Below are 134,232 nucleotides of genomic sequence, written 5' to 3'. Positions count from 1 at the left end.
GCCAGAGTCTGTGGCAGCTGAGGAGTGGCCGCTACCTAGAGGCATGTCCTGTCCCATAATTACAGCTGCTTTTGAAACAGTTTATCATCTCTTCAATATTCTAAAGGGCCACCTATTGAAAATTGAAGAGGTCAGAGGGAATACTGACTGTGAGTCCTTCCTGCAGGACATTAATATTCCGAAGGCATCCGGGGGAATTCGGGGATGCATGTTCATTTCCAGCAACCTGGCACTTTAACTCTCAGATTGTCTCATCTCCATGAGCTAAGGAAGAGCTGACCACATGAGTCACGGGTTGAGGTGGATGCATGGGAGCCAGCTCGTGTTTCTATTTTAGGGAAGTTTACTGCTTGGTCTATTGACATGCAAGCCCAGTGACCAGTTTGACTGGACCTTCCTTCACCTCTCCTGCTAGTGATTTGTGAGCGACTTGTTCTTGGCTGTTTGAAAGAGAGAGACAAGAGGAAAAGGACCATGTCCTCTTCCGAGTGGCCCTTCAGAGCAAATTTCTCTTTAATTCTGGTTCCTGCTTCTTTGTAGTGTTTTATACATGTACAGCTGGAACTCTTGCCCAAGTTGTCAGTGTCAAAGTGCAAACTCAGGTGGCATTTGAAGCCAGAGACAGATAAGTGTCTATTCTACTCAACAAGTGACTTAAATAAATTGTGCTATCTCTCTGAGGCCATTTCTTTACTTATAAAACATCCTAAGGGCAATGCTGTACCCAGGATATTTAAGTATGTTTTTAAAAACCAGATATGTATTGATTGACATTTAGATGTCCTGGGTACAGGTACAGCACAGCTCTCTTTCTGGTCAGCACAGCCAACTCTAGATACACTGGGGTATCTATTATCTATTATCAGTATCTATTATACTGGGGTATCTTATCTGTTGTGTCTTCTTTCCTTTCTTTTCTTAAAAATATTTGTTTACATTTTATGTGCAGGGGTATTAACTGCCTTATTTCTGGACTTCGCATACCTGCAGTGCCCTCGGAAGGTATTGTGTCCCTGGGACTGGAGTTACAATTGTGAGCCAACATATAGGTGCTGGGAATTGAACCCTAGTCCTCTGCAAGAGCAGCCAGTATTTTTAACTACTAAACCATCCCTCCAGTCCCTCTTTTCTTCCCTTTTGCACAAGTCAGGTTGCTGTCAATCTCTGTAAGTTTTTATTTTTGTCCCAAGCCACCAATGACTAGAGGGAAACTGAGTCAACCCAGGGAGTAATAATGACTTCTTCTTTGCTGGCTAGGAATAGTGTCCTGATGTCATTTTGCTGGTTTAACTTATCTCTTAGTGCCTTGTCCTTTCCCTGAGGCCTAAAATTGTTCGGACCAATTGAGTTCCTGGCTTCCAGCTGCTCTTTCCTGTCTAGAGCCTTCTAATTGAAGTCGCTAGAAGCTGTGCCTAGCCTAGAGGATCAGAGGATGGGGTTTTCACCTGTTGGCCATTGACTGCACGGTAATTAAGCCTCCATGGTGCTATTAAAGATGGGATTTTGGTACCAGTGATTGAAGGTCTGTGTGTCGGTCTGTCTCTGCGTGTGTTTCCTCAACCTCCAGCCCCTTGTCCGAAGCTCGCAAACTGTGTTCTAGCACATAGAGAGGAGACAGGGGCCACGGTGTGCGGCATGAAATCACATCTGTATATACACAGAAACACTCTATTAAGATTTCGTTACTGGAATGTATTTTGTGTGTGTATGTGTGTGTACACATGTGCATGTGAGCCCCAAAGTGGAAGCAGCTGATGATGAAAGAACACCTTGTAGGAGTTGATTCTCTTTTTCTACCCTGAAGGTCCCAGGCTGCCAGGCTAGAGCAAGGGCCTTTCCCTACTCTTTAAGTCATCTTACAGGCTGCAACCCATCTGTTCTTTCAACTCCACATCACCTCCATTTTTTTTTCAAGTAATTATGGGTCACACATACACTATCCATTGCCTGACTGGAGATTTCAAAGGCTGGTGTCTTCTATAGATATAAACTTTATATTCGTTCTGTTATGTGGTATCTCAATAAGAGGGCTTGGGTCATAAGAAGGACTTTTCTAAAGAGGCTCCAAGGAAACAAGGGTAGTGAATTGGATGCCGTTAGGCAATATGACATTCCACGATGCTTTCTTTCCAGAAGAGTTCCTGGTTATTTCTTCACAGTGTGGTGCCTGGTCAAACGGTTCCCTTTCATCTTCCGTTATGAACAGCACTACTGTCTGAGTCAGCGTTTCTATTGCTGCGATGAAACACCATGACCAACAGCAACTAGGGAGGAAAGAGTTCACTTGGTATACACTTCCACAGCACAGTTCACCATCTAAAGTCAGGACAGGAACTCAACCAGGGCAGGGAGCTGATGTAGAGGTCCTGGAGGCTTGCCCCCTATGGCTTGGTCATTCTGCTTTCTTATAGAACCCAGCCTAGGGGCAGCCCAGGGGTTGTGGCACCTATAAAGGACCGGGCCCTCCCTAATTAATTAAAAATTAAGAAAATGCCCAAAGACTTGCCTACAAGGGATCTTTTTCTCTCTCTCTCTCTCTCTCTCTCTCTCTCTCTCTCTCTCGCTCTGATTTTTTTCAAGACAGGGTTTCTCTTTGTAACAGTCTTAGCTGTCCTGAATTTTGCATTGTGGACCAGGTTGGCCTTGAATTCACAGAGATCCGCCTGCCTCTGCCTCTCAAGTGCTGGGATTAAAGACATATGCCACTACCGCCCAGCACCTACAGCAGATTTTAAGGAGATAGCCTCTTAATTAAGGTGCCCTCTTCCAGATGACCCTAACTGTGTCAAATTTATGTAAAAACTAGCCAATACAACTACCTTCAAGTTTTATTTGAATGAATCCTCCCCAAAGCCTGGAATCATTCAGCAAGAAGTACTGTAACCATTGTAGGGACTTTAATATTGACTTTTCCAGTCTCCAAAACTGTAAGAAATAAGTCTACATTCTTTTTGCTGTTGTTGTTGTTGTTGTGATGGAGGTGGGTCTTGTATCTTATCTGTTGCTTTCATTGGTTAACTAATAAAGAAAACTGCTTGGCCTGATAGGACAGAAAATTAGGTAGGCGGAGTAAACAGAACAGAATGCTGGGAGAAAGAAGCGGAGTCAGGCAGTCGCCATGATTCTCCCACTCCAGACAGACACAGGTTAAGATCCTTCCTGGTAAGCCAGCTCGTGGTGCTACACAGAATATTAGAAATGGGTTAGATCAATATGTAAGAGCTAGCCAATAAGAGGTTATAACTAATGGGCCAGGCAGTGTTTAAAAGAATACAATTTCCTTGTAATTATTTCGGGTAAAGCTAGCTGAGTGGCAGGAAGCGGCCCTCCACTCCACACAACATTGTTGTTGTTGTTTTGTTTTGTTTTTGAGACAGGGTTTCTCTGTAGCTTTAGAGCCTGTCCTGGAACTAGCTAGCTCTTGTAGAGCAGGCTGGCCCCAAACTCACAGAGATCCACCTGCCTCTGCCTCTGCCTCTGCCTCTGCCTCTGCCTCTGCCTCTGCCTCTGCCTCTGCCTCTTGAGTGTTGGGATTAAAGGTGTGTGCCAACACCAGCTTGTAAGTCTGTGGGCTTTAGAAATTACTTAGTCTTAGGTATTCTGATACACAACACACATAGTCTTCTTATTTATGAATAGGTTCATTTCAGGTTTTATAATTTGCTCCCTGTAAATCTTACACATTAGTTGTATTTTAGTTAATGTGTTAGACCTTGTACTGCTATAGAAGGAAGTTTCTGTCTTGCCCAGTCCTGCAGCTGTTCAGTCCCAAAGAAACTCACAGAGGCTTATATTAATTATAAACTGTTTGGCCTATCAGCTCAAGCTTATTATTAACTAGCTCTTACAACTAAAATTAACCCATAATTCTTATCTATATTTAGCTAGGAAGCTTGGTACTTTTTCTCAGGGCAGCATTCTCATCTTGCTTCTTCTGCGTCTGGTGGCAACTGCAGACTGAGGCTTTCCTCATCCCAGAATTCTCCTAGTCTGGTCGCCCAGGCTATTCTTCCTGACTGGCTTCTGGCCAATCAGCATTTTATTAAACCAATAAGAGTGACAAATCTTTACAGGATATAAAAGCGTTATCCCACAGCACACTGCCGATTATTTTCAAAAGTAGCTGCAGTAATTCCCGCTACATCTTACACTTACTCCTTTGCAAAGTCTGCCTCCTCTCATCGAGAAGGAAACTGGAGCCCACAAAGTGGAGCCAGGTAAAAACACTTGTTCCACAAGCCTGACTATGTGGGTTTGTTCTCCTGAACCCATGGCGGGAGGAGAAAACTGACTCCCCAAAATTGTCCTCTGACTTCTACACAAAGCAAAACGTGTCTTGGAACTTACTCTGTAGAGCACGCTGGCCTTGAACTCAGAGATCCACCTGCTTCTGCCTCCTGAGTGCTGGGATAAAAGGCATGCACCACCACCGCCTGGAATATTTTATTTTACGTTTTAAAGAAAAGAAACCACATGACGATGGGATGGCTTTGTGATTTGCTTTAACCAACAGAATACAGCAGAAATAAAGCTGACTAGCTTTCAGGACCAAGCTTGAAGAAAACAAGCAACTTTTGCAACTGTGTCTCAACCCATGACTTTGGGACTAGTGGCTTGATTTAGCCACAGAGAACAAAGATCAACTACTATAGACAGGGAGTCCTAAACCTACTTGTGCATTTGCCACTAGACATGTGACACGGTTCAGTCATCCAGCTCCGATTCAAGCTGCTGGATGACACAGTCCTATAAATGACCTCAGGAAGCTCGAGCAAATGAACTGCTTTTTTTGAGTCCAACCCTAATTGTTAAGATGAGGAGCCAAGCAAATAAAATTGTGATTGTTTTAAGTCACTTAGTTGCCAGTGGATGGCTATGTTTGCTACAAAGGGAAATTGTCTAATTTAAAGTGACAATTTAGTTTTTACTTTTAACCTTTATTTTTTTTTCCTTGCTTCATCAATATTGCATACGGGTGTGGCTGCAAGCATCTGTATTTACATCTTTATTTTTAAAGGGATAATTTCTGATGTATGACTGTTAATGTTTTGATGTGAACTGTTGTTTTTTGTACATGTTATTTATCAGGCTTTAAAAGTTTCCTCTAATTGTTCTCTTTTCTACTTCACTAAAAACTTTAAGAATGAACATCAAATTTTACAAGTATTTGTTTTGCAATGTGCTGAGATGATTCGCCTCCATTAATCTGCTCACAAGGCTGGTGGTATTCATGCAAGAAGATGCCTTTGCATGGGACTATTGACCACCTGGTTCTTCTAAGAGCAAATGAACACAAGAGCCTGAGCCTGACCCCCAATTACTCTGTGGCTGCCTGTTTAGTGACAGTCTCTCGCTCCCACAAACGCTTTTGTAATGGTCATCAGTGTTGGGCTGTTGTCAGTGACTTCTCTTTGAACCTCTAGAATTGTGAGTCAAATCTACCTCTTTTCTTTTTGAGGGTTACCTGCTTCAGATGCTTTGTTTTAGCACTGAAAAACAGATCAGTAAAAAAATGCATGCTAATAATGACAGGAGTAGCTACTGCTGTCTCAGACAAGCGAGACATGAGGCTATGCAATGAGTTGCACATCTCTCTAGACTTCCTCTTTGTTTTTATAGTATTATTTGCAGTTCTAGGGAGGTGAACATGGGGCCTGTGTTGCTAGACAGGTACTCGACCACTGAGTTACCCTAGTCCTTCTCCTCACCCTTTTGAGTTTATTTTGAGACAATATCTTGCCTAGTTCCCCAGACTGGCTTTGAATTCACAATGTAGCCCAGATAGACCTTGACCTTTTGACCCTCCTGCCCAACATAAGAGCAGCTAGGATTGCAGGTGTGTGCCACCATGCCCAGCCTATGGTTCATTTGTTTGTAAACATCTACCTAGTTCCTTTTCACATTTGCTTGGTTGGCCTTTTCCTGTAACTTTACTGCCAACTCTTCCAAACCATTGTTTTCTCAATTATGTGGCATATGGTAAGATTCTTAAAGATCTTGTGATTTTTAAAGATTATAATTTTTTTAAAGATTTGAACAAATCATATGCCAGTTAAAATACCTATCTCTGTATTTTAACTGGAAAATTTTGGTCATTTATAATTTAGCTTTTTCCCTCCCTATCATTTAACTTTTTGCTTTCTATCATATAAGCTCACATTTTATTTAACCTCTTTTCCTCTTTTCTTGGAAGTTTAAGAACGCTTTGAATTTGTATTTGTATCCTTAATATGTTTCCTTCCTTATCGGTGAATTAAATATATATAACATATAAAATATATAATGAAAGTTTCATCACATGGATTGTGTAATACTAGTAGATATACTCTGTGTATGTGTATGTATACACACATGGTAAAAGTATAATTTGATATAGTTTCTCATGCAGTTCAAGCTGTAATTTCTTATGTAGCCAGGTTTGAGCTTGCATTTCTGATCTTTTAGTAGTTATTCATACCTTCTCCCTTAATGCTTACTAAAATGTGAAGTTACTATTTTAGCCAAAGAATTCCTAAAGTATTCAAGTATGTTGAAATAGTTTGACTCTGATAAATCCTCCCAACCTAAGCCCTCTAATTTTTCTGTATTTTGCTTCTGAGGTTTTGAGGCCTGCAGACTAATCACTATCATTCTATAAGACATTATTCGAGTCTACTTACTCATTTATTTGCTTGTCCTTGTTTCTCAGACCTTCGTTTTGGAATAATTTTTCTGTGTTTCTGTTATGTATTTCTGTGAGATGTTCCTTTACTGTTCGTGGGAAACCCCAGGTCTTGTTTCATTTGATATCTTTATTTCATTCTCAGTATGAAAGTCTTCAGGGTGGCGCACGCCTTTAATCCCAGCACTCCAACACGAAGGAGACAGAGGCAGGCCGATCTCTGTGAGTTTAAGGCTAGCCTAGTCTATAGAATGAATTTCAGGACAGCCAAAACTACACAGAGAAACCCTGTCTTAAGAAATGAAAAAGAGAAAAAAGAAAGTCTGTTTTACCAGGCAAAATGTTCTTCGTTGGGAGTAATCTTTGTTGCTCTCTTGAGAGGACCTGCTCAGCTTCCTAATGGTTCTTTCCATTACTGTCGTCTAACAGTAGGAGGTCCGTGTCTCTCTGCCTTTAAGGGTTCACTTAGTCTTTGGTGGACTCTATTTTTACTACCAATTATGCACATTAGACCATCTTTTTCTGTTTCTTGTTTGTTAATACTTTTGTGTATTTACTAGTTTTAGAAAACATCTAAGACTGGAGAGGATTAGGCTGTCCTGGAACTTAGACCAGGCTGGCCTCAAACTCACAGAGATCCACCGGCCTCTGCCTCCTGAGTGCTGGGATTAAAGGCGTGCGCACCACCACGGCCCGGCCGACTCTCATTCATGGTGATTTGTTTCCTTGTATATCTACTTATCGGTCCTTTTTTCCCCCTTTCCCCCCCTTTTTTTGTTAATTCTTCTTGCTGCCTGGGATAGCGCTTCACTGTGTAGCTCAGACCGATCTGAAACTCGTAACCCATCTTCATCAACATCCCAGATGTTGAGGTTACAGGCATGTATCACGGCGCCTATTCATTCATCTTTGATTGGCTTTAATACCAGAAAATTGAAAGTGCTTTTCTCCTCAGAAGATTAGCCATTTCATCTGCCAGGCTCTTGTGCGCTATCATCAGGGAGCCCTTCTTTAGGACATCAACTTAATCTAGGAGTCTCAAGTTTAACTCTTCTTACCTCACCAATGGTCCAAGCATAGTTTTTCAACACATTTCTAACGCAAAATATGCATAGCATTTCCTTTTCATATTTTATTAGTACTAAAGCACCCTGGACTAGTCATATTTTAAACTTTTGTTTTGTTTCTGATTCCCTGGAAATTTCTCCTGGTGATAGAGACTAAATATAGTGTGTGCAGGCAGGAGCAAGCTCTTCTGAAACAGGAAGACCTTTCAAATACCAGACTCAAGCCTCCAGTCTGGATGATGTCAATCATGACTCACCTATAGCCATCCTGCTTTACCTCCTGCTCATGACTGACGCTCCCTGTGCCAAGCTGACCAGTCGTCCCCTTGCTGCCGAATTTAATGTGTGTTTTTTCTTTTGTGATTCTTTCTTTTCTTCTTCTTTCCTGGGGATCAGACCTAGGGACTCATACATGCTAGGCAAGCACCCTATCACAGAGCTACATGTCAACCCCAATCTTTATTTTGAATTCCTTTTCATACCCGAAACCCTCTGAAGTCCTGGCTGTTCTATCACCCCGCCTCCCACCTCTTGGTTTCTCTGAGACAGGATATCGCTATGTGCCTCAGCTGGACTTGACCTTCTGTTTCAGCTCTCCACGCAGTGGGGCTCTAGGCATGCACCAGCATATCCGTTCCATCATTCTTGAGAGCCTCTTCTTTGACGGCATGATGGCCTCTTTGTTTATATTTCATTCTATCTTTTTTGATATGCCTTTTCTGTGAGATCCTTTCAACCTGACTTCACAAAATACAATCTCTCAGGCCCCAGAGGTCTATCTTGAGCTTTTCTTACTTTCTCCTCCATAAAATCTCCTAAAATAATGCCATCCACTTCAATGGCTCAGTATTGTGAATTCCTTATGTGTTTTGCCCTCTAAGACTTTTGTACATGCTTCTCCTTCTACTTGGAATGTGTCCTCCTGTCTCTTGTAACCTCTGATGTATGTTCCCTGAGTTCCTTATATTGTATCTATCTCTGTTATTTCTCTTTTACACTGTATTAGAATAATCTGTTCACTTACTGTCTTCCTCTGTGAGATTGTTTAGTGGATAGAAGTCATGGCATAATTATACCTTTATCATGTGTCTGGGAGATGACCATTTATTTAGTAACCAAGAGAATACTTGAGTGTATGAATGAATAAATGAATGAATGAATGAATGGATGGATGGAGTGATGGCTCTGGAATGGATGATTTGGAATTTGGAAAGAAAGTGGAAGAAGGTAAGAGAAAAGGAGATAGCTTGTACATTTAGGTTCCTCATTTGTTCAGTTTGCATATGTGAAGATGACGTTTTCATTTCATCAAAAGTTTATTGAGCATCCAGGGTGTGCTATACACTCTGCCAGATGCTAGTAATACAAAGAGGAAGATCAAAACAGAGCAAAACAAAAATGAAAACAAACAAACAAAAAATAACTTCCTTACTTACCCCCGATTTAAGGCAAATTTGGCTTGAGTCTGGGAAGTCAGCCCTGCCGGAATACAGCACCAGGGTGTGGCATGCTCCCATCTCACCCTATCCCTCACCCCTGTATCTCGAGGCCGACCAAGGTCGTCCTTCTCCAAGTCTTACATCTCCTAACCTGCCTGTGCTATCACCTACGTGCACTATTTTATGGAGGATGGGGCAGCTGGGAAGGTTAGTGGATTGTGGCTTCTGGCTAAGCAAGGCGAGTTGCAGACAAGTCACGTGATCAGGGAGAAAGCCATCGGACTGGAAAGCTGAGGGACGCACTGGTGAGGTGAGGGGATATAGGCAAGCTAGAAATCTTGGTGCCTGCAGGGCTGGTGTTCTGGTGTGGAGGTGATGGATATGGGGCCTTGGGAGTTGCTTGTGGGATGATGCAGAGACAGAACTGAAGTTTAGACGTTGAGGAGGGACAGGAGACATCAGGTCCCTGAGGGCATTAGGTAAGAAGAGGGCAGAACATCCAGGACCCTCTTGTCTTTCAGCCATTTGTGTGCTTTCTGTCTTCACACAGTGGATTATTTCCTTTCTTCTAAAATCCCAAAGAGGTGGTGGCTGGGGAGTGGCCCAGCCCCTTAGTTCTCTGATGGTAGGGATTATGGAGCCGGCTCTGTCCACTGTCCTGGGTTCTGGGTATCTAGGAGCAAGGCAGGCGGAAAACAGAAGGCTAGGGAGTATGCTATGGCTGCCCTGATAGGCAGGCTGGGGAGCTGCTTCTTCTTTCTGGGTTTCTCTGCCGAGCAGAACCTTATTTCCTTACAGCCCCAGGAAGCCCCTCAACCTTTCTGCGGATGATTGAAATGCTTGTTTTGTAAGAAAACAAGGAAGAAGAGTGTGAATGGTCAAAATCAGGTCCTTCCCAGATGCAGCTTCTGGCTCAGTGGTGTGTGGCCATGCAAATCTCTAGAGCCATGGTTCTCAACTCTCCTAGTGTTGTGATCCTTTAATACAGCTCCTCATGCTGTGGTGACCCCCAACTAAACAATTATTTCATTGCTACGTCATAACTGTGATTTGCTACTGTTAGGAATCATAATATAAATATCTCATATGTGACCCCTGGCGGGGTTGTGACCCTCAGGTTGAGAACTACTGCTCTATAGGTACAAGTCCACCCACATTCCCATGAGCAAAGATAGGAAGAAAAATCAATATAGCATGCTTCTGAGGAAGCCATTGGAGGCCACCAAGCACTGAAAGCCTGATATTTTGTCCCTGCCTAATCCAGGTTCCTGGGGTTCTAGGAAGAATGCCCATAGGGTTCACCCTTGCTATCGGGAGGGATGGGGAACCAGGTGACCAGAAAGGTCCTCTCAGATTATGACTCCTTTGTGGTCAGAACAGGCCCTGTACACCCAGGAACCAGCATCAGACATCTTTAGTTAAGGACAGTTTGCGTTTGTGGATAAGTGACCTCTAATTTGGACTGGCGGGGCGGCGTGGGGGGGGTGTACCACAGACGTTAGGGATCAGAGGCGTGGGGGGTTGGGAGGTGGGTGGGAAAAATAAATGCTCCCTAGGAGGCGCGAAGGATGTCTCACTGGGTAAAATTACAGATGTTAGTTACCATAAAACCCTTCCGGGGATTGGGCCGGACATTTAATAATCTATGTAGTCCTAAAAGGGCACAGTTCACACCCACTGAGAGCACAGAGAACACAACCAGTAAACCCAGCACACATGCAACAGGGTTTAACACCGAGATCAGCGCTCCACCCCATTTGTGCAAGCTCACACACGTGTGCACCCTAAACGGGGATCTGGCCACGTTCTCCCATCGCACCAGGCCAGCGGCCCCGGAACTTCTCAGCCTCCCCCCCTGCTGCGGATAGCAGACCGTGGGCAACCGGAATGGACTCCCAAGGCAGCTCAGGCACTGATCTCCACCTGCCCAGACTCGTCCTGCTCGCGGATTCTGTGCACGCCTGCAGTCCGGAGTGTGTGCGAGGCACTGCGCGAGCGGCCAGGCGAGCTTGGGGCCCTTGGCGGTGACGTGTGCGTCCGGCCGGTGGCGGGGGAGCGCACTGGGGAGCGCGGGTAGCGGCGGGCTGAGCGGATGGGCAGCCCGGGACTGCGGCCCGGCACTGGTGGTGACACAGAGTAGCCAGGCGGGCCAGGCTCTGTGGTGCTCCGAGGCTCTGTAACGGGGTTCTCATCCTGCTCCGGAGAGTCCTGCAAACACAAGCGCCACAAGGGTCAGCGGTCCCGAGACAACAGAAGCGGGGCGGGGGGGGGGGGGAGTCCCTCAGAATTTTCACCCACACCTCCAAGTCCGACTAGGTGGCAGACACAAGTCTAGGAATACACAACATTTAGTATGACCCAGGCACATGTCAAGTACTCAGTAAATGTTAGCATGCATCAGAGCCTTGTCTCTTTATCCTCTTTCAGACCTGGTAGTGGAAAATGGGCATTGCATGTGAGCACAAAGAACAGATGAAGGGCTCTGAAGCCCACAAGCAGGTCTTGTGACAGGCGGTAGCCAGGATGTAGTGGAAGCTGGGGTACATCATGATATTTGGAATGCATCCAGTCAGCTTTGCATACGGACTATGGCCTATATCGCGAAAGCCGGGTCTGCTACTCATTTACTTGTTTAGCCCTTCACAAGTTTTCTCTCTCCTTGCCTCTTTTTTTTTTTTTTTTTTTTTAATCTCTAAAGTGGAGAGGACACAAAGATTTCTGCAAATACTGCAAAGGGGTGGTCACATCACCGGCTCCCAAGCGGTCCATGGAGATTCCTTGACAGAGCAGCTCACCTTGTCTTTCAGGATATAGAGTGCCATCGGGTTCTTCCGCTCCTGTTCTCCACTTCGGGGCAGGGTGTCTGCTGCATAGAAAAGAACAGAGTGTCTGGTCCAGGGATAAATCCTATATATCACCCAGCTCCAGTATGCTTTGCTAGTCGGACTTTCTCATAACCCACTCTTCCTTTTCCCAGCAGGCCTCTCTGATCTGAGCGCTGATGGGCTGGGCCAGTGGGTGGCTGAGAGCTCACCTTCTGATTTTAGGCGGTCATCATTCTGATCCATGTATTCCAAAGAGTTTTGCTTTTCCAACTTTCTCTTCTTCCTGCAAATCAACCAACCCCCACCAAAAACAGAGCTATTGGACATGAACAGAAAAGCTAAAGAACAGACCCAGGAAGGGTTCTAATGACCACAGAAGAAGCCTTATGATGGGAAGATGGACTGGGCATGGTGGTTATTCAGAAACTTTGGAAAGCGGGGCAGTGGTGGCGCACGCCTTTAATCCCAGCACTTGGGAGGCAGAGGCAGGCAGATCTTTGTGAGTTCGAGACCAGCCTGGTCTACAAGAGTTAGTTCCAGGACAGGCTCCAAAACCACAGAGAAACCCTGTCTCGAAAAACCAAAAAAAAAAAAAAGAAACTTTGGAAAGAGTCCCATCTAGGTTTGCATGCTAAGATAGTTGCTAGCATTGTGACTGTGGGGAGGCCATTTATCCAGGGTTGGTTTCAACATCTCTGTCTGTAAACTGCGGGTGCTATGACTTAAAAGGTGGTACATTAACCCAGCTAGACTGTGTAACTCAAAGAAAAAGCCACCATCAGCAGTGCCGGGGTGATCAGCGGTAGCTGAACACAGATGCAGTACCATATACAAAGGAAAAATACACCTGGAAAGAGGAGGAGAAAAAAAATCAAAGAGATGAGACTAGAACTCGGGAGCTGGGGTGGAGGGATAGCTCAGTTGGCAGTGATTGCCTAGTAAGTGTGAGGTCCTGAGTTCAATTCCAAGAATCCACATAAAAAAGATGGCTGTGGTAGCCCACAATTGTAGTCCCAGAGCACTGGGTAAAGCGGAGAGAGCCCAGATCCCTGAGGCTCAGTGTCCAGCCAGCTTAATCTAATTCATATGATCCAGGCTGATGGAAGACCCTGCCTCACAATGACAACAACAAGAATCCCAAAATGGATGGTTTCTGAAGAATACGCTGGAGGTCTATCTCTGGCATCCACATACATGGGCATTTACACACACAAGCACCAACAACACATACCCGTACTCACACCTATACAAGCATGTGCATAAGCACAAACACACACACACACAAACACAGAATAGAGCTTGGGAAATAGGGATGCAGCTCCGTAATAGAGTGTGCCTAGTATGTACATGGCCCCGGATTCAATATATTGCAATCCCTCAATATTAAAGCTGGGATTGAATTAGGCTGAAGGAAGAACTAAGATGTGAAAGTTGACGTCACCTAGACTTTTTGGAGGGTTTCCAGCAGGCACAGACTGTCACCAGGGTCACAAGGAGAAAGATGCCTCCTGTAGACAAGATGATATAGAGGGAGCTTCGTCCTAAGCAAAGAGAGGCGGGGAGGAAGGGACAATTTGAGAAGGGGAGCAGGTGCGGTGAGTAGGACACTAGCAACTGAGAGGATAGACAAGGGCCCCCGTAGCGTGGGTAGGCAATGGCAGAGCTTCCCTGGAGCTACCCTTCCGTTTGTGCCTGTCCTCCACAGACAGTCAGCCCATCTCTAATTGGTCTCATGCCCTCTAAACCAGTGGTTCCCAACCTGTGGGCCACAACCTATTAGGGGGCAAAGGGCCCTTTCACAGGGGTCACCTAAGAGCATCGGAAAGCATGGATAATCTATATGAGAACTCATAATGGTAGCAAAATTACTGTTATGAAGTAGCAACAAAAATAATTTTATGGCTGTTGTCACTACAACATGAGGAACAGTATTAAAGGTTGCATTATTAGAAGGTTGAGAACCACTATTCTATAGAGTTACTCTCTGGAATGCCTTTAGTCCTGGCGAACCCTCGTATCTTGGGCAGGCAGGGAGACTTACTATACACGGTGATCTTGACAGGCAAGCTTCGGACCTGGCTGATAGGGTTCTCCACCACACAGCTGTATAGGTCATCATCCTCCATGAGGACTCGGGTGATGGTGAGCACCTTTTGGTCAGGGGACAGGAGCATTCGGGAGTCATTGAGGAGGGGTTTGCCATCCTTTAGCCAGGTGTAGCTGGGTTTGGTGCCATTCTCATGGGAGCAGTTGAGGGTGAAGGCCTCGCTGAGCTCCAGCACAGTGGTTGAAGCCACTAACACCTGTGGTCTTGAAATGGGCACTGAGCCCCAGAAATGGGGGATGGAAATGCCTGTGAATCATAGTCTTCAACACTATTCCCCCTTCTTTATTCTCCCATCTTTCAAAATACAACAGTTCAGACAGTGGGCTGAGATCCTTAGCTTAGGTTCTTTCCCATAATTTATCCGTCCAACCATCCACCTATCCATCCATCCATCCATCCATCCATCCCTTCTTCATCCACTCATTCTTCATCAAGTAGCTTCTAGACTGAACAACACAGCCATGATGAGTGTGCTCTTTCCCTTCTTCCTAAACACCATTCTAAAACCACTGAGCTTTACTTAAATGGATCGAGCCTAGAAGACACTTTAGTTGGGGGAGATCTAGGTCTAGCTCTCTAAGTTTAACGCTAGGCTCTGTCAGTCATATGAGCTTGGGCAAGTTACTCTATTAAATCATTTTCCTTGTCTTCAAAATGGAGAGAGCAATGTTATCTAGCCCTTGATTATTGTAAATGTTAAGCAGGCTGGTCTGTGCAAATACTCTATGCTAGCTGTGCCTAGGCACCACCTTCTAATGCCCCCTTAACCTTTTGTGGTTTTGGGGGGTCTAGCCTCAGTCCCAATCTTATCCTGCCTCCTTCCCTACAGAGTGTTTTACCATCTACTGTGAGATTGATGGTCTTCTCTCCTGTGAAGGTATCATCAGTGATGGAGATCTCCACTTCATAGGTTCCCTCGTCCGCCAGCTGCAGGTCGCTGAGAAGCAAGGAGCCATTTTCAAAGAGCCGGATACGGTCTCGATAGTCAGGCCGCAGAGTGCCGATGACCTCTGTGCCTATAGACTGCACCACAGTCACCGGCTTGTCACGCTTCAGCTGCCACTTCACCACAGGCTTGTCGCTGCTGGTGCTGCTGTACTGCACAGAAAGCAGGGCAGACTTCCCCACCGTGCCGTGGATCAGACGTACTGGGCTGGTGATGTTCACCCCCTCCAGGGGGACTGCAAACAGAGACCCATTGGGGAAGAGGGCAGTGTCAGGCCCTTAGCTTCATAGCCCAATCCACCTTCAAGCCCTCTGACCTTCCTCACACCTTTAAACCCTTAGCTTCCCACCAGTTCTGGCTTCCACCAGCGCCATTGCCTTTCCAACAGACCTTTGCTATCTCTCCTGTGTCTTTCTTTCCTCAAAGCCATCCCAGGTCTTCTATGGCTTAGTCTCTCTGGCATTTTCCCCATTGTCTACCTCTTGCAGAAGATTACACCTATCCTACATTCTATGTGTTCTTCTCACAGAAATATTGACTGACATCTAATGTGGCAAATTTAATAATGAATCAAGATGGCAGGAAATAGAGAAAGCACCAGAACTTAGATTCCCCTAGAAGGAGGCACGTATGCTGAGCCAATGCTCAGGATGAAGATGCTTAGGACCTAAAAACAGGTACTTCCCAGTCACACAAAGAATCCCAAGTCCTTACCTCAAGTATAACTGTATCTTACCAGGAGGGCTCAGTTTATAAAACAGTTTGGCAACTGGGGAAGTTCAGGGAATTCACCTATACACCAGCCCTGTTTGTATTTTCTACAGAGGAAGAGCTTGAATGGGTAGAATGGAGAGTTTGGAACCGTAAGGCCTTGCAAGACGGGGCTCTACCACTTGCTGCCTGTGTGCGTTTGGATAAACAATCTTTCTAAGCCCCATTTTTCTCATTTACAAAAGAAAAATATAGTGACTATAAACCAGGCAGTAGCCTGTAATTCCAGCTCTTTGGAGGTAGAGACAGGGGATCAGAAGTTCAAGATCATTGTTATCATTCTTGACTACACAGTGAGTTGAAGTATGAGGCCAGCCTAGGATATCCTATCTCAACATATATGAGAGAGAGAGAGAGAGAGAGAGAGAGAGAGAGAGAGAGAGAGAGAGAGTTGGGGATGTACGGGATGTAGGGCTTTGCTTTTCTATTTCTTCTACTTGTATTTGATCGTCTGGACCAAATCAAGAGGTAGGTGAACTCAAAAGCTTGGTTATGGTAATTAAAGCAAATTTTATTTGCTGAACACATTCCATTCGTTTTAAGAGCAGGTGCTATGTTAAGTATGGGCTCCTCCTTTCTGTAAAAAGTCAAGGCAAAGCCCGCTCACCACTTTGCCACCTCTCTGGGCCTCAGCTTCTTCATTTGTGCACTGAAGTAGTTAGTGTGACCAGCATGATCGCTAAGCAGTTTCCAACTCTCACTTCCTATGCCTCATCAGCCGGTGTCATTCAAACCCCAGGAGATGACCCTGCAGAAAAAGCCACTGTAGGTGTGAATGTCTGAATATCATTCGCTAATTGGAGGGAAGCCGTGTGCTGAGGAAGTTAGGACAGACAATGATCTCTATTTGTGAACCTTTTCTCTCATCTCATCTTGAGAGAGAGTCTACCTGTGTTGTCCAGGGCTACCTCTACCTCACAATCGTCTTGCCTCGACCTCCAGAGTGTTGAGGTGACAGAAGCATGCCAAAACACCCTCTCATAACTAATTATTTTTACATTAATTTTTTGAGATAGCATCTCATGTATCCAAGGCTGGTCTCAGACTTGATCTATAGGCAAGAATGACCTTGAACGGATCTTCTTCCTGCCTCCACCTCCTGAGTCCTGAGATTGCTGACATGTGGCGCCACCCCCAGTTGTATGCCATGTTCATAATGATCCTAGGGCTTCGTGTACAGTACGCAAGAGCTTCATCAGTTGAGCTACACTGCGGCCCCTCAAACGCGATTTTTAAAGATTTATTTGTATTTTATATGTATAAGTGTTTTGCCTGAATATATGTATGTGCACCATATGCCTGTCTAGTACCTAGGGAGACCAGAAGAAGGTGCCAGGTCCTTTGAAACTAGAGTTACAGATAGCGTGACCTACCATGTATGTGCTGGGGATCGAACCTGGGTCCTCTGCAAGAACAAGTGCTCTTAACTACTGAGCCATCTCTCCAGCCTTAAAGATTATTTACTTTTGTTTTTTATTTATCTGTATATATGTATGTGTCTATGTGAGTGTATATTATACAGCTCTGGGTGCACGTCGAGAAGACAATGGATTCCTTGAAGTTGAAGTCATAAGCTGTTGCGAACCTCTTGGCTTGAGTCCTGGAATCTGACCTCAGGTCTTTGGGGAGACCAAGAACTGCTCTTAGCTTCTGAGCTATCTTTGTAGTGCTCCCCCCCCTCTACATCATTTTTTTTTTGAGACAGGGTCCCACTGTGTAGTCTGGCTGGCCTAAAACTTGCTACATAGACCAGGCTGACCTTGAATTCCCAGAGACCCACCTGTCTCTGCCTCCCAAATACAGTGACTAAATGCATTTGTCATCATTCCTGACCAAATCTCAAACATTTTTTTAAAACAAAAATGTTTTCATTTTCCTAAAAATTTTACATAAAAATGGAAATAAATGAAATATGGTCCCATCTACCTTACTTGTTTTGGAAGACGAGATGATGGGGCCTGAGTTGTCCTCCCCAATAACACAAAGAGCTATTAGGCATTCCCATGGCCCTGTGTATCAGACTGAAGTCCAGCTGTTCACGTAACCTGCAAAGTTTCTTTCAACTTTCAGTTTATGTGATGGCTTAAACGGGTTTTCCTGTCTAACAACTACTAGGTCCCGTTCTTGGCTAGATTTAGAAAAGCAAGCTTTCAAATTTCTCTGAGTGAACAAAGGGGCTTTGGTATGTATGACTTGAGGTGGTTCTGGGAAAAATCACAGAGTATACTTAAAGACCTCCATGCTCAAATAGCAAGGTCACGTCTCAGGACCTGGTCTAAAACTGTAGTATTAGCACATGCCAATGACATGTGTGGGGTCACCCAGGAGGTTCACAAAGCTGAGTAAGGAAGGACCAGAGAGAGGGAGCATTGGTTAACAGAAGACCCAAGTTTAGGTCCCAGCACCCATACCAAGTGGCTCCCAACCACCTGGACTCCAATTCCAGGGAATCTTCTGGCCTCTGTGAGCACTTAACACACACATGTGCGCGCGCGCACGCGCGCGCGCGCACACACACACACACACATAAATAAATAAAAATAAATAAATAAATATTTTTTTAAAAAAAATTGAAGGACTAGAGAGATGGATTAGCAGTTAAGAGCATTGGATGCTCTTCCAGAGGCTCTGGGTTCAATTCCCACATGGTATCTTACAACTCTCTGTAACTCCAGTTCCTGGGGATCTGTCATTCTAACACAAATACACATGCAGGCAAAACAACAATCAATGTACATAAAATAAATAAATCATTTAAAAAAGAAAAAATTAAACTTTTGAGTACCATCCCTGCTGTGGTTTGTCCCTCGACCGTTTGTGTGTTGTCAGCCTTCCCCTCAAGGTGATGGTATTAGGAGAAACTGAAACCTTTAAGAGTACAGTGGGGTGGGGCAGTGGTGGCTTACACCTTTAATCCAAAAGTAGGCAGAGCCTGGTCTACAGAGCAAGTTTCAGGACAGGTTACAAAGCTACAGAGAGAAACCATGTCTCAAAAAACAAAAAGAAAGAAAGAAAGAAAGAAAGAAAGAAAGAAAGAGAGCCCAGTGGGTTAGCTCACTGTGAATACTGTCCTTGGAAAGAACTGAGATAGTTATTGTGGGACTTTGTGCCAATTTTTCAGAAATTAAATTGTTACAAAAGAATGATCCTAAGCACCACTCGCACACGGCTTCCTGTTTTACTGTGTGATCTCTCTTCTCCTCCACGTTCTGTGATGCCATCTACTGTACTATGATAGGATGTGTGAGGTCTGCTCCAGAGCTGATGTTACATGGCTTAGACTTTCTTCCTCCAAAATTACGAGCTAAGTAAACTTCCTTTCTTAATAAACTGTTCAGCCACAGATATTTCATTATAGAAATGGAAAACTGACTAACACAGATCTTGAGCATCAAACGACACTTCTCATTTTCCTCTACCAGCGACAACCCCAGAAAGAAAGACATTATATTTATCAATTACCCTTCTCTCTTATGTAATCTCTGCTCTCTCTATCTCTCTCCGCGGATTATATTCCATCCCATTTCAAGGTGTCACTAGTCCCCCCACTTTTTTTTAAAGATTTATTTATTTCTTATGTATACAGCGTTCTGCATGCCTGTATGCCAGAAGAGGGCACCAAATCTCATTATAGGTACCTGGGAGGGCACCATGTGGTTGCTGGAAATTGAACTCATGACTTCTGGAAGACTAGCTAGTGCTCTTAACCTCTGAGTCATCTCTCCAGCCCTTCAGTAGCCTTTTTAAAAATGATGTTTCCCCTTGTAATTCTGCTTTTTTTAAAAAATCAATTTATATTATATTGTGGATAAAAACACTGGAGACAATACAACTTTTGACTGCCTCCTAATTTACACTACCCTAAGTGCCGGCCTTCCTTATGCCTGTGACCATGGGTATGCCCACAAGGAGAAGGGACACACGCACACTCATTGTAAGAGGATGGCGCCATCTTTCTTGGATGCTGATGACAAGAACATTTTTGCTGAGCATGACCAGTTGCCTAGAAACTGGAAAGAATCTAAGTTTGGGTTTCATAACTTTCAGAGACATAGAGAACTGGGACAGGAGCCAAAGCAGAAAGCAGAAATGAGGAAACAGCTAACACCTCAGGTCTAGGGTGGCAATAAAAGGGAGGAGGATTATTTTACCTAGAGGAGCAATTAGCTTAATCTTTGTCTCTCAGGCCTCTTTGTGTAGAAAGTCTCTGTTCCACTACAGAAGGTACGATCTCAAGATCTACCTAACTAAACCATGCCCTAGTGTTTATAAAGGTCAGAAACATCTACTCAAGGACGATTTGACACCCTGTGACACCGAGGAAAGGCAAACCTCAAGAATGTATCTACACAGAGCCGTGATCCTTTTCTTCGTCCCTTAAAGGAATCTCCATGCCTTAAATTTTTCTTTCAGAACCATCAGAGGGGTGATGCTGAACGCATGTTATAGGGCTCTCTGCACCTTACCCATTCTCTAGCACCAGGAACCACACTTGCAATCCTTTCTGTCTGAAACAGGCTTTGTTTGCATGGGTCTTTGAGCATCCTAGGTTCCCTGCCCTGGGCTTTTCCCAACTGTGCGATTTCCTTTCTGAAGCCTGGTAGCAAGACCCAGATGCAATAATCCAAGGGCAGCGAGAACTTTGTTCTCTGAGAGAAGGAACATTTTGTTTTCTGTTTTGAGTTTTTAATATCCTTCCGACTTAGTGATGATCCTGAGGAAAGCAACATAGAAGGGGGAAAGAGACAAACTGCATGGTGGGTTGGTGACATCATCATAGAGCCACATCACAGAAAACATCACAAGACTGCTCAGCTAGCAAAAGTCAGCTTGACCCAGGACCATCTAAAATCGTCTGGGGCAACAAGACCAATGGAAATAACTACCATCTGTCCTAAAATTCAGCACAATATGTCTGGATCATTGGCCTTACAGAATTCCTGATCCCATCACGTATCTGATGCCCTGACACATCCAAAGACCACATATAAGGTCGAAAGCATGGAGCAAACCCTGCTCTAGAAACCCTCTCCATTCCTGAAGTTCCCTACCATGTCTGTTACCTAAGGTTTGCTCCTGAGTGGCATTGGAGAGGCCTGTTCCCACTAAGGGCACCTTCACTCTGAAATTAACTTCCTCCCAGTTCTTTTCTTTGTCTCATCTCTGAATTCTTTCTTTGATGGCTATCAAAATCTGGAAACACAGGATTGGCAGTCTCCACAATCCGTTATCACTATCCCTGAGACCTCTGTCGACCTCATCCCTGGCAGCAGTCTGAGAAAACGACCCCTCCTCGTCATTTTTACTATACAAGAGCATCATTTGTTGTGTAATGGTTGGGATTACTGCATTGTATGCTGTTCTCCTGTTGAGGCCTGGACCGTGACTGTGAAATCATTGGAAATGTTTCAAAATCATTCAGGGACATATTAGGAAGCAGAAACTGTGAAGAAGTCCCTTGAGATTCAGGCAAAGGGGAGTCAGGGGCTTTTAATCTACTCCTTAAGAAACATAGATGTTCAGGAATAATTTAAGCCTATATTAAGACAACATGAGAATTATCATGTTTGTGAATTGAAACTGTCAATATTGTTAATCTGTCCATTCTGGCAAATAAAAAAAAACATACCTACAAGTTGACCTATAATTTAATACTCTACTGTTTAGAACTCAGGAGGCTTCCTTACTTACTGCACTAGAGCAGACATGATATGATGCGTCAGTTTATGACCAAACTGACCATCACAGAGCAAGGACAGGGTGTTTTGTCCTTCTATGACAGGGCCAGTGCTTTGGAGTCGCCCTTGGCAAAACTGCTTTATTACACCCTCCCCTTTGTCCTACCCAAGGTTTCTTTTTTCATTACTTTTACAACTATTATGTTCTTTTTTGTCTGGCACTTCAAATTCTGAAAGAGAAGCCCTGGTGCAACTGTCCTGCTAGGAATGAAGATATTCTAAGGAGACATGTGTACTCTCTCTTTGGCTGTCAATACTACCGAAACAATGGTCTCCAGGAACTGGAATTCCTCAGAATCTTATGAAAGGAGAAGAAAAAAGCCTGATGTCAACCAAAGAAAGAACTCATCTTCTAGCAAATAACAATAATAGCAATAATAATAATGTGTGTAGTTCTGACTTGTCAGACCACCTTGCTTAAACAATGGTGGGTCAATAATAGGCAGGATCATATCCTGACCAGGACTGTTTAGTTACATATATTTCTAGCTCTTCATATAAACCTAAACTTCATGTCTGTACCCCAAAGGTGGACTTGTAGGGGTTGGGTCACTGGACCTTTTTGATTCTTCTTCCCAATGTGACTACACTAAATATCCTTTCTCTGTTTTATTATTTGTCCTTTTTTTTTTTGGTTTGTTTTTGTTTTTTTCTAGGCAGGGTTTCTATGTGTAACAACACTGTCCTGGAACTCACTCTGCAGACCAGACTGGCCTCGAACTCACAGAGATCTGCCTGTCTCTGCCTCCTGAGTGCTGGGATTAAAGGCGTGCACCACCACCACCTGGCTTTGTCTTTTTAAAAACATTTATTTGTTGTTTGTTTGGTGGTGGCATGGTATGTGCTCGATGGCACGGGGCACTTCAGTTCCCCTGTCAACTGTGTGTGTTCCTGCGGATTGTGAAGCTTGGCAACAATTATCTTTACCCACTGAGTCATCGCACCAGCCTCTTCCTTATTTGTCTTTTTAATTAGCCGTTGAGGATCAGTGTCTGAGCCTAGCGTGTTAGGGTTGTCAGGGCCAAGGCTCTGACTCAAACGGTTACGTAGCTTGTCCAACATAAAACACATCCATTGATGTGAAGGGTAACTCGAAGAAAAGTAACATGTTTAAAAAGAACTGCAGGAGCTAGTCAATCCCGGAAGGGGGAGGTTCATGGCAATGTTCCAGAGAAGAAAGAAGGAGATGACTCAGATGAGAAAGACCCCTTACTCAACATTTGGCCTTCCTGGCTTATACTCTACTCCCACAAAACGTTTATACTCTTCCCCACTAAGTTGTGTGTGAGCATGCACTCTCCTGTAAACTATGTGTGTGATGAGCATGCACTCCCCCAGTAAGCTGTGTGTGAGCATGCACTTTCCCAGTAAGCGGGTATAAGCATGCTCTTCCCCATTAAGCTGTGTGTGTGAGTATGTACTTCCCCAATAGGCTGTGTGTGAGCATGCTCTTCCCCTCTAGGCTGTGTGTGAGTATGTTCTTCCCCACTAGGCTGTGTGTGAGCATGCTCTTCCCCACTAGGCTGTGTGTGAGCATGCTCTTCCCCACTAGGCTGTGTGTGAGCATGCTCTTCCCCACTAGGCTGTGTGTGAGCATGCTCTTCCCCACTAGGCTGTGTGTGAGCATGCTCTTCCCCACTAGGCTGTGTGTGAGCATGCACTCCCCTCTAGGCTGTGTGTGAGCATGCTCTTCCCCACTAGGCTGTGTGTGAGCATGCACTCCCCACTAGGCTGTGTGTGAGCATGTACTTGCTAGTGTGTCCACTTATGCAGAGACCAGAAGGGAACCCTGGGTGTCCTGCTCTTCCACTCTCTGCCCTATTCCCTCACACAGAGACACTCACTGAACTTGGAGCTAGGCTGGCAGGCTTCAACAACCTTCCTGTTTCCTCCATGACTCCCTGTACTGGGTTTAACAGGCATGAAGTTGACCACACCAGTCTTTTTATATGGGCCCTGGGCATTTGAACTCAGTCTTCATGCTTACACAACAAGTATTCTTATCTACTGAGCCATCTCCTCAGGCTCCAACATGGAGCTTTAAGGATGATAAGTCCCTTAGAGCCAATTCTTGAGTAAACAGGGTCCTTCCCACCAACTCTGGGTTCCCAAGTACTGACCACAGAGTGCCAGGTTTCTTGAACCTCTTCTAGTAACAATAGTTATAATAAATAGTCCTTGGATATGTAGAAGTAAAAATAAATTTTTTCCCTATAGAACATGTTGGACAAATATCAGTTTAAGTAGACTGCAGATTTAAGTATGAAAGGGGAAATACCATTTTAAACAAAATAGGACAGTGTCTTAGTGACTTGAGAATAGATACAGAATTCCTAAAGAACAAAATAGCAGCAGCACCAGCAGCAACAACAACAAAAAACCTGGTAACCAGCTGGGTGTTGTGGCCAGCCTGGACTACCATAGTGATTTCCAGGCTAGCGTGGGCTGCAGATTGAGAGTCTGCTTCAAAAACAAAAACAAAGACAGAAGGAGAAAAAGAAAGCAACAGGAGAAAACATCCAGGCGACTCAATGGAAAACTGTTCAAATGATTTGGTACAAGGGCTGGAGAGATGGCTCAGCAGTTTAGAGCACATACTGTTCTTCCAGAGGGCCAGAGTTTGATTCCTGGCACCTGCATTGGGTGACACACAGCCACCTGTAACTCCATCATGTACATACTCAAAGCATACACACACACACACACACACACACACACTTGAAATAATTAATATATATATATATTTACATTTAAAAAGACTTGGTACTTCAGAAAAAGCAATTCAATTAACTGATAAAAATATGTGAAAAGCTCAACTTAATTATCATGTAAATATAAATTTAAACTATAACTTGATTCCATTTTCTAGTAATTAAGAAGATTGGGATGATTGGTTCATGAAGGCATTAACTTCGATGGATTAATTCGTCAATGGTTTATTCTAAGAGGGCTATCGAAAGGTAGGGCCTGCTTGGAGGAGTAAGTCCATGGGCGCATGTCTTGCCAGACCCCTTCCTGTCTGTCTTTACCTTCTGTCTGCCACGAGTTGATCTGCTCTCTCGCACGCATGTTCCCTAGGGATGTGATGGTCTCTCATCAAGCACAGACCCAGCAGCAGTGGAACCAAGTGACCGCGTGATAAGGGACAGGTAAGGGCGCTTTATATTCCAAATTACAAGGACACACTTGCAGCGTGTAATTGTCAATGGGATTCGGCATGTACACTCTGTAACTCGGATAATCCTGTGGGAAGAATGGGAGACTCAGTGGCCTTAGGCCTATGTGAATCTCCCGCTATGGGGCTGGGGGGAAGGGAGGGGAAAGTACAGGAAGAAATAAGAAGAAAAGTACCAACACCATGAATTATAAAAATAAGGCTTGATCACCTGACTGGAGGGACCAGACTAAAGTTTGGAATGATTAATTGTCTTTATTCTTGTTCCCTATAAAATGGACCGGTTGGTGATGGTCTGTGTAAAGCAGATTTGGGAATGATAACACTCTGTCTTCCTAGATTGCTGGCTCTCTGAATAAAGTGTTTAAAAATTCACTTCCTGCTTCTGTTCATTGGCCTCTGGTGGTTAACAAGCAACACAAACTACCTGGGTTCATATCTTGGTGAGTGCAAAGCCAAAATAAACATAGCCAAGACATAAAAGTGGAGAACGATTTATTATCTGAAGCAGGGAAGAAAAACATAGGATTTATTTCCAAAGCACTGCCCTCCTTAACACAGACAGAGACGAGATTTTATCTGGGGAGTCTATACATACTCATTCAGAGGTTGGTCCAACACCCAGTTTTATCACTTTGGGAGTATACCCCTGGACATGCTCAATACGATATGGAGTGCATGGTTAGAAGATTAAAGTTGTGACAGGATACCTCTGGGCATGCTCAGCTTGTGTCATAAACTTTATGTTGAAAATGAAGGTTCTTTGAAGGGACATTGACACAGGAGTCTGCTCTGAAGGTATATGCCTCAGTGGCTAACATAGCAACTGAAATACCGGGTGATTCAGAGGAAATAGCAAGATTTCTTTCTTTTCTTGAGACAAGGTCTCACTATGTGGTCCTGGCTGGCCTGGAATTTTCTATGTAAACTAGCCTGGCTTTGAACTCACAAAAATCCTCCTGCCTCTGTCTCCCAAGTGCTGAGATTAAAGGTTATGCCATCAACCTAGCCATAACTGTTTCTTTGTCTAAGGGATGATTACATGGGCTTGTTCACTTGCTAAGGGTCTATAGGACTATATCCTTATGTTAACTGCATCTTCTTCTATGAGTTTTTTAATTACACTATTTTTTAAACTAAAAAGGATCTCCATTGCAACATGGTAGGCTAAAAAAAAACAGTGGGTGTGATGGCTCGTATCTCTAATACCAGAATCCAGGAGGCTGAGGCATGATGATTGCCTTAAATTCAAGGTTGCCATGGACTACAATGTCAGACAGTTCTAATACCCACCCACTTCTTCAAATTCAGCACAGAAACCAGGCAGAGGAGTAGAAAAGTCCAGAGAATAAAAACATCCAAAGTTTGGATTTATATCATTATAACACCTTAGCCTCTGTGTAAGTCTTATTTGAATATCTTGTGAATTGTGCTATGGTGAGTTTAAGAAGGCTGAATTTGGTCTGATTTGGGGCCAGCCAGATGGTTTAATGGGTAAGGGTACTTGTCACCAAAGCTGATACATGGGACCCACAAAATGGACAGAGAGAACTGCCTTGTCTCCTGACCTCTGCAGTTATGTGCTGGAACTCCCACAAAATAAGCAAATAAATGTGAAGACAAAGAAGGGGAAGGCTGCGTCAAAGAAAGCCCAATTTGTCAACATCAGTGCCTGAATTTTCTTTTATGTGTATGAGTGTTTTGCCTGCATGTACATATATGTATAACACGTGTGCAGTGTCTGCAGGGGTCGGAAGAAGCCATTGTAGCCCCTGAAACTGGAATTGTGGATGGTTGTGAGCTACCATGTGGGTTCTGGGAATCAGACCTACGTTCTCTACAAGAGCAGTGGGCCCTCTTCATGGAACCTCCTCTCCAGCCCTCTCCTTGCCAATCTTAATACTTCCATAATAATTCCCATCTTCCATTACAGTTAGCACGGCCATGTAGCGAGTTCTAGCCAATAGAACCAGTGAAAGGGATATGTAGCACTCAGAGACTTATTTTGGAAACCCTCTTCCTTGTATCTGTTAAGGTTTTTTGTTTATTTGTTTGTTTGTTTGGTTTTTAATTTTCTCTTTGGCCAGGCATGATGGCCAACACCTTTAGTTCTAGCTCTCAGGACACAGGGACTGACACATAGATCTCCGTGAGTCTGAAGCCAGTCTGGTTTACATAGCAAGTACCAGGCCAGTCAGGGCTACAAAGTAAGAAGACCCTGCCTCAAATTCTCTACCTGGACTAAGTAGAGACAAACCCTACAGTGATCCACACATTGAAGCAGACAGAGTCCCATCAGCTTAGCATGATCCTTGAGAATGCTACACACTGAAGCAGACAGAGTTCCATCAGCTTAGCGTGTTCCTTGAGAATTCTACACACTGAAACAGACAGACTTCCATCAGCTTAGCATGGTCCTTGAGAACTCCATACATTGAAGCAGATGGAGTCCCATCAGCTTAGCGTGTTCCTTGAGAACTCTACACATTGAAGCAGACAGAGTTCCATCAACTTAGCGTGTTCCTTGAGAACTCTACACACTGAAACAGACAGAGTCCCATCAGCTTAGCGTGTTCCTTGAGAACGCTACACAATATCATCCTTCCTTTCCCAGGCCTACTCTATCACTTTAATACACTGGCACATAATATATGCCAAGGAATTCAATTTTGAAATTTATCTACTACAGAAACTGACATTTTCCTAAATAATACAGTAAAGATGGCAGAGTTTTATTACAGAATCTGCACTTTCATTGCTTGTTACAATAGCAGGACAGTAGTCTAGGGTCCAACAATTAGCTTTCATAAGTTATACCTAATATTGTTTGTTTGTGACAGGATCTCATGGAGCCCAGGTTGGACTCAAACTCACTATGTAGCCAAAGATAACCCTCAACTCCTGATCCTCCTTCTTCTACCTCTAAGGTGCTGAGATTACAGGCACGCACCGCCATGCCTAGCTCATAACTACTATCTTATTAACATGATTTATAATTAGAAAAATAGCTTTGCTGTGGGCTGAAGTACCTATCCTCAAACTCACATGCTGAAGTCCACATAATCCTCACCCCCAAGCCCCACATCTCACGGCTGGACTTCTTTTGGCGATGGAATCTTTGCAGAGCCAAGAAGTTAAAATGAGGTCATTCTGGAGCAGGGTGGATCCACTTCCGCACAAGTCCTTGTAAAACGGGGACATTTGAACACAGACACGCAAACAGGAAAACGCCACCTGAAGGCTGGAATTTTGCTGCCTCAAGCCAAAGAGACCGGAGCCAGATCTGTCCTTAAGGCTTGCAGAGGGACCGTGGCACCATCAATATCTTGATCTCTAGCATCTGCCTTTCAGAACTGCAAGACAACGATGTCCTGCTACCTAAACCACCTACTTTGTGCTGTTTGTTTCATCAGCTCAGAAGAATTAAATGGGCTTCCATTCTATTCTCTGTTGCCTCATTTTCCCAGCAATGCTTCATTGCACACCAAGGGATCCAAACGTCTATTGATCCTGCCAGTTCTCAAACTAAAGATCACTCAATTTCCCTGCCCACTGCTTATAGACTACCTCTCATCTTCGGAGACAGTTTTACAAGGGTTTTGCTGACCTCAATTCCTGCTTTTCTCTCAGCAATGCTGAACTTCTGGGCTCCGCCTAAACACACGAGACTATTTCAAGCCCTTGACCTTTGTCCATTTCCCAACAATCCTCTCACTCATGCGCCTACCTATCTTTCTCATCCTCTGAGATTCAGTGCAAACATTCTTCCTACGAGGAAACATTCCCTGGCTCTCGCCCACCCGTATCCTGCCCCACCAGCAACAGCTTCCTGGAGGGAGGCAGGTGACTATTTTTCTTTTCTAATTCCTTGCTTTTTGTTAAAACAATCTACGTCTCTGTTTGCCACACGAAAATGTGCATTTCTGGGCTCCCTGTCATTGTGTGTATGAACACAAAAACACATCGACAGTATTTAAAATAAGGTCAGTTCTCCATAGAATTGATAGGGGGCATTACAAGAGGTAGGTGTCTATGGCTTCGAGCGAATTATGAATAGGATGGATTATTATCCTAAACCAGGAGGCTCATTACCTACAAACTTCTTTTCTCTTTCAAGCAGTTTGACACTCAGAGAAGCCAGGGTGAAGGTTTGGGAGGCTCACCACCAAGATTTCCCCTCCTCCTCCCACCAAGAGCTCACATAATCCCCTGAAAAGAATGCTTGGACGGGCCCACGCCAACAAGTCATCCCATAAGAAGTGGCACAATGCCTTCCACCTAATGTACTGAATGCCGTGGGAGCTCCAAAGTCATGCAGCCTTGGGGGAGGGGGCCAGGGCCCAGGCAGGAAGCACAGGGAATGAAGAGATATATTCAACACTGATTCCTCAACTCACTGAGATCTTCCCACGGTCGTAGCGCTCTCTCCCCTCCTCCAGCCCTGAAGGTATCATGCTCTGTTCTCCCTCTCCCTCTCCGTCACAAGCCCCAACTTCTTTTCTCCAGGCCTTTCTGGTCTCCTACCTGGCTGGATGAGAAGCAGGTAGACAAAAGGAGCGAGGTGCAGGGCCCTGGAGGCTCTGGACAGGGCTCCCCTTTCTCTCTTCATTTTGGGTGGCGTTCTCCAGCTCTGGTGCAGACAATTAGCATGATTTCTCCACTCTGGGCACGTCCCTTTGTACCACTCGGAGTTTCTCTGCCCGGGCACAACCCTGCCAACTTCCCTCTGAATACACAGAGCTCTGTGTGTTGCTGGCCTTGTTCTCTCCTCTCGCTTTGCTCAGATCTAGCATTTTCTAGTTTCCAAGCCCTTCGCCCCCCTCCTAGTTTGGACAGGGGTATCTCCATGGCATGATAGTCTCCACTGCATGTTCCATCGTACTGGGCTCTGGTGGTCCAGCGGTTCTTGACCGTCCGGAGTAAGCCCCACTCCCAAGGCAGATGCCGATCCGGCCTCCGTGTCCCAACCTACATGGCTCCACCTCACACTCCTCCTTCAGCTTAAGAACAGACTTCTAATAAGGGAGAAAAGGTGGGGGTGGGTGGGGGAGCTTTTGGATATCCTTGGAAATGAGAGGCCTGAAAGAATTGCTGAAGACGTGGAAAGCCCTGTTTTACCCCAAGGGGAGAAGATTGGGGGATGGGCTTGAATTCTGTTTCTTTTTTTTTTTTAAGATTTATTTATTTATTAAGTATAAAGTGGTCTGCCTGCATATGTCCCTGCAGGACAGAAAAGGGCACCATATCTCATTACAGATGGTTGTGAGCCACCATGTGGTTCCTGGGAATTAAACTCAGGACCTTCGGAAGTGCAGCCAATGCTCTTAGCCTCTGAGCCATCTCTCCAGCCCCTTGAATTCTGTTTCTTTCACATGTGCTCTAGTTGGGATTCTCTCCCGTCACAGGTTCAGAGAGATGTTGGAAGTGTCTTCCCAAAGTCACTCTGTCATTCCCCTACATTCAGCCAGTGTTCTAGAACCTGTCAGAGCAAAGATGGGGGTAATGTTCCACAATCCAGCACCCTAGGGTTCTGCTATCAGTGCTAACAGCCTAGCCTGTCCTCTGTGCACTCACTCCTCTCATGGCCCGGGCCGTCTCATAAAATGCTTGCTTACTCTGTGATAATGGGACAGACTTAGTCAGTATCTGTGAGTCCTTGATTTTACCTCTGTAAAACCGCTAAAGTGATAGACCCCTTGGAGAAATTGTCGGGGAGATTGGTGAAGATTGTGGTATAGAAGGCTCAGCAAATGCTTTGTTGGGGAGAAATCATTTAGGACTGGGTGTGGAGTAAGCCTGCAATCTCAGCACTAAGGAGGCAGAGGCAGAAGACTGTGAGTTCAAGAACAGCCTAAGGTTCATTGTGATACCCTGTTTCCAAAATCCAAAACAGGCATAGTGATGCACGCCTGTGATCCCAGCACTTGGAGGATGATTGCTGTGCTTCTGTGGCAAGTTTGGACTACATCATGAGTTCCAGGCTGAACTGGGCTACAATGTGAGACCCTATCTCAAAACAAAAAACAAAACATAATGAAATAGAAACCCAGATCAATCAACGAAACAAAATACCAAAAAGGACATTTCATTTTTATTTATTTATTTTTTGTTATAGGTGAATGTATTTCACCTTAAAGTCAAAACTTGTCTGTGTTGATAGACTCCAACTTTGAGGGCCACCCCACACAATCCTGTGTTTTTTCTTTCATTTAATGTTTAAACCGTTTAAATTAAGATATCATTCATATATCAGGAAACTCACCTTTAGTATGTACAGCTCGGTGGCTTTAGTATTTGCAGCAGGCTCTGAGGCTGTCACAAATGTCCAGTCCCAGTTGGTTCTCCCCAGATAAGACCCATATCTTAGTTGTCAGTCACTACAGTCCTTTCCTCCAGCCCCGCTAACTACCGATCTGCTCTCTCTGTGGATTTTCCTGTTACGGATATGCTGTACACATGACACCATACCCACCATACCTATGTCTAAGATTTTATGGAACTCCGAAACTGTGTTCCAAAGAGCCCAAATCATTTATATGCTCACTAGCAATTCACAGTTGGCACTGCAAGGCCCTACCCCACATTTCTGTTTGTCTTTGTTTTTGAGGCAGGGTCTTCTGTATCCTACTTTCTATGTAGTTGAGGATGACCTTGGACTCCTGATCTTCCTGCTACCAAGTACTGGAATTCCAGGTGTGCACCACTATGCCCTGTTCATCAGCCCTCTCCCTTTTAAAGAAAGCAAATTAAAATTTTAAAAATCCCTTGACTATGTCATACATGTATATATTTTGTTTATTTGCCATTCCCGCCCCCCCCCCCCCCATTACCTTCTCTTATCCCCTCCCAGTTCTGCTGGGAGCACCTTCCCAATAAGGCCTCTTGTTAATTTCATATCTTTTTCAGCCAGGGTCAGAGAATGGCCAAGCAAGGAAGCAAAGTTTATTGAAGACAAAAGAAACAGCTCTCTGGAGCTGCGGGGGGACTGGAAAATAAGTTGGATAAGTCACTCTTTTATTTATTTATTTTTTGCTCTGTTTTGTTCTTGTTTTTTGTGCTCCACTAAGTTTAATTGGGGGTGCGTGCATGGATATGGGCAGAGAGATTCTTATTGGAGCATTGGTAACCTCCCAATTTTTACACCACTAAAGAAAATGACTCTTTTTCCCCTTAGCAACCATTAACTATCTGACTCTTTAGGAAGAAGTGGTGCTCCATGAGTCCTTCTCCCATAACCTTTTACATTTCTTTTTAATTATAATTTGTTGCCGGGCAACGGTGGCCCACACCCTTAGTTCCAGCACTTGGGAGGCAGAGGCAAACAGATCTCTGGGTTCGAGGCCAGCCTGGTCTACAGAGTAACTTCTGGGGCAGGCAGTGCTACACAGAGAAACCCTGTTTCAAAAAAGGAAATAAAACAAAAATTATAATTTGTTTAGTGTGTGTGTGCGCGCGCATGCGCAAGACAGCTTGGGGGAGCTGATGCTCTCCTTCCACCATGTGGGTCCCAGGTACTGAATTCAGGTCATCAGGGTTGGCCACAGGCACCTTTGCTCATGGAGCTGTCTCAACAGTACCCATAGTCTCCCTCCTTTTTAAAGGTTCCTTTTATTCCTTCCTTTTTCGTTCCTGCAAGGATCATTTTATTTCAGTAACACCAAAGTTCTCAACTTCCTTCTATTTTTATTTTTTCCAGATAAGGTCTCACTGTGGCCCTGAACTCCTGATTCTTCTCCCTCCATTACCCAAATGCTAGGATTTCAGGCATGTATTGCCACACCTAGCTTCATGAGTCCCCATCAGTTACTTTTATCCCTGGCCTTAGTCTTGCAAACTAGCAACTGTCTCTACCTATGTTTTATTTAGAAACCAGACCAAACTCAGCCAGGCCAGTTTTCTAAGATTGAAGTACCACCATGCTACCCATCTGAGCCTGGGAGAGCATCCTGGTGGAACTCCAGAAAATGTTCTGAAGTCTGTAAGTTTTTGTCTTTTTTTACCTCTGAATCTGTGACTTTTTCGTAGACAACTCAAGGCACCTGTCTGCTTCTGGAAAGCTATTGCTCCAGCAGACGTGCAAGGCACAAGGGAAAGGCAGCTGTAGCTTTCGGCATTTAAACTTGTATTTTCAAGTGAATAAGAAGATGAAAGATTTAATAGCCTGTCTTCGTGAAGGACAATAGAGGATTATAATCTCTTTCACCTGCCCCTCTGATATCATGGAGCAGCCTGTAGACCAGATCATGGTTATTTTTTAATGTTTTAGAGGAGCCATTCTTGATTGTGATAGTTTGAGATTTCCTGAGTGGGAAAAAGGAAATATGATGCTCAGGAAACAGAAAGCCTGATGTCTGGTCTTTTTAGTCTGAAGTGCTGTGGAAAACAAACTGTGGCAGAGGAAGAGCTAAAAAGGATTTAAATACTCAACACCCTGTTTGCCCCCTGCTCTGGTGGTGGGGTTTAGGGTCCTGACACCTGTACAGAGTTTTTAAATGCTCCAGAATGCCCTAAGCCAGTGGAAGATTCAGAGGTGTGCATGGTGCCCCGTGTGTAGGAACTCAGCAGCCTGAGATGAGGCAGACCTACATGCTGTGGTTAGGGCTGGAAAGTAGCTCTCTAGACCAGCGAGAGGATCTCAGAACAGCATATAGAGACACCGTACTGTGGGCCTCTTGCTATGTCACCTCAGACAGACCGCCTACACTCATTCTAATGCTTCTGAGAGAGGATCTGGGGTGGATGGAAGGAAAGAGAAAGCCAGTCCGAGTGTCCCAGTGACTGAACTACTTGAGGAACTAACAAACAGAGCACAGGAGGACAGTGGCTCTCCTGCTACCCTGAAAGGCAGAGGCTCAGGGGAAGATCACAGCAACTACAAACACATACGGGTTCTGCCTTGCCTTCATCCATCTTAGTGAACAAAGCATAATTTTGCAATCCTGTTTTGGGTGGTTTTGAGAAGAGCAGACTTGTAGAAGCTTATAATCACCTACTTATATGCGTTCCTTTTCTAATAAATAAAGGCTTTTCAATGAAAGGATGTTGAGGTGGATGCTCCACTCTCTCCAGACCCCGCCTTCAGAAAGCCTGCCAAGAGGTGGCTCCTCCCCCTGAGATGCTCAGAACCACGCCTACAGAGTATTTTAAACAGGGCCACTAACCTGTCACATGATTTCTCTTCTGTCCCCTCCCCTCCCCGCCACCTCCCCGCCCCGCAGAGTCACCGGAAGTTGCTTTTCTTCTGTTTATTAAACCTGGTTCTACTAATTTGGCTGGATTTGGGTTATGGCATCAGTGGAGAAACCCAAAACAGGGGATTTCAAAAATACTTATCAAAGGACCCTGTTTATGTCATCTGTCCTTGCTCACCCTGTCATGCTTCCAAATGTTCTTCGGGTTCTCCCTCCGGGTGTACTCATCTAATTGCTTTTGGGAAGGGAGAGACTTCTGCACCCTGAGCAGCCCAGAGCTGCTGCCCTCACAGTTGACTCCAACAGAGGCCCTGCAGCTCAGCACAGAGCCCCGCCCCACTCGTCCACCATGTACTTACCCACCAGCTGAAACTGTAGAGTGTGTGTTCTGGAACAAGTGAAGAGGGAAACTAGTGGTTTTAACTGAGTCACCATCCTAAGTAAGCGTCTTCATGAACTGCAGAAACAACAACACTGGAAAGCAGGATGGGGAATGGGAGTGGTGTGTGCTCTGCCTTCCTAGTGCTGAAGGGCCGACCCAGAGCAGTGGACTCCCTCTGCAGCGAGATATGTCTTTGTTCTGTTTCTTCATTTCCCAGCGAAGGACACCAAGGGCAGAGAGACTCATTAATTTGGCCAGAGTTAGAGTGTTATTGGCTCGTGGACCAAGACTCTTGAGGTACCACAAACAAACAAAAACCATAAAAGAAAAAGTTAGCTCAGTACTACAGAGCTCACCCTAATAAGTGTGTTAGGCCCTGGCTTCAATTCCTGGTATTGCCAAACAACAACAGTAAATACACCATAAAGGGTAGAGTTTGGTAGGTGTGTACCTGTAATCCCAGCACCTAGGAGGCTGAAGCAGGAAGATTTCCATGAAATCTTGGGCTATATAGTGAGTTCTAGCCCCGTCAGGCCCACAGAGGGACACAAATCTGAGGGGCTGGTTGGGAAGATGGAGGGGATTGTGGGAACGGGACAAAAGAGTTTATGAGAATGAATATGAGGAAATAGGTTATGTATATTCATTATAAAACGTCACAAACCCATTATATATAAGTAATGTAAAATAAAATTAGAGTCAAGAAAAAATAAGGGATACATGTCTACAGAAGTGTACCATTCTTTTTTAAACAATCCTAGGCTTAGGTTTCCCAGTGTCCTCGCCTACTGGCCTCTTCCTGGTCTTTGGGCACTGCTATGGGAAGGGTGAGGACACAAGCAGAGGTTTCCAGTCGCCCTTAGTGGCAGCATTGCATCACTGGGGTTTTATATTTAGCCCTCTCCCCTTCCTCCTCTTTATTCACTTCCTGCCATTTTTTTGAATCATATCACTCTCCTTCACCAAACTGTAAATACTCTTTGGCAGAAGAGTGGAAAAAAAAAAAAACCCCACAAAAACCAAGTCTTCCACAAAGGCTACCAAAATTGCTTTGTGAAAGGGAATTTCTTTGGCAAGAGATATGTCTAAATTCTACATTGAGGGGTTAAGGAAGGCCTTGAGTACAGTCAAGGAATAAAAAGACAAACGTCTTTGCACTAGAAATAAACATGAGGGGCAAAGAGATGGCTCAGTGGTTAAGAGTGCTGACTGCTCCTCTAGAGGACCCAGTACTTATCTGGCAGCTTATACCTGTCTGTAACTCCAGTTCCAGGAGATCTGACACCCTCTCATAGACACGCATGCAGGCAAAACACCATTGCACATAAAATGGGAGTAAATAAGTAGTTAAGAATGTTAAAAATAAATAAATAAACATGAATTTGAGGATGGAAAAGAGTAGAAAGAAAAGAAATGAAGCCAGGGAGCAGAGATAAGAAGAGCAACAGCTGTGAGAACAGCTTGGGTTATTGGTTACTGCCTCTCCCATCCCCCACTGCCTTCTTTGAAACCTTCAGGAAAACTGATCCCTCCCACTTTCTTAAATTTTATCCCACCCACATTTTTTTAAAAAATATATTTTTCCAATTCTTTGAGAATGTCACACACTGTATCTTGATGATATGCACCCCAGCTCTCCCCTTAACTCCTCCCAGATCCATCCACACTGCATTTACATTCTTGTTCTAGGTGTGTGGAAGGACTTGGGTTTGATTCCCAGCTCCCTTCCTTTCGCTCTCAACAACAGAAGAGGCCCACCACAGTAACAAGTCAGCCAGTCACTTGCCTAAGTCACACTGATGCATCTGAGAGAGAGAGACAGACAGAGACAGAGAGAGAGAGACAGAGAGAGAGAGAGAGAGAGAGAGAGAGAGAGAGAGAGAGAATGTCTTGCTGACTCTGAAGACGCAATGATTGGTTGTGAGGGTCACATGGCTAGGCTCTATGTCATCTCTAGGAGCTGAGAACCATCAATAGCCAGCAAAGGAGCGGGGACCCAGTTCTACACTACAGGAAACTATGGACTTGGAATAGGAATCTGAACTCCAGCTAGGAGCACAGAGCAAAGGACAGGTTGTCACACATTGGAGAAGGAGACACAGAGGCAAAGGAAGCAAACAAAAGTGGACAGCTTCTCAAGCAAATTTCCATCGTGGACAACTAGAGCTGAGGGCTGCAGCTGACGGCCAGAGAAGGACAGTCTCCCAGACTTCTAACCTGGCCCTCCTATGGAAGCATCCCACCCAAACATTCTTTCCTCTATCTCGTGCGCGCGCAGGTGCGCGTGTGTGGGAGGCAGCTTCTATTCACCTGATTCTGTCAGACACTTTACTTGCAGTTACTAATCCAATTCTCCCAGCACCCTCTTTAGATAGAGATTATAATAACCATTTTACAAACAAGACCTAAACTTCTAAAAGGTTAGCAACTTGCTAAAATCATGTAGCTACTATAGATTGAGCCAAGGACTCCAGGTTGATGACCAGGAAAAGTTAGGCCTTTCTTTATCCTAATGCCCCAGCCGTTTCAACAAGTCCTCCTCCAGTGTCCTTGAGTTTCAGCTTTGGTCCTACCTTTGACCACCAGCGTCTTTGACTGAGCTCAGGATGTGAGGTGGCCCTTTCGGCCCATTCCTTGTGCTCATCCCCACTACTGCCAAAGGTCTTTTGGGGTTTGATTTGTAAGCCTGTGCACAAACAATGCTGTAACTGCCACTTTCCCCAGATAAATTGGATGTGATGGAGAGAAGCTACAGGGCCAAGAGCCGCCAGGAGACTTGCAGAGCTGTGAAGCGTTGCCTGGGAAACAAGGAATTTGTGTGCAGCTTTGTTGTGAGGAGGCAGGGCTGGACCTGGCCGGCAACTTCAGAACAAGAGGCAGATTAACTAGCTCCCTCGCTGCACAACAAGCTTTTCTGAAGCTTGGACAGTGAGGAATGGCTCTCTCCAAGGACATATTTTTCTCTTCCTTTTCTTTCTAAAGTTTCCTTAGGTGGCCTTTCTCTGAGTGGCTTCTGAGAAACATCAAATAGAAAGTGGAGACGGAGTCAAAAGGCAGCCCTCCCCTCATCCTGCACAGTGGTTTTGCTGCTTGGATATTTCTCTCTATATGATGAGACTCCCAGAGAAAAGGGCTTCTGTGGAGATAATGTATCTCCAAAGTTGCAGAGTGTGTTAGGAGAAATATATGATCCTGGGGTACCCAGGGGTCCTGGGTAAATTTTGAGAGGCCGAGAGGAGGTACTTTCATTTCCCTCCTGGAAGCTGAAAAATACATCAAAGCCTTTTGTGCTGAGAGTAAATATTTGATTTCTGAATAGAATTCTCACCCCCTCAGAAACCCCAGAGGAACTCAGGCTTGCGGCTATGGTTGCTAAACGTGCCCTATTCAGCAGCTCTCCAGAGGGACAAAGGGAAGAAATTAATTGGCCTTAAAGAGCTGGAGAAAGCCAGTCAGCTTTTGCTGACCTACTTAAGATGAGAGGTCATTCCAGGGAGCATCTTCGGAGCTCCGCTCTTGCAAGGCGTTGGTGTTGGCTCTAAACAGGCTGGGAAATCACAGGGAAGCCACAGATGATGCCCCTCTCCTCAAAAGCACCATTGTTTCCCTTCTCCGAGGTCCTCAGATGGTGTCAACCCACCAACAACATCCCAGGCAAGGATTTGTTCTCACCCCCCTTCTCACCCGCCTCCCAAAGAGAGAGGCACAGGAATGAGAATCAGCTGGCCAGCATCCAATAATTGCCTACTGTGTGAAGAGAACTCTATGTCCTAAACATTAAGAATGGTGGACCATGGGTGGGGGGCACATTCAAAAGCAATAGCTGGCCTGGGGCTGGAGCTCAGAGGTAGAGCATGTGTTTAGCATGCACAAGGCCCTGGGATCAGTCCCAGCACCAAAGAACAAAATAAGTCATAGCACAATCACTATTTAGGAATTTAAATTTAGTTGGGGAAGTTGCATTTAAACCTCCAGTGGGTATTAGATTATTGGGAGTACATTTGAATTGCCCTTTTCAAATTATTTTGAAGTTATTTATTTTTAAGTAGGATCTCCTTTAGTAAGTTTGGTCTCAAACTTACTATGTATGTAGCTGAAAAAAATCTGCAACTTCTTGATCCCCTGCCTCTACCTTCTGAAAGCTGGGATTATGGCTGTTTCCCATAATGTGGAGGCTGGGGATCAAACCCAGGACTTCATGCATGCTAGGCAAGCATCTAGTGACTGCCTTCAACATGTCTAGAAGTAAACCGTGGGTAAAAAGAGGACTTTTAGGGAGTGCTGGGATGGCTCAGCAGTTAAGAACACTTCCCATTATTACAGAAGAACTGAATTTGGTTCACAGCACCCACATTGGGCTGCTCACAACTTCCTGTAATTTAATTTTCAGGAGATTTAACACCTTCTTCTGATTTACACACACACACACACACACACACACACACACACACACAATTTTTTTTAAATTGGCAAAACAAAAAGATGAAAAGAAGGAGAATTCTGAGACAGTGGGAGAAGAAAGAAAAGATGGGTAATAGGACCCTAACAAATAAAATTTAACTTCCACACAAACAACAAACTGCCCCGAGGGGTTTGGGACACGAAGGTATTTGTTATATGGGGTCAAAGTAGAGAAAAAAATAAGGAAGATCCACATTAAACTAGTAGGAGAGGTGGCTTCAAAAACAGTCCCAAATTTTCACCCCTTGTGGCTACCCTTAAAGGGTTTGGTTTTGCTTCCCTTACAGATCCTTGCCACAGCCGACTAGACTATCTGGAAACTAAGGAGTGTGACTTGTCAAGAACCTTTGCTTGCCTGGGTGCAATGGTGCACACCTTTAATCCCAGCACTGGGAGGCAGAGGCAGGAAGAGTTCTGAGTTCAAGACCAGCTTGGTCTATGTAGTGAGTTCAAGGACACCTAGAGCTACATAATTAGACCTGTCTCAAAATCAACAACAACAACAACATGAGGTCCTTTTCGGTCATCAATGATAGAAGTTCACATTGAACTACTAGCAGGAAAAAAGTGTGTGGGGGTGATTTCTGGTGCTATTTAAAAAAGTTAGGGTGGAGGCAGGAAATAGAGTGTTCAAGTGCTATCATGGCAATCATCTGATATTGGTGTCAGCTTCATTTATGAAACTTTCTTACAATTTTTGATGGAACCATAGTTGCTAGATACTCTACAATGCCAACACAATTCACTATAACCTTCTGAAATAGTGGGAAGGCTCTGTACTGACAGTGTCAAGTGTGGTGGAGGTTAGTGTTATGTCGCTAATAGGGCTGAGAAAACAAATGATAAATTTAATTCATTAATTTGTGTTTTGAGTCAGAGTCTTGCTATATAGCTCAGGCTGGCCTTGAACTCGCTGTATAACTTAGGCTGGTTTCAAACTTAAGTTGTTTTTCCTGCTTCAGCTTTCTGAGTGCTGGGATTACAGGTATGCACCATCTCAATGGACTTTAATTTTAATAAATTTAAATTTAGATAAATGGGACTGAAGAGATGACTCAGTGGGTAAGAGACCATACTGCTCTTCCAGAGAACCTGAATTTAGTTTCCAGCACCCGTATGGGGTGTCTTATAACTTCTGGTAACTCCAGCTCTGGGGGATCTGAAGCCTTCCTCTGGCTTCCACAGCCATCCACACACTTGTGGCATACATACACATAGATAGACACACAGATACGTAAATAAAAACAAACTTACATTTAGGTAGCCATATGTTGCTGGGGGTTAGCACATGGGACAATACAGCACTTCTCCAGAGAAAAGTCTCTTTGTGGAGCTGAAAAACAATCATGCAATGGTAGTACAAGCCTTTAATCCCAGCACTAGGGAGGGAGAGGCAGGCAGATCCTTGAGTGTGAAGCCAGCCTGGTCTAAAGAGTGAGTTCCAGGACAGCCAAGGCTACACAGAGAAACCCTGTCTCAAAAAAACAAAACAAAACAAAGCAAAAAACAAAAGACAAAAACAAAATGAAACAAAACAAAAAACCAAACCACTATAACCTGCCACCCAAATCAAACCAAACCAAACCCTGTCCAAACACTGTGGTTAGCCTAGTTTTGATCAGAGGCATTGCTGTAGATCAAACTCTGCAGCTAGGAGAATGGAAAACTATCCCAAGTTGAGCCATGTGCCTAATTCAGTGATAGGTGGGTACATAAGAAGGAATGGGGGAAGGGAAGCTTGACAGGAAAGTGAAAATCTTGATAAAATTAACATTATTAAATAATTATTTAAAAAGCTATTATATGGAGAGATAAAGGGTAAACTGGAATAAGAGGAGTAAATGGGGAAAGGAATGGAAGAGAAAAGAAGGGGATATGAAGAGGAAAAACTTACACAAACACCTTTGGAAAAACCAAATGGAAACTTATTTTTGTAGAAGCTTTCTAAAAATACATACATATGAAAATAATCGAAATGGAGTCACCATATAATAGGGGAGACAATGCTTCAACTAGACATCTTGTGTCAACAAGTTAAACCTCCAGTACCAGGAATGAGCTACATCTTGTTGAGTCATTGGCTACAGGGGTCCTACAGAACCCCAAAATATCACAGGCTATTGCCAAGGCTACTGGTTGCTCTCTACAACCTGATGGCTAAGGCCTTATTGCTGAAGACAACATTTACTTATGTCATTGAACATGGAGTTGAGCTGGTGCCTACTAGAAGCTTCACTCTTATTGAATGTTCATGGTGTTAGAAGGCACTCCGCACACTACCAGAGGAGAAAGGTAAATATCTATATCACACAACTAGAAACCTGAGACCTACAACAGCATCCTGTTTGTAAGCTCCACTGGTGCAATAGTGGCACAAATGTTATGGAGTAACCAACCACTTTTTTTGTTTGTTTCTTTCTTTGCTTGAGACAAGGTCTCACTACATAGTGTTGGCTGTACTGGAGCTTGTTACAAGACCAGGGTGGCCTTCAACTCACATAGATTCCTTTATTTCTGCCTCCCAAGTGCTGGGATTAAAAGTGAGTGTACCCACACCTAGCTTCAACCACTTTTTTAAAAAAACTTAGATTTAAGGCCCACTGCATGAGATGGAACCCAATGTTAAACTGGCCAAGAACCTGAAAGTTAAGTATGGGTCTAGGGGAAAACTTAATACTGTTATTCTGCTAAAGGACATGGCAATAACATGATTCCTAATGACATAGTGCCATGCCCGTGGAGCAGGGCCTCCTCAGAGACGCTTCTTTGCGTAGTAGATGGGAGTTAACACAGAGATCCACAACTGGACAATGTGCAGAGAGGGAGAGACTGAAGCACTCAGTCCTAAACAAGATGTCTTTATCAGAACCCTCCCCTCAAAGCTCAGGAGTCTAGGTGAAAGAGGATGTGTGAAGATTAGAAGAGACTGCCGTGGGGATGCCTGCAAGGAAACCGTGTCTTTGAGACAAAACAGGAGTGACGTACAAATCAACTCCAAAGGACTCAGGCAGCGCACACAGACCTGCGCAAGTTCAAGCAAGATGGGGTCCCAGAAGTGAGAGGGGATGTGGAAATGGGGTTCCCACCTCTAATCAAGAAGCTATTTGCAATTAATACCCTCTGACAAAAGGAAACACAGTTTTCTACAATGACGTTGTCACTGAGTTTATCAACCACACACCAGTGCAGGCTCAATTGTCTAGAGCAGTTGGCCAACAAAAAATGAACTCTGTGAGATGTTTGTGGGGGTTTTGTTACTTTTTTTGTCTTTTCATTTGTTTTTTGTTGCTGTTTGTTTGCTTTTATTTTTGGTTTTTGTGGGTTTTTTTTGAAAAAGTGTGAGGGGGGAGGAAAAGAACAAAAAGTCTGGTGAGCAGAGAGGCAGGGAGTATATAGGAGAAGTTGGGGGAAAGATAATAAAAATAGATTGAAAATAAAATGAAAAGATTTTAAAAAGAAAATCTGGTATGTATTCTTTATTTTGCACATGTTCCATAATTCTTACAACAACCAAACCAGCCATGAAAAGTTAATTTTTAGACTTTGACATCTAGAGATCTGGAAATAAGGATTCAGGTAACATGATTTAATTACTAGTGGCAATAAAACTACGAATATAAATTGAAAGTTTCTTCAAAGTCTTTGTTTTCTCCATTATAATGTACTACCTATGGAGATTTTGAATATAGAACTTCAATATGAAACGTGGATAGTTATAATAATCATGCCAAACACAAATAAACAGACTGGCTTTCTTCAAATAGTTATCTGTAGTGCCTTGCTGCTTATTCTGTATTTTTCCCTTCTTTTTCATGTGTATGTCGTATGTGCATATGTGAGCCCTAGGTTCTTATTGGGAATCCTCCTCAGTTCCTTTTCTGTATTATTCCTTTGAGACAGGGTTGCTCATTTGAACCCAGAGCTCACCAATGTGGCTAGTCTTGCTAGGCAGCTTTCTCTGGGGGGATTCCCTCTCTGTCATCCAAAGCTGGAATTGCAGGTGAGACACTAAGTTCACCAGACATTTATGTGAGGTCTACAAATTTGAACTCTGGTCTTCTTGATTTTGGCCCAAATTCCCTAAATGATTGTTTATAAACATTTGTTTACATTTAAAAGGGGATATGCTATAGAGAGATGAATACTTTGCATTGGTATGGATCTTGGTTTATTGATACAAATTAAGGTCAATTCTGTTATATATTTATTTCTGCACTTGATTAAGGTATTGTGTTTGTGCAGCTCATTTAAAACTGTAATGTATAATTAAGAAATATAGGTTAATAGATGATCATCTATAATAGTCAAGCTAGTAGTCATGTTAGGTTTTCTAGATATATATATATATATAGATATATTTCAGTTAGATAATCTTCAAACCTTTCAAATATTACAGAATACGGCATTTAAAATGTTTAAGAACTCAGGACTTTTCATGACAACGAGACACATTAACTCCTGGCAGCACCAAGCTACTTCAAGAGGAAGATGGACATCAAAGAGACTCCTTATGGAGCTTGCTGACCATTTGGGCAAGAAACTAATCTTACCTAGGCTGCTTGATGAACTGGACATGCAGGACCCACAGAAAAATGACTACTGAACTTGTCTAAAGAAGGTGACATGTTCCTTTGGGGTTCCTGTTCTATAAAAGAGTCTGCCAGACATTCTGCAGGACACAGAAAAAAGTGATTGACAAACTGCCAGTATAGGCAGAACTGTCTTTGAAATTTCCTGCTTCATGGAAAAGTTTGCCAGATACTATGGACCTGTAGGCTGAAGATGGGTGTCCCAATGTTACAGAAAAACTTTGGGTGACTGTCCAGGCAGTGAGATGTCTCTGTCAATTCTAGAGTTTTGGATGTTGCTTACAATGTACTTTCTGTTAACTTAAGTAATATTATGTCCTTCTGGAGTGTTTGATGGAGTTGAAGAATTTATAGTTATAGTTTTTCTTACTTATAATAAAAGATAAAGTAGATATAAATATTGTAACTGCAATTCTTGTTTGGTATCTGTTTTGTATATGTAATTTTACTATGTTAAAATTAAAACCTTGCTTTTCATTTAGACAGAAAAGGGGAGGTGGTGTGGGATTTTCCTCTGTATGCTGTTAATACCATTGGTTAATAAGAAGATGTTTTTGGGCCTGTGATATGGTAGAGCAGAGCTAGGCAGGGAAAACTAAACTGAATACTGGGAGAAAGAAGGTGGGGTCTAAGAGAAGCCATGTAGCCCCACTGGAGACAGACACTGGAACTTTACCTGGTTAGCAACAGTCTTGTGGCAATACACAGATTAATGGAAATGGGTTAATTTAAGATATGAGTTAGCCAGAAATACGTTTAAGCTATTGGCCAAACAGTATTGCAAATATGGTTTCTGTGTGATTATTTTGGGAGTCTGGCAGCTGGGAAACAAACAAGCAGCCTCCGTACCACACAGGGCTATTCCTCAAAAAAATAATTTCAAAAACTCCAGTTGGAGTTTTCATCTGAGGACAGGAATGCTGCATGAATGTAGACCAGGAACTGGCATTAGAGAACACAAATACTGCAGTAATTCTTGTGCTTCCTTCACCTGTAGGTGGAAGACACTTGTTCATTCCTGGCTTCCCAGACCACAAAATAATCACACAGAAACCACATTATTTGCAACACTTTTTGACCAATAGCTTAAGCATATTTCTGGCTTACTCTTATATCTTAAATTAACCCATTTTTATTATTTTATATTTTATCACAAAGCTCATGGCCTACTGGCAAGGTTCCAGTGGGCTCCAGCACAGGCTTCTGTCCCTGGCAGTGGCTACTCCCTGACCCTGCTTTCTTTCTCCCGGCATTCAGTTTAATTTTCCCACCTAGCTTTATTCTGCTAAGTCACTGGCTGAAACAAATTTATTCACTAGCCAATAAAAGCAGCACATAGACAGAAGGACTTCCCACACCACCCATACCTCACTATGTGGTACTGGCTATCCTGCAACTCACTATGTAGACTAATCTGGCCTCAAACTCATAGAGGTCAGCTTTCTGAGTGCTGGGATTAAAGGCCTGCACCATTACACTGGCTGCAGTAATTCTTGAAATATGTTTTTGTAGGTAGTTCTTATTCTGTTTTTCTCCTTAATTGTTCTCTATGTATCAGTCATGCAAGTAAGAGTTTTCCTATGTTACAAATAATAAAAATGAATACTATTTGTAGTATTAATAAATTGCTCTTGTTGTCCTTCTACTTAGAAAGTTTAGCATTGGGATAGCCTTGAGAGCTAATTTTATTAGCAACTCCACACCTCACATCATCAGAGAGAGAAGTTGAGAAGAAAACAGTTAAAGGAATTACAATACTCTCAAAATGTGATAAATCTTTCCTGGACAAGGATATGGGCTTTTTATTTCTTGTCTGTCCTAGATATATATTTGGAAATGTTGAAAGACACTGAGACCCCTATGTTGTTGTTGTTGTTGTTGTTGTTGTTCTTCTTCTTCTTCTTCTTCTTCTTCTTCTTCTTCTTCTCTTCCTCCTCTTCCTCCTCTCCTTCTCCTCCCTTCATTCTCCTCCTCCTCCCCTCCTCCTCATCCTCTTTCTCCTCCTCATCTTCTTCTTTTTAACCACACACCAAGAAGAAGGATAAAAAGACTCTGTATCCATGGTAAAATTAGAGAGTCTTTTGCAAAATGCACTGTAGCAGATGCTGTTGAGAAAAATCAGGTGCCATTTGTGGTGCCATTTACACTGAAATGCTAGTGCAAAAACCCAATCTGCCCAGCAAGCAGAAAGACCCTTCTATATCTTCTAGTTAGAAAAGTTACCTTTGAGGTGGTGAGGGAGGAAGAAGAACAGAGATAGACAGCACTATGGTCTGCTTTTAGGACATTAGCCAGAGCATTGGCTAGTTGTGGGAAATCCTGCTCCAACTTGGAGAGGAGATCAAAGTGGGTATGACTCAGCTGCCCAGGGTTGGGGTCCTAACACTCTGTTCCTCGAGGATTTGGGCTAGAAGGTTTGTTACTGTTACAGAGCTTCTCCTTGGCATAGGCTCTGAGGACTTAACATGTAACAAAGTTTTCTATATTGTTACAAGTATGGTTCAGCTAGTCACTATCAGGAGAGTAGTGAGCAAATAACAAACCACTCCCTGGTCTTCAACAAAACAATTGGTTCTGTGTTAGGTGGACGGCTGCCAAGAATGCAGAGACTTGGGGCTTTGTGCAGACATGATCAGGGATTCCCAGCCACAGAAAAAGGATTGCCCAACTCTGCTGAGGGCTGCTCCAGAGCTGGGACTCCACACTCTGTTTCCAGCAACACTTGGTATTTTAAACTTTTGAGGATGGACTTTTTTCAAAGTCAACAGTTCCCTTGCTGAGCAACCAATCTCAGCCAGGCGAATATAAGCTTTGCAGAAAAGGTCAGAAAAGGAGATGAATCTCTGGTGTGAATTATCTGGATTTATGAGTATGGGCTCTTAGACAAGATTTGACCTAGCTTTTAGTGGAAAATAAAGAATTTGAAGTAAAGGTTTGGAGAGGACAAGGAGCAATCTAACAATACCTTTTTATAGTGTATGTGCACACACGCACACAAGTGAAACTTAATCTCTTTGTCCCCAAGTAGTGATTGTGTTCTATTATTCAGATGGGTGGAGGCAGGATGAATTCTGTCTTGCTATTCAGTGCTATTTCTAACCAACCCTTTTTTTCTTAACCTAATCTCTAATTTTAAATCTTGTATCATCTGACTATAGCATTTACTGTTTTCCAACTTATATCCATCTACCACTTTGCAGATATTTTTCTGAAATGCCTCAAAGATTGTTATTCCTGGCAATGGCCAATCTGTTTTTTGTAATATTTTTTTCGTGGTTTCAGTTTTCTCCTGGATAATTTGTCCAATGTTCTCATTCTTTGTTTAATTTCACTTAATGAATATAGTTGTTTTGCCTGCATGCACATTTGTTCACTTATGTGTGTGCCTGGAACTCACAGAGGTGAGCAGAGGGTGTCAGATATTCAGGAAGACTTATTTTCTTCTCTCTCTCTCTCTCTCTCTCTCTCTCTCTCTCTCTTTTCTTTTGAGACAAGGTTTCTCTGTAGCTTTGTAGCCTGTCCTGGAATTAGTTATTGTACACCAGGCTGGCCTCAAAGTCACAGAGATCCACTTGCTTCTGCCTCCCAAGTGCTGGGATTAAAGGTGTGCACCACCACCACCCGGCTAAGACTTACTTTCTTATTTCCAGAGTTAGGGATCAGAGACCATGCCTTGGCTGCCCTAACAAGCTGGTCTTGGCCACATGTCCTTGATTAGGCTATTAAAAGAGCCATATTAAAAGTGATAAGCAGAAAATGGCTAGGCAGTGGGGGTATATGCCTTTAATCCTAGCGTCCAAGAGGCAGAGACCAGCCTGGTCTATAGAGCTAGTTCCAGGACAGCTAGGGCTACACAGAGAAACCCTGTCTCAAAAAACTAAAAACCAAACAACAAACAAAAAGAAAAGCAGAAAGTGATTTATTCAATGTGATCACATTGGGAAGAGGAAGAAAGGGGTCCATCTTCCAGTGGTCCAAACGGAAGGCATCATTAAGCAACCCCGATCAAGGTATGGTTATTCACTCAGGTCCTGTCTCTTGCAGGGTGGTCTGACAAGTTATTAGCACTCTGTGAAATCTCTCTGATTTTGGGGAATCAGGTTCCCTGATGGCTGGCGCTAGATGTCAGCCTTTTCCTTCTCCAATCATGAGATTCTTGCGGCAAAGTACAATTCCTTAGGGGCAGCTTTGTTCCAACAGTCCAGACAGCCATAGTTAGGGACACAAATGTCTCTTTAGAGCATCCTCATCCTTTCCAGGCATGGCAATTAGTCTGTCTATACTCATTGACTAGTGAGTCATGAAATTGAATCTATAGGCTAATAACTCTCAGATCAACCCTTTCAGTTCAGAATTCTCCTCCAGGTACTTTTATCCCACTATGTTCTTGGATGTTGAGTATGTAAGTGAAATTTTATCCTCAGCTCCTGATCTTCTCCCACCCCAACTCCACTCCTTGACCATCTTCACCATCTCAGGAAAATGCAATCCCATCCTGTAGACTCAAGAGGAAACCCCAGTTTTCCTCAACAGCAGATTTCTAGCTAAACATTCAACAGGTCCTCAAAATCTTGCTTCCCAAATACACTCGGAATTTCACAACTTTTCTCACCATTCCCACCACTGCACCGGGGGCAAAGACATCATAAATTCCTAATGGAGCTATTGCAATGGCCTCTTAACTAGCCTTTCCTCCCTTTTTGCCACTCCTGTTTAATTCTCAACATCACATACAGAATGATGATTTTTTTTAAAAAAAATTCAAGACAAATTGGCCCTCAGTAGCTCACAATCCTGTAATGGTGCCCCATCTCAGCACAGCATACTGCTCAACATGTTCTATGTGATTTGTCATCTTGTCTCAGTTCTTCTCCTTTCACCCTCTTCTAGGCATACTCAGTCAGTGCTCCCACACCGATGCTCACTCTCTACCTGGAACAATTGTGTGTGTGTGTATGTAGGCACCTAGTGAAGCCAGAAGAGAACACTGGATTCCTGGAGCTGGGGTTATAGGAGGTTGTCAGCACATGGGTGCCAGGATCTGAACTTTGGTTCTCTGGAAGAGCAGGAAGCATTCTTAACCACTGAGCCATCCATCTCTTCAGCGCCTACCTGGAATATTCTTATACCGCCGTTCAATTATGTTGTATGCCTATTATTCCAACCCTTGGGATGCTGAGGCAGGAGGAACTACATCAGAGATCCCATTAAAACCTATCAGACAATCAATTAAATACCTAAAACTCTCCCTTGAAGCTTATTATGGCTTGTTCCATGATCTCATAGTCTTTGTTTGAAAGTGCTTTAGTTTTTAAAAATAAATTGGCAGAGGATGTAGTTTTTGACTAGCTTGAATGGGGCCCTGGGCTTACTCCAGTACTGCGTAAAGCAAAATAAAAACAGAACACAAAGAATAACCTCAAGTGTCTTATGTCCTGTCTATGTCCCTTCACTGTACAGTAAATCTCCCAAACAAGAATATATGTTGAAGTGAAGCTTGGTGGCACATGCCTGTAACATCAGCCACTGGAAAGGCTAAGGCAGGAGGATTGCAAGTTCGAGGCCTGGCGTTCAGTGAGTTCCAGTTCACCATGGTCACTTTAGTGGACCCTAAAGCAAAAGCAAGTCTTAAGGGGGTTGGGGAATTTTGCTGCAGTGCTTGTCTAGCATGCCAGAAGCCTTAGGTTCAACTCCAGCTCTCACACACACATGCACGCACGCACGCACACACTCACATCAAAACAATGAGCTTATATCTCTCAGGTTTAATGAAATGTCGCAAGCAGTGTTTGGAGACCACTCACTAGGTTGCACACAAGAACATGTTGAGGATAATCGTGAAACTGCGTTGTAAACCTTAAGAATGACATAAAGGGATAGTGTGCTTTACTATTTATTGGTTTAATCTGTATTTTGAGGATGCCCTGGCAGGATGTTCTACACCAGTGGTTTTCAACCTTCCTAATGCTGCAACCCTTCAATACAGTTTCTCATGTTGTGGTGACCTTAACCATAAAATTTATTTCATTGCTACTTCAGAAATGCAATTTTGCCACTGCTGCAAAATATCGGATATAAAGGCTATTTGATATGCGACCAAATGGGGTTGTGACCAACAGGTTGAGAATCACCTTTTGGGTGCTTTCTTTCACTGCGTACCCTTGCCCGCCCGCACATCATGCCAGACATCCCTCTTACAGATTAGGAGATGACAAGCCAGGCCGTGATGGCACACTCCTTTAGTCCCAGCACTTGGTAGGCAGAGACCTGCAGACCTCTGAGCTCGAGGCCAGCCCGGTCAACAAAGAGATTTCCAGAACAGGCAGGGCTACACAGAAAAAACCCTGTCTCAAAAGAACCAAAAAAATAAAAACGAAAATAAAATCGAGATGACTACAGCGCTAGTGAGCACGCAGAGGCGGAACCTAAACTCGGAGATTTCCCCGACCTGCTCTGGACCTCCCATCCAAAGGGCAGGAAGCGGAAGTGACGGACTCCCCCCCCCCCAAGTGCCCGGATCCCCGCCCCTCGCACTTTCCCTGCCCGGAGGGATGACGCGAAGCCGGAAGGGGCAGGGCAGGCGTCCGACGCGGAGTGGCGGTTTGTTGTCCTGGCTATCCGTAGCAGCCCGCGGAGTTTGAGTGTGAGGAGGTCCGGGTCGTGGCGGGCTCCAGGCTTCCCAGGTTCCCTTGTCACTGCCCGCGCTTCTGCTCGAGCTTCACAGGTTCCCCGCCCTCCTGCACCGGCTCCGGTGGGGCCGCGCTTCTCGCTGCTGTGGAGCATCCTCTCAGACCCAAGTCCTGTCCCCACCGCCCACTTATGCTCAACTCTGAGCAGTTTTCCGTCTCCCAAACCAATCCTCGTTTCTCCTTCCCTTCATTTCCTTTCCTCCCGGAAAGTAATTTTCAAACAACCCCCCCCCCCCCCCAATCTTTATTTCTTGCCCCTCTCTTTTCTCCTAAGCAGAAGTCAGATGCCAGGAGGTATGGCGCCCCTCAAGAAGCCTCGGAATCCCACAAAATTACCCCTGGCTTTAAACCCCACGAAGAGTAAGGACGTTTTGGCAGTGCTGGCTGAGAGGAACCAGGCCATAATACCAGTTGGGGCATGGGTGGAACCTGCCTCACCAAATTGCTCGGAAATCCCCGCACATGTGAGTGTCAGTTGACCCAGGTACAGAGATCCCTGCCACCTTTTTTTTTTTTTTTTTTTTTTTTTTAGTAGGCGTCTCTAATTGTTGGTGCTTGGAGATGAACAGCAGAAGAATGCTGTTTCTATTCTGTTATAGATTATATTCTTGTGTATGGATTATACAATAATGATGTATTTTCCATCTTTTGTTGGCATAATCAAGTACTATTTCAGTACTTATTACTCACCATACAGAACATAATTCGTGGACCAGTAAATAGTTTATTTCACAAACTTGATTGTTTGCTGTGTACATCTTGCAGACACTCTGTAACATGATATGAATGACCGTTGGTCACACTTTAAATGTTAATTAGCTGCTCAAAGTTTATACGCTTTTAAATGAAGATCAAAGCAAAATGAAGTAAGAAATAGAAGAGAAAGAGTTTAATCCTGACAGAAACACAGAGAAAGTTGTAAATTCCGCGAGGACAGGGAGACTTTTCGTTCCTTCCTCTTCTGGTGTAAAGTAGGCCTTTTAGGACGTATCTGTTGACTGAATGAGAAGATATGGTCTTTGTTGGTCCTGAAAGAACAGAAATGCAGTTGCTGCAGACAGGAGGAAGCATTTCAGATGAAGGAACACCCTTCCGAAAGTTTACCACATGTAAATGTTTGAATGAGTATCATGCTAACACATGGAGCGGTTTTGCAAGGTTTTTGTTTAGTGTTTCAACGGGCTCTCCCTTGGCTCTTGGTTCAACTTTTATTGTGCATAGCGAACAAATGTTCCACAACTCGTTTTTATATTAAATAAATATTGCCTAATTTATGTAGATACCCAGAAAGTGTTTATGGAATGCAGGAAATCTGCAGTTTTCTTAGTGTAGACAAGGAACTAAACATGGGTGAAAAATATATTCTTAGTGCTCTTAATTTTACAGGAGATACAAGACACATTTAGATATTATATAAGGGTTCGGGAGATGGCTTAGCAGGTACTTGTGCAAGCCTGATGACCTGAGGTTCTGGTCCTGGAATCCAGGTACAAGCTAGATGGGGTGGGTACGTCTGTAATCCCCACACTTCTGTATTGACATGGGAGCCAGAGACCGGAGAATCTTGCAGAAGCTTGTGGGCCAGCTAGCCTGAAGCAAAGAGAGACCCTGCCTCAAAACCAGGTGGAGGGAGAGAGAGAGAGAGCCAACTTCTGAAAATCCTCTGATCTCCACACATGAGATCAGACTATGGCATACACATGTCTACACACACACACACACAAACATACAAAATAAATTTTGAAAATTATAAATGTGGGGCTAGAGAGATGGCTCAGCAGATAAGAGTGCTGTAATGGCTGCTCTTGCAGAATTCCCAGCACCCATTAGGCAGCTGTCTTTAACTCCAATTCCAGAGAATCTAAACCTTCTGGTCCTTGAGGACACTGCAGATACGTGGTGCACAGACATACATGCGGCAAAACACCCATACACAAAAAGATAAAGATAATAAAAATTATAAATGGCTAGATATGGTGGCACACGCCTTTTATCCCGCCGGCACTCGGGAGCAGCAGCAGGTGATCTCTGAATCTGAGGCCAGCTTGGGAGGTCCAGGTCAGATATAATAAGAGCCAAGTCAAAACCCAAGTCATCAACTCCCCCCAGTTACAAATATTAATAACAATACAATATAGTAAGTTAATTTTATTTATGTTCGTCATGTATATCATTACATATTCATTGATTTATGCCTAGCTTGTCACCTTTCAGAAAGGTATTCAAGAGTTGGATTGCGTGTGATTAAATGCTAAGACTGTCTCGCTAATCAAAGCGACTTGGTTGGTATGTAAATTTAAAACAATCTGGATAAGCAGAGATGAGATGATTCTCCTATCAGGGGGACTGAGGATAGTAGAAAGTAAGCAGGAAGTGTTCAGGATTATAAGCATGGGTTGCATTGATTGGAGTGGAAGACTTAATACTTGACAGGATTTGAAAATCAGGGCAGTGGCAAACTATAGGAAGTCTTGGGGAATATTGATTTTGTTCACTATTTAATATTTACAAATATGTTCCATGATCAAACTGTTTGAATTAAATTAATTGCCTCAAAGTTATAAGAGTTAGGGAGAGATTAGATTTAGGGGAACAAATTAGAATAAATTAAAACACTTTAGACATAAAGCATATCATCAGAATTTCTTTAGTAATAGGGAGTGAAGGAGAGAAAGCCCTGAAACAGGTGAGTGAAATAGAAATCAATAATTAAAAATTGATACAAAGTTATTATTGAAGTCAATACACTTTAATTCCATCTATTTATTCGTGTATGTGGAAATTGGTTCTCTCCTCCCGCCATGTGGGCCTTGGCGATGGAGCTCCGCTCATCAAAACCTTTCCCTGCTGAGCTACCTCACTGGCCCAATACTTCTTAATTACCAAGATACCTTTATAATCTCAGTAGTATCATATTATTCAAAATTTGTTACCATAACACCTTTTTTGTTGTTTAAAATAGTTTAGTTTTAGTTTTCACACATTTAGAATATTTAAAGTCTTGAAACACGCACAAATTGTCTCCTTTCCTATTTTTAAATAATCCTGTTATCAGTTCCAGTCAAAGGGAGTTTGATCAAGCATTTGGTAGAGTTCTTTATTACTTCTGCATATTTAATCTGAGAAGCCATCCTTATAAACAAGCACAGTCATTTCAAAGATGGGGTAAATAGTTGCTTGGCTGCTCTAAGGGCATAACCTATTCTACATTCCAAGGGATCTTGAGAGTGCATAAAAACCTCGTAGCTTGGAACTTCATTTCTCTTTGGTAATTAAATTATTATGAAAAAAAATCACTGTGGTCTTATATAAGATCTCTCTTGCATATTATACCCCCATTGTCTTATTGTATAACAAGCCACATGCAAACATAGTGGCATAAAGCAGGAAATACTGTGTGTCTTTATCTACTTTGGTGTCCTGGGCCTCAGCTGAGTGGCTTAAATAACTGGATGTATTTGGGACAGCTTGGTGGGTTCTGGCCTTTAAAGTTCTTGGGTCTTTGCAGGCTATCGTGTTCAGTAAGACTTTTTCATGTGTGTAATTTGGGCTAGGATGACTAGAATATCTGGGGGTGGCTGGATATCTTTCATGTCATTTGGCTAGTTTGACTAGCTGTGTTTCCGTTGACCATGGGAGTCTCAGAGCAGTAAGAATTCTTTTGTGGCACTGGCTTTCCCCCATGGTGAGCTTTCCAGAGCTTCAGTAGAAGTTACTTAATGACCTTGTTGGGGAAGTCATAGACCCAACATTTCTGCCTCATTCTGTTGTTTATACATAGATAGATAAAATTGTGTGTGGGTTAAAAGACTACACAGTAGTGTCAATACCAAGAGAATTGATTATTTAGATTAAGATATATCATTTTTGAAGACCAATTTTATATAATTTAAGCATTATTTTCATCATATATAAATTACCCAAAGAAAGGAGTGTTAAACATTTCCTGCCCTCAGAATTCATAATCTAGTAGGAGAATTAGTGCTACATTTTATTCATATTAAAATGAAATGTGCTATAGCACAAGAGCTCAGAGGAAATTGCTGGATAATCTTGACATATAGGAAGGCCTTTACTAGATGGATGTAAGGAGAGCCACATTAGAAATGGAGGGAAAGGCACTTGGGAGACAGGAAAGGAGGTTGAGGTCAGCTTTAACTGTGTAGTGGGCTGCAGACTAGCTGGGGCTATAATAGTGACATACTCCCTTCCACCCAAAAAGGGGATGGCTAATTCTAAGTAGGAAGGCACTATACATTGGAAACATGTCTGGTGAATGGTGAGCAATATGGTATTTCTACTGTCTACTGATATTAGAAGCCATGACACAGGGTCAAGTTCATTAAGAATTAATGAAGACATCTTTGATTTTAGTTGATTGAATAAAACATTAGGATTTGATATGATATTCATACATTCCATTTTTTAAAACTCTTGACTTGCTCTAAGCTCCTGGGACTTGCTAGCTACACTTAGACAGTGGGCTTAACTCTGATTTCCTTGCTCCTCTGGAGACTCGGTCTTCACAATTATAGACTACCTTTTCTGTATTCATGGCATTCCTCATGGGCAAAACTGATGACATTTAAGTTCATTTTCTATCTTTTCTCTTCAAAGGCTTCAGCATACATGATTGAAGAGGAAATAAAGGAGCAGCAACGAAGAAAACAAGAATCTCTGAAACATTTTCAGAGACAAGTCCAACACCGGGTAAATCAGCAAGTTAAGCTGAGGAAAAAGCAACTCCTTCAGAAGTCCTACAAAGCAGTGAGTCCCTAAGTGAGCTAGCTTGGGTGGGAAGCTTGTGTGCTGTGAGATAAGCTGTGAGGCCCCATCAGGATCGCTTCTCCTTTGATTCTGTGTTGTTAAAATCCATTATCTACGAGCCCAGTCAGTTTTCATGTAGAGAAACTGTTTTTATTCCTGTGTTGTTCTGACTTGCCTTTTTCCCCCACCTTTCATTAAATACTTGAAAAAGAATGTCAGGATTTTGGGTATAGATTTAAGTTTGAATTCCTCGAATGAATTAGGGTGGGTCTTCCCACCTCAATCATCCGATCAAGAAAGTCTCTCCCAGGTGCTTGGGTTTTCCTTGATTGCAGACGTAGTCCAGTTGAGAGCCACAGTTAGCCATCACAGTATGATGTGATACTGAATCCTACAGAATTGTAGAAGAGCTAGTGGGATAATCTGGTTAAATTATTAGCACGTGAGAGGTGCCTGGTAAATGTTGGCTACTCTGTCAGCTAAGGCTTCCTGCCCCCTACTCTGTTGTTTTGGTTGAAAATCTTATGGCTGCTGGGAGGGATTATTTGTGTTAGAAGGGAATAGAGTCTCATTATCCATCCTGTTTCCTTTGCGTAGGCAGAAAAGGAAGGCTATATAGCCATGCGATGTTCAGATCCGACACATTTAACTCCTAAAAGGACAAGTGTTTTCCCCAGCAATTTGAACGCTGCTATTGGAAGTTGTAGGTTACCCCCTTCCCAGGTGCTTGGGGATGCAACAGAAGACGGAGAGAATCAGAATCAGTTGTTTAAACAACAAGCTCACGCTGTAAGTACAGGTACATTTCATTTTATATTAGTGATGCTTCCCCTCAGTCCTCTAACATATAGATATATTTAGGGTATAAAATAGAGATTACGAGTTAATATACTGTATTTCACTTTTTTTCTTGTGTGTATGTGTAGTATATGTATGTATAGACGTGTGTGTGTGCACATGTATAAGTTTGACGTTAACATCAATTCTCCTTCTCACTCTCTTCCTGTCTTATATATTGAGGCAGGGTCTCTCACTGAACCTGGTGTCCCATTTCCCATCTCTGCCTCTCACATACTGAGATTTATACATGGACACCAGCTCACCTGGATTTTTACATGGATTCTGGGGATCTGAACTCTGGTCTTCACAGTTGCACAGCAAACTCTTTACATGCTGAGCTATCTTTCAAGCCCAACTTCACTTTTTTATTGCCACTTTTTTTTTGGGGGGGGGACTAGTATGATAGTACTTATTTTCATTTTAAAAAATTGTTTATGGATTGATTGACAGGTTGGCTGATAATGTCTGTAGCTCAGGCTAACCTGAGACCCACACCTCTGTCTCCCAAGTTCTGGGGTCCTTATTATACATATCTCCCTTATTATAATATATTACATTCTTTTTTGAGAAGACATTGTAGAACCAGCTAAAGAAAGGTATTAAAAGTGTATAATTCAAAATTTATTAGAGTCTTAAGTCAAAGAACATCGAGTTTCCCAGTTATACTGAAATTATGTTCTTTATATATTATTGCCAGTTAGTAGCTACAGACAGAACTGATGTTAACCTTTGATGCTAAGGAATTCAATATAGTTACAAGCATTTCATTTATTATTTTTTGTTTCTCTTTTTAAATTAATAATAAAATTATCTACTATATGCCAAGCAATAATATTTTAAATTCTTAGCATATCAGAATATTTGGAAAAACTTTAGTGACTTTTTAAATGTATCTAATTAAAATTGAAAGCACCGTGAGTAGCAGCATACTCCCCATCCAATCAGTTCCTTTCTGGGTTACCTGAGCTTTTATTGATGTGTTGCTTACCTCTACTTTAAGAAATGTTCCTCATCCTATTTTAAAATACATAGTTAGGGATAGTGAGAAGAAAAGAAAAAAAATGTGTTAAACAATGAGCACATGCAAATAAAAGCCATTCTACTTCCTGAGTTAATGTACTTCGCCAAGTTTTACTTAGGTTCAGGGATTGACCTCACTGGGGCAACAAGACAAGATATAGGGGCACCTGTACAGAAAAGCTGGGATCAGATGTGCTGGGCTCTTTGATGGAGAAGCTACAATATGCCAAAAGTTCAGCATGTTTATTGTGTAGAGTTCAACAGTGAGGTAGGTTATTGCATACAGCTGGATCAAGGAGGCAGGGCTTATGGTACACAGCTGGATCAAGGAGGCAGGGCTTATGGTACACAGCTGGATCAAGGAGGCAGGGATATGGTATACAGCTGGATCAAGGTTGTAGGGATTATGGTTGGATCAAGGAGGCAGGGTTTATGGTACACAGCTGGATCAAGGAGGCAGGGCTTATGGTACACAGCTGGATCAAGGAGGCAGGGATTATGGTATACAGCTGGATCAAAGAGGTAGGGATTATGGTTGGATCAAGGAGGCAGGGTTTATGGTACACAGCTGGATCAAGGAGGCAGGGCTTATGGTACACAGCCGGATCAAAGAGGCAGGGATTATGGTATACAGCTGGATCAAAGAGGTAGGGATTATGGTATACAGCTGGATCAAAGAGGTAGGGATTATGGTATACAGCTGGATCAAGGAAGTGGGGATTATGGTATACAGCTGGATCAAGGAGGCGGGGCTTATGGTATACAGCTGGATCAAAGAAGTGGGGATTATGGTATACAGCTGGATCAAAGAAGTGGGGATTATGGTATACAGCTGGATCAAGGAGGCGGGGATTATGATACACAGCTGGATCAGGAGCCATAAATGCCTGGGGGGAGTGGGGAAAGCTATGTTGAATTTTTTCTGCACACGTTATCAATATCTGCATATGGAGCATCTGTCTTAACCTCACCCAAGGAAGGCTTTGCCACTTCCAAGGCACTGGGGTCCTTGACATGTCCGTTCCATGTCAATAGCACACATCCACTCAGGATTTACTCACTTCCGCAATACTTGGTCATAATCGAATTGGGCTACATGTGTAAGTAGAGAGAGTGTTAGAAGGCACATGCTATCATCTTTGAATTTTGTTTTGATATTTCTTTTGCCTCAAACTTTTTTCTTCGTTCTGGGACATTGTATAATTTGTAGTAATCATTTTGATAATTATCTTAATTTTCTTTTTTAAAGTTTATAAATAGGAGCCAGATATAGTGATAAATACTTACAATCTTCGTCTTCAGGAATAAGGTCAGGAAAATAGAAAGTTTGATACTACATAGATTCTCCCTTTATAAAAAAAAATGAAGAATTTATTAAACTAGACACTGGTTACATTATAAGAGTGAAGGAAAATCCAGTCTTTACCATCATGATTATAACTATAAATCTCATTGCAATAAGGATTTTTTTTCTATAGAATACAGTGTGTGGCTTGTCACGCAGTCAGCGTGTAAGTGAACAGATTATATTTGTTAAGTGTTGTAGGGGGATACTAATATGTGAAATAGGACCCTTGATGGGTTTACATTTCCAAGTAGATATACTGTAGTCTCCTATACCCCAAATCTAGTAAGTAATATAGACATTTAATGTGCTTGACCAAAAAAGTTGTGCCGTGGAAACTCCAAATTTTAAAATTGTAAGGAAATTGTACAGAGAAAATTTCTGCAAAGGTGGGATTGAACTGCTTGTTTTGAATTGGTGTGCGGACCTAAATTGATAAACTCCAGAGACTTTTTGAGATAGGAACAGTGAAAAGTGTGGGATCTGTAATGCTAGAATAAGTGATGAAATCTTTCTAGTTGGTAGTTTATAAGGAAATAATGCAGAAATGAGGTGAGACAAGAAATCCAGTTATAAAGAGCCTTTGTATTATGAAATGTTAAAGGTTTGTATACATTTTCATTCTTTTTCCTTGAAAAAGATGACTTAGTGAAGGATGTCTAGTGACCTCCTGATTTGGTCCTGTGAACTTTTGTCCACACAACCCTGTGACAATGGTTGTTTTTATTTTCACCATTTCTAGTGCACTTTTAATCCACTAGATGTCATTATGAAACCAGACAATGAAATTGTTGAAGCATTAACTCCTGTACTTTATGTAGAAATGACTAGATAATGGCATCATAATTTTATTTCTGGATGTTAGTGAGTTTTCAGGTTTTGTTTCTTTAAACTATAGAAAAATAGAATACTGGGGTTGTGATGGAGGAAGGTCATTGGCTAATAAAGGAACTGCCCTGGCCCATTTTATTGGTTAGAGGATAGGTGGGAGGAGAAAACAGGACAGAACACTGGGAGGAAGAGGAAGTGAGGTCAGAGACTCCACAGCTCTCTCGGGAGCAGACGCCTGAGAGAGACGCCATGCCCCGCTCCCAGGATGAAGCTCCGAACCAGGATGGACTAGGCTAGAATCTTCCCGGTAAGACCGGTTCTCACAGATTACTAGAGATGGGTTGATCGGGATGTGAGAATTAGCCTGTAAGAGCTAGAGCTAAAGGGCCAAGCAGTGCTTAAAAGAATACAGTGTCTGTGTAATTATCGCCTGCCGGGGTCCTGGGAACGCAGCCCCGCCGCCCTTTTTACTACAGTTGGCGCCCAACGTGGACAACTGCTTCCACATAAAGCCTGAGACAGCTTGGAAAGTAATTCTAGAACAAAATGAAAGCATTGTGCCTGGTTTCTTGGTAGCAGCAATTTCTCGGTTCTACTCTGCTTGCTCGAGGCAAGCAAGCGCCTCATCTAAGAGAGGCTTCCTGACTCAGCTTTAGCTGCAAAGCCTGCAGCTCATTAAGAGGTCCTGCCACGAAACACTTAAACGGTGTTGACGAAAAGCTGAACGCATGCTTTTCGGTTTTCAGCCATAGCAGGAAAAAAGCTGCGCCGTTTAAAAATGCCGGCTTTCTGGGCCATCCTGCCAGGGCAAACTCTGACTCTTTTACGCAGGCGGTTTGTGCGGTTTGCAAGCACAGGCTGTTGAAGCTCGCTTGCTGGCTACAGCCAGTACCTCCGCCATGAGGCTGGAAAGCTAAGGAATGGACTGGATCTAGCTGGCAAAGCCACGCCTTTAGTCCTACTGAGATCGCTTGGTAAATTAAAGACTCATGTGGTCAGAAAAAGAGAGATATACAGTAAAGAGAGATTCAAAGACAGAGAAAATTTCTGAATGGTTTAAAGTGTGTTAAAAAAAATATGCAGACTAAAAGTTGAAGTTCTTAAAGTCAAAAACATAAAAAAAAGGAAGAGAGTTGTTGTGTGTGGTAGCACACGCCTTTAATCCCAGTGCCTAGAAGGCAGAGACAAACAGATCTCTGTGAGTTCAAGGTGTAGTAGTGTACACCTTTAATCCCGAATGCCTGGGAGGCAGAGACAGGCGGATCTCTGAGAGTTCAAAGACAGCCTGGTCTACAGAGTTACTTCAGGTCAAAGATACAGAGAACCTGTCTCAAAAAGCAAAGAGTTAAAAGTAAAAATAAACAAAATAGAGGTTAAAACAAAGCTGCACAAAGATGGAAAATATACAGAGAATTTTGATACTGTATGCTATTATGCTCTCTTTGAATCGTTTGAATGCTGAGGAAGGACCAACAGCTGCTAAAAGATATTTGTTTATAAATGCTGCTGAACTAATCCAACATAGATACTTTGAAAATGCCTTAACTTTGAAATTTGGATCTAAGGACATGATGCTTTGGAAAGGAGTTTCTTATTTTGTTTTCACAGAGGATGAGATGCTGTTCATTTCTTCTATTCTGATTTGGTATGATCGACCACGCCCTCCTGAAGGGTTGCAGTGAACATCTTCAGAAAATTGCTTCGCTCAACTGCCAACTGAGATGAAACTAGCACACAGGTTATACCATGAAAGACCTAATTAACGACGCCCCCATTCAGCAGGAAGCAGTTTGGAGAGAAATAACTGCGCCCATATTCCCAAAAAATGTTTATAAATGTTCTTTTACATTTAAAGGGGGATATGATATAGATATGAATAATTTGCATTAGTATAGATTTTGCTTTATTGATAGAGATTTAAGGTCAAATTTGTTATATGTATATGTATTTCTGATCTTTATTAAGGTATTGTGATTGTGTAGTTCATTATTAAAATGTAATGTATAATTAGGAAATATAGGTTGTTGATGGATAATCATAAATAATAGTCAAGTTTGTAGTCATGTTAGTTAGATTTTCTAGATATATAGAGATATATTTTAGATAGACATTCTTCATGTCTTTCTAAGAATAGGACTTTTCATGACAATGAGACACTCTGCTCCTGGTAGCACCAATCTACTTCAAGAGGAAGATGGGCATCGAAGAGGCTCCTTATGGAGTTTGATAGCCATTTGGGCAAGAAACTGCTCTTGCCTGGACTATTGCATAAACTGGACACAGAGAACCCACAGAAAGAGGACTACTGAACTTGTCTAAGGTGAGATGATCTTTCGGGGTTCCTGATTCATGAAAGAGTCCGCGAGACATTCTGCAGGACACAACAGATAGTGACTGAACTGACTTTGAATTTTCCTGCTTTATGGAAATGTCTGCTGGATACCATGGGCCTGAAGGCTGAAGATGGATGCCCCAACGGTACAGAGGAACTTTGGGTGACTGTCCAGGCAGCGAGATGTCTCTGTCATTTCTAGAGTTTTAAAAGTTGCTTTTTTCTTGTTTGCTTAGGTAGTAGTGTATCTTTCTGGAGTCTTTGATGGAGTTAAGAATAGTTAGTTATAGTTATAGTTTTCCTTAGTTATGATAAAGATTATTGTAACTTTTACTTGATAACTGTTTTTTTATATGTAATTTTGCTATGTTAAAGTTAAAGCCTTTTTTTTTTTTGTTTAAACCGAAAAAGGGGAAATGATGGAGGAAGGTCATTGGCTAATAAAGGAACTGCCCTGGCCCATTTTATTGGTTAGAGGATAGGTGGGAGGAGAAAACAGGACAGAACACTGGGAGGAAGAGGAAGTGAGGTCAGAGACTCCACAGCTCTCTCGGGAGCAGACGCCTGAGAGAGACGCCATGCCCCGCTCCCAGGATGAAGCTCCGAACCAGGATGGACTAGGCTAGAATCTTCCCGGTAAGACCGGTTCTCACAGATTACTAGAGATGGGTTGATCGGGATGTGAGAATTAGCCTGTAAGAGCTAGAGCTAAAGGGCCAAGCAGTGCTTAAAAGAATACAGTGTCTGTGTAATTATCGCCTGCCGGGGTCCTGGGAACGCAGCCCCGCCGCCCTTTTTACTACAGGGTTGGAATTTTAAGTTGTTTTTTCCCATTTTTATTATTTTAAGTGATAGGTGTTTTGCCTGAATGTATGTCTGTGCACTCTGTGTTTGCAATGTCTGCAGAGGCCAGAAGAGGGCATTGAAACCCCTGGAACTGGGGTTGCAGAGGGTCTTGAGCTGTCATGGGTGCTCAAGCTTAAAACTAGTGTCCTCTGGACTGCATCAATTTCCTGTAGCCCAGGTGGCCTTAAACTCACAGAGATCCATCTGCCTCTGCCTCTTGAGCCCTGCAATTAAAGGTGTGTGCAAACCACACCTGACTGACACTGGGTTTTTAAGGTTCATGTGACATTGAAATATTTAAGGATGAAATATTTGACATCTCGAATATACTTAATAATATAAAGATCATCTAGTGTCTTACTACTTTGCTGTTGCTGTGATAAAATACCTTGACAAAAGCAACCTAAGGGAGAAAGGGCTTCTTTTGGCTTAGAGTTCCAGGGACATGCATTCTGTTGTGGCTAGGAAGACATGACAGCCAACAAGGACAGCATGGTGCCAGGAGCAGGAGGCTGGCTGGTCACACTGTATCTGCACTCAAAAAGCAGAGTCTGTAGGAAGTGCAGCTGTGCTATAAAGCCTCAAGGCTCAGCCCCCGTGACCTACTTCTTCCAGCAAAACTCCATGTCCTAAAGGTTCCACAACTTTCTCAAACGGCATCTTCAGGTAGGGATCAAGTATTCAAACATGTGAGCCCGTGTGGGACATTTGACATTCAAACCACAGGATGTAGAGAGTTATAGGTAAGGTAAGTTTGTCCAGGAGCTAATGCTGAGTCTGGGTTATATGCCTGAATATCAAGTGCTTACTTATACTTCCCTTAAAAGAAAGTTAGGATTAGGCTGGAGAGATGGTTCATAAATTAAGAGCATGGGTGAGAGCCCAGATTCAGTTCCCAGCATCCACATGGGAGCTCACAGCTGTCTGTGACTCCAGTTCCAGAAAATCTGATGCCCTCTTCTGCCCTCTGCAGGCACTGCACTCACATAGTTAACAGACATACATAAAGGTAAAATGCCCATACACGTAACATTTTTAGGGGCCAGTGGTTCAGTGGGGGAAGGCACTTGCTGCCAAATATAAAGATCTTGAGTTCATTCTCAAGGACCTGCATAGTGAAAGGAGAAAACCAACTTGTGCAGATTGTCCTCTGGCCTCTGTGTTTCAGCTGTGATTTGGGACACTGTATTATTGTTTCCCCAAGTGAAGGTGCTTGCCACCAAGCCTGAAGACCTGAGTTTGATATCTGGGACCCACATGCTGGAAAGAGAGAAAAACTCCCACAAGTTGTCCTCAGTCCTCCATGCATATTCTCTCTCTCTCTCTCTCTCTCTCTCTCTCTCTCTCTCTCTCTCACACACACACACACACACACTAATTAGCTTTAATGCAAATATGATTTGGCTAGTTTTTCTCTTTGTGTCTCTACCCAGCCTCCTACCTATTAGCGTTTGATAGTCCCTACCTGCTGACAGACCAGGTGTGATCAGGAACCTAAACTAAGGCACTAGAGCCACGGAGTGGGAAGAGGTTTCAAGTGGCCACAACCCCTTTTGTTAGTACTGATACTCGTTATTAAGGCTTTGTTTTCTGTGGTGTCTCTTGGTTATTTTATTTAGATTTCGTCTTAAAAACATCTTACCATATCTTCATTCTCACCGTGTAACACATTTATCTTTAGATCATGCAGCATGGCTCATTTTAACTTTCTCTTTCTCACTGAATATTTTGCTGTCTTGGTTCTTTAAAATAACTTTTAGTTAGCATACAAAATAATTTCATTATGAGATTTTTATGTATATCATTATACCTTTCTCTTAATTGCCCTCTTCCACTACCATCTCCTGTTTCCTATCCTTTTCCCTTTTGCTAGCCTGCCTCCCTCTCCTTCTCTCTCCACTTTTGCTCTCTCTAAAACCTAGATTTTTGTTTGTGTGTTTGTTTGTTTTTCAAGGCAGGGTTTCTCTCTGTCACTCTGGCTGTCTTAGAACTCACTTTGTAGACCAGGCTGGCCTTGAACTTACAGAGACCTGCCTGCCTCTGCCTTCTGAGTGCTAGGATTAAAGTCGTGAGCCACCACCGTCCGGCCCCTAGGTTTTTTGTAAGAGAAAACATGATGTTTTGTTTCTTTTCTCATTACCTGCTTGTTCCGCTCTCTCTTGTCGACCTTTTCTTCTTTTTTTAGCCTCCTTTTACTTTCATATTTGGGGTGCACACATACTGTAAGAAAAAACTATATATAAGAAAAATGGAATGCTTTTGTCTGAGTCTGGTTTGTTTCTCCAGTTCCAGTCAACGAGCAAATGACATTATTTCATTTCTCTTCATGGATGAATAGAGTTCCATTTGTGCATATCTATCCCATGTTTTCTTCATTCACTGATAGACATTTGTGCAGGTCTTCTATCTTGGCTATTGTAAATAGTGTGCAGCCATAAAATGGATGTGCAACTCTCTCTGTGATATGCTGACTTAGATTCCAGCTAGAGCTGGATCACATGATAGTTCTATTTGTAGTTTTTGAGACACTTCCAGCTGATTTTCACAGTGGCTACAGCGGTTTGTGTTCCTACTAGTAATATATAATGATCCTTTCCCCTCATATCCATGCCAGCATTCTGACTGGGTTTAGATAAAATCTCAAGGCAGTTTTTAAATATGCATTTCCCTGGTAGCTGAGGCTGTTGAACATTTAAAAATGTATTTCATGGCCATTCATATTTTCAGTCTATTTATTGACTAGATGATTTCCCTTTTCTAGTGTCTAACTTTTTCTGTTCTTTATAAAATCTAGGTGTTAATCCTCTGTCAGATGTGTGGTTAGTGACAGTTTTCTCTCATTTTGAAAGGTTTGTCACTTTTGCTGTGTAGAAGTTTTTTAAATGTCATGCAATCCCATTTGTCAACTAATTCTTAGAACAATTTTCTGTGCTATTAGAGTGCTTTTAGAAATTACTTAAAAATTTTGAAGTGTTTCCTGTGTGTCCTTCTGGTAGTCAATTTCAGGTCTCATATAAAGACCCTGTATTTCTTTTCTTACCATGAGAGTATCATATCGATTTAATTTCATTCTTTCACATGCTATATTTTTATTCTTTTATGACTCCACAGTGTCCTAGCATTTTTTCCTATTCTGTAAACAGTTACTTTTTGTAGTGAGGATTTATTTGTTTTTATTTTTTATTTTGTGTGTGTGTATGTATCTGTGTGTGGGTTCAAGGAAGCTAGAAAATGGCATCAGATTCTCTGGAACTGGAATTAAAGGCAGTTCTGAGTCCTGGGAACTGAACTCAGGTCCTCTGGAAGAGAAGCAAGCATTCTTAATCACTCAGCCATCTCTCTAGCCCTTTAAGTAAATACTTAAATGATGTGAAATAATGGTTGAATTATCTATAAGGTGCTGTCTTTTCTATTGCTGTGTTAAGATACCTTGACTGACTTAAAGAAGAAACAGTTTATTGGGGCTTACAGTTGAGTCCGTGATCATCAGGGTGGGGAGTATGACAGCACGCAGGCAGGCATGGTGCTTGAGCGGTAGGGAGTTGGGGAAAAGGGGAGAGGAGAGAGAGACAACTAGGAATGATGTGGGTTTTCTAAACTCAAAGTCCACCCCAATGACATGCCTCCTCTAATAAGATCACACCTCCTAGACCTTCTCAAACAATTTGATCAACTGGGGACCAAGTATTCAAATATATGAGCCTGTGGGGACCATTTTTATCCAAACCACCATAGATACCATTCAGGTAATTCAGAGTAACCCACACAAGATAAGTTTGTATCAAGAATACACTCAATTGGTGCTGTAGATACTACACACTGCTTAAGAGCACACTGGTCCTACGAAGTTAGTATGAGGCCATCTAGACTACATGAAATCATGTCTCAAACTCACTCCCCTACAACAAAATCAATATATTGTGTAAATATACTGCATTATATTGAAAGAAAACAATTTTGGATAGCTATTTTGGCATTGCACATATCTTAAATTGATAATACATTCCATAGCAAAAAGTAGATAACATTCTATAAATATTCAGCCCTATGTTTTCCTATGAAAAACATACACAGTATTAATAGTTTTAGTTTGGTTACATACAAATTCTGTTCTTCCAGTGGGCTAAATTACATGAACAAATTAAAAGAGCTAGAGGATATATATATATATATATATATATATAATATACTTGTTAAATTTTGCCATGTATACTTGCTAAATGTTTTAAATTTTTATCATATAATAATACTGGTCATATTTTGATACTTAAATCATGACATTTATTAATACTAAGTTTGAGCAAAGGTATCTTTGCTAATGACTAAAGTTGTTTCTGAGCATGACATACCACTTTCTGTTATGTAACATGTAGAAGACACTGTATCCAGACCTGTATTAATTGATAAGCAGTTCTTTAGCCATTGTTCCAAGCAGCAAAGGCTTGGGGGGAGGCTGTGAGCCTTTAGTAGAGCTTGTGAGATGCCTGTTTTCCTCAGACTTATCATGTACAAGATGCTGTCTCTCAAAGAGTCAGAGTGAGTGAACTTTTGGTGACTGGTGTTTCTATGGGTGGAAGAAAACCTAGGCTTATGTTCTTTGCCTAAGGTCTGAAGTAGTATTGTGTAATTGTGTAAACAAAGAAAAAGGTATGTATAATATCCATATTTTAAAAAACAGAAGAGCTTTGCCTGTTTCTACATTTCTCCCTCCACTAAAGCTACTATTTAGTTTTGATTTTTTGTAAAGTTTTATGTTTTGGTAGTGACATTCATGTTTCTGAGTAATTAGCCGTTTTGTGACAAAACATTAACTGGGGAGACACAAGCCACAACAGACCACTGTACAGATAGCACCAAGTCCAGCTGATGAACCGGTGTGTTTATTGGGAGCACAGGTGAGGAGTTCCTTACAGAAGCAGAAAGAGTCAAAGACAGCTGCATCACCAAGGCCCACCCCAGCCTGGGTGACAGCTCACACAGCTGGGCACCTGGAGCTCACTGCACAGCTTTCAGGTTGCTCCACAGTTGGCGAATGTCCTTCCCAGGGGCCTTCATTGGTCTAAACCTCTTCCAGGCAGCTGGCCTGCTCTGAGTCTTTGCAGGTTTTCTCCTCCGAGAGTCTTCTGTGAAGCTCAGCTTGTTTTAGTCTTGGCAGCTCTGAGTCTGACGTGGACCCAGAGATTTGATTGCTGACTCTGGCAGGGAAAGGCTTAGTGAATCTGGTCAGTTTCAGGGACCTCCTGCCACAATTTTAGGTTGTTTACCTTCCTGTTTAAAGAGTTCCCTGGGGGATGGACTGTGCAATCTCACAGGAATCTTACACAACATAAGTATGTGGTAGAGATTCTTATTGATGTCCCATTAGGAAAGGTGAGAATTTGGCTCACTTTTCTTTCCCTCTTGCCATTACACATACTTTTCCATCCCATACCCGCTCTTTATAATATTACTATACCAAAATTTTCTTAGATTGAGATTCAGCATTTTCATTGCCATTGCCATAAATATAATCATACCAGATGGTAACTGCAGTTTTTTTTATTTGAAGTCACATTGATTCTTTTTATTTGCTGGGTTTTCTGTTCAGTTATGAATTTTCATCTCCACTAGGGAATTATTTTTTAAATTATTTACTTGTACTGATGTTTGTGTTGGAAGTAGGGCTCGTGGAAGCAAGAAGAGGGCATCAGATCCTTTGGGGCTAAAGTTAAGGTAGTTGTGAGTTTCCTGACATGGGTGCTGGGACTGAACTCACGTCCTTTGGAAGAACAATATATGCTCCTAGTAGCCCATTTGTTTGTTTTGAGGCAGAGTCTTACTCCTTAACTGAGACTGCCCTGGAACTTACTCCTTAGCTGAGGCTGGTCTTGAAATTGCAACAGTCCTCTTGCCTGAGTCTCCCAAGTGTTTGGATTACAGGCATGAGCTACTACAACCAGCTTCATCAAAAAAGCTTAAGTTGGCTAACCATTCAGTGCTAGTCTGTTAATAATAATTAATAGCTGTAAAAGATTGAGTTATGTGTCTAGTTTTATGTAAGAAAGACTATTAAATTTTGTATTCTGAATATATTTTATTTTTAAGATTTTTTTATGTCTACAGTGTTCTGTCTGCATGTATCCCTTGCAGGCCACAAGAGGGCACCAGATCTCATTACAGATGATTGTGAGCCAGCTTGTGGTTGATGGTTATTGTACTCAGGACCTCTGGAAGAACAGAGCCATCTCTCCAGCCCCTGAATATACTTCTAAACATACAAATATAAGTACATGCATGTACAGTGATCACTATTACCTTACAAGTCTTCATTTATACTAGTTTCTTTTAATTATCAAATAGTTTTATACTAGTAATAGCTATTTTCTGTGTTTTGAATATTAATTCTTGCTCTTTCATTAGTTATAGTTTTTGTGGCTGCTCTAACATATTACCTCATACTTTTTTGTTTTTGAGACAATGTCTCACCCAGTAGCCCAGAACAGTCTTAAACTCACTGTGTAGCCTAGGCTGGCCTCGTACTCTCATTTCTGCCTCAGCATCCCAAGTTGTATTATCTGTGCCCACATACCCAGATTACCTAACTTAAATGACTAAAGTGTCAGGAATGTATTTGTGAGGGTTTAGCGGTTAGACATCTAAACTGAGTTTCATGGATCCTAATTGAAGTATCAGCAGGGCCACCTTCCCACAGATTTTAGAAGAAAATATGCTCCTTGACGTTTCCAGCTTTTGGTGCTTACCTGCTACCATTCCTTTCCTTGTAGCTGCCTTCTATAAGCCTTTGTCTGCCTCTTCACACCATCTCCTCTTCTCTGCTGAACTTCCCTCTACTGCTCTCTTACAAGGGCACTTGTAGTGGCAGTTAGTGTCCATTTGGATAATCTGAGACTGTGTCCATATATTAGTACTCTTAACCATATCAGCAAGGGTTCAAGGGATTAGGATCTACTATTTTTGGTTGGCCAAATACTGGCCAAATAGCAGTCAATATTCAGACTGCTATAGTTCTTTTTATTGAAAAGATTTTCACAAGGTTAAGGCTTGGCAAAGTGTTAGGGTATTGAAAGAGAAATAAAACACAGTGCTTCTTCTGGCTGTTAGACCATTTGAAACCCTGCTTATGACTCAGACTCTAATGGAAATTCATAATTAATGGGAAATGAAATTCTGACATCTGTTTCTAGATGCATTACAACAGACTACAACAGACCTTTGGAATCTTTGGCATATGTATGGGTCATTGAAACCTATCCTACTTGACAGTGAACAAAGCAGTATATAACTCGCTATATATTGTTTAACTCCAAGTGCACAGAATATCTTTTTGCTTGTGAATAACTCTCTTGATTTCTGTTGCCACTCTGCACCTGATCCAGAAGTCTTCTTTTTGTTAGAACGAAGAATAATGGTTCCAACTGGTTTACCTGGCTACAGGTGTAGACCTCTGGAAACAAGGACTAAAGAGAGAAGATTCACTGTAGAACATTGGACTGGTAGTAGAACTGGTTTTTTTTTTTTTAATCTTTTGCTCATTATTAGTAAAAATTACATAGTTTGATTACTATATCACTACGTCATATAGTTTTCCTCAAGGAAGACTTGATTCTGTTAGCATTTTAGTAGTGGGTTAGAGGTATTCCTAGCCTTGCTGTAGTTTTTTTTTTTTTTTTTGTTTTTTGTTTTTTCGAGACAGGGTTTCTCTGTGCTTTTGGAGCCTGTCCTGGAACTAGCTCTTGTTGACCAGGCTGGTCTCGAACTCATGGAGATCCGCCTGCCTCTGCCTCCCGAGAGCTGGGATTAAAGCTTGCTGTAGTTTTTTTAATTAGTGTGGAGATGTTTGTTCTTACCTGATGCTTTGTGTATCCTAAATAGAAAGATGCACAGTTTTTTCCCCTCCTAAATGGACATTCTTTGAAGATTTGAAAGAGATAAAATAGGTTCTGCTACTGGAAAAGGAAAATAGTTATCTACTAAAATCACTAGAATAAGGAGTGAATATAAAATCTTATGATGGTTGCATATCAGTTGTTTCTTAGAATAATTGAAATAAATTTGTTCTATTGTACAGTGTTGCACTCTACATTAACTTAATGTGATAGTCAACTTCCATTGTTAACTTGACACTATCTTGAATCACCCGGGAAGAGAGTCTCAGTGGGATTGTCTGCTTCTGGTTGGACTGTGTGCTTGTCTGTGGAGGGTTGCTTTAGTTAAATTCATTGATTGGGAAGACTCAGCCCACTGTGGGCAGCACCATTCTAGACCAGGTGTCCTGAACTATTAATAAGAATGGAGAAATTAAGCTAGTATAAGCAAGGAGTCAAGTTTGCTGCTGATTGGGTATTATGTGATTAGCCCTTTTAATTTCCTGCCTTAGCTTCCCTACAATTGATGTGGGATTCCCCTCTATATGCTGTGAATACCATTGATTAATAAAGAAACTGTCTTGAGCCTGTGATAGGGTAGAACAGAGCTAGGCGGGGAAAACTAAACTGAATGCTGGGAGAAAGAAGAGCAGAGTCAGGGAGAAGTCATGTAGAGACATATACTGGATAGAACTTTACCTGGTAAGCCATAGCCACGTGGTGGTATACAGATTAATAGAGATGGGTTAGTTTAGGATATGAGTTAGTTAGAAATATGCTTAAGCTATTAGCCAAACAGTATTGCAAATAATATGGCTCTGTGTGATAATTTCGGGGCTCAGCAGTAGGGAACCAACAAGCGACCTCCTTACAACATACAGTGGTGGACCTGGAATAGTAAACTGAAATAAACTACCCCCCCCCCTTCCCGGCTAACCTCTGAGTTGCATTTGCCAGGGTATTTTTGTCACAGCAACAGAAATTACCTAGGACAGTTTGGAAAGCTTCCTGGAGGAGAAGGAAATCTGAAAAAAGGCTAGTATTAGATTTTAAATGAGGTAGTACAGAAAAAAGTCACATAAGAAAATTAGAATTTTAGGAGAACTAGGTATGGAGTCTTATAGCAAGGAGTAATAAAAAACATTTATGCAAGATGAATAGAAGATAAGGAATGTATTTGCTCAATAAATCCTAAGTATATTTAGGTATTACTACCTGACATTTTATGTATAAAAGGTATGTATCTTTTTCAATGGGTTTGCTTTATAGAACTTAAGTCACGAAGTTACCCAGTTTTATCGCAGAATAATGACAGCAATATTATAAACTGCTCTCAGCAGACTGAAGTCTCCTTTGCAAGTAATCCTTTTGTCCTGAACCTGGCATCTTTTAATAATAGAGACCTGTTTTCCTTTTGGAACACTGGGTGCATTTGGCATTAGGATTTTAACCTGGTTTTGTTTTCTTTTTCCACCTTCTCTGGCAGCTTAGTCAAACTCTGCAACAGGCACGTCAGCAGCTGGCATCCTTTAAAACTGTGGGTGACAAAAAGACACCAGTGTTTCTAAATGGTAGAAGGAAAGATTCTCCTGCCCATGAGGTAAATTGATTTTCAATATGCTGCTTTTAAAAATATGTGAAAAATATATCTAGGAATTTATTTTTATATCAACATAATTTAGAAATGCAAAATAATCGAGGTGATATTTAATAGGGAATACTTGACTAAATTAAGATATACCTAAATAGTAGCCATTCTTTTGAAAAATTTGATTTTCAAATAATATCTGAAGAACAGGGAAAACTTTTAACTGAAAAAGTAGTATATAAAATTAGATATTCTATAATCTTAATTTTTTTAAATATTTATTTATTTATTATGTATACAATATTCTGTCTGTGTGTATGCCTGCAGGCCAGTAGAGGGCACCAGACCTCATTACAGATGGTTGTGAGCTACCATGTGGTTGCCCGGAATTGAACTCAGGACCTTTGGAAGAGCAGGCAATGCTCTTAACCTCTGAGCCATCTCTCCAGCCCCCCATAATCTTAATTTTAAAAATACCTGTATTTATTCAACAAGTGTTAACACTAGGCCATGGTGGTGCGCGCCTTTAATCCCAGCACCTGTGAGACAGACTCAGGCAGATCTCTGAGTTTGAGGCCAGTCTGGCCTACAGAGTGAGTACAGGACAGCCAGGGCTGCACAGAGAAACCCTGTCTCAAAAGACAAACAAAAAATATTGTTTCCTTACTAAAAAGTAAAACTTATGTATTATAAAAATTTTAAAATGAAAACAAGGAAATAAAAGTTATCTATAACAGTACACAAAACTGAGACACTGTATTTGATCCCAGCAAGTGCAAGAAAGGAACAGAAGAGCAATATTATCTTCCTGTACTGTAGTTATCCACGTGTTTGTCTGTCTCGTTTTCTTATCACACTTCTTGTTTCAGATTCTAGTATTCACTTGTTTATTACATCCTTCCCCAGTAACACTGAAGCCCCCCTCTCTCCCCGAGAGATCTCCCGGTGTTCTCACCAACAGGCTAACATTTGTGTTTTTGTTAGTTTGGTTTGGTTTGGTTTTTGTTTTTTGTTTGTTTGTTTGTTTGTTTTGATGCAGGGTTTCTCTGTGTAGCCTTGGCTGTCCTGGAACTCACTCTGTAGACCAGGCTGGCCTCAGATTCACAGAAATCCATCTGCCTGCCTCTGCCTCCTAGGAGCTGGGATTAAAGGTGAGTGCCACCACTGCTCAGCTTGAGTAGTATTTTTAATAAAGGAATTAATTTAATTCTAAACTTAAATTTAGAATGAAGAATTAGAAACTAAGTGTTTAAGCCTGTACTTAACAAAATGGCATTGTTTAGGTATCCTACTTACTTGAGATTTTACTAGTTTGGATGTTCGATTCTTGTGTTTTCATGTTTGCTCAAGTTTGGCATTAACTTCCAGGTTTTAGTAAAATAGACCCTTACTTAGACTTTTTGGTGTATTTCTGCCCATCAACTGTCTCTCAGTTCTTTCCCGGTTTCAGTACCTGCTTGGGATATGGCATGAACCATACACATTGTGTGCTGCTTAACTACAGCAGTACAGTCTATCCTGCTGTGACTTTTGAGATACCTTTTCTTTTGTGCCTTGCATATTCTCAAACCTGCCGTGTATGTGGACTGTTGGAGTCTTTGGTGGGTACTATTAGAAAAGGGACTGGACAGTTTTACTCAGACAGGAAAAAGGTGTTGTTAGTTCCTACAGACTGTTGTTTGTTTGGAATGCACTCAGGCCTTTCAATTGCCGTTTTCCCAGAGAAAATACTGTTCACTGACCTGACTAAAATAATTAATCCTGTAGAAGAGAGAATTAATCCTGAAACAACATCCTTGTGCAAACCAGTTTCATACGTCAGAGGTGCCATATGAGTGTAATTTATTATTATTATAACGATAATGAGTTCAAACTTGCTGCTTGTTTCCAGAGAATGCCATGTCCTTTTTCCAGATAAAAGAATAGAAATAAATCCACTCCATATAACTGGGAATGATCTGTGAAATTAGTGAAATTTTTCTTACATGTACACCTTTATTTATCTTTACTCATAGCTGACCTATATTCATGTATGTGTGAAGCAGAAACTACTAATTGAAAATAATTACATTGTAACCCAGTTAAATTGTGCCTTCATTTTCTTACTAGACTTTAGTGGCATTATACTCCTATCTAATTGTCACTGTCATTCAAAAATTGAGATACAAGTACAACATGTTCTTGTTTGATCCTTGTTAGGTTGCCAAGACTGAAATTAAACGTCTTCTGTAATCATTGGTGGCTAGAATAACTGCATGCTGTCATTTCTAAAGTTTATATATTCTTCCAGTGTATTTTATTCCACGTGTTGATATCTGATTTATTTGTATAGGTGAACGAAAATGGTAATTCTTTATTCTAAGCTGCTAGGTCATTAATAAAGATTAAGTGAGTATCATGAGCGCATTGCTTTCCCTAACTATTTAATATATGGACTGGCTTGTTTTATCTCCCCAGAAAGCACTTCTTAGCAAACCAGCATGCATCAAGATAAACAAAGAAGCAGGAGAGGAACCCCCTGATAAGATCCACGAAGGCCCTTTAACTACAATTCATTACCAGAACTTTATGGAAAATCAGGTAGGGAAATGTAGATATAGGTGTTTATTGTCTATTTCTTGTAAAAAAAATGAAAATTGAAAATTTTTAATTGGATCATCTTTTTTTCATAAGGGTTTAAATGTTCTCTCTATGTTGTGAATGTATTTATTTCCCTTATTAGACAGCAGACATGTGTGAGCTTCTCCCATTCTGTAGACTATCATTTCACTTTAACAGTCCCTTCATTTATAGGCCCCAAAGTTTAGTTTTGGAGTGGTCTGACTTATTGTTGTCTTTTGTTCCTTGCTCTTTTAGTGTTACCTCTCCTTAGCATACATGGGATCATGAAGTTTTATTCCTAGGTCTTCTAAGTATATAATTTTAGCTCTTACTTTCAGGTCTGTATTCATCTCTAATTGATTTTCATGAATGAATCGAAGAACGGGTCCACTTCATTCTTTTCTATGTTGATACCCAGTTATCTTAATACCATTTGTTAAAGAGTTATTCTTTTCCCATTGAATTGTCTGACACCCTTGTCAGATGTCAGTTCATGCCGGGCGATGGTGGCGCACGCCTTTAATCCCAGCACTCGGGAGGCAGAGGCAGGCGGATCTCTGTGAGTTCGAGACCAGCCTGGTCTACAGAGCTAGTTTCAGGACAGGCTCCACAGCCACAGAGAAACCCTGTCTCGAAAAACCAAAAAAAAAAAAACCAAAAAAAAAAAAAAAGATGTCAGTTCATGATAAATACGGTGGTTTCTTTCTTACTCCTTCTCTTTCTAATATTCTGTGTGTCTGTATGATTTGCGTGTTAATTCAACCTTTTTTTTTTGCTTATTTTTGTTTTTTGTTTGTTTGTTTTTAAACCAGCTGACATTTTGATAGGAATTATTGAGTCTGTAGATCCACTTGTGAGCTATAGTGTTGGAAATGTGGCCAATGTGTGGGGTGTGTGTGTGTGTGTGTGTGTGTGTGTATGTATGTATTCAAGTAAGGTTTCAGTATATTGCCCAAGGTCGTCTCAACTCATGGGCTTTCATTTCTATCTTCAAAGTTCTGGGACTATAGGTCACCCACCAAATCCAGCAATATTGTTGAAAAACAATATTTTCTTTTAGTCTGAACATGGTATATCTTTTCATGTATTTAGATCTTTAATTTCTTTTAATAATGTTTTAAAGTTTTAGGTACACAGCCTTGTACTCTATAACAGTCAATTACATTTGAATACATTGTTTTGCTAGACTTGTTTGTGGTATCTAAAGTTTTATTCTAAAGTTATTGTAAAGATATGGTTTCTACTTGTAATAGCTATGTTTAATGTGCTTTTGGATTTTGCTTTTCATTTTTGATATTATTTGCTTTTTCTTTAGGACCTTGGCTGTCAGGAAATTTCATCTGTTGTGACAGGTGAAAAGGAGAGAGAAGATTGGTGTGTGGGTTACCAGCAGGATCTCCTTTCTGAGGACAGAGAAAAGGCTGTCAGCAAAGTTCAGGTAAAGCCAAAAAAGTAAACTTACGGTCTTGGGGCACAGATCTATAAACTTAGCTACTTGAAAGACTGAAGCAGAAGGATTACAGGTTCATAATCAGCCTTGGATACAGCGTGTGAGTTCAAGACCAGCCTGAACAATTTTGTGAGAACTTATCCTAAAATAGAGGATTGATGGCCATGCAGTGGTGGCACACACCTTTATTTCCAGCACTTAGGAGACAGAGGCAGGTGGATCTTAGTGAGTTCGAGGCCAGCGGGGTCTACAGAGCAAGTTCCAGGACAGCCAGTACTGTTACACAGAGAACCCTGTCTCAAAAAAACAGAACAAAACAAAAAAGGAGGCAGGGGTGATTGAGTATGTAGCACAGTGGGAGAGTGTTTGCCAAGCATGCATAAAGTCCTGCTTTAGTCACCAGTAACGTGAAAAAGCGGTTAAAAAAAGTATGATTTGAATTAGGGATTTATGGTGTATTTAGGATTATTGACTCAGGTTATTTTTTTGTTTTGTTTTGTTTTTGTTTTTCAAGACAGGGTTTCTAGATGTATCTCTGGCTATCCTGGGACTTACTCTGTAGACCATACTGGCCTTGAACTTACAGAGATCTGTTTGCCTTTCCCTCCTGAGTGCTGGGATTAGAGGCGCGCACCACCATCACCCGGTGACTCAGGTTATTTTAAAGTTGGACAAATACTAAGGTTTCACCCTTCTAGCTTTGCTTGATTATGATAACATTTAAGATTATTTTGGGATTCTGGATTTTTGCTGCCATCTAGCAGTCTGTGTTTGTTATTTATATTTCCTTTTAGAAAGTAAAATTCAAAAGTCCATTATTTGTTGTGATAAAAGAAGATGAACAAAAGCAACTGAATCTTCATAGCCTTCAGGCTGTTCTTCCACAAGCCCAGGATTATTTTGTAGAAGTTCAAGGCAACTGTCCAGAATCCCAGAGTGGTGTGATAGATGTCCTTAATGTTGAGCCCAAAGCTTCGAGTATTGATCCTAAAACTCCAGGTGTTGAGCCAAACACCCAGGCCACTGGAATTGAGTTTAGGACCTCAAAGCCAGAAGGCCAGGCTCTTACGACAGCAAGTCAGGACATTGTTAAAGCCCAGACTGTTGAGCTTGATGAGAATATTGAGTTGGAAGCCCATGATTTTCTACCTCCAAATCAGACCTTTTCATCCAGAGACTGGGATTTTCTGCCCAAATGCCAAGACCAGGACTCTTTACCCAAAGACCACCATGTTCTCTCTAAAGACTGGAATGTTCTTCCTAAACGTCAGGACCAGCATAGTCTACCAGTAGACCAGGAATTTCTACCGAGAAAGCAGCTTGCATTATCTGAAGAACAGAGTCATTCACTCGAATGTCAGATCCAGGATCTCCCACCTAAAGAACAGAGTTTTCTGCCCAGACACCAGTATAATTTACCTATGTATCAGGACAGAAGAGGTCCACATGTTCTTCCTAAATGTCAGGATCATGATGTTCTTTCCGAAGACCAGAGTAATCTACACAAATGTCAGGAGCAGGATCTTCCACTTGAAAACCAGGTAAAATAAAGCGGGAAGGGGGTACAAGTCAGAAGTGACTTTGGTTTGTAATAGAATCTGCAAAGATTCTTCTATAGCTGATTTGGAGATTCCTAGCTGGAGACAGCACTTTCCTGACTGATTTTTGAAACTCCGGGGTTCCTACAAAATGTTAAAGTAATGCCAGCAGTATATTTTCTCTACCCAGGAGATTTATATGTAAAAAATAATTCTATATTAGGATAAATATTTCTGTCAGCCATCATCTGTTTTGGCAGCTGGAAGTTGAAAAGAGGCATGGCCTAAAAGTACCAGCTGTATCTCTCAACACAGGTTCCAGACCACTTCTCTGCTAGAGAACATTAGGGCCAGAGGAAGAAGAAGGGGCTGTGCAGAGAGGACAGTTTGTAGGGTTGTAGTTGGCCAGCTTCTCCCCCAAGCCAACAGTCTAAGTCAGCCTGTTATTCTTAACTCAGCAATCAGTGCATAGTGTTTGTTCTTTTTAAAGCAAATATGATGAAGCCAGAGTCAGTTCTGAAAGGTAGACAGGGAGAGAGTCACTTCCTTTGATGTCAGGATCTCTGTGGGTACCATCAGGTCTCCATCAGGAGCAAGATAGAGCAGAGAAAGGATGGAGATTAGCAGAAACTTAACCCTTTGAGGTTTAGTTTGGACTTGCAAAAACTCTGAGCTGACTTGGGACCTGACAAAGCATGACTCCTGTGATTGTGTTTCATATTACTCTGAATTTAAAGATTACCTGATGCTCTTACCAAAGTCTTCATTATTTCTCTCATACTATTCCTGCTGGACATTTTTTTTCTTTTAGAAAGTAAATTTTAGGGAGCCATTCTCTGATAGGACAGATGGGAAAGGGAGAGGAATCTTTTCTCTTCCTTGTTATCAGTGTCTGCCTCCCAAACCGCAAGTTCAGGATTTATGAGAGACCAGGTAGGGCAGAATAGTATTGGGGGACCTAGTCTAGGTCCTGTTAGAATACACTCATTGTGAAGAAGAATTGCTTAACAATTCAGTTCTTGCTCTTCTCTTTCTCTGTTCTATCTTGTACCTAATGGTACAAATGACCCTGTTTTAGTAAGTCAGATAAATTCTCCCACTCAAAAGGCAGTTAGTCTGTTTTAATTTACCAGGGTTATTCTCTATTGCTGAATCCCACCATATTATCACAAACTTATTGCCCCAACATGAAGAGTGTAAGAAATAGTAGACCTTAATCCATTTTAAGGTTTGGTGAGTTTGTTAGATTCTCCTGTGTGCAGTTTAAGAATTAAAATCTAGTAGCTTTGGATTAAAAGTGTAGCATTGTTCCTGATTCCTGAGCATCAATCAAGATTTACATGGAGTTCTCCCTGAAGCCTGCAAGATTTTGACTAGCCTATTTCCCTGACTGATTATTATTGCCATTATTATTGGTTTTATTCTCTTTTAGGACATGTTTCTCAAGCAACCATCAACTTTCATGAAAGGAGAGAGAGACAAAGAGGAGTTACCTCTGGTGTGTCCTCAGATCCAGGACCCAATTTTCCTTAGAGAACAGGTAGAGAGCACCTATAGAATGAGGGCTGAATAACTCCTGAAAAAAAAAAAAAACAGACAATTTATTAAGCTAGCTTGTATGTGGAATACATAAACATAAGACTAAGAGTAAAATGTCGAGTTATTTTTAAATGTGCTAAAATAATCTGTGATTTACTTTAAAATACTCCTGAAAATAAAATTGGAGAAGGCTAGAGAGATGGCTCAGTGATTTAGAGCACTGGCTGTCTTCCAGAGGAATCAAGTTCAATTTCCAGCACCCACACTGGAGCTCACAACTTTCTATAGCTCCAGTTCCAGGAGATCGAGTGTCCCCTTCTGACTTTTGCAGGCACCAGGCACACATGTGGTGCTCAGTCATAACACTTAGAAAACACTTATAAATGTAAAGTAAAAGTTTTAAAATGTTGAAGAAGACATAGATGAAAAAGTAAGGGTTGCTAGTAAGAGTATCATAAGAGATTTATTATATTGTTTTGTTCCTACTTTATTTTATGTTTGGATTTTTTATGACACACATACACATACACATTTGTTCTGTTGTGACTCTAGAATTTTCTCCTGTATTATGAGAAGATCATTTCTATTGAGACAGTTTTGTAGTTCCTTTTGATCAAGTGTACCAGAAGGACTTCATCTTAGGAGGAATGGAGGATGGCGAGACTGCAAGAGGAGTTGCTTTGGAGGACTGTACACATGGTTAACACAGTATTTGAGCCCTACCTAGCCTGTCTGGGAGAATAGTAGTGAAGAATATGCTTCAAAGAACAAATCGCTTAGATTTGGGCCTGAGATTTGACAGGCAGTGAAGTGATCACTTCAGGCATGTAATGTTAAGGTCAATAATAATGGGCAAAGAGCATAAACAGACTCTTTTTTCTGTTTGCCATTCTGATTGAAACCTACTTCAATCTTCATCAGCTTTAATTGCTGCTGTAGATGTTATCTTCCTGTTTGGGCAATTTCTATTGATATTTATGTTACTTTTTAGTACAGGAGCTATGAGCAGTCATCATGTGATAGGATAAATGAAAGATGGAAAAAGGAATTATATCCAGAGTGCTACAGATATGGTTTACATGAAATCCAGGATCCAGACTCTGCATGCAAGCAGGTAGAGAGGAGTTTAGTAAGTGTGAACAGTTAGGAGTTTGGGCTGGGCTTTTTAGAGTTATATTACTAACAAAGTTATTAATGTTATTATCTTTATTGATACTAACATTGTAAAAATGATAGCTAACCTTAATAAAGTATTAACAATAGCTCAAGTGTTTTTGTAAAGATTTATTTATTGGTTATATATACACCATGTTTCCCTGCACACCAGAGGAGGCATCAGATCTCATTACAGATGGTTGTGAACCACCATGTGGTTGCTGGGAATTGAACTCAGGAACTCTTGAAAAGCAGTCAGTGCTCTTAACCTCTGAGCCATCTCTCCAGCCACGCTCAAAAGTTTTTAGAAGCTTGTATGCATTATCTTTCTGAATTCTCACAATAACATGGGAGACAGATGCTGACATGATCCTTGCTTTATAGGTAAAATTATTTTGCAGATGTATTAAAATTGTTAATAAGAAATATTTCCACTTTTATGGTTTAACATATTAGAACACTCTGGCTTATTTAGATTACCTGGGGCTATTACTGAAACCTGTAGTGTTTTCACTATTATGTCACCATTTACACAAATTGATGTGTGATTTAGAGCTTACGTTTTACACAGCAGCAACCATCTGTTAACACAACTGAGAAGTGGCAAGAGGATTTACATCTTGGTAGTCGTGAACATCTTCCACGCAGACACTGGAGAGAAACATGCAGCAGGCAACAAGTATGTGTACTATTATAGATACCTTTAGCCTGAAAGTGGGGAAGCTGATCAAGAGCCATGTTGCAGCTGCGTGGTGGTGGGCATGCCTTTAATTCCAGCACTCAGGAGGCAGAGGCAGGCAAATTTCTGAGTTCATTGCCAGCCTAGGCTACAGGCTGAGTTCCAGTACAGCCAAGGCTCCACAGAGAAACCTTGTCTAAAAATCAGAAAAAAAGCAAAACAAACAACCCACATTTTATTTCAGAGCTTGTGCCAGGACTTGTTAGGGTGGTGCTGGCCAAAGTTTGGGGATATAGAATTAAGATCTCTAGTGTTTCAAGAAATGTCACAAGGCTGTGGTCTGTTAAGATTTCTTTATGGCTCTTCTGAAGTCGTATGTATTCCATCTAAAGTTCTATTCTCAAATTATTTCTGTTTGTGGTTTTATGTATTTTAGAATCAAAGGTTCTAGGTAACTAGTAGTGTTAGGATGCCTGAAAGAAATCAAGAAATTTCCCTTGGTCTCATTCAGGGAGTCAGAATGACATGAAGAAGAAGGGCAGAAAGGAGGACATGGCTGAGGCTTCAGGACTGAAATTCTGCTTTCTGGAACTTGTAGTTTGGCCTATAAAGTTAGCTTAAGGGAGTACCATCATGGCTTCTTCAACATTGTCATTAATAGTCCAAAGAGTAAGGCCTTTTTCTGAGGTGGGTCTTTTGCATTTGTTTTTTTCCTTGGCCTGGAGAGACTCCCCTTTTTCCTTCATTGATTCTTTCTGTTTGTTATGATTTGGGTATAAAAGACTCATTTGAAGGCTTGGCCCCTATGGTAGTGGTGTTGAGGAGTAACTGGATCATGAAATTAAATTGCTGGCCTCCTTAGGAGGTGGGGTCTAGTGTAGAAGAACATCATCACTAGGTTTATGTCTTGGAAGAATATACTTTGTTCCTAGCCTCTGCCTCTCTTGCTCCAGTTCTTCCTATCCACTGTGAAATGTATCATTTTGCTCTATTCCTGCTCTGGTCATGATGATCTGTCTTACAAATATGTGGTCCCAGAAACAGTACAGCCATGTGAGCATAGGCTGACACCTCTGAAACTAATAGAAAACAAGTCTTTTGTTGTTGTTGTTGTTTTGTTTTGTTGTTTTGTTTTGTTTCTTGGAACTCAATCTGTAGACCACGCTGGCCTCAGATTCACAGAGATCTGCCTATCTCTGCCTCCTGAGTGCTAGGATTAAAGGCCACTGCCAGACCTACCAAAACAACTCTTTAAAGCCTCCTTTAGTTTCTCAGGTCTTTTGTTGCTGTGATGAAAAAGCTAGCTCAACTTATCACTCTTCAGATTTTAGCTTAAATGGTACCCCTTTGGAAAAGATTGCCCTGGCTACCTTTTCAAAATTATGGGTCTCCCACCCCTTTTCCTGTGTGAGTGTGTGTATGTATTTTAATATTTCCTTGTGTTCTGTTTGTTTCTTCTCAGTATAAAACTATTTTCAATTATTTATTATATATCCTTTTGTTTATTTTCTGTTTTTGTTTTTGTTGGTTTTGTGGGGAGTTTTTGTTTTTGTTTTTGCTTTTTTTTTTGAGATAGATGCACAGTCCAGGATGGCTTCTAACTTGGTATATAGTTGAGGATGACTTTGAACTCCTTATCTCCTAGTTGTAGGTAGAAGTTTCTGTCCTACCAGCAACTCCCAAATAAACACACTGAGACTTAATATTACTAATAAATGCTCAGTCGATAGCTCAGCCTTGGTACTAGCTAACTCTTACATTTAAATTAACCTGTTTTCCCCTCTATGCTTTACCACATGGTTCATGGGTTGTTACCTCTTTTTCTATACATCCTACTTCCTCAGCAACTGGCTGTCATCTCCCCTGACTCCGCCCACTTCCTCCTATCATTCTCCTAGTTTGGTTGTCCCACCTATAATTCCTGCCTGGCTATAGGCCAATCATCTTTTTATTAAACCAATCTGAGTGACAAATCTTCACAGTGCACAAAAGGATTATTCCCCAGCATTTCCCCTTTTTGCCTAATTAAAAAGATGGGCTTTAACTTTAACATAGTAAGATTATATATAACAAAAACAGTTATTAACTAAGAATTGCAGTTACAATATCTAGTCTATTTGTATTTGACAAAATTAGAGAAAATATTTTATTATCTGTCCTATCTTAGTTTTATACCTAATTTATCTTTTATTATAACTAATTAAAATTTTACCTGTGATTTTCAACTTCATCAAAGACCCATGAAGGATGAAATATTACCTAATATCAGGGATATCAGGCTGCCTGGACAGTCATCCAAAGTTCCTCTGCAAAGTTGGGTCATCCAACTCTGGCCTACAGACCTAGTGTGACTGGAAGACATTTCTGTGAAGCAGGGAATTTTGAAGGACTGTCCTACCTTGTTTCGGCAAAGTGTGGCAGTTTCTCTTCTTGTGGCCTGCTGGTCCAGTTTGGACAATAACTGTCAGCAATTGAGGCAAGGGCAGTTTCTTTGCCTACATGGCTAGATTTTGCCATAAAGAAAGCAAACTCCATATGAAGTTTCTTTGATGCCCATCATCTTCTCTGAAGTAGATTGGTGCTGCCAGAAACAGATGTGTTTCACTGTCATGAAAAGCCTTTGGTTATTAATCATTGAATACCATATTCTGTAGGTCTTTGAAGTATTTAAAGGCCATTTGTCTATCTAAATATATCTGTGCATGACTTTGGAAACATACCTAGCATAAGCTTAACTATTATAACTAATAACTTATATTTCTTAATTATACATTATATTTTAAATGAGATATATAGGCATAGTACTCCAAACAAGAGTAGAAACATAGGTACAGTAAGTTCTAACAAAAGTAACCTTAAATTTGTATCATTATACAAAAATACCTTAAATAGTAGAAACATATATATAGTATAGAAAAATTAACCTCAAATTTGTATCAATATACAAAAGTTCATATCCATGTAAAATATTTAAGACTAATAGTTGCTTTTTTGGTTTAAAAGTAGATTGAAGGGCTGGAGAGATGGCTCAGTGGTTAAGAGCATTGCCTGCTCTTCCAAAGGTCCTGAGTTCAATTCCCGGCAACCACATGGTGGCTCACAACCATCTGTAAAGAGGTCTGGTGCCCTATTCTGGCCTGCAGGCATACACACAGACAGAATATTGTATACAAAATAAATAAATAGAATAAATCTTAAAAAAAAAGTAGATTGAATAATATTCCTTTTTATCCTATCATTTCTATATCACATTCCCCTTTTTTTCAAAGGAGATCTTTGAATCTAATCTACATTGTTCAGTTTTTTCCTGACCATTACCAATAACAACTTGTAATACCCCCACTTACATGATAACAAAAGCCCATAAACAATTTTTGGACAATGTGGACGTAGTTTTCTAGACTATTTCCTGTTGTTTGGGAGTGTTGACATCTTTTGGGGGAACTTTGAGAAAATTGGATAATTGTTAAGTATTGGCTGGAGAGTGTGAGACTGGATCATCTCAGTCAGCAGCCTTGGAGCTGTCAAACATTTGTTGAGTACCTGCCAACATTAGCCATTATTTAAGTATGGTCAGATACAGCTGCAAACAAGTCCTAGCACTTAGAATTTCAGACAGTCTCAAAAAGAGACTGGTTTGTATTTAAATAGTTATTGAGCAACATAATTTGTTCACAAAGCCTAGAAGAGAGGCACCTCTGTCCTAAACCAGGGTGAAGTTTGTGATTTGAATTTCTTCTTTTTATCCTACCTTCATACAGACCCTGAAAATCCTCAATCTTAGAACAATATTCCTCTTCTTACATTTCTAATCCAAAGACATTAACAGTGCTGATAAATACTAATTCCTACTAGGGTTTCAAGTATAACAGGGTTCCCAGTGTTGCTTAGCTTTTTACTTGTTGCAATGCCACACTCTCATAATTCCTTTTTTTGTGTGTCTCTGTGTATGTCTGTGCCTATCTGTCTCTCTTTTGTCTCTTTATGTCTGGGTATGCAGAGGTCAGAGAACAACTTGGTGGAAATGATTTTCTACCTGTGATTGTGGGGAATGAACTCAGACCACTGGGCTTCTATGGCAGGAACCTCTACCCTGCTGAGCTATCATCTCTCTGATCCCAAACTCTCACACTTTTGTAAAGAAAATCAAAAGGTGGGCATACATCTTTAATCATATCACTGGAGGCAGGGGCAGTATTATTTACTTCTATGACTTCAGCTACTAGGTGATTTTAAAATTTGTCTTGGAATATCCAGTAACCAACTCAACTCTTATATTCTACAGGTACTCAAATTGAAGATGTTCTGAGTACCTGTTCCAGAACAGCTCCTTTACCTACTTAATTGTGCAAGCTATAATCCTAGGGATTATTTTTATATCTCCTCTGTTCCTTCATCTTAGATCCTTTTTCAATTAAAATTTCTTATTATTGTGTGTTTATGGAATGGTGTAAATGTAAGTTTGTGTTCCATGAAGTGTGTGGAGGTCAGAGGCAGCTTTGTAGAGTCAGTGTTGTCATTAGCTTGTCCCCTTGTTCCACCTGTGTTGACTGAGGTTTCCTGTCCTGCCTGATCCTGCAGCCATTCAGTCCCCAAAAAATACACAGAGGCCTACATTAATCATAAACTGGTTGGCATAGTAGCTCCATCTTCCTCTTAATTAATTCTTACATCTTACTTTAACCCATTATTCTTGTCTGTGTTAGCCATATGGCTTGGTACCTCTTTTGGCAAGGCAGTCACATCTTGTGTCCTCTGCATTTGGGTGACGACTGTAGACTGAATCTTTCCTCTTCCCAGAATTCTTGTTGCCCCGCCTTTACTTCCTGCCTGGCTACTGGTCAATCAGTGTTTATTTAAAATACAAGTGACAGAGTACAGACCATTGTCTTACAGTACCCCCCCCCGTTTTTTAAGAACAAGAACTCTGAATTGAATCTCCTTTGTTTAGCTTTTCTCCTGACCATTATTCATAATAACTTGTAACCAACATTCTAAACGAAGACAAAAATTCATAATATATGTTTTTGGGGAATGTGGGCGTGGTTTTCCAGCCTACTTTCTGCTGATTGGGGGCACTGATAATCTTTTTTTTTTTTTGAAAGCGTTAGCATTTAATTGGCCTCCCTGAGTTGCTTCAAGCCACCAGAACACAGGCACCTCCAACACCCTTTATCTTCTCTTCAGCTCTTCTCCTGAAAAATTTGGCTTTCACTATGACAGGCTGCTTAGGGAGCTTTCCCTTCCCCAGAACTTTGTAGTAGCCCGATCGCACGACATCAATGATGGGAGCAACTCCAGTCTTGTTCTTGGCAGAGTTGACCTGGGTCTGCTCACTGACCAGCGTCCACAGTTTATCCAGGTTGACAGTCGGGCAGAAGCTCTGGTTCCTCTTTAAGTGGTAATGCCTCATCCCAACTTTCCCGAAGTAACCTGGATGATATTTGTCGAAGTTGATCCTGTGATGATGCATGCCTCCAGCGTTCCTGCATCCTCCCGGATGCTTGCGGTGTTTACCGATCGGCCATGGCTGTGGCTCACGTGGCCCCGGAGTTTCCGGGTCTTCCTCAGTCTGGATGGCATGGCGGTGGCAGAAAGGAAGGACAGCACTGATAATCTTATAGGGACCTAAAGAAAATTTAGAATCATGGTCAAGTCCTGACAGGAATATTCTGTGAGGCTTGATCATCTCAGCCAGCAGTCTTGAGGCTGTTCTGGAAGTAGAACTCAGACATCTGGGCCATCTGCTCCTATCGGAGATTTTCCAGGATGTTGTCCATAATCAAACCTGATTTTTTTTCTTAACCTGGAATGAGTCCACAGTCTTTCATTTCCTGTGGAAACAAAAACAAAACCTCTTCTTGAAAGTAACATATTTTTTGACTTAAATTTTAAAGTCAAGCCATTTTCAAAATATATATGTTGGGTTAATCCAGCAGCATTTATAATCAAATATCTTTTAGCTGCTTTTGCTCCTGCCTCAGCCATCAGACAATTTAATGATAAAATAATAACATACAGTATCCAGACTCTCTATGTATTTTCATCTTTATGTGGCTTTATTTAAAACTCTATTTTTTTTATTTTTATTTTTAATTTTTTGGCTTTTTGAGACAGGGTTTCTCTGTGTATCTTTGGCTGTCCTGGACCTCTGTAGACCAGGCTGTTCTTGAACTCACAGAGATCAGCCTGCCTGTGTCTCCCAAGTGTTGGGATTAAAGGTGTGTGCCACCACACCCAACTACGCTCTTTCTTAGTTTTTTATTTTAATAACTTTATCCTTTTCCTTTTCTCTCACAAGTCTACATATATTTTTAAACACACTGTAAACCATTTATTGGTTTCTTCATTTGCGTCTATCTTTACTGTATATCTCTCTTTTTCTGACTACATGAGTCTTTAATTTGCTGAACAGTAGGCTAGGATTAAAGCCATGTCTTTGACAGCTGTATCCAACCCATTCCTTAGCCTTCTGAGAGCCTAGCTTCATGGTGGAGGTACTGACTGGAGCCATGTTTATTACCACATCTCTGTGGAGTTTTAAGGTCCCTGTCACCACCAAAAATCATGTGATCGGCAATTCATAAACACCATTTAAGTGTTTGCTGGCAGGTTCTCTTAAAACAGCTGTAAGGTTTTTGCAGCTAAAGCTGAGTCAGGAAGCCTCTCTTAAATGAGGTGCACTTGCCTCTAGCAAACAGAGCCTACCTGAGAAAATGCTTTCAAGAAGCCATGCTTAACTATGTTCATTTTTGTCTAGAATTATTTCCCAAACTCTCTCAGGTTGTAAGTGGTTTTAGCTGTCCACATTGGCACCATTTGTTGACAGAGGTTTCTGTCCCACAGGGTCCCACAGTCATTTAGTCCCAAATAAACACACAGAGGCCTACATTAATTATAAACTGATTGGCATAGTAGCTCAATCTTCTTATTAATTAATTCTTACATCTTACATTAACCCATTATTCTTGTCTGTGTTAGCCACGTGGCTTGTTACCTTTTTTGGTGAGGTGGTCACATCTTGTATCCTCTGTGTTTGGCTTCCTCTCTGTCTGGGTGACGGCTAAAGACTGAATCTTTCCTCTCCCTTGAGTTCTCATTGCTCTGCCTCTATTTCTTGCCTGGTTTCCCCGCCTATGCATCCTGCCTGGCTACTGGTCTATCAGCATTTATTTAAAATACAAGTGACAGGGTACAGACCATTGTCCCACAGCACACCTGAGAAGAGGGACTTTGAGTTGAGAAATTGTCTCCATCGGATAGGTGTGGACATGTCTGAAGGGAATGTTCTTATTTGCTAATTGATGTAGGAAGGCCCAGCCCACTGTGGTGATGCTGTCCATGGGCAGATGGGCCTGGACTGTATAAGGTAGGTAGATGAGCAAACCAGGTCAGGCAAGCCAGTAAACAGATTCCTCATGGTCTCTGCTTCAGTTCCTGCTTTTAGGTTCCTGCTTTAGCTTCCCTCAATCATGGACCAAGACCTGTAAGACAAACTCTTTCCTTCCCTAAGTTGTTTTTGGTCAGTGTTTATCACAGAAACAGAGAACCAAACTAGAATAGTTGGCTGTCTTCTTCCACAGTTCCTAGGAATCAAACTCAAGTCTCTGTGCTTGTGCAGCAAACACCTTAACCTGCTAAATTATCTTGCTCTCTTAGATCCTCTTGATAAGGCAGATTGGGGACAGTTCCACATTAAACTCTTCTCTTTGTATTTTTGTTGCCATAATTTTAGCTCGGATCTTTACCGTTTCTTAACTGGTCTTTTAATCAATTTCCAGTGTCTACCTCTACTTCATCTGATCTAGGAAACTGACTTCCTGATTTTGACTTTTCTGTTTCATTTCAATTTATCTTTACAATGCAACTAGACAGAATCTGTTATTTGTAGATACCAATTTAATTTTTAGTGCCCCCAAAGTGATCAGTTAGGAGATTTTAATGAATTTTTCAATGCAGTTTTAAATGCAGAAAGTATTGATAGCATGAAGATCAGTTACCTTTCCATTTTCTATTTCCTCAGCCTTTCCTTTTCTCCAGACATATCTACTATCAACAGTTTAAAGTTCATCAGTCTAGACCACCTAATTTGCATACACATGCATACAGATAAATTTTTTATTGGGTTGCATATCCTATTATTTTTATTTAATGACATTGTATTATATTGATTGTTCTGCAGCTGGCTTTTTAAACTTCACATATTAAACTGATAATAAATTGATTTTTATGTGTAGTAAAGAAATAAAAATATTTAGGTATACTGGTACCTTTTTGGAGGTATTTCTAGCATTTTGTGTCTCTAACTTCTATTACATTTACTCATTGGAAGCCAGTGACTGCTCCAAACCTACCCTCTTCCTCAGACTCTGACCAGCAAAAATGCTGTAGGCCTTATTAGAAGTGCCTGGGAGGTGATTTTATCAATGGATCAATTTTAAAATGAAAAAAAAAATTAAATAAATGTGGGGAAGAAAAATGAAATATAAAAAAGTAATTCTGTGCTTCTTGTAATGTATGATGAAAATCTTGTAAAACTTTTAAAACAAAATGTTGGGATTTATAAATATAATACATGGATAAATTCTTGTAGAGCATTTAAACGCTAGAAGTATACAGAAAGACTGGGGATCTTGGTAGAGTGCTTGATTGATTTGTACATGAATAAGCCTGTGGTTTGATGCCCAGCCCTGCATAAACTGGGTGAGGTGTTGGAGGCCTGTAGTTGGAACAGTGGAAAGTTGGAGGCAGGAGGACCAAACTGCATGGTCATCCTATGCTACATACGTAGCAAGTTTGAGGCCTGCTTGGGTACATGGAGTGAACCCTCCCTCAGACCCCTCAAAAAGTATACAGAAAAAGTATGAGTCCCCCATTAAGGCCCTTCCTCGAAATCCTAATTCTAAAATTCCAATTCTCTTCCCAGTATTAATCATGTTAGTGTATATATTTTTGTAGTATTTCGTAAGCATTTAAGTATATCTGAATGTAGGTGCTTTTAAAACTTGTGGTGAAGGCTTGGTAGATGGCTCAGAAGTTAGGAGCCTTTTGCTGTGATCTCTCTGAGCTGGATCTTAGGAACCTCACAGTAGAAGGAAAAACTAACTCCTGAATGTTGTCCTCTGACCTCCACATATGCTCTGTGACATGCTAATCTGCCTCCTCCCCCAAATAAATGGATGTTTAACTTTTTAAATTGTTGTAAATACAAAATTTAGCATTTAAATAATTGTATTTATAATATAAATATATTTTTGACATTTGGAAATAGTCTCCTTATTTAGTCCAGATTGGCATTGAGCATGAAAATTTGCCAGTCTCTAAATATTAGGATTATAGGTGTAGGCCACCACTCAGCTCACTTTAAGCCTCTTCAAATATACGTTCCAGTGGCATAAGTACCGTCACATTGAGAGATATGTAGCCTGCCACCCATCTATGTCTAGAACATTTTCTCACCTTATAAATCTGAAATCCTATCGAGAACTCTATATCAATTAAATAAGTCTCCCACTTCCTCCTCCTTACCTTACTGCTTCAATCTGAGTCTGACTGTTTTAAGTACCTCATGACGTGACTTCCTACAGTATTTGTCCTCTTGTCACTGTCCTGCTTTGCTCAGCATAATGCTACAGCTTAGTACAGTGTTTTCACTTTAAAGTCATTAATAGTATTTGTGTGCATGTGTGTGTGTGTGTTGCGTTTTGTTCATTTATTCATCTACCCATGGACACTTGGGTTGTTTCCTGCATTGCTGTACTGACCAGGAGTATATAACTAACTGTGAAATGTTCCATTCTGCTGCTGAAGGCAGTAACTAGAGAGACAGTGATGGAAGAAGCTTTACTGGTAACAAACTAGCGAGTGTGAGATGGAAGGCTTTCACACCCAGGTTTCATCTTGTCAGAGGTTACAGACTTCAGCTATAGTCAGGTGAGCTCTGTACTGAAGATGAATGCTTATGTGTGTTTGTGCTGGGAAACCCAGGGCCTCATGCATGCTAGGCAAGTGTTTTCTATGGGGCTCCTACACCTAGCTTGGCAATTAATTCTTACAATTGTGTTGATGTGGTTTTGATGCTTTCCATAAGTCACCAGGAATAGCAGGTGTTTGTGGTTTCTATAAACCTAATACTAATGATGAGTAGGAAAGTAGGAAGTCATCTTGCCAGGGGCTTTCTTGGATGTTTTTCCTTTTTTTTTTTTTTTTTTTCTTGGTGAGGCTGATTTCAGTGTTAACTATTTGAAAAGTGGGTCATAAGAGCAAGGCAAAACAGACACAGTGAAAATCTATCTGCTGATTGCTAGGATGTGAGTTAACTGATTCAGTTTCAGTTAACAAACTTCTAGTGTGTGCATGACTTAATTGAATTGTAGTTTTAGGTCTCTGGGGTGATAGCTTATTGTGGTTCTTGATTTTGAGGTTTACTTCAGGTTGCTTGGTCCCACGTTCTTGGACAGAACATCACTGTGGCAGAAATATGTAGAAGAAAGGGGTATTCAAGTCATGGTAGAGGGAAAGAGAGGAAGGGAGTGGAGGCCCAGTATGTCTTTGAAAGTCACTCCCGATGGGCTACTTTCTCCAAGGAGGCCCTACCTCATAAACATTTCAAAGCCTGCCAAAATAGCACCTATAGCTGGGTACATGTATATGAACAGATGGGGGTGACATTTCATATTCCAAGCATATCAGATTTGAGATTTCTCCTATTTCGTATGTTACCTTTTTACTCTGAGAGTGTCCATTCGTACGCAAGTATTACTATAGTCCATTTTATTTTTTTCTAACATTACCTATATTTAGTATCATATTCAAGAAGTTGCCTGATTTGGTGTTAAATAGCTTTCCCCTCTTCAAGGCATTCTGTAGTGTGCTTTCTTATGTTTACATCTTTTGATCTGATTCATGTTGAGTTAATTTTTGTAGATGGCATATGCTAAGGGCCTACCTTAATTTTTTTTTTTTTGCATGTGAATAGCCATTTCCCAATACTATTTGTTGAAGAGACTGTCTTTTCCCCAGGATGATGATGTGGGAGTGTCATATATCAATCTGTTGATTTCATTGGTTAAGCAATAAAGAAACTGCTTGGCTGGCCCTCATAGGTTAAAACATAGGTGGGAGGAGTAAACAGAACAGAATGCTGGGAGAAAGAGGAAGTGAGCTCAGACTCGATAGCTCTCCTCTCGGGGGCAAACGCCTCAGAGGGACACCATGCTCCCCGCTCCCGGGAAGATGCACGCGATGAAGCTCCGACCCAGGATGGACGTAGGCTAGAATCTTCCCGGTAAGACCGGTGCTACATAGATGATTAGAAATGGGCTAGTCCAGGTGCGAGAGTTAGCCGAGAAGAGGCTAGATAGAAATGGGCCAAGCAGTGTTTAAATGAATACAGTTTGTGTGTTGTTATTTCGGGCATAGGCTAGCCAGGCGGCCAGGGTGCTGGGGACGCAGCCCCAACGCTCCTATTACTACAGGATGATCTTGATTTCCTTATTTAGTGCTTTTGATCATATGTGCCAGGGCTTATTTATGGTCATTTAGTTAATATACATGCGGTATTTGGTTTAGATATTTCTGTTTAAAGATTCTGATTTAATTTACATGGTTCTATGGGGTCTATAACTCAGCAGTAGAGTGTTTGCTTCACATGCACAAGCCCCCAGTTTTCATTCCCAGCACCACAAAAGGAAAATAAGTGTTGTTGATCCCTTAACATTGATCTCAGCTGGCAGCATCACTAACTCAAATGTAAACAAAACTAATCTAACATGTATTATCTCTGCAAGGCATATCCCAACAATAGCACCCCAACCCCAGTGCATGTGTGTCTTGTGCTAAGAAATTAATATACACCACAACTTTTCTATGCTTTGGAGTGATAATATATCAGCAATATACTGTGGGGAGAGGGTCATCTTAACTGGTAAAATCACCAACAGAAAGCAAAAAAACACATCAAGTTTGCTACCATGTAGATTGCAGAAAGGATGCTTATTTATGATATGAGAGCTGAAACAGAGTCCCAGCTGGCAGCATGCATGTTTCATTACTCAGATCTTTCATGTCTCTGCATGTCTGCCAAGGACTACATAAGCACTGTGAGTGTTGGGGTTCCGTATAGATTTGAACGTGTAGACAAGTTTGTAAATATGATGATGAGTAAAAATAATAAAGATTAGCTACCTGTACAGTTTGGTATTTTGTGAGTTTTCACAGGGTTGGCAAACATACCACAGCCAAGATAAGAACATTTTCATCTCCTGCAAAAAATCCTGTTGCGAGGGACAGTCTGTTTCCTTAGTCCTGCTTCTGGTACTAAAGATAACTTTAAAATAAAGAATTTTAAACTATTTTTTTTTTACTATTTTTTTAAAGTAGAAATTATTACTTGACATAAAATGTCCAGGTAGGTGTACCAGCTATCCTGAATTTTCTAGAAGATATCGTAGGTAATGAGCCCCTGTTTCTTCTAGCTGTACTGGTTCCAGGAAGAGTCAGTAGTCAGACATATGAAGAGAATTCACAGAACTTTTAGCAATTTTGTCACTTTTGTAAATTGAATTTTGTAGCAGGTTTATGAAGAGTATCGATCGGGACTGAGCAAATACCGTGCTTCACTGGCCTTTCAGTCTGGAGTGGATCAAGAAGAAGACAAGAAAGAGGTATGCTTCTGAATTCTCTGTGATGTTGGAAGTAGTTCACTATTTTAACTCATTAAAACAACAGAAATTCTGGAGCTGACCCTTTGAGAGAATGGGGTCTCACAACCATCTGTATCTCCAGTCCCAAGGGATCTGATGTCTTCTGGCCTCTGCAGGGCACTGTTTGCAGATGGTACATAGTCATCATCACAGGCAAAACACTTTGCTAACATGCACAAAAGATACGAAATATTTGAGTAACCCAAAATGCATTCTGTCAGCTGGACTGTTTCAGCTCCATATCACAAACAAGCAGCTTTTTGCAATCTATTTGGTGCCATATTTGATGCATTTTTAGTGCTTTTTTAAAAAAATTGGTGATTTCTCTGGTTAAGATACCCCCTCAACTATTCTGCTAATATACTATTACTCCCAAGTATAGAAAGGTTGTAGTGTGGATTCAACTCCTAATATAAGGAGCAGAGGGAGGGGAAGTCTGTTATGCGCCTTACAGAGAAAATAAGTGTGTTAAAAGATATTAATATTAAAAAAACCTAGAGACCTGGGGAGATGGTTCAGCAGTTAAGAGCACTGACTGACAGTCACTGACTGCTCTTCCAAAGGACCTGGGCTCAGTTCCCAGCATCCACATGGTGACTCACAATCATCTGTAACTCCAGTCCTAGAGGATCCAACCCTCTCCTCTGTGGACACTGCAGTGTACAGACACATGTTGAACAGTCATACAGGTGGGCAAAACATCCACACACATAAAAATAAATACTTTTTAAAAAAGAAAGAAATGAATAAAAACAGAAATTCCAAAGATGTTAAGACATTATAATATGCTTAACTTTTCTTTTAGGCTTGTAGGTTTTGAGATGCACATGTTTGATCCACGTGAATTTCTCTAGCTGTGTACATTTTCCACTGTAGCTTACTTATAGGAGTACTTTAAATGTATGGCTTCTCTTCCTCTTCAGGTAAAAAGTACTCTACCAGTTTTAAATCCCGGCCATGGGCTGATGTCAGACGAGAAACATTTTTTGATGCATCTTCAATAATGAGAGTCATTCTTCAGATTAAGGTTCTTTCACCAAAGAAGTCATATATTGACCTAGTGTATGTGTAGATATGTCATCCCTTTGAGTAGCTTGTGTCCTTGAAAGAATATGTAAATCCCAAGGTATAAACAGATCACGCATAGTGTAGTAGCACTCGCTTTTATTATGCTCATTCTGTTTATGAGCATGATACCCTGATAGACTTGATCCCTCTGCACTTCTTATCATGTGTGGTAGGCTTTGTGATGTGATTTTAGTCTTTACAGATTCAATGGGCTATTGCCTGCCTTTCTTTCTCAGAGGCCCTCCTTTTATGATACTGCTTCAGAACACAGAGTAAATATAGTATGTACCTTAATTGTGTCAAATATAACAATTTCCCAGGTACTATTGACAAGTGGACTACGCTAAGGTCAAACTAATACACTGTTTTTTTTCAGGTGATGTTTTAACTATTTCAGCTTTTACTAAGGGTAAACTAAATTTGCATTTTCACTGGTTTGTCTATGAACAAAGTAGCTATGTACTTGAAAACATAATTTTCTTATTGTATGTACTGCTGTTGATACAGAGGAAATTGATAACTTTATCACATGTAACCTTATTATCTGACAGTTTTCTTCTCTTTAGAATAAGAATATTGTCCTTTGCAAAGCTGTCTGTGAATAGGCTAGATAATTTTAACTTCTTTCCTTTAGCGTCAAAAGCAATACTTGAGACACAGGAGACTTTTCATGGATATTGAGAGGGAGCAAGTGAAAGAACAAAACAGACAAAAAGAACAAAAGAAGAGAATTGAAAAGTAAGTTCTTTTGATTCCCATTCTAGGCTTAAATAACTGCTAAGGTTATGTTATGCTTGCTAAGACTAAGGGCTAGAAAACATCAAGTTTGGGCTTGAGGTGTTGCTCAGTGGTAAAATATCCTTAGCATTCACAGTGCCCTATGTTCAGGCTCCAGTTAACATGCCACTCACTGTCCCAAAAGAGGGGAAAAGGAGGAGGAGAAATTACCAGGCAGCAATTTTGTGGTTTTGCCTTCTGAGCTTAGAAGTAGTCACTTGATCTAAAGTATTAAAGATATAATTAAGTATACACACACACACACACACACATATAATATATATTTTTTTTTGAGACACAATCTTACTTTGTAGGAACACACTGTGTAGACCAAGTTGTCCTCAAACTTGTAGTCATCTCCCTGCATCAGCCTTCCAAGTGTTGGGATTATAGTTGCACTACTGTGTCTTTTTGATTTTTTTTATACACTTAATACTTTAGAACAATTTTTAGTTCATAGCAAAATTGAGCAATAGAGTTCTCATATACCTCTTGTCTCCAGACATGCACAACTTTCCCACTACTTCAGTTTTTTACATTCGAATAGCCTACATCAGCACACTGTTACCCAGAGTTCACGACATGCTTTAAGATTCATTCTTGATTTTGTGTATTCAAGTATATAGTAATGAAATGGGTTCACGCACATATTATACAGATTATTTCCATTGCCTTGAAAACCTGTGCTGGGCCATTTCCTCCCTCTCAAGGCCCTTAACCCTGGCAATAGCTTACCTTCTCATCTGGCCTAGTGAGTTTTCCTTCTCCATTGTGCGTGTAAGCTTTTCAGGTTAGTTTTTTGTAGTTATTGATATGCATTTAAGTTTCTTTCATCGCCTTTTCATGAGTTGACAGCTGTTTCTTCTACAAATGGTGTGTGTGTGTGTGTGTGTGTGTGTGAGAGAGAGAGAGAGAGAGAGAGAGAGAGAGATAGAGAGAGAGAGAGAAGAACTCTGATGCACATGGAGGGCAGAAGTTTTCTTTCATTCTAAGGATCATTCTCAGGTTGTCAAGCTTGGTGACAAACTCCTTCACTGGCTGAACCAACTTGTTAGCCAAATAGCTGTTTTAAAAAATATATAATAAAAAATTTAATTAATAATCTGCTGGATGATACTGATGTTTACTTTCTCCTCCAGCACCATACATACAAGTCAGGAGAGGTGATACACCAGCTCTATTTCTCTGTTTTTAATGACATTGTTTCCTTATTTTGACTTTGAGAATTTTTATGTATATGTTGAGTTTAAGATCTTTGTAAAATCTTTTTAAATACTTTCTTTTCAGTTTCTGTCATGTCTTCTCATTCTTTTGACAATGCCTTTTTCAGAACAGAAAATTTTAATGGTCTAGTTTATCATTTCTTCTCATGGATTAATTCTGCCATATCTAAATCATCTTCTAGGAACTATTTGGTTTTTATGTTTGGCTCTATAATCCATTTTGAGGGGCGTTTATTATTTCCTTTTGAGATAAAGCCCAGACTTGTCTGGAACTCAGTGTATCTAAGAATGATCCCAAACTGCTGTCCCTCCTACCTGCACCTCTCAGTGTTGAGATTGCAGTTCTTGATCCCACCATGCCTAGTTTAGAGGTGGGTTTTTGTTGTTTGTTTTGTGATTTTTTTGAAAATCAGATCTTGCTGTACAGTTCAGATTGGTCTTGAACTCATAGTCTTTCTGTTTTAGCCACTGAATCTCTGGAATTATAAATAAGTGCTATCATGCTTGAGTGTACAGTTTGAATTAAGTTTTTATACGAATTATAAGGTCTTTTTTTAAAATAATTTTTGTATGAAGATACTCTGATTTTCCCAGCACCACTTATTGAAAAGACTGTCTTTTCTTCATTGTGTTACTTTTGCCCCTTTGTGAAAGGTCAGTTGACTGCATTTATGTACTTCCATATCTAAAAATCTCTGTTCTATTTTATTGATCTATTTGTTCACTCCTTTTGCAAATACTACAGTCTTAATTATTTTAGGTGTTTAGTAAGTCTGAAGCTTTAGCCCTCCATTTTTCTCCTCTTAGATTGTATCTTTATAAGGTATCTAAAAAAGGTATCTTATCTCTTTACAAACTTTAGAATTGGTGTATCTGTGTCCATAAGATTACTTGCTGAATTGCACCGGAATTCCATGATCTGTAGAAAAGACTGGGAGAATTAGCATGTCAACAGTACTTACCATTATAATTTTTTATGTTTTTCTAAAAATTGATTTAATTTGTGTGTATGAATGTTTGTTTACATATATGTCTATATGTCACATGCATTCATGCCTGTTGCCTACATAGGCCAGAAGTAGGAGTCAAATCCCCTGGAATTGGAGTTATAGACAGTTGTAACCCACTGTGTGGGTGCTGGGAATCAAAGCAGAGTCCTTTGGAAGAGTGGCCAGTGCTCTTAAAACTTCTGAGCCATCTCTCCAGCTCTACTTTCTCTCTCTCTCTTCTCTCTTTCTTTCTCTCTTGATTACTAACACACACACACATATATGTATGTGTGTATATATACATATATAAAAAATTTTTTACAATCTGCTTTTTCCCTGTTCCTTATTGACATGTAGGAAAATGACTTTTTATATAATCCTGCTGTTACTATTTGTTTCAAGAGTGTTTTTGATGATTCTTTTAGAATTTCAATGTAGATGGATATATCATCTTTTTGTTTGTTTGTTTTTTGTTTGTTTTTTAAGACAGGGTTTCTCTGTAGCTTTGGAGCCTGTCCTGGAACTAGCTCTTGTAGACCAGACTGGTCTCGAACTTACAGAGATCCGCCTGCCTCTGCCTCCCTAGTGCTGGGATTAAAAGCGAGTCCGGTTTTATCCCATGCTTTTTCAGACCCAGGCCAGCTGGCCTTGGTGAATTCCTGATAGAACATCCCCATTGTCTCAGTGTGTGGGTGCACCCCTCGCGGTCCTGAGTTCCTTGCTCGTGCTCTCTCTCCTTCTGTTCCTGATTTGGACCTTGAGATTTCAGTCCGGTGCTCCAATGTGGGTCTCTGTCTCTGTCTCCTTTCATCGCCTGATGAAGGTTAATATTCAGGAGGATGCCTATATGTTTTTCTTTGGGTTCACCTGTAGAAGATTTTCAACATTTTTCAGATTTGATATTTCAATTTCATAATCATTAATTCTGGGAATGTGTTTCAGATAATTATGTAGTACAAAATTGCTGAAGTGTGTTCAGGGCCTTGGTAGATGATGCTAGAAATTCTTATATTTTTATTTCTTTTGGTTTTTTGAGACAGGGTTTCTCTGTAGTTTTGGAGCCTGTCCCAGAACTGACTTGGTACACCAGGCTGGCCTTGAACTCACAGAGATCCACCTGCCTCTGCCTCCCAAGTGCTGGGATTAAAGACATGCGCCACCACCACCCAGCTAGAAATACTTTTTAAATCCCAAACGAAAATGTATTTAATAGTTTTTTGATGTTGTTGTGTTCAGCTATCTCTCCAGTCCCCATATTTAATAATTTTTAAACGAAACCCTAGTTTGCAACTGTAACAACAGCTTTTAAAATTAAAATATTTTAACACAGTATAATCCAAAGGTACTAATTTGGATCTTACTAGTTGATACTATCTTGAGATATAATAATTTGCTGGGCAGCAGTGGTGAATGCCATTAATCCCAGCACTTGGGAGGCAGAAGCAAGCAGATTTCTGTGAGTTCCAATACAGCCTAGGCTACATAGAGAAACCCTGTTTTGAAAAACAAACAAATAAAAAAGATATAATAATTTGATCCTAAGGAATGATGTAGGAACATACAGAAAGTCTTTGTTTTAAGAGCAGGACACTCTATGAAAAACACTGCAGTTTGCAACATAACAGTAGTCTTAAATCTCTGCTGAGGCTTTAGGCAGTGCTTAATGGCATCACATGGCTGTGCATGGTACAAAGTGTCACTAAGTTCAGAATCAAGGCTATGGGGAAGTGGTGATGTAATTTTGAATTTACATCATTAGGTATTCAGAAACCTTTGGTTGTTGCCAATTTTGTTTGTGACCCCTCTATTAAGTTGTATAATCCTGTATGTAAGTTTCAGAAATTGGGAGCTAGAGGACCATGACGACCAAATTCCCATCCTGAAGAGTACTGTCATCTTTCCTGTTTTTGATAAACAGAGATATTTTGTGAGCACAAGGAGCTGGTCATGGAACCAGTGAGTCTTGGCTAGGGACGCTAAGGGGCTTAGCAAGTAGGGTTGGGATTAGGCTAGGTTAGTGGGTCCTAGGGAAAATCCTTATGAAGTATAGTTTTTGTGTATTTTTTGATAGAACTCTACTTTAATATTTCATGGATCCGTTGTATGTTCTTTTTTCCTTTGAGGCAAGTTTTCTTGTAGTCATGGTTGATTATGTAGTTGAGAATGACTTTGAACTCCTGACCTTCTTGCCTCTACATCTCAATTACTGAGATTGCAGGCATGCATGGATTGGACACAAAACTTTGTGTATGCTAGGCAAGAAATCAACTAACAGTACTGCATCTATAGCTTCAATCTTTATGTTTTTAATGTTCTTTAGAACTGTTCTTATATAATCTTACTCAATAACAACATTAGAACTTAAGTAAGGATATTGGCTTTGAGGAAGTCTGTAATACCTATGCTAGATTTATCTTACTGTGTCTTATCTTTTAGCCATAATTATGGTCTGATCAACATCAGAGCTATCTTCTAGTTCTTTGTGTGTCCATCAGGTTAAAGACAGAATAGAAATGTATTTAGCTCAATTTATTTCACTGAACCAAGATTTCTCTCCTGTAGGTTTGATGCCTAACCTAAATCTTATGACACGTGGCATAATCAATGGAGAATTTTTATTTAGCAAGACAACTGACTTTTTTTTTTTAAAAAAAAAAGGTTTTTAGTCACTGTTTTCTACTGGATAATCTTCCTCTTCTCCTAGATTTATACTCAGAAAATAGTGTGAAAGGTGCTGGTTGTTTTGCAGGTGGCATCAGAAGACTTAAAATCATGTTGTTGACAAATAGGTTAAATTTTTTTTCTTTTTGTTTGTTTAAGAAACCAAATATGCATTGTAGGCGGTCCTTCTATTTATGTGTTGCTTTCATTGGTTAATGAATAAAGAAACTGCCTTGGCCTTTTGATAGGGCAGAACTTAGGTGGGGAAAACAGAACTGAATGCTGGGAGGAAGAAAGCAGTCAGAGGGAAGTCATGGATCCTCTGCCTGAGATGGACGCCGGTTAGAATCTCTGGTAAGCCACTGCTACGTGGCGATACACAGATGGGTTAAACTAATATGTAAGAGTTAGCCAATAAGAAGTTAGAGCTAGCCGGGCAGTGGAGGAGCACGCCTTTAATCCCAGCACTCGGGAGGCAGAGGTAGGCGGATCTCTGTGAGTTCGAGGCCAGCCTGGTCTACAAGAGCTAGTTCCAGGACAGGAACCAAAAAAAGCTACGGAGAAACCCTGTCTCGAAAAATCCAAAAAAAAAAAAAAAAGAAGAAGAAGAAGAAGATGTTAGAGCTAATGGCCAAGCAGTGTTTTAATTAATACAGTTTCTGTGTGATTATTTCGAATGTAAGCTAGCTGGGCTGCCGGGATGAACAAGCGGCCCTTCCTTACAATGCATTCTTTGATGGAGGTTGTGTGTTTTAAGTTGAAATGCAAAAAACACTTTCAAAAATAATCATGGATTGGTTTTGTAAGCATGAATTGATTTGCTTCTGTTTGCCCACTTATAAGAATGAAATTATGTGGTTTCCATTAATTTATCAGCTGCTTATTGTGCTACTACTTATTGCTAGGTGTGTTATATTTAGGGATATGAGAAATGACAAACACAATTAGAGTTTTCAAGAAACCTATAGGGTAGATTTGGCTGAGGAATAGGGAAAAGTTAAATAAGTAGATCACCATCATGCTTTGTAATAAGAGTTACAAGGCTCCATTCCCAGATGGCTCCTGCCTCATTATATAATGAGGATAACATGATGGACCTCTTTAAAGGTGCTATGCTGATTAAAATAAGACAGTATCTTATCTAAATGATTTGACACGGTGTCTGGAACATGGTGCATTTTCAGTAGGTGTTAGTGGCTACTATTATTATAAGAAACAAAAGAATATGTGAGAGCACAGAAACTGGTTTTAAACTAAAGTTGAGAGCCTGGGTGGCAGAAAGGGGAGACTTCCCAAACCTAAGTATTGAAGAATTACTAGGAATAGCATGAGATAAAGATGGAATTTGAATGGGGACGGGAATTGTAGGTTAAAGGACTAGCATTGCAAAAGTGGTGATTTGTGAGACAATATGACATTTCTAATGTAATCAGAGCTAAATAAATGGCAAGATTTGAACCTTAAGATGTAAAGACAGAATCATAAAGAGCTTAGTGTGTCAGGAGGAAGTTGGACTTTATACTGAGAACAGTCAGGAGCCCAATTAGAGGCATTGTGGGAATAGATAAGACTAGCTGCTAGGAGTTTGCTGAAATAAGACAAGAAGAGAATGAAATTAATTTTAAAAGTATGGATTAAACCCTAATTGGGAGTTAGTTGCGGTACTACTGGGATCAGTTGGTTCAGACATCATTCATGGTAGCAGTGACCAGCAGTCGTTGAATGTTTACACCATTAGGTATGACATTGGATGCTTTAGAAGTATTAGCTCATTTGCTCATTTCAATGACTTGATAAGGTAGATTTTGTCGCTTTTGTTCTAAGTGATCTGCCTAACATAAGATTACATCTAACCAGTGGCAAAACTGGGGCTTTGTCCCAGATTTGGTGGCTCCTTTGCCTAATTTTTAGAAACGTTTAACATGGCCTGTCACACGTGAGTAGGCCAAGATGGTAAAGAGTAGAAGGTAGTTTTAAGAGAGGGATTTAAGGATGATACCTAAACCTGTGGCTCATGCTTCCAAATGAATGAAGTACTGTTAAACACATCTCCCAAGAAAGAGATACATAAATAGAGGATACATTTAAACTGGGGCCTATGGGCTTGAGGTATGAAAAAAAATCCAGTAAATATTGCAGTAAGAAATGTTAAATTCTTCTTCCTATTATTGTCATTATCATTGGAGATGGGAAGATAGGATCTATGTAGCTCAGGTTGGTCATGAAGTCTCCGTAGCCAAGGATGACCCTGAACTTCTGGACTCCCTACTTTTGCCTCCTGGGGGGCTGGGATCCTAGGTGTGAGCTGCCATGCTGAGTATCCAGCCCAGGGTTTATGCCATGCAAGCATCCTACTAACTGAGCTATATTCCCAAACCTTGTTAAATTAATTGGTAAGGAATAATTCTTTCAGAGTTATGAAATGGGAGTCATGGAAAGTGTTGAACAGGAAAACAGTGTGAACAAAGGCTGAGACTGTGCTAGGTGCGGCTTTAGGATTTAGTCTTGTGGAGCAAAGAGACAGACTTCCATCTCCTTGAGAAGGTCTTTTTCTAGCAGAGCAGCTCTTCCGTTATGAATAAGCCTGTTTCTCCATCTTAGAAGAATTCCTTTTATTTTAATGTATTATTATTGTTGGTAAGTTTCTGTAATTACACAGGAAGAAGGTTCAGGAGTCAAAAGATAACCCCTATTTTTAGTTCTGTGTCTTTATTTTGGTTTCACTTTGTAAAGGATTAGTGATATGAATGGCCTTACAATGTGGAAGAGGACTGAATTATAAGAAGAATATTGTAGAACATGATAGTACACACCTTTAATCCAAGCACTAGGCAGGCAGAGGCAGTTGGATCTCTGTGAGTTTAAGGCCTGGCTGGTCTATATATTGAGTTCTAAGCTAGCCAAAGCTACCTAGTGAGACCCTGTCTCAAACAAAGCAAAACAAAACCCCACAAAGTTTTGAGTTGTTTCCTAAATTATCTTATTGTTTTTATTTTGTTTTACATACATATTCATAATGATACCACTTTGTTTTTAGAGTATACTTCAAAAGTGTAAATATTAGTATCTACTTGTTTAGTTGTGCAAATGCCCAGTATATTGAATTTATAGACCAACTGGCAGTCTCTTGGATCCTTACTTCTTTTTTTAGAAAAATTGACATTGGTTTCAGAATACTTTTCCTTATTACCAGAGAAGTATTGTAATAGCAGTCACACCATTGTTTTGGCCTCCTCTGGCTTCTATTGTTTACTAGTAAAGGCGTGTTTGCATAAGATGCGTTTATAAAGCATTTGTTTCTTTATTAACCTTTGTAGCACTATCATTTTGGATTTTATGCTCCTTTCTGAAAGTGCTCTGTGGTGGTTAGTCTTATCCTGAGAATTTTGACTACAATTATGGATTCTTCCCTGAGGAAATATCTCTGAGATATCCAGTGGAGATGTCAAATTGACAGGTAGACTTGGATCTCAAAGCCGTAATCTATGGCACTGCTATGGCTTTGTGAGTTACAGGTGACTGTGGGTGGTAACTGAAGCAGAAGCCATAGATTAAGACTGGGGTGAGAGAATGTCATGTCATGAGAAAGAAAATACCTACTAGAGCTTGAAGATAAGCTTGCAAGGCAGACAGGAAAGGATGGGTCTAGAGAGAGGCATGAGAAAACCTGGCAGCAGAAACAATGCCCTCAAAGGCTGAGAAAAAAAGCTTCAAAAAGGAAGGAGTAGTTAGCAAGTCAGTAAGGTCAGGAAAGTGTTCCCACAGTTCCTCGGCCTTTTTTTTTTAATCAGTGCTCCCCATAGAGCCTTTTTCGACGTTTCCCCAACACACCTTCAAATCTTAGTACACAGATAGAATGCATTTTTGTTTATGTACTGTGGCTTTTTGGAGTGTCACAAACTATTGTAATACTTTAAATTATTTATCTGTTTGGGACAGCATTGCCTATGCAGAGAAAGCATGCACCAAGTGGAGTAAGTGACCTTAAAAAACTGTTTTTTACTGGAGTGCTCCATCTGTAAGCTGTTTCAGAGGGGGTGAAGAAATGTAGAACTGGAGGCAAAAAGGTGAGATAACTGACTGAAGAGAACATCTAAGTGGAGGCAGGGAGTTAGTTAATGTCATCAATTCTGTCCTGTCAGGGGTACCAAAGATTTCAGCCCAAATAAAGAGAACCATCCAAAGAAGAAAAAACTTCATATGAGATTGTTTATGATGCTGGTTGTAGTGCACAAGCTAACACATGGTTTGAATTTGATGATTATCTTTTCTGTTGTCATACACTTGTCTCTGTTTATATTTCATCATTGAAAACCTCACTCTGCTTCATCAGATTTGCTTTTATGACAAGGTCAGGAATTACCGACCATAACAAATTTGAATGTCCTCAAAGTATGTTTCTTAACTGGCTCTCTTTTGAAAAGTTCTTTGGTCAGTGGTCAGAACCCACTCATAGGCACTCCAAAAGAATGTTTTACTAGCCCCTGTATGTTCTCAGTCCAGTCGAGTTGATCAGGATGAGCCATTACAGAGCAGAGTTGGGGAGGAATACTTGTTGACCACCATGATGTTGCAGTTGTAACCATCCTTAAAAGCGCAGGTCACCATAGCATAGTTCACAGTATAATAATTAAGAAGTAGTGAGCAGGGCTAAAGAGATGGTTCAGTAGTAAGAGTGCAAACTGCTCTTTTAGAGGATCCAGGCTTGATTCCCAGGACCAGCATGGTACCTAAAAGCCATTTGTAACTCCAGCTCCAGGGGATCTAATGCTATCTTTTTACCTTGGTGGGTACCACATGCATGTGGTACATGGACAAACATGCAAACTAAATACGCATACACATAAAAATAAAGAATTTTTTTAAAGTGAAAAAAAGAAAACACATGTAATTTGGGCAGTGGTGGCACACACATTTAATCCCAGCACTTGGGAGGCAGAGGCCAGTGGATCTCTGTGAGTTCAAGGCCAACCTGGTCTACAGAGCAGGTTCCAGAACAGCCAGGGCTACACAGAGAAACCCTGTCTCCAAAAACAAAAACAACAAAGAAGAAAACATAGATCTTAGCCACGCACCAGTGATCTTAGTCTCGCCTGTTGAGTTGGCCCTCTCAGTCTTCTCCTTCCGTTCTCTAACTTAGGTTGAGAGCCACATAGGTTAAAGTCAGCACCGCCTCTGTGTGCCTGTGTGGGTTTTTCCACATCACCAGCTCACATTCCCAAGTTCATTGCCTTTAAATCTTGATCTTCCCTGGTATAAAGAGATGCCCTGTGCCCAGATTGCAGTGAGGTTTCTCACCTCTGCCCTATTACACCTTTATGTTATGCTGCAGTTTCAGTCATACCATAAAAACGTTTTTATGCGCTTTGAGAAATACTCAGCTTAGATTTATAGGGGTAGCTCAGAAAATACTAGCAAATGTGAGAAGGCAGTTGTGAGAAAACCCTTGTATAACATGTCCTTGTTTTTCTCTTCTGGGAGTGGCTAGTGGTTAGCTATCAGAATACGGATGAGTTAACTGCACACTGACAGCATCCATGCCTATTTTTCTAGTTTTAGTTTTGTAGTATGGTGTCTAGATCTTAAATTTAGCCTAACAAAATGGAGGCTTTAATTTTCCCCTGGAATTGACAGTCTGCCACACATAGACAGAGGCCTAGAATTTTTAGCAGTCTTGCTTTATTCAAGAAGTATGAGTCTAGGGGCTAGAGGGTTAAAAGTTAAGGGTTCAGTGGTTAAGAGCACTTGGTTGCTCTTGCAGAGGACCTGGTTGGGTTCCTGGTACCCACATGATGGCTTATAACCACTCCAATTCCAGGATATCTGACACCCATGTACATGTGTATATACAGACAAAACACTTAGACACGTTAAATAGAATAAATAAATCTTTGAAAAAGTATTTACCAGTACTGTGGTTACAGGCACATGCTGTTGCACCTGATTTTTTCATGGGTGCTAACAATCCAAACTCAGACTCTCATGCTGGTATGGCAAACACTTTACTGACTGAGGCATCTCCCCAGCACCAAAAGTTGGTAAGTTTTGACATGTATAGCACATGAAACCACCACCACCAGTGTCTTGATAGTAAACATACCTGTTGTGCTGGCTAGTTTTATGTCAACTTGACACAGAGTCATCTGAAAGGACGAAACCGCAACTGAGTAAATTACTCCATAAGGGCATTTTCTTAATTAATGATTGATGGGGGAGGTCCTGGCCCATTGTGGATGATGTTATCTCTGGGCTTGGTAGCCTTGGGTTCTAAAAGAAAGCAGGCTGAGCACTCTAGAAAGCAGCAACCTCTGTGGCCTCTGCATGAGCTCCTGTCTCTAGGTTCCAGCCCTACTGGAGTTCCTGTCCTGACTTCCTTCAGTGATAGACTATGCTGTGGAAGTGAATGTCTCATAAATCCTTTCCTCTCCAACTTGCTTTTGGTCAAGGTCATACATAACATTAGTAATCCTAACTAGGGCAGCTGTCACCCTCGGGACTTTTGTCATATGACCCTTGGCAGCCTTCTGCACCCTCTACCTCTAACGCAGGCAACACTGGTTTACATATTTTAGAGTTATATTCAAGCACACTTTGGAGATACTATGGGTTTGGTTCCCAACCACTGCAAGAAAGTAAATATCACAAAAGACAGTCACATGAATTGTATTCCCAGTGCATATAAAAGTTATCTTTATTTTATACTATAACATCACCTATTAAATGTGTAATAATATTGTATCTAAAAATATAGAATGTATACACTTTGATTAAACATACTTTAGTAGATGGCGTGGTGGTACACGCCTTTAATCCCAATTCTGGGGAGGCAGAGGCAGGAATATCTCTGATTGGAGGCCAGCCTGGTGTACAGAGCAAGTTCTGGGCCAACTAGGGTGACATAGTGAGACCCTGCCTTAAATAAATTCTTTATTAGTAAGAAATCTTGACAATCATCTGAGCCTTTAATTGTAATCTCTCTTTGTTAGTGGGATGTCTTGTCCTTGTGTTAATGACTGCTTACTTATCAGAATGAATGGTTACTGGATATTGAAATGGCTATGGGAGTTTTTATTATTTAAATTATTTTTATTTAGAGACAGGGTCTCTCATTCATTTTGTAGTCCAGGCTAGAGTAGAACTTTCTGTGTAACCCTTATCAAGCCTTATCTTTCTCACATACCCAAATTACCATACTTGGCTAACAGTTTCTTAGAATGAGGTACCATTAACCTTGTTTACATGAAAGGTATGTTTTGGCACATGGTACAACTTGATAGCATTTGCTCACAGTAATCCTTTCCAGAACACTTACAACTACTTTTTCCAGGTCCATTAGATCTATCTATCCACAGGAAGTATGGGAATAATATTGATCTCTTCATATATCCCCATCAGAGCTCTTGGAGATCCAAGTTCATCATCAACAATGAGTAATTGTTTTTTTCCAGAAGAGCTTTTTGTTGTTTTTTGTTTTCCCTAAGAAGTACTTATTGGCAATCTTACCAACAGCATTCTACAGATTCAATGCAATGCCCATCAAAATCCCAGCAAAATTCTTCAAAGACCTCAAAAGAATGGTACTCAACTTCATATGAAAAAGCAAAAAACCCCAGGGAGCCAAAACAATCCCGTACAATAAAAGAACTTCTGGAGGCATCACAGTCTCTGACTTCAAACTCTACTACAGAGCTACAGTACTGAAAACAGCCTGGTATTGGCATAAGAACAGACAGGAGAACCAATGGAACCGAATAGAAGACCTGGAGATCAATCCACACATCTTCGAACACCTGATCTTTGATAAAAAAGCAAAAAATATCAAATGGAAAAAAGAAAGCATATTTAACAAGTGGTGCTGGCATAACTGGATATCAACATGTAGTAGAATGAAAATAGACCCATATCTATTACCATGCACTCAAGTCCAAATGGATCAAAGACCTCAGCATAAAGCCAGCCACACTGAACCTTATAGAAGAGAAAGTAGGAAATACACTTGAACACATTGGCACAGGGAACCACTTCCTAAATATAACCCCAGGAGCACAGACACTGAGAGAAACAATTAATAAATGGGACCTCCTGAAACTGAAAAGCTTCTGTAAAGCAAAGGACAGGGTCAACAAGACAAAACGACAGCCTACAGAATGAGAAAAGATCTTCACTAACCCCACATCAGACAGAAGTCTGATCTCCAAAATATACAAAGAACTCAAGAAATTGGACACCAAAAGATCACATAATTCAATAAAAACAATGGAGTACAGACCTAAACAGAGAACTCTGAACAGAGGAATCTAAAATGGCTGAAAGACACTTAAGGAAATGTTCAACATCCTTAGTCATCAGAGAAATGCAAATCAAAACAACTCTGAGATTCCATCTTACACCTGTAAGAATGGCCAAAATCAAAAATACTGATGACAATTTATGCTGAGGAGATTGTGGGAAAAAGGGAACACTTCTGCATTGCTGGTGGGAATGCAAGTTGGTACAACCCCTTTGGATGTCAGTGTGGCGATTTCTCAGAAAATTAGGAAACAACCTTTCTCAAGACCCAGTAATACACTTTGGGTATATATCCAAAGGATGCTCAATCGTGCCACAAGAACATGTGCTCAACCATGTTCATAGCAGCATTTTTTGTCATAGCCAGAACCTGGAAACAACCTAAAGGCCCCTCCACCAAAGAATGGATAAGGAAAATGTGGTACATTTACACAGTTGAGTACTACACAGCAGAAAAAAAATAACGACAGCTTGAATTTTGCAGGGAAACTGATGGAGCTAGAAAACATTATTTTGAGTGAGGTAACCCAGACACAGAAAGACAATTATCACATGTACTCACATAAAGAAAACCAGCCTACAAACCACAATCCCAGAGAATTTAGACAACAATGTGGACACTAAGAGAGACTTATATAGATATAATCTACATGGGAAGTAGAAAATAGAAGAAGACAAGATGTCCTAAGTAAATTGGGAGCATGGGACCTTGGGAGAGTGTTGAAGGGGGGAGAGGAGAGGCAGGGAGGGGAGCAGAGAAAAATGTAGAGCTCAATAAATATCAATAAAAAATGTATAAAAAAAAGAAGTACTTCTCAACAGTAGGCTTAAACTACTCAGTGAATAGCCTGGGGATGTACCTCATTTGGTAGACTGCTTGCCTAGCAGATACACATCCCTGGGATGATCTCCAGAACCATAGAAACTACATGATGGCAACACACCTATGATCCCAGCACTTAGGAAGAGACAAAAGGACCAAAAGTCATCCTTGAAATCCATTTAGCTTTAGTCATCTTGACACAGCTGGGAGTGTTTTACGAGGAGAAGCCTCAATTGAAAATATACCTGGATCAAGTTTTCTGTGGGTGTGTTTATGAGGAAATGTCTTGATTATTAATTGATGTAAGCAACCCAGTGCATTGTGAGTGACATCATTGTTCCTTGGGCATGTAATCCTAAGATGCATAAAAAGCTAACTAAACATGAGCCAGGGAGTGAGCTAGAGAGCAAGCCAGCAAGCTACGTTCCTCCATGGTTCTGCCATTAGGTTCCTAGTTGACTTCCTGCCCTTGACTTTCCTTTGTGATGGACTGTGACCTGGAAGTATAAGATTAAATAAAGTATTTCTTCCCTTAAGGAGGGATTGAAATGCTTTATCATAGGAACAGAAAGGAAACTAGAACATTTGGTTGCATGGGAAATTCCTGGCCAGCCTGGAACTCATGGAACTTGTCACGAAATTTCTTTCCAGTAAGGATTTTAAATGGGTGCTTTGCCATTTAGGCTTTGTTCCATTGGGACACAAACCAAGTAGACCTAGTATAATCTTTCAGTCTCTAAGGATTTTCAGATTGGGAAATGAACATTGGCTTTAACTTGAGGGAGCTTTAGCCCCTAACCAGATAGTCATCTCATTCTTTGAAGCTCTGTAGACAGGAATTGACTTGCTCTTAAATAAAGTTTCAATGAAATTTGTATGCAGGCGTTAGTATGGGCATATATTATCTTTTCTCTTGGCTAAGTACCTGCCGAATAAGATAGGTATGTATTTCAGTCTTAAAAGAAATTATCAAACTACTTTTCAAAGTGATTGTACCAATTACTACAAGCACAGATAAGATGTAGATCCAACCCAGGTATTTCTTAAATTTAGCCTTGCACAAACTAAGGACATGACAAAATAGAGACAAATTATTTGCAAAAATGTAATATGAATTGCCTCTACTTCAGTTCCCAAAAGTTATTATTTCTACCTGAAATATTATAAACACAGTTTTTATTACTCACAACTCTATCAGCGTTCTGAGCAAAGAGAATCAAACAATATATTAAGAGAGCAGCATAATATTACCAGGTGGGCTGTACCCCAGGGACAGAATTGGTTTAGAAATCGAGTTAGAGAGGGAGTGATCTAATGCATGACCACATGCAAAATCCAATACCTATTAAAAAATTTTAAAAACCTTTTCAACAAATTGGGAGGAGAAGGGAATTTTTTTTGATACAGAACATCTATTGAAAATCTTACCACTAATATACTTGATATGAAAGGCTAAATGCTTTCTTTCCAAATCCAAGGCTGCCCGTTCTCTTCACATCTATTCAGGTCATACTAGAGTTCAGTCAGTGCAGTCTGGCAAGACAACGAAATAAAACAACTTAAACAAAGAAGTAGTGATTAAAGTTGCCTTTATCGGAAAATGACATGATCACTTTGTAAAACTCCAGTGGAGTTTTAAGGTTAATTGAGTAAGTTTGCAGGGCACATCATTGATGCCTCAAGCTAAATGTGCACTCCTGTATGCTGCCAACATAAACGGACATTTCAATGCAGTATCATAGCAGACCAAAAATAGACAGAATAGCGGCTGGGGATTTAGTTGAGTAGTCGAGCACAAGGCCCTGGGTTCAGTCCTCAGCTCCAGAAGAGAAAACAGACAAAATATATTATTTTGTCATGTGTATGATGAGAGATACTAACTTGCACTTCTGTGTTTTCTGATTTGGGGTTGTATTTGTTTGGGCCTAAGGGTAATACTAGTGTTAGAGAATAGTTGAGAGGCAGTTTTTCTTCATCAGTCTTGTTGGATGAGTGTCAGCTAGTTTCATCTCTTCCTTAATCATTTGCTAGAATTTGCCTGTAAACCCATGTGGTTTTGTGCTTCTCATTGAGAAAAATCTCTTAACTGCAGTTTCATTATTGCTGATATGGGACTCTAATAATATATACCTTTCACATTGTAACTGCATCCAAGTTGTCAATTTTTTGGCATGAAATTGTCCCGAGCCTTCTATATTATAGTAGCACATGTAATGATAGCATTTTACTTTTTTATTAATAATTAGTGTCTTTTCCCTCACATTTAGACTGATTTAACAGTTATCAAAGAACTAACTTTTCAATTCAGTATTTTTTCTGTTATCTTTGTTTTCCAGTTTGTTTCAGATCTCTATATTTCCTTTATTATTTCTTTTCTGATACTTATCTTGAACTTAATTTTTCTCTTTTTATAAAGTAGAAGCTAAGGTCTTCGATGTGGGGCCCTTTTTATTTTATTTTTCTAATCTAGGCATTTAATGGTAGAAATTCCCTACTACATGCTCTCTTTTTAAAAATTTATTTTATGTATATGGATATCTTGCTGCATGTATATCTGTGTACCATGTGTGTTCCTGCAGAGGCCAGAAAGGGCATCTGATCCCTTGGAACTGGAGTAGCAGACAGTGTGAGCTGCCATGTAGTGTTGGAAACCTAATGGGGGCTCTGGAAGAGCAGCCAGTGCTCTTCTTATCCCCTGAGCCCTCGCTCCAGCCTTAACTAAATTCTTCGTAGCTGTATAAATCATTTCACTGAGTTAAACTTTCCTTCTAAATTCCACTTCTTTTTTTCTCATAAGTTATTTGGAAGCACTCCACCCACTGCAGTACATCCCCAGCTCTTTGGGGTTTTTAATGTAGCAATCCTGCTGGATATTAAATGATCTTTTTTTTTGTTGAAACAAGGTCTCTCTACATAGCTGTCTTAGAACTCAGTATATAGACCAGGCTGGCCTCAATAGAGATCCTCCTGCCTCTGCATCCCAAGGGCTAGGATTAAAGGTGTGCACCACCATACCTGGCTAGATGATTTTATCTTTGTTGTAATTTTGGGTTGTATTTTCTTGATAGTGAGTGATGTTATTGTTGCACACACATCTTGGCCCATTTGTATATCATTTTTGGAGATATGGCTGCGGAATTTGTTTTCTGACCTATTTAATCTTTTTAATTAGCACCCCCTTTGCTGTGATTCATCTTAGAGTTTCTGTCTTTATGCTTACACATTTACATATATGACAAAATCGTAGTTTGCATATTTTTCTCTCAGAAATTGCGTCTTTCAACCCTGGAAGATTTATGTCAGTCTTTTTCATGTTACTTCTTGTTGTTCAATACAGGGTCTCACTATGTAGCACAGGCTGACCTGGAAACTCACTCTATAGCTCAGGCTGGCCACACATGAGATGATTCTCCTGCTTCAGCCTCTTGGATGCCAAGGAGTATATGTGCCACCATGCCCAGCAGATTTTATTTTTGATATGACTAATAACCATGAGAATGTCATTCTGTGTAATTCTAACACAAAAGTGTTAGATGATCTTGATTATTCTGCTCATAACGAATTACTTCCCTGCCTCTTTCCATACTTGGTGTCGTAGTTACTGTTCTGTTGTTGTGAAGAGACCCATGACCATGGCAACTCTTATAAAAGAAAACATTTCATTGGGGGTTTTACAGTTTCAGAGGTTTAGTTCATTATCATCATGATGAGGAACATGGCAGCATGCAGGCAGGTACTGGAGCAGTAGCTGAGAGTCTACATCCTGGTCCATAAACAGAGGTGGGGAGGGGGGGAGAGAAAGAGGACTGAGAGAGACTGTGGGCCTTTAACCTTTTATTTTATTTTTTTTTTTTTTTTGAGACAGGGATTCTCTGTAGTCCTTGCTATCCTGGAACTCACTCTGTAGTCCAGGTTGGCCTCTAATTCAGAGATCTACCTGCTGGGATTAAAGTGCTGGGTTTAAAGGTATGCACCACCATGCCAGGTTTAGGATTTTTGAAAATCAAAACACATCCTCAGTTAAATAATTTCTCCCACAGGACCATACCTCCTAATCTTTTGAAATATTGCCACTCCATAGTGATCAGTCATTGAAATTTGTGACCCTGTGGGGGCCATTCTCATTTAAACCACCACACTTGGTCATCTTTGGTTGGATATCTGTACTGTTTGGGTTTTTTTTTTTTTTCAGTGTAACACAAACTTAGACACATTTTGGTAAAGGGAATCTAATTGAGAAAATACCTCTGTAAGGTTAGCCTATAGGTAAGTCTTTGGCATATTTTCTTGATTAATGATGGATGTGGGAGGGCACACCTCACTGTAGGTGCTGCTAACTTTGGACAGGTGGGCCTAAATTATTTAAGAGAGCAGTCTGAGCAAGCCAGGAGATGAAAGCCAATAATTAGCCTTCCTCCATGGCTTCTGCTCCTATCTCTGCCTCTAGTTCCTGCCTTGAGTTACTGCCCTCACTGATGGACTGTGACTTCCGAGTTATAAGATGAAAACAGACCCTTTCCTCCCCCAACTTGCTTTTGGTTATGGTGTTTATCAGAGTAGAAACCCCAAGACAATATTTAACATTGTGTTTTATTTTTTACCGTTTGTTTGGTAAATGTATTGCTATTACAAATGTGTTTTACTCAAATCTACCAGGTTCCATTTGAATTCTCCTCCCCCTGCGCTATTGCCTAGGTTAGCAATATTTAAAGGTTGGCAGTAATTGGAATTGCTTTTTTGTTTGTCATCTTCTAGGGACAACTGTGGTTTTGTGGTTGATATTAGTGTCATGAAAGCTGTTGTTTATTTCATTTTATTGTATTTGCCTTTTAAGTTTCTTTGTTGTGAGGACAAATCTGGTACCTGTTAAAGCATTTGGTAGTGGCAAATGTCCTGCCTACCAGTTTTAACCTGAGCCTGTTCTTGTGCTGGGATTCTAACAGAAAATGTCTTACTGACAATTTCTTGTTTCCCTTTGAGAGGCAATTTCTATAGATTAGAAGATAAACTAAGGACTGGAGAATGGCTCAGTGGTTAAGAGCACTGGCCACTCTGGCCTTTCTTCCAAAGGACCCCAATTCAATTCTCAGCTCCCACATGACAGTTCACAGCTGTCTGTAACTTCAGTTCCAGAGGATGTGGCAATTCTCACACAGACATATATGCAGGCAAAACCCCAACATACATAGATAAACTCAGGTCAGCCAGCGCAAACACTTTTTAAAATGCTCTTGAGGGGAGGGCACGCCTTTAATCCTAGCACTAGGGAGGCAGAGGCAGGCGGATCTCTGTGAGTTCGAGGACAGCCAGAACTATACAGAGAAACTGTCTCAAAATAAATAAATATAAAAGTTCTTGGGTTGCTAAATTGATTTTGTGTTGTCCTTTTTTGAGGGAATTTCTTGAGTTATTTGTATAAGGAAGCTAATTTTAAATAACAGCTTTTAAAAATTCCTAAGTATGTTTTGTTTCATTTTCAGAATTAAGAGAAGGAAAGAGCAGCAGCGCCATGCTGAAGAGCAGAGGCTCCTGAGAGCGCACTGCCCTGAAGATCCTTGTTCAGAACAGAAGATAAGTGATGTCTTAGCCCAGCTACAGCTTGAAGAAATGGAAGGAGCCAGAGAAAAACAGCACCAGAAAGAAAAAGAATATGTAAGGTGAATTTAAACATTCTGTGTGAAATTCTGGCTCTAGAAGAGACAGAAAGTAGGCTTTCTCACATTCCTTAGGAGACTTGGTGTAGCTAGGCAGTGGTGGTGCACACCTTTAATCCCAGCACTCAGGAGGCAGAAACAAGAGGATCTCTGAGTTAGAGGTTAGCCTGGTGTACAGAGCAAGTTCCAGGACAGCCAGGGCTACATACAGAAACCTTGTTTCAAAACCAAAGAGAGAGAAAAAAAGACAGACACTTTTGGTTTGTCTTCTCATACTTTTCCTCATTTAGGTTGGATACTCCATCGCTGTTTGATTGGCTAGTACATCTTGAGACTAGCACTGTGTTGTGCTATTTCCTACTACATAGGAAGACTCGGGGTACAGAGCAGTGAAAAGCGGTATAAAATCAGGATTTATGCTTGTTCTCCTAGTCGTTGATTGACCTGACCACACTGTACTTTTATAGATATGTAGAAGCTTTGCGAGCCCAGGTCCAGGAGAAAATGAAGCTGTATAATATCACTTTACCTCCACTATGTTGTTGTGGTCCTGATTTTTGGGATGCTCATCCTGATACCTGTGCCAACAATTGCATTTTCTATAAAAACTACAGAGGTAAGTATCTTAAGGAATTGCTATTAAGTCCTAATAGTAATTAAAATTTTTTGTGTGTGTATGTGTGTGTGTATAGTGATTATGGTTATTTAGAATTTAAGAACTTACTATATATTTATATATAAGAGAATTTTATATATACCTTTATAAAACAACTATGTGAGACAATGAAAGTTGTTATAGTTTCATTTCTGGTTAGTCCTTTTTATAATAGAGAAGCATTTCCAACTCATTACATTATCTATAAGAGGACCTGGGCTCCAGATCTTCCCCTAATTGAACATTATTAAGAGTTTGTCCTTTATGGCTAAATTAAGAGTGTTATTCACATATTTTAATGGTGTCTAATAAAGACTTACAAGCATATATCCATATTAGGCTCTAGGCAGAGGCTGTTCATTCATTTTCTGGCCACCCAGATCTCAAATAATCACACTGAAACTATATTAATTGCAACACTGCTTGACGAATCACTTGGGCATATTGCCTGCTAGCTCTTATATCTTAAATTAACCCATCTCTATTAATCTGTGCATCATTATGAGGTTGTGGCCTACCAGCAAGGTTCCAAATAGTGGCTACATGGCGTCTCACTGACTCTGCTTTCTTTCTTCTTCTGTCTGCTTAGAATTTGTGCCTTGCTCTGTTCTGCTAAGCCACTGGCCAAAACAGCTTTTTTTATTAACCAATGACAATAATACAGCATACAGAGGGGAATCCCACATCATTAGACTGTTTATTCCGCCGGTGAAACAGAGAAGGATAAGGATCTCTGTCAAGAGTCCCAAGTAGCCAAGCAGTGATGGCACACACCTTTAATCCCAGCACTTGGGAGGCAGAGGTAGGCAGATCTCTGTGAGTCTTAGGCCAGCCTGGTCTATAAAGCTTAATTCCAGGACTGTTACATAGACAAACCCTGTCTGGGAAAACAAACAAACAAACAAAAAAACTGTCCCAAGCTGAGAGAATAGAATCATTCTAGTAGTTGCTAATGTTTCTTGTCCATCACTAAATGGACTTATAGAACATAGGAACACTGAAAATGTTGCCAGTGTTTCCATTGTTGGTGTACTTCATCTCTGTGATATGAATGTGTCCATCCTATGAATCTTATCATTCCCTTACTTTAAACTTCTCCTCATAACAGTGAAAGCATGATATATTTTATGTACTTCTCTCTGGTCTCAGACCACACTGCAGCCTCACCAAACTTCTTCGTACACTTCTGCATCTCACCCGCTTTGTTCTCTACCTGTGATTCCTTCTTTTCTCTCCTCCTGTTAATCACCAAAGCCCACTTTAAATGGCACAGCTTCTCAAATCCGTCCAGTGTTCCCTAGTTGTTGGTTCATATCTGTCTTCCTATTATTGTGACCGTTTGTATGTGCCTGTGGTGTGGAAGTACTGCCCTGCAACTTTAACTCTGCTGCCATTTTCTGTATTCTCTTTCCTTTGCTTACAGAGTGCTTGCTCTATTCTACGTATTCAGTAAACGTTTATTCAGTGGCATTTTGGGTAAAGAAGTTACTGATAGGAAAAAGAAGTAGGAGAATTGTATAGAATCTGACTTTATTCATTGTTGTGCAATCCTTCATTTGCAGCATATAACCGGGCCTTACATTCAGTCATCAACTCTTCTGATATCTCTGAGGGGAACGCGACTCTTCGAAATGCTATTCGTAATTTTGCTTCTGTACATAGACGGACTTCAAAAAAAAGTCTACAATAAGAGTCTGAAATCAGTGCCAATGACTGGTAGTATTTCCACCTTCCTTTACAATCAACCACAAAAAATGATTCAGGAAAGCTGTTAAAATGTATAAGATGTATTATTAGCTGAAGGAAACCAGCCCCACTTAGTAACTGTCTATAGCTAGGTATCTGCCTTGGGACCAGCATGGAAAGTTGAATGCCAAACTTGTCTCGCATTTAGTATGAGCCACTGGAACCAGTTATTTTAAAAGTGATTAGAAAGTAGTGTTTCTTAGTTTGTGCTGGCTTTTTTTTTTAAATGTTCATTTAGCGTTCTTTGTCTAATTAGAGATACTTATGAGAAGTCTTTGAGGTTATATTACTCTCATCCTGCTAAAATCATGCTTTTGAGTCTTGACAGTATTGAAAGTGTCTGGATGAAGCAGAAGAGGAACGGTCTTCTGAGCACTAATGGTTGTCTGTATTGCTGTTGGCTTTTCTAATTTTATATAGTAATTAGAGGTGAAGCAGGTTTGGATTTGGTATACTTTAAAATGTTTTTTTCCTCCTGCTTCTTTTACTTTTTTTCTCAGTCAGTGACATTGAAGACAGGACCTTTTAATTTCATTTTTATTCTAACTTTTTTGAGTTTTTTTTAACTTTATGTATATGAGTGTTTACCTGAATGTATGTCTTACGTTGTGTGTACGTTGCCTTTGGAGACCAGAAGAAGGCATCAGATCCCTAGGGGCTGGAGTTAGAGATGTTGTCATGTGCCAAGGGAGTGCAGGGAATATTGAACCTGAGTCCTTTGAAAGAACAGCTAGTGTTTGTAGCTGCCGAGTCTTCTCTTCAGCCCTGATTTATTACAACTATATAATTTTTACTGCCAAAAAGTCAAACTCTAACTTTTTAATATTTTTTATGTGAAATAACTTTGATTAAATTTTTTTTCTTTTTTCCAAGACAAGATTTCTCTGTAGCCCTGGCTGTCCTGGAACTCACTCATTCTGCAGACCAGGCTGTCCTTGAACTCAGAAATCCTCCTGCTTCTGCCCCCAACCCCAGTGCTGATGATTAAATTCCAAAAGATATACATGAGATCAAGGAGTAAAGTTCTGCTTCATTTGTCTGTCTTTTAAAAAAAAAATGCTGAATGACGTGCCTAAAACAAAGGAAATAAATATTGCCATGGTTATTATAAATTTGTTATTTTTTCACATTATTTCTTGATGAAAAATTTTAAATGATTAAAATCAGCACTTAGTTGTCTGGAGAGATGACTCAGCAGTTAAGAACATTGACTGCCCTTCCAGAGGACCCAGGTTCGATTCCTGGCACCTACATGGCAGCTCACAATTGTCTGTGACGCCAATTTCAGGAAATACAATACCTTCACATAGACATGCATGCAGGCAAAACACCAGTACACATGAATTAAAAATGAATTAATTAATTTAAAAAACAGGACTTAGGCTATGTCACAAAAAAATAAATGAACATAGGCCTTCACTTCTAGCCAGGCTATTAAAAAAGAGTCTAAGTTACATGAATGAGAAGATTAACAAGTTATTTAACTACATTGATTAATTGTCCAGTTCGATCAGAATCCTTGAAGTAAGTATATATTTTATTTGTTCTTAATGATTTATATTTTAATAGTTCTATTTAGATATGATTTCCTATAAATAGGCCACCAATTTAAAATACACAGCCCAGTGGCTTTTAGTCCATTCACAACCATTTTCAAAGAAGACTCCATGATCTAGCAGTTCTGCTTCCACCCAGAAGTGTGAAAGCACCAGAAATCCAATCTGAAGCAGGCTTGCACACTTCACTTATAGTAACATCACTCAGAACAGCCGTATGTGTGTGGATGAATGGAGGGTTAACAGTCTGTGCACACTTGCGGCAGAGGATTCTCAGGCTTCAGAAAGGATTCCTGTCCCATGTTGCAACGCTGTGCTAAGTAAAATAAAGCAGTCACCAAACGCAAGTATTACAGTGCTGCACATGGGAGCTTCTGAAAGTAGTCAGGTTCTCAGAAATAGTAAAGTAGTACTTTGTGGAAGCTGGCGTTAAGAGGATGTGAGGCATTGTCATGTAAGGGTACAGAGTTTTAGTTTTCCTGGATGAAAATGCCCTAGAAGTCTGTTTCACAAAGTGTGAATATGCTTAATTGCTGAACTGTACACTTAAAATGTGTACAATGCTAAAGTTTAGTTTATGTGATTTTTTTAAGAATCTTTTAAAAGCCATTTTACTTTTAAATTTTAATTATTATTTATCAGGGGGTGAGTCCGAGGGCTATCAGATCACCTGGAACTGGAGTTGTGAGCTGTCTGATGTGAGTGCTGGGAATTGAACTCAGGTCTTTTGCAAGAACATTATGTTCTCTTAACCATTGAGTCATCTCCCCAGCTCCTAGTTGATGTGATTTTTTTTATTTATTTTTCTGTTTTTGTTTGCTTGGTTGGTTGGTTTGGTTTTCTGAGATAGGGTTTTTCTCTGTAGCTTTGGAACCTGACCTGGAACTAGCTGTTGTAGATCAGGCTGGTTCCAAACTCATAGAGATCCACCTGCCTCTGCCTCCTGAGTGCTGGGACTACCACCTCCCTGCAATGTGACTTTTTTAATATGTAATTTTTTAGCTTCAAAAACACTGCAGCTAAAACATACAAAAATTGTGCTTAGGTACAGAGGGTTCTTTTTTTTTTTAAATATTTATTTATTTATTATGTATACAATATTCTGTCTGTGTGCATGTCTGCAGCCAGAAGAGGGCACCAGACCTCTTTACAGATGGTTGTGAGCCACCATGTGGTTGCCGGGAATTGAACTCAGGACCTTTGGAAGAGCAGGCAATGCTCTTAACCACTGAGCCATCTCTCCAGCCCCAGAGGGTTCTTGAACATGCATTGATTTGATGTTTCTTTGCTAGCAATGAAGAATTCTGCAGTTTATCTAAAAACTAATGTATATCTACTTTGCAAAACTTAAAAAACCAAACACTTCTCATGCTAGCTTCTCTTTTTCACAGCTAAAAAATGTCAGCAGAATGCTGTGTTACATAGAAAAACAGCAAGACAACCTGAAGCTACTGGGATCCATCCCTGTGTCAACAGATTTAGCCTCACAGTGCACACCTTGAGCTACAGCCCTTCCAAAAGGGGTCTTCCCCCCCATGCGAAGCAAGGAGCATCAAGACTTTGTTTTTGTTTACTTTATAAACTACAGATATTTACAGTTTTCAACTCAGGGTCTTCAGCCAGTAACCATGATAATATCACCTTACAAACTGAAAGCAAAATGCCAGAAACATCTTCAAAATGCCTTGTCATACCAAAAACAAATTGCAGAGTAAGGAGAACACAAGAGTACCTTTTCATTTTAAAATGTTTGGAAACATACAAATTTGATACAGTTTCAGGAGTGCCAGACATATGTATCCACTTTAAGTAAACTGAAGGCTAAGAGAAGCTGGGGGCAGTGACTGACCAGATTCTACATTAAACCCAGTGAAGACAGTAAACACAACTCAGATAAGATGTTTGGATCATGGCTCTTTCCTCTATCGTATTTGCAAGAAGACAGATAAACATTTTTTAGCTGAGCGTGGTGGTACATACCTATAATCCCAGTACTATGGAGACCATGGGCTGATGCAGAGGAATCAGGAGTTTGAGGCCAGCTGGTCTACGTGAGACTGACTCAAAAAAATTAAGCCAAATAAAATAGTTGTTTTCCCTCCTTCCTCCTGCTGCCGCCTCCTCATCTTGTTCTTTCACCTTTATTCAGTAAGACCCTTTTTACCACGAGACTGTCTTTGACTTGTTCTTAGATCATCCTTCTTGTATGTCTCCCTCTGCCTCACCACCTTAATGCTTGCTGCATGGCTGCTTTTCTCTGCCGCTTAAGCTGTTTGGCGTCTCACTCAACTGTTGTTGTTTTTCTTTTGTTTTAACCACGTCTACATTAGAGATTCCAGGATTTGTGGCTTCGATCTTGGGTCTGAATTCTGAACAAAAGAAGTATTCAGACAATGATCTGTGGGCAGCAGTAGTGGCCTTTTCCTTCAGGCCTCCTGCAAACTGGCCCACAGTCCTTCATTTCCCAAATGTAGCATGTTTCGTCCAACTTTGCCATTTCATCAGTTTTAAATTCCCCCCCAGGCATTGTCTCCATTTCTCAGAGCACTTAGGAAATCCTGCAATATTGAGAACATCTAGCTTTTCTTCTCTGCCTTTCTATATGAAGGGTGCGTAAGCAGCCATAAGACCTTGAGCTCGTGAGGTTATGAAGTGCTGAGGATCGAACCCAGGACTCTGGGAGTGCTGAGCAAGCACTAGCAGCTTCACTACCTCCTCAGCCCAGAATTTTATTTATTATTTTTAATTATTAGTTTGTGGTATGTGTGTGAGAGAGAGAGAGTGACAGACTGACTGTGGATACTACCAGATATGTGTGGAGGTGAGAGGACAACTTGAGAAGTTGGTTTCCTCCTTCCACTGTGGGATCAAGGATGTAACTCAGGTCGTCAGGCTGATCCACCAAGCATTTTTATCCACATAGCCATCTCTCCAGCCCCAGCCCAGAATGTTTTATATATTGGATCTTGTCATCTTAAAATAGAATCTTACTTCTTTTCAATTCAGCCATTTGTTTCTTTCTCCTGTCTAAATAAAATGATTAGAACATCCTGCACAGCATTGTGCAGAACTGGCAAAGTGGACATCCTTGTCGTGTTTCTTACTTTAAGAGCAAAGTTATGATTTATCAGGTTTGATGACGTTCGTTCTCTTTTATTACTAACTTATTAAGGATTGTTATCCTGATATTGCTGGGTTTTCCCCATTGCTTTTTCTGCATCTATGATTATTATGTATTCTTTGGTTTTTTTGTTTGTTTTTGTTTCCCTTCTCCTTTTTGTGTTTTAGGCAAGAGCCTTGCCATGTAGCCTACGTTGGCTTCAAACTTAGGTTTTTGCCTTATGTTTTTTTAAAAAATTGGCTTTCTTGTATTAACACAAATTTGCTTTCCTAGGAGAAGTTGTATTGACTTCTGTTTCTTTGATTCTCACACAAATTTTTTGTTTAAGTTTGGTTTTCTGAAAACAGGTGAGTTGACTTGTCTGATTTCAAGTTAATAGAATGATATTAAAGTTGGGCCTTTGAATGTCATTAGAAAACTTCAAGACTTTCAATTTCAGTCTATAAATAAATGTTTCAAGATTGATATCTTAGCCAGTGTTCTGTTGCTATGAAGAGACACCACGACCACAGCAACTCTTTTTTTTTTATTTTTATTTTTCTTAATTGATATTTATTGAGCTCTACATTTTTCTCTGCTCCCCTTCCTGCTTCTCCCCTGTCTCCTTCAACCCTCCCCCAAGGTCCCCATGCTCCCAATTTACTCAGGACATCTTGTCTTTTTCTACTTTCTACTTCCCATGTAGATTAGATCTATGTAAGTCTCTCTTAGTGTCCACATTGTTGTCTAAATTCTCTGGGATTGTGGTTTGTAGGCTGGTTTTCTTTGTTTTATGTGAGTACATGTGATAATTTTCTTTCTGTGTCTGGGTTACCTCACTCAAAATAATGTTTTCTAGCTCCATACATTTTCCTGCAAAATTCAAGCTGTCGTTATTTTTTTTCTGCTGTGTAGTACTCAACTGTGTAAATGTACCACATTTTCCTTATCCATTCTTTGGTGGAGGGGCCTTTAGGTTGTTTCCAGGTTCTGGCTATGACAAGCAAAGCTGCTATGAACATGGTTGAGCACACGTCCTTGTGGCACGATTGAGCATCCTTTGGATATATACCCAAAGTGTATTACTGGGTCTTGAGAAAGGTTGTTTCCTAATTTTCTGAGAAATCGCCACACTGACATCCAAAGGGGTTGTACCAACTTGCATTCCCACCAGCAATGCAGAAGTGTTCCCTTTTCCCCACAATCTCCCCAGCATAAATTGTCATCAGTATTTTTGATTTTGGCCATTCTTACAGGTGTAAGATGGAATCTCAGAGTTGTTTTGATTTGCATTTCTCTGATGACTAAGGATGTTGAACATTTCCTTAAGTGTCTTTCAGCCATTTTAGATTCCTCTGTTCAGAGTTCTCTGTTTAGGTCTGTATTCCATTTTATTTTTATTGGATTATGTGATCTTTTGGTGTCCAATTTCTTGAGTTCTTTGTATATTTTGGAGAGCAGACTTCTGTCTGATGTGGGGTTAGTGAAGATCTTTTTTCATTCTGTAGGCTGTCATTTTGTCTTGTTGACCATGTCCTTTGCTTTACAGAAGCTTTTCAGTTTCAGGAGGTCCCATTTATTAATTGTTTCTCTCAGTGTCTGTGCTCCTGGGGTTATATTTAGGAAGTGGTTCCCTGTGCCAATGTGTTCAAGTGTATTTCCTACTTTCTCTTCTATAAGGTTCAGTGTGGCTGGCTTTATGCTGAGGTCTTTGATCCATTTGGACTTGAGTGCATGGTAATAGATATGGGTCTATTTTCATTCTACTACATGTTGATATCCAGTTATGCCAGCACCACTTGTTAAGTATGGTTTCTTCTTTCTATTTGATATTTTTTGCTTCTTTATCAAAGATCAGGTGTTCGAAGATGAGTGGATTGATCTCCGGGTCTTCTATTCGGTTCCATTGGTCCTCCTGTCTGTTCTTATGCCAATACCAGGCTGTTTTCGGTACTGTACCTCTGTAGCAGAGTTTAAAGTCAGGGACTGTGATGCTTCCAGAAGTTCTTTTATTGTCCAGGATAGTTTTGGCTATCCTGAGTTTTTTGCTTTACAAATGCAGTTGAGTACAGTTCTTTTGAGGTCTTTGAAGAATTTTGCTGGGATTTTGATGGGCATTGCATTGAATCTGTAGATTACTTTTGTTAAGAATGCCATTTTTACTATGTTAATTCTGCCTACCCAAGAGCATGGTAGATCTTTCCACTTCCTTTTGTCTTCCTCAGTTTCTTTCTTCAAAGATTTAAAGTTCTTGTCATACAAGTCTTCCACTTGTTTGGTTAGAGTTACTCCGAGATATTTTATGATATTTGTGGCTGTCCACAGCAACTCTTCTAACAGAAAACGTTTCATTGGGGCGGGCTTCCAGTTTCAGAGGTTTAATCCATTATTGTCTCAGCTGGGAACATGGTGGCACACAGGTAGACATGATGTGAGGTGGTAGCTGAGAGTTCTACATCCGGATCCTCAGGTAGCAGGAAGAGAGAGCCACTGGGCTTGGATGTAGCATTTGAAACCCCAAAGCCCAACCCCGGTGACACACTTGCTCCAGTAAGGTCACACTTACTCCAACAAAGCCACACCTCCTAATAATGCCTGCTCCCTGTGACCAAGCATTCAAATCTATGAACCCATGGGGAACATTCTCATTCAAACCACCGCTTGCATTGCAATTTGGTCATATGTTAACGGTGGCCAATGGCTGTATCTTTGTGGAGCTACAGAACTCAGAGAAGTAGCATGTGTCCAAGGAGAAGCCTAAGTCTCTAACCTGTCACACTGGGCAGTGTGGTGAATTCTGTTTGAAGTGATACATTTGTTTTGGAAAGAAATCTGAAATCTAAGGTTGTTTTTTTGTTCCAAATTTTGTGAGACTGTTGTCCTGGCTAGTTTTTTTTTTTTTTAAATATTTATTTATTTATTATGTATACAGTGTTCTGTCTGTGTGTATGTCTGCAGGCCAGAAGAGGGCACCAGACCTCATTACAGATGGTTGTGAGCCACCATGTGGTTGCTGGGAATTGAACTCAGGACCTTTGGAAGAGCAGGCAATGCTCTTAACCTCTGAGCCATCTCTCCAGCCCTCCTGGCTAGTTTTGTATCAGCTTGACACAAGCTGGAGTTACCAGAGAGAAGGGACCCTTAGTTGAGAAAATATCCCCATAAGATCTGAGTGTAGACAAGTCTTTGGGGGCATTTCCATAATTGGTGGTTGATGGGGGAGGGCCTAGCCTATTGTGGATGGGGTCACCCCTGGGCTGATAGTCCTGCCTTTTAGTAGAAAGCAGACTGAGCAAGCCATAAGGAGCAATCCAGTAAGTAGTACCCCTTCATGGTCTCTGTATTAGCTCCTGCCCTGCTTGAGTTCCTGTCCTGACTTTCTTTGATGATAAACTGTGTTATGGAAGCATTAGCTTCCATATAAATAAATAAACCCTTTCCTCCTGAACTTTCTTTTGGTCATAGTGTTTAATCACAGCAATAGAAACCCTAAGACAAGTTTTTTAATTTAACAGGGTAAATTTTAATCACGTTTCTAGATAAACAGAGACCTTTAAGAAAGAAGAGGCTGAGATAACAAACAGATCATAAAGAGATGGATTTTGGTTTGTGGGGCAGGAATAGGGTTTTGCAGTGAGGAAAACGACTAAACTTGGGCCCAAAATTTAAAGTAGGCTATGGTTGGGGAATGTACCTCAGTGTTTGCTTAGCATATTTACAGCTGGGAGTTTGATAATAGTACAAAATTGAGTGAGTGAGTGAGTGAGTGAGTGAGTGAGTGGATAAATAGGGTAGATGGCAGGCATTTAAATTGGAAAAAAAAAAACTAAGTGAACACAGGGAACTGAAGAGATGGCTCAGTGATTTCACTGACTGCTTTTCCAGCAGAGCTGGGTGAAATTCCCAGCACCCACGTGGCAGCTCACAATCATCTGAAACTCCAGGACCAGTGATCTGACGCCCTCTTCAGGCCCAGACACTGCATGCATATGGTGCATAGACATGCATGCAGATGAAACACCCACATACATAAAAATAAAAATAATTTTTAAAATAAGAGAATGAATACTGCTTGAATAATCCTCTTCATATTCTGTAAGTATTTTCTCATCGTTTTTATTTGACAAGGCTTCTGTTTGCCTGAAAAAATAGACCAAAGGGAACTTCACCGGTTTCTACACACCTGATTGTATCTATGTAATCCTGCTGCTGTGATGGAGCTGTCTGTTTTCCCATCTTTTCCCAAGCTTTGACTAAAGTGAGTTTCCTCCTGTCGCCTTAAAGACATTGCCTCTGTACTTCTCCTTAGGTGGCTCCCACCATTAATCCCAGTACTCAGGAGGCAAAGGCAGGTGGATCTCAAGAGTTTGAGACCAACCTGGCCTGCAGAATGAGTTCTAGGACATCCAGGACTACACAGAGAAACCCTGTTTTAAAAAACAAAACAAATTTTTTTAACAATTAAAATATTGCTATAGGTACACAAACCTGCTATAATTTGTTCCATATTGAAAACCAACCAACTTGTTGGATGGTGGTGGCACACACCTTTAAGAGACAGGATCTCTATGAGTTCAAGGCCAGCCTGGTCTACAGAGCTACAGAGCTAGTTCCAAGACAGCCAGGACTATACAAATTAACCCTGTCTCGAAAAACAAAGAACTAGCCAACTAAAAACCACCTCGACTTACCTGACAAGCCCTCTCAGTTGCTACTAAACTTGTTTTCTTCCATTTACAACAAAATACTGAGTTCCCTGAGCTTCCTGCTGCTTCTCATGCTGTCTTGCTTACACGTTAGCAATCTGCCTTTGCCATTTTAGTGAAAATCTTCAAATTGGGTGTGGTGATGCATGCTTGTTCTCCAAACATTAGGGAGGCGGAGACAGGGCTACCTAGCAAGGCTGTCTCTGAAAAGAAATTCTTTTCAAAGTCACCAGTGGGTTCCAATTTGCAAAATTCATCGTCATTTTCAAACTTGGTCCTAATTATCAACAGAATTTAATATAAGTGATCCATCATTTTTTAAAGTGCCTTTTCAACTTCTTAGTGTCTTTCATTTTTATCTCCATCTCCTCCCACACTTACATTGGGGCATCCCACGGTCAGTCCTTGCCTTGTTTTCCATCTTTCCTCCCCCTTGCTCCTTTGAGCTTTCTCCGGTGACTTCAAATGTCATCTTTATATGGACGCTCCTGACCTCATCTCTAAACTTCAAATTCCTAAGTTTGGCTGCATCAGTGACATTTCTATATGCTTGGTTTCCCACAGATTCACTCTTTTTATAGTGTCCCCGCTATCAGTTAATGACAGTTCTGCCCCCAAACCTTGTAGAAGTCGTTGACTCTTCTCTATTCCTCTCATCCTTTCTCACTCCACTAGCAATGATGCCATGTGTGTACCTTCAGAGTTTATCTGTCATTCTCCTTATTCCACTCCTTGATGTGTTCCAAACTATCTTTCTTGTGGATTAGTTGCTACTCTTCTAAGTGGTTTCCCAGTTTTGTTTTGTTTTGTGTTGTTGGAGATGAGTATTCTGTAATCCATGCTGGCCTTAAACTCTCTAGCCAAGAATGACCTTGAATTTCTGATCCTCCTACCTAGGTTTACAGTGTCCACTACTATACTTAGCATTACAGGTAGCACACCTAAAGCCTGTCTTCCCTCCAGCTCCTAAAAGGCATGTGCACACACACACTCACACTAGCCAATCCATTGTAAACAAATAATAAATGTGTCTTACTGTATGCTTATTCATCTCAGTAAATGCCATGTTTGTCTAACTTATTTTCACCAAACACTACGTAGTCACTCTCCACTCTTTCTTATGCAAGCTGTGTGTGGTCTTCATTAGTTTTCCCTTACAATATACTCAGAAAACAACTGTTTTATAGTACTTGCCCCATTACAGTAACACTGGTCCAAGTCATTGTGTTTCACCAGAGTTTCTACAGTAGCCTCCTCCTTGGTTTTCTTGCTTCTGTATGTGTGCAACTTATACATTGTTCTTAACACAGTAGACAGAGCAGGCCATTCAAAATTAAAAAGGTCACTCATGCCACTCCTTTGTCGACTGATTTTGCACAGAAAACACTTGGAGTCCTTAGAGTGCCATGTAAGGCCCTACAGAATGTGATCCCAGTTATATGTGAGATTTCTCCTGACTGTTTCCTCCGTGTTTACTCTGCTCAGCCGCACCAACCTTGTGCTTCCTTGGGCAGTCCAAGAATACTTTGGTTTCAAGGCCTTTTCATCTGCTGTCGTATGCCTTCTTCCTATAATAATATTTGGCTTTCCACCTTCACCTTTGTTCAAATGCCGTTTATCATGAGGCCTCCCTGATGAGCTGTTTAAACTACCCTTCCACTCACACCTTACACCAAGGCTTCATATTCTCTTTTTTAAATGTTTCTTTCATGGTACTTAAGAGCTGTATCACACACTGTTCATTTTTCCCCACCACTGGATTATATACTTCTTAAAGGAACTTTGTTTTTGTTTTATTGTTTTTGGTTTTGGTTTATTTTGTCGTTTTGCTACAGGGTTTCTCTGTGTAACAGTCCTAGCTGTCCTGAAACTTGATCTGTAGACCAGACTGGCCTCAAACTCACAGAGATCCGCCTGCCTCTGCCTCTTGAGTGCTGGGATTAAAGGCGTGAGCTACCATTGCCCAGCTGTTTGTATTTGTTAAACTCTATTATATCTCCAATGTTATAGCTGCGCCTGATACTTAATGGGCTTTCTGTCAATATTTATTAAATAACTGAACAACTTGTCCCCTTTGTTTCTGTGTTCTGTTTCATTGTTTTCAGTGGAATGATAATTACATTCATCTGTGCATAAATGGAGCCGGTACTGAAGTATAAGTGTTTTAAGTAAACATTTAAACACAGCTCAGGTCCTTCAAGCATTTGGACTCTGGGCCTGCATAGCAGAGCTGCCTCCCCTCTGGACCCTTAAGGATGACATGATGCCCTCACCCGGTAGTCAGTACATTGGGTTCCCATAGTTGAATGTGATCATAGTGGCTTTCCCTGTCCTCTCTCTGTAGACAGTCTGGCTAGAACAAAGACAGTTGGAATTTATTAATGGTAGTTCTTCATGATTAATAGTTTTCTGTAATGTACTGTTTCCTCAGAAAAGACACTAGAGCTCACATTTTGCCTTGTTTCACATTGCCTTGTTGCTGCTGTAATTTAGGGCAAATCTCTCTGGACAGTCATTTTTGATAAATAAATGGAGTATACAACATGGTTTCCAGCATAGCTCTAATACAGTATGCATGTGTTGTGTTTTTCCTTTGGGCCTAACTCAAATTTTGTAGTTCATTTGCTCTTCTTGCTGAGTAAAGACTACTGGTAGATGGGACGTGTCAGAGATAAGGGTGCAGCAAGGTCTCTGCACTGCCCACTGATCATGTCGAGTGGACCAGGAGGGCAGAACAGAGGCTCTTAGAGTAAAGGCATGGATTCAGCCAGAGGAGCACAAGCCATGACACTCAGCTTCAGCTCTTACCAAGAGACAGCCTTCGTTATGTGCCGACAACCATGCCAAGAGCTGGAACTCTGTGGTAGTGGCAAGTTTGGGAGTGAATGCTAACAGAGGATGTCTGTACCTGTCTGCTTGTGATAACAACCATCAGAAATATGTGTGACACATTTTCCTAGCCAGTCCAACCTGCGTAAGCTTGTTCCAGGTGCTTAAGTTTAGGAAATGTCTATGTTCTTTTCCTTGTATTGTTGCAGTTATTACTTAATTATCCAGGCCTCACCCTTACCTTTTTAGACCTTTTATGGTGGGCAGGAATAGGATAGTCAGCAGCTTTATTGACCACCCACTGTAAGCAGAGACTAGAAACTGCTTCTGTTTGTAACCACTTAAGCTAGTAAAAGGAAGCGAGCAGGTGTGACTTTTCTGTATTTGCTTATTTGTATTCCATTTTTAGAAGCAAACTGTGTCTTCTGGTTGATCTTTTACATGTCACGATCACTTTGTGCCTGATTTTAGGTATTTTCTGGTTTCTCAGACAAAAAATCACTTGTGAGATAATGGTCACTTGTCATCTTCTGATCTGGATGCTGATACTGTGTAGAAAAGCTTTGAGTACTCACAGTAAATAGGAACAAGCTGCACCACGAGGAAGCAGATACCTAGAACTTAGGTCATTCTGCAGGAAAAGCAAACTAGTGCCTTACAACCTGGATTTAAAGGATTATAAAGATGAGCACCAAAAAGAACGTGTAAACCTCATTTGGATGCTGAGAGGAGAAACTCTGAAAAAGGTAAGTTAGAAGTGTTCAAGAAGTTGTAGAGTCTTAGTTACTCGTTTTGCGAGAGGCAGTGATAGGTCCTGAGATGTAGCTCAGTGCTGAAGCACCACCTAGGTGTACCCAAGGCCCTGGCTTCAGTCCTCAGCACCACAATCCCCAAAGAAGAAGAAGCCAGTAGTGAAAAAGAAACTATCTGTGTGGGCATGGATGCTGAGGTAGATATGAGTGAAATGAAATTATGCCTTGAAATTCATCTCAATTTAACAAAATAGAACAAAAAAATTCAAGAAAGTGTTACCAAAAGCTTGATAGTACTGGTTCCTAGTGGCAGGCTTGTGAGAAACATTACTCTCTCCACTGGGTTTTGTGTTTGAGTTGGGTTTTTCTTTTTTGTTTTGTTTTTCTTTCTGTTTTTTTTTTTTTGAGTAATTTATAGCAGAAGTCTTAAGCCTGAAATAGTTAATATAACTGTATCTTTCCCCCTTCTCCCATCTAAGGAGCGTGAAGGAGAAAGTGCTGTCCCACAGTTTTGGAACTTCTGATACAGGCATTTACAGATAGTGACCAGAGCCCAGAGGTTACAGACTAAATAGAAATTAGGTTCATGCTGGTGATTGGGTCAATATGGATGTTCCCTAAAATAGCTCACACAATGAGTAATCAAGGGAAACAGCTCATCGCCTAGTTTTACAGACTGTATCTGTGAATTTCCAGCCCAATAAAAGTTGAGAAATCAAGGGTGAAAAGCCGTAGAGAACGTTAGGGTAGAAATGATGAGAAGGACAAAATGGTAGTTAAGGGAACGAATATTCATGCTATTCAATTCAAAAATTACTATCTTCGCTCTGAATAAAATCTCTAGACAATGAGAATTTGTCCTTTGGTGTCAAAAGGACATGTAACTCTCCAAGTGATTTTAGTCTAGAAACACCTCACTGTTTTTAAAATGTAAGCCATTAGCTTGCTTTAGAAATAGACTTAGTTTTCCTGTAAAGTGACCCAGGTATGAGATTTCAGCTTCCTTATGGTATATGGCATGTTTCAATTTTCCGTAGATTGGTACTCATGGATTTTTCTCCTTCCATGTCAGAATTGTCCTTTGATATTTTTTTAAAGATTTATTTATTTATTATATATACAACATTCTGCCTCCGTGTATGCCCACACGGCGGAAGAGGGCACCAGATCTCATTACAGATGGTTGTGAGCCACCATATGGTTGCTGGAAATTGAACTCAGGACCTCTGGAAGAGCAGCCGGTGCTCTTAACCACTGAGCCATCTCTCCAGCCCCATCCTTTGATATTTTTAAGCTCTTTCTTGCTTTGTCTTCAGAGTTTCTACTCCTGTGGGATAATTGTTAAGTTTGTGATCATGTTTCAAATCTCAGTCCTACCATACATCCACTGAGTGACCTTGAGTCAGTTACTGAAGCTATCTTGAGCTTTAGATGGGAAAAAAAGAACTTCATAGAATTCTGAGAATTCAGCGAGAGCATACACATATCCAGTGACTAGCCTGGTGCCTAGCACACAGTAAGTACATGAATATTTTATGTTAACAGCAGAATTACTATCCCCAGTATACCATCATATACATATGTGAATATCCGTACACAACCATTTTAGGTGTTGTTCCTTAACAGTTCAAGAGGCAAGGCCTTCCCTACATCGCAAGCACCTTGGTCCCTTGCTGTTTCTGAATAGTTTAACTGGAACTGAGCTGAAGGAGCATAGGAACACAAGTACATCACGTATGGCCTTTATGTTACTGCCTAAATGAAGACATTTTCTATATCCCCAGGTTATGATGATATAGTATTTGGTAACTTTATTCATTGCTCCATCCTATACTGAACCTACTTAGCACAAAAACCAAGTTTTCTGAAGGTGGAAGATCAAGGGAAGAGAGTTTGCCAAATTAGTGGGTGTGCCAATTAAATTGCAAATCAACCTGCTCTTTCTTGCTCAATCTGAGGGTGAGTTGACGCCTGTTTGTAAATCCTTCCTGGTTCAGCGATGTAGATCCCCACATCTACTGAGACCCACCCGCCTTATTGAATTGCTAAGATTGAATTATGGTTTAGCTGAAGGAGGCCAAGCCTACCCTGTGTTCCAGGTGGGCACAGTATTTTATCTAAGGAATTAAAAACATTTTGCCATAAAGGTACAAGAGCATCTTTTTCTGTCATACATTAGAACCTTGTATTGTATATATTTTTTTAAAAATGTCTTTTGCTGGAAGAAAAGGCAGCTAGCTTTTAAAATGGGTGAGGGGGCTGGAGAGATGGCTCAGTGGTGTAGAGCTCTGGCCGCACATGGTGGCTCAACCTTCTGTAACTCCAGCTCCAGGCTCCAATGTCCCCTTTTTACTTTCATGGGCATCATGAACACACATGATGCACATGCATACCTGCCAGCAAATCATTTATTCACATAAACCTAAAAAGTTTTAAGGTGAAAGACAAAAGACAGCGATACAACTCTGACTTTTAGGGACTGGGGTCAGGTAGTCTTTCCATACAGCTGTAGCTCGTTATCCTCATCCTGTATATAACTTAGGTCGTTAACAGTAGATACAGTGGAACCAGACAGTGGAGACGAGGAGAGGATTACGGAGACATCAAGGAGCAGAACTGAGAGGGACTAAGAGTGAGAGCAAGAGCAGAAAGAGTCAGGAGGAGAGTGGGATGGAGCTTAACTAACACAACAGGAATGAGCAGTTTAGCTAGTTAGGAGTTTCTGACGACAGCTAGTGTTTATTAGTGCCTTTGTAGATTTACATAGTGGCTCAACCTGGAAAATCCACTGATTAAGGACAGCTGATGCTCAGTAACTATGTATCTTCTGTTTCTCTTTTTCTAAACCCTATCTACTACCTCTTCCTCTTGACCATTAGCAAAATGGAAATATATAGATGAATAAATAGCTCATGAATATGTAGTTCATGAATTAGTTCGGCTCCAGAAGCACAGTACATTGGACTTGCATTTCTGTATACTGACCCACCGAGGCAACAAGGGTAGGGAATTTGATCAGGCTCTTGCATAGTAGGTGGTATAGTTCTGTATATTTGACTTGCAGGAAGTAGACTGTGAGGCTCTTTTATGTGTCTGTGTTTGCCAGGAGCCCTTATCTTTGTAGATGGGACTAGAAAATCTTGCTAACATGAGTTTAAGGTGGGTATTGCCCCTTTGTAAACCTCATGGGGTTGATAGCCTCTCCTTGCAACTCTAGGGAGTGCTCTAATAGCATTTGCCAGTTGGCAGGAGTGTCCCTTAGGATTAACTGGTCTTTGTTTGAGTGAAATGCCCTTTGAATTTTTCAGCCTTAAACACTTCCTTTGAGGCAAAGTGCTCTGTGAAAACTTGCCTGATCTGTAGTTAGAAACTTCCCAACACAGTAGAGCTACTTGTAACTACTTAGCACATAGCCATTCTACCCTCCGTGATAATTGTTTGTAAATGTTTTTTAAAGAATTATGTAAATAAATAAATAAATAAATAAATGTTGGGGGTAGATGAGAGGCAGGAGGGAGAATAGGATAGGGATGGAAGGATGATATGTAAAATAAATTAAAAATTTAATAAAAATACAATAAAATGTATCAATGAAAAAAAGATTTATTTTTATTTTATGTGTATGTGGTTTTGCCTTTATGTATATCTGTACCACGTTCATGCATAGTACTCCCAGAATCTAGACAAGAGCCTTGGATCCCCTGAAACTGGAGGTCCAGATGGTTGTGAACCCATTTGGGTGCTGGGAATCAAACCTTGGCTCTCTGAAAAAGCAGTATACTCTTAACCAACATAATACACCCTGATCACATCCCAGGTTTACTTCCCTGTCCCTGTAACCTTTCTCAAAGAAAAGAGAGAGAGAAAAATGGGGAAAGGAAAAAAAAGGTTCAATTTGTGTTGCCCATATATTCTCTGGAGCATGATCGAACATCCAGTGTCCAGCCCCTTAAAGAAAACTGAGTCCTTCCCCACCCCGTCCCTGCAGAAGCCGTCAACTATGAAGAGCTACACTTCAGCATCCCTGTCACTTTTTTTTCTGTTGTTTTTTGTTTTTTCGAGACAGGGTTTCTCTATTGCTTTAGTGCCTGTCCCGGAACTAGCTCTTGTAGACCAGGCTGGCCTCGAGCTCACAGAGATCCACCTGCCTCTGCCTCCCTGAAGAGTTCTCGTCAATGATTTCCTGTCTAGACTGTTTCTTTGGCTGAGGGGGAAGGAGATGTGGTAGAGGAGGTTGTCACAGAAGCCTTCTGTGTCTCTCAT

General features: G+C 40.9%; 2 protein-coding genes and 1 pseudogene across 2 annotated transcripts; 1 reads left to right on the top strand and 2 right to left on the bottom strand.

Annotated features, from left to right (window-relative positions):
- Positions 1 to 8,890: 8,890 nt before the first annotated feature.
- On the bottom strand, positions 8,891 to 29,670 carry Hepacam (hepatic and glial cell adhesion molecule). Its single transcript, XM_041657858.1, has 7 exons — positions 29,254 to 29,670; positions 14,939 to 15,280; positions 14,034 to 14,315; positions 13,434 to 13,533; positions 12,202 to 12,275; positions 11,963 to 12,033; positions 8,891 to 11,375 (listed from the first exon to the last, which is right to left on the bottom strand). The coding sequence occupies exons 1-7, from the start codon at positions 29,336 to 29,338 to the stop codon at positions 11,073 to 11,075; spliced, it is 1,257 nt and encodes a 418-aa protein (XP_041513792.1). The 5' UTR covers positions 29,339 to 29,670; the 3' UTR covers positions 8,891 to 11,072.
- A 20,205-nt stretch (positions 29,671 to 49,875) lies between these two features.
- On the top strand, positions 49,876 to 120,024 carry Ccdc15 (coiled-coil domain containing 15). Its single transcript, XM_041657521.1, has 16 exons — positions 49,876 to 49,995; positions 50,319 to 50,505; positions 54,659 to 54,808; positions 55,406 to 55,597; positions 71,374 to 71,487; positions 73,933 to 74,055; positions 75,392 to 75,514; positions 76,321 to 77,067; positions 78,497 to 78,604; positions 80,330 to 80,437; positions 93,010 to 93,102; positions 94,844 to 94,947; positions 114,452 to 114,628; positions 115,093 to 115,241; positions 116,843 to 116,996; positions 119,974 to 120,024. The coding sequence occupies exons 2-15, from the start codon at positions 50,326 to 50,328 to the stop codon at positions 116,968 to 116,970; spliced, it is 2,496 nt and encodes an 831-aa protein (XP_041513455.1). The 5' UTR covers positions 49,876 to 49,995; positions 50,319 to 50,325; the 3' UTR covers positions 116,971 to 116,996; positions 119,974 to 120,024.
- Positions 85,575 to 86,020, bottom strand: LOC121451773 (annotated as a pseudogene).
- Positions 120,025 to 134,232: the final 14,208 nt, after the last annotated feature.

The sequence above is a fragment of the Microtus oregoni genome, unplaced genomic scaffold (assembly GCF_018167655.1).
Source record: "Microtus oregoni isolate MIOR12 unplaced genomic scaffold, Mior012 000008F_ref0000371, whole genome shotgun sequence".
NCBI classification, from domain to species: domain Eukaryota; kingdom Metazoa; phylum Chordata; class Mammalia; order Rodentia; family Cricetidae; genus Microtus; species Microtus oregoni.
The sequence above is the reverse complement of the archived record's forward strand: the minus strand, read 5'-3'. Positions and strand labels throughout refer to the sequence as shown.

Bases quoted from the DNA above. Each gene is read 5' to 3' on its own strand.
- Ccdc15 (XM_041657521.1), top strand. From the start codon at position 50,326: ATGCCAGGAGGTATGGCGCCCCTCAAGAAGCCTCGGAATCCCACAAAA. The intron at 71,488-73,932 runs GTAAATTGATTT...TTATCTCCCCAG, and splicing joins AAGATTCTCCTGCCCATGAG to AAAGCACTTCTTAGCAAACC. The intron at 80,438-93,009 runs GTATGTGTACTA...TGAATTTTGTAG, and splicing joins AAACATGCAGCAGGCAACAA to CAGGTTTATGAAGAGTATCG.
- Hepacam (XM_041657858.1), bottom strand. From the start codon at position 29,338: ATGAAGAGAGAAAGGGGAGCCCTGTCCAGAGCCTCCAGGGCCCTGCAC. The intron at 12,276-13,433 runs GTGACGTCAACT...GTTGATTTGCAG, and splicing joins AAACCCTCCAAAAAGTCTAG to GAAGAAGAGAAAGTTGGAAA. The intron at 11,376-11,962 runs GTGAGCTGCTCT...TTGTGTTTGCAG, and splicing joins TCTATATCCTGAAAGACAAG to GACTCTCCGGAGCAGGATGA.